A 144,179-nucleotide genomic window follows, 5' to 3' on the forward strand; every position below is an offset into this window, starting at 1 on the left:
GACAGAGATGTGGAACCCAATGTGGTCTTCTGCTGTTGTAGCCCATCGCCTCAAGGTTCGACATGTTGTGCATTCTGAGATGCTATTCTGCTCACTATAGTTGTACAGAGTGGTTATCTGAGTTACCGTAGCCTATCTGTCAGCTCGAACCAGTCTGGCCATTCTCCGTTGACCTCTCTCATCAACAAGGAGCTTCTGTCCACAGAAATGGTGCTGGATGTTTTTTGTTTTTTGCACCATTCAGAGTGAACTCTAGAGATTATTGTGTGTGAAAATCCCAGGAGATCAGCAGTTTCAGAACTACTCAAACTACTAAATGGCATCAACAATCATACCAATGTCAGAATCACTGATCACATTTTTTTCCCCATTCTGATGGTTGCTGTGAACAGTAACTGAAGCTCCTGACCCATATCTGCATGTTTTTATACATTACACTGCTGCCACACAATTGGCTGTTTAGATAATTGCATGAATAAGTAGGTGTACCTAATAAAGTGGCCAGTGAGTGGATAATAATGTGAGCTATCACTATTTGAAATAATGTATGCAATTTACAGTAATAACATTGAGTTTTCATTTGTATAAGAAACTCTAAAAAAGGTTACCGTCACTTTAAGAGTTCAACAAGCGCCTCGCAGTGTTTCGGTTCAGCGGACATTAACAGGAATCTCTGTTTCTTGAGCGCAACCATGCTGTGAGAGATTGAAATTAATATTTATTTTTACTTTACCTGACTGTAAAGAACAGAAAGGATATTAAGACACATTATTCAATGAAAGTGGAATCGCCATATCGTTGATGGACATACTTTACACAGAGGAAACAATCCACTTTAATCAAGCACTTTTCATTAAAACAAGGTGATTTTCCATGTATTCCAGTACTTAATTTCTGAAAGCTAAATTCAAGCACTTTAAGGACCTTGTGAACCCTGTAAACAGTATAGAAATAAGTCAGTAGGGGTAAAATCAAGCAATAGAGAGATTATGATGTTTGACAGGTCATTTTATTTATGATCACATGGACAGAAAACAATGTTGCAATTTTCAAAATATTGAGTTATGTCACGATATGGTTTATTGATTTTTTTTGGTTCACGATATATCAAAATTCATTATTGTCCCATTCCTAGTTTCGCACCATAAATGCGCATTTTAAGATGCTGTGTCGAGATAAAAATTGAAAACTTGGGGGCCTGGGTAGCTCAGTGGTAAAAGACACTGGCTACCACCCCTGGAGTTCGCTAGCTTGCTAGTTCGAATCCCAGGGTGTGCTGAGTGACTCCAGCCAGGTCTCCTAAGCAACCAAATTGGCCCGGTTGCTAGGGAGGGTAGAGTCACATGGGGTAACCTCCTCGTTGTCACTATAGTGGGGCGTGTGGTGAGTTGAGCAGGGATGCCGCGGTGGATGGCATGAAGCCTCCACACACGCTATGTCTCCGTGGCGACGCGCTCAACAAGCCACGTGATAAGATATGCGGGTTGACTGTCTCGGATGCGGAGGCAGCTGGGATTCGTGCTCCGCCACCCTGATTGAGGCGAATCACTACGCCACCACGAGGACTTAAAGCGCATTGGGAATTGGGCATTCCAAAAAAAGATTGAAACTTTGAAAAAAAGTGTCTCAAGATCTGCATTCTGTTGTGCTCTGTCTTTGAACTAGTGATGTCCAGTTTGTAAACAAATCATTCTTTTGAATCAGTTCTTTTTAGTGAACGAGTTGAACTAGTTCACCAAATCGGACTGAATCGTTTGAAACTGTTCGTGTCACGAGTCAGCACTGATCCACAAGTTACTCTATCTTAACCTGTCTCTCGGATGTGCCTGACACTCCGAATCGAAATTACCTGGATCGGTATCGGTACCGATACTGAAGCTTTTAGACGGATCAGGTATCGGTCCACCGAACCCGATCCAAATCCGATACTGTGTGTTAGTCATGTTCATTACTATCAAGCTCCAAAAATGACATAAAAGAACCATAAAAACACCATTAAAGCAGTTCATAGGACTCGTGCATTTCATTCAAAGCCACTTGAAGACGTGTGATAGCTCTGTGAATTACAAAAGGCTGTGTTTAATAAATAAATATATAGTATGCGCAGCGCGTTAGTGAATGGTGCTGCTCTGTTGACACAAATTCACGCACACAGCGGTGCGCAATATTTGAGCGCTACTGAAGAACAGCATCTCAGATGTAGATGCTCGATAGTTCGGTTCACTTATAATATGCATTTTACCAGAATTTGAATAAGAAACGAATTAAACTACTGTGAACTTGCCTACAAACAGGCACATACAGGACTTCCTGGAGAGTATATGATGTCAAAAGCATGAGGGTTTAAAAAGTGCACGATTTAAATATATTACTGTTATATGTAAGTCAATAATAATATTAATAATTTATTATTATTATTATTGTCACATTAGTATTTGTTTACAATTTATAACAATACTTAAGTTGAATGGGTTCCAAAAAATAACTGTGTGAATGGAAAGTGGACTGCTGTCTTACAACTAAATTGAACAAAAAAGAGATCTGAATCCTTTAAAGTCCAGATGCAATTTGAAACATTTAAAAAAAAAAAAAAAAAAAAGGGCAAAAATAGAACACTGGTTTCTTTTGTACTGAAGACTTGAAGACTGGAATTACTGTTGATTTTGCTGCTACATTATCCAGTTTACTAGTTAACAATAAAGTTTTTCTTAAGCTATACATTTATATTGAAATAATGTGCAGTTAGAGGTTTTTGTTTCTTTACATATTAAAGAGTACTCCCAATTAATTCCACACAATAATGTAAAGATATTCTAAACTGATTATGCAAAAACAACACTGGTATCGGATCGGTATCGGCCGATACTGAGATTTCTGATATCGGATCGGAAGAGGAAAAAGTGGTATCGGTGCACCCCTAATCAAAATGAGCCGATAACCGGGAGTAAGATAATCCTAGAATTGGTGATATCTGCTTTTGCCAACTAACCGCTCCAACTTGTTCACAATTCGGACTGAACGCTCTATTCGCAACAGTTCTCTAGTCAACAGTACACTGAACTGAGAATCGCTTCTTTCGGAGGTGTCCGATATACTGAGAACCGATGAGCTGCTGACATTGAGCATGTGTATGATTAAGGGGCGAAATGAATGTTTCAGGTGTATTTTGCTGAACAACAGACAGTAAAACATACTGGAAATATGTTTATGACGTCAATGTATGAAGATGATCCAGTCTACAGCTCTCGAGTCAACCGTACACTGATCCGAGGACGGCAGTTCTCGAGTCAACAGTACACTGATCTGAGAATCGCCTCTTTCGGACATAAGAGAACTGAGAACTGCTGATCAGTGAGCAGCTGATGAGCATGCGTGAACCGAGGACTTGAATGAGGGGGCGAAACGTTTCAGTCGAGAGATGTAAACTAATTTTACTATTGAGTATTGTGCATGCAGATTATATCTGAAGTTGTGATGAGCTGGATCATGGTTTCTGTCAAAAAAGGGTGAGTTGATTAAGACTAGTTTAATCACTTTATATGCTTTAGACGTGTAGAACATCCGAGTTTGTAAATCAGTGTCAGTATTGGGCGCTTTAGGTGCAAAACTTTTAATGTAGGATGTATTGTAAGATCACTGAATGAAACACTGATGAAAATAAACACAAAATAAAATGTTATCAGCAATATGCCCTTATATGTGGCTTTATTGAATGGGTCTGTGTGTTTATTCTGCAACGCCGGCGTATTAGCATTATATATAGTGACGTCATTACATGATGACGTAAATGAACTGGTGAATCGGTTTTTTGAACCAGTTAATTGAAACAAACCGTCCGAAAGAACCGGTTCACGGAAAAGAATCTGACTTCCCATCACTACTTTGAACGCAAAAGTGCATCATCTGTGAAAGGCTCCGAATTGATTGTGCTGCCTGCTCGTTGGTTTGACCAGGTGCGTTGCCAGTACAGACCAAACTGAGGCTGCCCTTTGCTGACTGTGGAACGCAACATCATCGAGGCTTTTTACAGAATTTAGGGGGCATGATTAATTGTGTAAATTTGAATGTGTTATTTCATACTAACATGTTAAATCAACAGCCCTAATTACAATATATTGTTAACATATAAAACACGGAAAACATGCCTTGATTTAGCTTCTAGATTTAAACATAATTTAAGTCTACTTGACAACAATAGCTAAAATGGTTGAAATTATGGCTCCTCTGATTTAAAAAAAAAAAAAAAAAAAAAAAGAAAAAAAATTTATGTACAGTTTAAAACAGTTTTTGCCATGCAAGAGGTATCTTGGAGGACTTTGTTTTGGGCAGCTCACTAGGTTTCAAGACACAGCCCGTATGTTATGATGGATGGATGTTAATTTTACCTGTTTGTGCTGCCTAGGTGAATACGCAGAGGAGTACCTCTCTGCCTCAGGTCAGTTCATTAAAGGCTACAATTTTAGTGTTGTTTCAGCATTATTCACTCTTCATGATATCCAGTGTGCACAATTCTTAAAGGATTCCAGAGTCCATCTGTGTATGCTGCAGCAGCTGAGTCTACCACCAATCTGGTTATGCCTTCTAGACTTCATTTGTCATATGTCTGCCAAAATGCTGATTATGTGGCTGACATGAGTTCTGGTGGGAAAACCTGGAGAGCAACACAATCTTCACTAAACCAGTTTCCATTTTTCCCTGTATTTGAGAATATGGAAAATGGGACAGTACTTCAAAAGATTTTATTAAGGGGAAATTGTTATTTAAAACATCTCATATACTGTATAATGAAATGTGTATATATTTTATAGACAATTTTTCTAAATTTGCATAATCTGCAAGATGTTGGTAAATGTCACAAATTGCACTTAGAATTTTGCCTACCCCCTTTTTCTCATTTAGCTCTAAAACTAAGCATAACTGTATGATGTATTATGAGGTTTTGATGTATCATGTAGACCATTCAAGAAGGAAGTTCATGCTGGGTCACCACAAGAGGGTGTCGCTACCTACAGTTACTCTCAACAGGCAAGTATTCCACATCACTAAACCACAGTTTCAGTCACCATAACACTGTCTTGCTCAGGTTCTCTAAACAAACCAATGGGATATGTGTAACTCCATCATCCTCTCAGGTGGTTGTGAAGTCATCTGTCATCTCTTCCTCTCAGCCAATCAACTCAGCCCCAGCAGCAATCTTCACCTCAAACTCCTCCTCTTCATCCTCTGGGAGTTTTTGGACCCCTCCAAACCCCCTCCAGCCCAACAACATCCTCGCACCTGGACAGCCTTCACCACAGAATGTTCTGTGCAGACCTGGTATACTACAGTTTAATCTGAAATATACATACAGCATCTCTCTTAACACCTAGACTGTTAATAAGCTAAGGCAAGCATCACTGTTTCTATTACTCATGCTCTGTTATTAAACTCGGGTGTGTAACTTGTCCCGCATTATGGACATAAATGATAAACAGTAGGTGTGCTATTGCTTTCTATGCAATTGGATTTGCAATTTTTGCCTCACAGACTTACACTGAAGGATGAACCTGAGCTTTATTGTGCTGATCACATCTATATATGTGGTATAGCAACCATATACATTTAATACCATTTCATTTTTATACCATTTTCTCCCAGCAGTTCCATTGTTTTTGAATGAGCTAGGAGAACCGGTTGCCATGACACCACCTCCACCCTACTCCTATGACCCCAATGGCAGCGACCTTCCAAGAGGTCAGATGAACCCCGCTACTGTTTGTCTAATAATATCCTAAATATTTGTCTAATTTTGAACTTGAATGTCTTTTTCTCAGATTGTAAAGTGCTCCAGTACTACTACAATTTGGGGGTTCAGGTAAGTGGGCTTGTGTTGTATGGAGATCTAGATCTAGCACAGATCCAATACTGCAGGATGTCTCTGACAGTTTAATGGTGTTTTGCTTTTGATATCCACTCAAAACACAGAGTGGTTATGTAAGTTACCATAGCCTTTATCAGCTCGAACCATTCTGCCCATTCTTTATTGACCTCTCCCCTCATATAACAATTTAATTTTATAATTATAAATAGTTATATTTAAATAATTACGTGTGTGTGTGTGTATGTATGTGTGTGTGTGTATATATATATATATATATATATATATATATATATATATATATATATATATATATATATAATTACATATTAGTCGAAGTCAGAAGTTTACATATACCTTAGCCAAATACATTTAAACTCAGTTTTTCACAATTCCTGACATTTAATCATAGAAAACATTCCCTGTCTTAGGTCAGTTAGGATCACTATAATTTAAGAATGTGAAATGTCAGAATAATAGGAGAGAGAATAATTTATTTCAGCTTTTCTTTCATCACATTCCCAGTGGGTCAGAAGTTTACATTTACTTTGTTAGTATTTGGTAGCATTGCCTTTAAATTGTTTAACTTGGGTCAAACATTTTGGGTAGCCTTCCACAAGATTCTCACTATAAGTTGCTGGAATTTTGGCCCATTCCTCCAGACAGAACTGGTGTAACTGAGTCAGGATTAAAGGCCTCCTTGCTTCTACGCTCTTTTTCAGTTCTGCCCACAAATTTTCTATCGGATTGAGGTCAGGGCTTTGTTGTGGCCACTCCAATACCTTGACTTTGTTGTCCTTAAGCCATTTTGCCACAACTTTGGAGGTATGCTTGGGGTCATTGTCCATTTGGAAGACCCATTTACGACGAGCTTTAACTTCCTGGCTGATGTCTTGAGATGTTGCTTCAATATATACACATAATTTTCCTTCTTCATAATGCCATCTATTTTGTGAAGTGCACCAGTCCCTCCTGCAGCAAAGCGCCCCCACAACATGACCCCCATGCTTCACAGTTGGGATTGTGTTCTTCAGCTTGCAAGCCTCACCCATTTTTCTCTAAACATAATGATGGTCATTATAGCCAAAAAGTTCCATTTTTGTTTCATCAGACCAGAGGAAATGTATCCAAAAAGTAAGATCTTTGTCCCCATGTGCACTTGCAAACTGTAGTCTGGCTTTTTTTTATGGTGGTTTTGGAGCAGTGGCTTCTTCCTTGCTGAGCAGCATTTCAGGTTATGTCGATATAGGACTCCTTTTACTGTGGATATAGATACTTATCTACCTGTTTCCTCCAGCTTCACAAGGTCCTTTGCTGTTGTTCTGGGATTGATTTAGACCACTTTTGGTAGGTACTAACCACTGCATACCGGGAACACCCCCAAGACCTGCTGTTTTGGAGATGCTCTGACCCAGTCATCAAAGTCGCTCAGATCCTTTCACTTGCTCGTTTTTCATGCTTCCAATACATGAAATTCAAGAACTGACTGTTCACTTGCTGCTTAATATATCCCACCCTTTGACAGGTGCCATTGTGACGATTGAATCAATTTTATTCACTTCACCTGTCAGTGGTTTTAATGGTGTGTGTGTGTGTGTGTGTGTGTGTGTGTGTGTGTGTGTGTGTGTGTGTGTGTGTGTGTGTGTGTGCGCGCACGCGCGCATATACATACAGTTGTGGCCAAAAATATTGCCACCCTTGGCAAATATGAACAAAGAAGGCTGTGAAAAATTTATTTGTTTATCCTTTTGATCTTTCATTCAAAATATTCACAATCTAACCTTTAATTGAAATAAACTAATTGGGGGTGGGGGGATTTCATATTAAATATTTTTCTCCAAAATACATTTGCCACAATTATTGTCACACCTAGAAATTATTATGAGTAAAATATACCTGAAGTATATTCCCATTCATATTTTACATTTTTAGTACACTTGGGTGACTAGGAACATGAATTTGTATAGCCATGACTTCCTGTTCAAAGGGGTATAAATATGAGGTAACACACAAGCCAAATTCCCTTAGTCATCCATCACAATGAGTAAGAACAAAGAATAAATGAATGATGTGTGGCAAAAGGTTGTTGAGCTTCACAAAATTGGAAGTGGCTGAAGAATTGAAAATACCCATTTCCACCATCAGGGCAATAATTAAGAAGTTCCAATTAAATGGAGATGTTAAGAATTGGCCTGGAAGAGGACGTGTGTCTATATTGTCTCCACGCATGGTGAGGAGGATGGTTAGAGTGGCCAAAAATTCTCCAAGGATCACAGCTGGAGAATTGTAGAAATGAGTTGGGTCTTGGGGTCAGAAAGTCACAAACTACAATCAGACATCACCTACATCACCACAAGTTGTTTGGGAGGTTTTAAAGAAAAAGCCTCTGTTCTCATCCAACAACAAACTCAAGCGTTTTCAGTTTGCCATACACTACTGGAACTTCAAATGGGACTGGGTTCTATGGTCCGATAAAACAAAAATAAAGCTTTTTGGCAGCAAACACCAGAGATGGGTTTGGTGCTCACAGAGAGGTAGCCATATGGAAAACAACCCCATGCCCACGGTTAAATATGGTGGTGGACATTGTGGGACTGTTTTTATTGCAAGAGATTATGGACATCTTGTTCGGAGACATGGAATCATAGACTTTATCAAATACCAACAGAAAAAAAAAATCAAAACCTGACTGCCTCTGCCAGAAAGCTTAAAATGGGCCGTGGTTAGATCTTCCAGCAGGACAATGATCCAAATCACACACCAAAATCAACACAAAAATGTTTCACTGACCTCAACATCAAGGTTCTGCCAAGGCCATCCCAGTCCCCTGACCTGAACCCCATAGAAAACCTGTGGGGTGAATTGAAGAGGAGAGTCCACCAGCATGGACCTTGGAATTTAAAGGATCTGGAGAGATTCTGTATGGAGGAATGGTCTCAGATCCCCTTCTCATGTGTTCTCCAACCTCATTAGGCATTATAGCAGAAGACTCAGAGATTGTTATCTTGGCAAAGGGAAGTTGCACAAAGTATTGAATAAAAGGGTGCCAATAATTGTGCCACACATATTTGACATATATAATTTATTTGTATTTTTTTACAAAAATATTTGCCGTTGTTTGATATCCATTAGATGATAATATTTTGAATGAAAAATCAAAAGGATAAGCAAGACTTTTTTTTTTTTTGTGTCATTTACCAAGGGTGCCAATATTTTTGGCCACAACTGTATATATACAGTATATTATTTAAAAAGTATTCAGATAATTAAAATGCATTACATTATTGTGGCAAAAGAGTTAAGTATTGATAAGACAATACAAAAAGTGGCTTTAGAATCCAATGTATTGTTTATTTGCATATTATAGAACATGGGCCAATCATTGGCGTACAGTTCACAGCAATCCATTTTGCAATTTAATTTGTGGATCAGTCCGAGATTTATTATGAGGACTTGTCTAAGGACGTGTTAATGTACACCTGCGTCTAATGGAAGCTTTTGGAGCATCTCACTGTGTCAAGTTAAATGTAGGTCAATACTTAGAAAAACATGTCTTGAGATCCCTATATTTGGGTTTGCGCTCCATCAAGCTGTGTTTTGAACACAAGAGCTTGTCCTCGTGTCTGCTGAAGGGTTGGTTTGTTCTCTGTATAAGGTCTGTGTTGCCTATACAGCTAAAGTTTTGCTCGCTGTCCCCTGGAGAAAACAGGTGGTACTTCAAACTTGAATTGCTTAGGAATATTCCTTATTACAGTCCGGGGACATGATTGTGAAAATTTTTAACGCATTATTTTTTTATATAATTAATCGCACTGAATTAACGCGTTAAACCGACAGCCCTAAAATATATATATATATAATTACACCAATCAGCTACAACATTAAAACCACCTGCCTGCGGGAGTCACGTGACGGCATGCGAGGTTCGGACGTGTGAACGGCGAGCTCTGCACACCTTGCTAGTTTTAACACTGTCATAAACTGGTAAGATTCGATACACTCTGTTCCATAACTGTTCTAGGAGGATAATATGTCAAAGAATTCAAAATCCTCGGGATCTGGAGACATTAAAAGACACTTACGTGCTCAAACTGACACACCTGCGGAGGCCTCGAGCCCAGGAGCCAATTTGGTCTGAGAAATTGGGGAAATTTGGCGAGAAATGTTGAACATGTCGGCAATGCTGACTTGGAGGATCTTGCTGTAATATGTCGACCAATCACTGCCATGGAGACTAAGTTCACTGTGGTGGTTACAAGAGTGGGGGATGTTGAGGAACAGATTATCTGGAGTCATCGGAGAGGGAATTATCTGCTAATCCGCTAGCGACTGAGGTGGATTTGGATCATGTCTGGGAGAAGTTGGTGGACATATAGCCAGCAGAATAACGTCTGTATTGTTGGAATTCCTGAGGCCGAAGAGGGTCAGGATATGGTGACATTTCTGGACGGGCTCTTTCTGAGTCTGCTCGACCTAATAAGCCATAAACTGGAAATAGAGCGAGCTCACAGCGTTCCAGCTCGGTAATCCACTGAGGGAGACAGGCCTGATCAATTCTGGCCAAATTTCTGAGATCATCCGATAAAGATCTTGTGTTACACGAGGCGAGGAATAAAGGAAGGCTTTCTTGGAAGAACCACAGCATTTTCTTGTTCCCAGACTTTGCGAATTCGACGAGAGAAACGTGATCGATTCAAGGAATGCAAGAAAGTGCTTTTGCACTGATGTTCCCGGACAAATTGGGAATAGATGCGAAGGCTGGCCGTAAAACATTCACATGCCCACAGCAAGCGATGTCCTTCTTAAAGTCAATGGAGTAAGTTATTTTGTGGTACTCACGTTGCAGCCAAGTGGACCAACTCACTGAAAATTCACTTGACTGTCCGAGGAATCTGAGCACCTTTTTTGTTTCTTTTTGTGCTGGTTCCTCCTATTGGTTGGAGTTTGTTTTGTGGAGCATTTCTTGCAAGTCATTGGAATGATTAGGTCATTTGTTGCACTCATGTAGCAGCCGAATGGGCTGGCTCACTGAACATTCGTTTGACTGAGGAAACTGAGCGCCTTTTTTTTTTTTCTGTGCTGGTTCCGCCTATTGGCTGGAGTTTGTTTTATAGATTATCTTTTGTTGTGTAATTCACAAAATCTGTATAGAAACACCGGACTTGAGCAATCCGACGGCAAAGTTGTCACAGGGGCTCTCGTAGTCGTACATGGACTGTTTGAGTTTAGAGGGATGGACGCCAGTTGGCGATGTCGTGCGTGGGGTTAATGCGCATGTTTTTCTTTTTTCTGTTTGTTTGGTTCGGGGTTTGATTGTTGCACTAATGTTGTAATGTGGTCTTTATAATTTTGTTTTTGACACAATCTATTTTTTTCTAATATGTCAATGTGAAATGTTAATATGAGTGAATTGTCTCTCTCTACATGGAATGTGAATGGGTTGGGGCACCCCATTAAAAAAGGGAGGTTATTTCTCTTCTTAAACGTTAGAAATATGATATAGTGTTTCTTCAAGAAACGCATCTTTCCCCGCAGGAAGCTGAAAAATTTGGGAAGATAGGGGGTTGACATGTTTTCTTTAGTTCTGGCTCAAGTAAGAGCAGGGGATTCATTACATTGATAAGTAAGCATCTACAATTAAAATGTCTCAAACAGATTAAAGATAAATTAGGAAGACTCATTATTGTTTTAGCAGAATTTCAGGGGTAAAGTCTTATTTTGGTTAATATTTATGCACCTAACGGGGCTTTATTTTATAGATCTTGAAGGGATGTTGCAAGCTGCTGGCACCCCTCATGATATAATATTGGGAGGAGACTTTAATATATTGATGGACTCAGTCCTTGATCATAGTGAAGCAAAAGTGTGTAAGCCCCCTAGAGCAACAATGATGCTTCATAGGATGTTAAAAAAATCTTGGTCTTACAGCTATTTGGAGACTTTTGAACCCATCTGGAAAATATGACTGATCATGCAAAAAACTGTCTTTTATTTAAGGATCACATGAAGCCATTTATCACATAGTTGTTTGGCTCCTTTTTAAATCTTAATAGTAACAGAAATCACCCCAATGGCCCTGAAAAAAGTTTACATACCCTTGAATGTTTGGACTTGTTACAGACACACAAGGTGACACACAGGTTTAAATGGCAATTAAAGGTTAATTTCCCACACCTGTGGCTTTGTAAATTGCAATTAGTGTCTGTGTATAAATAATCAATGAGTTTGTTAGCTCTCATGTGGATGCACTGAGCAGGATAGATACTGAGCCAGGGGGAGCAGAAAAGAACTGTCAATAGACCTGTGTAACAAGGTAATGGAACTTTATAAAGATGGGAATGGATATAAAAATATATCCAAAGCCTTGAAAATGCAAGTCAGTACTGTTCAGTCACTTATTAATAAGTGGAACAGGTAGACCAAGAAAGATTTCAGCCACAACTGCCAGAAGAATTGTTCGGGATGCAAAGAATAACCCACAGGTAACCTCAGGAGAAATACAGGCTGCTCTGGAAAAAGACGGCGTGGTTGTTTTAAGGAGCACAATACGACGATACTTGAACAAAAATGAGCTGCATGGTCGAGTTGCCAGAAAGAAGCCAATGCCACAAAAAAAAAAGCCCAGTTACAATATGCACAACAACACCTTGACATGCCTCGCAGCTTCTGGCACACTGTAATTTGGAGTGACGAGACCAAAATAGAGCTTTATGGTCACAACCATAAGCGCTATGTTTGGAGAGGGGTCAGCAAGTATTGTGCTGCTTGAAACAACCACACCGTCTTTTTCCAGAGCAGCCTGTATTTCTCCTGAGGTTACCTGTGGGTTTTTCTTTGTATCCCGAACAATTCTTCTGGCAGTTGTGGCTGAAATCTTTCTTGATCTACCTGACCTTGGCTTGGTCTAAAGAGATCCCTGAATTTTCCACTTCTTAAGTGATTGAACAGTACTGACTGGCATTTTCAAGGCTTTGGATATCTTTTTATATCCTTTTCCACCTTTATAAAGTTCCATTACTGTGTTACGCAGGTCTTTTGACAGTATCTAGCCTGCTCAGTGCATCCATGTGAGAGCTAACAAACTCATTGGCTATTTATACACCAACACCAATTGCAATTTAAAAAGCCACAGGTATGAGAAATTAACCTTTTAATTGCCATTTTAAACCTGTGTGTCACCTTGTGTGTCTGAAACAAGGCCAAACATTCAAGGGTATGTAAACATTTTGAGGGCCATTTAAATTTACAAGCAATTGATTACTCGATTTTTGTGGGTTAGAGTACTCGACTTCAAAATTACTCAAAAATGTCCATCCCTAATGCAACCCTACCCAGCTGACTTTACATAATTCCTTATTAGCTTGTTTGCTTACTGGTATTTTCTGTGCAATATTACAGAGTGTTCTCTATTTTCTTGCAGTGGTATCAGCAGAGTTACTGGCACTCTATGGTGCAGATGCAGCAGGTTTACCCGCAGCCGGCTGCAGAGGCTCAGTTCCAGACATACCTGAGCACTGCTACCGCTGCTGACCACACCATCCCCCAGGCCTACCCTGAGCCCATCCGCATGTGTCAGCGTCCCTCCTCTGCTGTCCCTGCCAAAAACCTCCACACTCTCAACTGGCACATCCGCCTTGAGATTGTCAAACAGTCTACTCTTTTCTGCGCTGTACACTCACACTCACTTCCATACCCTCCTCTCTTCAGGCACCCCTCTGGCTATGGAGCCCCATCCCACGGTGGTCCCCGGCATGGTGTACTACCTCCTGGTACAGGAGCAGTGCGGCCAGCCACCCTTACACCCTTACACGTCCTATGTTCTCGTGCTCTCCACAACATACCACTACCTCACACCCTGGACCCCCAGTGCTGGGCCGCATCCACCATGCCACCTATTGCCCCTCCTCCTCTCACACACCCGTCAACTACATCACCACCCCCACTCACCCCACGCACCTGCAGCACTCACAGTTCTTCTAAGTCTTGTTTCCCAGCAAAAAAGTTCTAGTTTGTTGTTGTTAGATCTGTATTATTTTCACAGTAAAATGGTTACTCAGGGATCCTGCAGTGTTACTCATTACATAAACAGGAGTTTTAGTGGCAAAATAGAATGGATGTGTTTTTAACGCCCTGCACATCATCTACCAAACAAACCTCATTTCTGTCTAATATTTAATCAGCATATATTGGATCCTTCCCCATTTATTTGAGGCTTTTTAGCAGGTGATTGGGTTCTAAAATTTATTTAGAATTCCCTTCTCATATTTTTTTTTTCCAAATGTGTTTGCACACTTCCAGAATCTAGTAGTTTAGCAACACACCAGGAGTTCAAGCCTTAGAAAACCATTGTCTTTTTTTCTATGTAGAAAAAAAAAAAATCACCTATAATATCTGCAAAAAAACAAGAAACCAAATCAAGTTTGTTTCCAGAATTATTTTAAAACTGACACCACGACACTTTAGTTAATATGATATATTTGGATGTAAAGCAGAATGTGGGAAACATTTTGGACATGATCATAGTGTAAACAAGGGTTCACAATTTTTATTGTAGAACTTTTTGTAATTTATAATACCCAGGCAAATCAAGCTAGATATAAAAATTACTACTTGTGTTATAGTGTTCTGTAAGATCTGCAAAAATGTGTAATTGCTAGAAACAAAGAACACTAAGGTTTTATACATTAACATTCATTAATGCGGTAGGTATAATTCACAATTAACTTTTTTTCTTTTTTTTTTTACAGAATTTCTTAATCTTGGTTAATTTTACTAATATACTGTTGTTCATTGTTTGTTCAATGCACTAATGTAAAAAAAAACTTGTGAACCTGTTATTAGCATGTAGACATTATCATTAATCAAGATCAATAAACACTGAAAGTATTGCTCATTGTTAGTTCATTTTATCTAATGTTAATGTATACAACCTTGTTTTAAAGTGCTATCCAAACTAATAGTGGTATTGCAACAATATAAATCAATTGAGCAGCATTTTTTTTTTTTTTTTTTTCCCCAGTCTTTGTGTGAGCACAAACAAAAGAAATAAAAAGTCACTGTAGCTTGTATCTTAAACAAAGGTAAAAATATATATATATTTGCCTGGAGTTCTGCATGAAGTGTAACAAAAACTTGCCTTCATGTCAGAAAAATAATATAGAAAAATAAAATTCTTACATTTTAAAAAAAGAACGTTTAGAACTTATCTTGGCACTGCTGATAAAATTAATTGAACGCATGAAATTATATCATGATGAAACCGATATATGGTTGTAAATCCCCAAAAATATAAAGTATTATATGGATGTGATGTTTGTGAATTCTTCTAACAGATCCAAAAACGGGGCCAATGGTGAATCTCCATACAAACTCTAAATAGCAGATCAGACTTGAAGGGATATTTCACCCAAAAATGAAAATTCTCTCATTTACTCGCCTTCATGCAGTCCCAGATGTGTGACTTTCTTCTGCAGAACACAAAGATTTTTAGAATAATATCTCAGCTGTGTTAGTCCATACAATGCAAGTGAATGGTGGCCAGAACTTTGTAGGTTCAAAAAGCACATAAAGGCAGCATAAATGTAATCCATACTCCAGTGGTTTAATCCATGTCTTTTTAAGCAATATAATAGGTGTGTGAGAGAAACAGATCAATATTTAAGTCTTTTTTTTTACTATAAATGCTCCTCCCTGCCAAGTAGGCAGCGATATGCACAAAGAATGCAAACCACCAAAAACAAAGAAGCATGTAAAAGTGAAAGTGGAGATTTATTTAAAAAAATTACTTGAATATTGATCTGTTTCTCACCCACATCTATCATATAGCTTCTGAAGATATGGATTAAGCCACTGGAGGTGTATGGATAACTTTTATGCTGCCTTTATATGCTTTTTGGAGCTTCAAAGTTCTGGTCACCATTCATTTGCATGGATCTACATAGCTGAAATATTCTTTTAAAAATCTTTGTGTTCAGCAGAAGAAAGGCATACACATCTGGGATGGTATGAGGGAGAGTAAATGATGAGAGAATTTTCATTTTTGAAAATTCCCTTTAATGTGATTTTTTGAAGGCAACATACTATTTAATAACATTTTTGCAGAACGTCTGTGAAAACAACTAAAGTTAGGGGTAAAATAAATTTCCTGTTTAGTAGATGCATAAACTATTTCAAGCTTCAGTTGAAACCATTGTGCCATTTATTAAAATGTGTATCCTTTTATGTTGTTATTAGATTTAAATGCAAGTGTATAACAAAGATGCATATATATGCAACTGGATCTCCCATTCAGTTACCTGTATCTTCTGCCACAAAAATGTCATTTTAATGATTACGGCCCATTTCTAAAGAGCAATGCATGTTTGCCATTGTGACAAAACTGACCAAAGTTACCAAACAGAAACGGAGAGCATGTCTCAGTAAGCAACACTCTTGTTATGTAGCCATATCAGACATTATATTAAAATGTTTATACTCTCTTGTAATACCTCCACTTTACCACGTCTGAGCTACTAAAATGACTTCCTATATATGTAGGTAGTCTTCATGTGTGCCATTTGTATTTTCAAAAATACTGCACTAGCACTGACGCTGAAGAATGTTACAACAAAGAACTCTACAACTGTCTAACATAAAAACAGCCCTGTTTTTCAGTAGCACATGGCATGCAGTGCAATCTGTAATCTAGCCCTAGAGAACAGATATGCTGTTTTGCCATTCATGTATATTATCTTGGATTTTAAATATATAGCCTTGTAAAATAACATTAGAAGCATTAAAAAAAGGTTTTGTTAATGAAACAAAAGTTTTTACATTCAACAGGTTTGTGTAACAGGGTTGCCTACTTGTGATGACCAGACACCATGCACCTTAAATGTTTTACAGAGCTGAGCTGAGATTCCAAAGTATTTCTCTATAAACTTTTACCATAGTGAGGACCGGAATCAAGCTGACACATTTTAGATGTCTGATGATGTTTAGCTTTGCACTAAGAACAAAAATTAAATCCATTTGGGGTGTCAACATTGCAAATGCACCTATATAACCTTGGAACAAATTTAAAGGGATAGTTCCACCCAAAAACGAAGATTCTGTCATCATTTACTTACCCTTATGTTTTACCAAACCTGTATGACTTCCGTGGAAAGCAAATGATATATGTCTCGGTCATCTTTCACTGAGGGTGACAACATGAAGGTGAGTAAATGATGAGTGTTTTCATTTTTGTGTAAACTGGCATACAAATTTTCAGTGTGTATAGACTACATTTGCAAAGTAAACATAAAAAAAACACCAAACACAATGTATTCGCTGTTTGCATGTAAAACTGCTGAATACATGTATGTGTCATTGGCCATTCACCATTGTTCAAACACACACCAATTCCTGGACTGCATGAAACAGCATAATGAAACCACTTCAGTTGCTGAAGGTTGCCAAGTTGCTGTGGATTGCTGGTTCCTTCTCAAATGCAGTACGCATTATGCAACTGTATCAGACCGCATATCACATGAGCTTCACTGTCTGCACCCCTTTTGGTTGTCTTGTCACCATATCAAGTTGCTGTGTTGCTCATTTGCATAAACTTGAACAGCTCAACTTTGCTGCATTGGCAACGATTCGTTGCCTTATCACAAACCCCTGTTGATTTTATACATCAAATCGCTGGCAGTGTGAACTCCCAGTTAGATTCCTCCATATCTTCATACCCTTGTCTTAAAGGGATAGTACAACCAAAAGTAATTTTTTTTTTTTTTTTTTTAAATCTGTCATCATTTATTCACCATCATGTTGTTCCAAATTTGTATTACACAAAAGGAGACATTTATAAAAATTGTACTGGTTGTTGTTTGCCATGCAATTACAATTCATCTGGACTAAAGCTTTCGGGCTTCAAAACAGGATGCAAAAGTGTCATAAAAGTGCCCATATTCGAGAACAGACTGAAATTTAAGTCATTATTCACTGATAACCTCCCAAAACTGTTACTGTTAACCGTTAACTGGCCAGTCTGATCTCATGAAAGTTACGTGACTGTGGCAAAATTTTTACAAAATTCAATTACATGGTTCCGTACACATATCACAACAGTTTCGAGGTGAAATATCCACTAAGTGGCGCTAAAAGCGAGTTTAATTTTCTCCCAAACGGATTAGGTTTTTAAGGTTAATGATTTATCAAATTTTAAAACAACAAAACCGATCTCCCTACCCTAAACCTAAACCTAACTGATAGTGTCCTTTGCATCGCAAGTTCAACGCTCTAGCAATTGAGATACTGTGCAATTTGATCACGCTTGAGCTTATAAGTGGACTTTTGTAATGCATTGAAATGTAATGCCTTACAAGTCATGCGCAATAGTAAAAGTGTTTAGGTGTCACAATAGAGCATTGTGTGAAGAACAGGTTGAAAGTTAAGTGTTAATGAACTGATAATCTGCCGTTTTACTCGTGATTTGTGTGAAAGTGCATAAAAATCTTTGTTGTTGTAGTGCCTCTAGTGTTCATTTCACCAGGAAACTGCTACGATACATACAACGAGCCACGTAAAAATCCTCTGCAAAAATGTCACTTTCACTTTCATATTCTTTCACATTTTGAAAGTGAAAGTGGAGATTTACAGTAAAAAAGATTTAAATATTGATCTGTTTCTCACCCACACCTATCATATCGCTTCTGAAGATATAGATTTAACCACTGGAGTCTTATGCGTTACTTTTATGCTGCTTTTATCTGCTTTTTTGAGCTTCAAAGTTCTGGTCACCATTCACTTGCATTGTAAGGACCCACAGAGCTGAGATATTCTTCTAAAAATCTTCATTTGTGTTCTGCAGAAGAAAGAAAGTAATACACATCTGGGATGGCGTGAGGGTACGTAAATGATTGAGAATTTTCTTTTTGGGTGAACTATACCTTTAAACTTGGGTCTGTTCTTCACACAAATCTGTCATGTGACTTAAAGAAATGTTCCGGGTTCAATCGACAGAAATTGTAACATAATGTTCATTACCACAAAAAATAATTTAAACTCATCCTTCGCTGCTTAAAAAAGCAAAAAATTGCATTTACAGTGAGGCACTTACAATGGAAGTGAATGGGGGCCGGTCTATAAATACTAAAATACACATAGTTTCAAAAGTATAGCTACAAGACATAAACATAATATGTGTTAACGTGATTTTAATGTAATAAAATCACTTACAGGGTTTACCTGTGCTGTGTCGTCATGGTAACAAAGTTTTTATATATTTGAGAAAACTTTACACAGATAAGGTTGGTAAATGATTTTATCACACTAAAATCTTGTTAATATGTATTATGTTTACGCCTTGTAGCTATACTTTTGAAACAGTGTGTATTTTAACATTTATGGACTGGGCCCATTCACTTCCATTGTAAGTGCCTTACTGTAAATGTGATTTTTGATTCTTTTTCTTTTCTTTTTTTTTTTTTAATAAATGAGGGATGAATTAAAATAGATTTTTTGTGGTAATCAACATTATGCCACAAATGCTGTCAATTGAACTTGTATTGAACCCAGGACATTCCTTTAAGAAGACTTGGAATATAGTGCACGAGTCATCTGGACCAATTTTATGGTATGTTTATGGTGCTTTCGTGTCCTTTTTCAAGCTTGAATGGCCAGTACTTTCTTAAAAATTTCTCCTTTTGTGTTCCACAGAAGAAAGAGAGTCATACAGGTCTGGAACAACTTGAGGGAGAGTAAACAAAGACAGAATTTTCTTTTTTGGGTGAACTTTTCCTTTAAGCAGCCATTGTTTACCTCTACAGCTGTGTCGTAACAGACTCATCTTGTTCCCAGCTAGAGGAGCCTAAATTGTCACAGGGCCCCATCCAGCCCTGGCACAGGTCATCGCTGGAGGCCAGGAGCTGCGAGCTAGAGGTGGTCAAACTGAAAGCACGGTGTAACGGTGGCAGCGAGTGACTGGGCGGCCTGAGGAGGAGGCTGTCCCTGTCATTTGCCCGCTGAGATGTGGACTGCATTGGGTTCAGCTCAGACTGAGATGGTCCTATTCCAAGCACCTGCAGATGCATCTCGCTCTTTGTTACCTTTGACAGCACTTGGGGGTCTTGCCAGGGCGTTTGCGGTACCATATCTGAGATACTGTATGCAGACTGCTGAAGTTCGGGATTCTCTGACCGTGGATCCGGCACGTGTCCGTTCATACGCGACATGAGCAATCCCAACCCTCGCATAGAGTTTTTCTTGGAGCGTGAAAACCGTTGTAGACAGCTGCTTTCCCTCACAAAGGAAGAGGGGTGTGATATGTTGTTCCTAAAGCCATTGCTTTCTGCTCTGTCTCTGGCTGGTCCTGCCGTGCCCGACATGGATTTGAAGAGGGCCGATACGCTGAACTGGGACCGGCTTCTCCTGTAAGACTGGGTAAAGGAGGTAGATGCTTTGGATCTGGACGAGACTCCTCCATCCCCCCTAGTGCCCTCTTCCTCTGGCTCAGCTGGTTCATCCTGCTGAGTGGCTTCACTGCTGGAAGAATAAGTGCGGCGTGGCGGTTTGCGGTTGCCCAGCAGATCAAGGACCTCATAGCGGAAGCTGGAGATGTCTTGCTTCAGTTCCTGAATACACCAGAGAGGAATGCATTTCAATAAACAGAGTGCAAACCACATCACCTAATTACAGGAAATATTCCAGCATTATGATGTCATGTAGGAGGTTTAGAGGCCTGAGATTTGGACGATCTCTCCTAAAAAAAAATTTGGTATTTAATGATTGGTTAGAAAGCTTCATATTTAAAGCTCCTCATGCTTTCTTTGATATAACATCTGTACAATTTAAAAGACTATTAAATGATATCAAATAAAACAGATGTTATTAAACAGGTATTCAATGAGCCAAATTCGAAGCCAGTTTAAAATAGCTGATATACTCACACCTGTGACAACACATTAATTCAATTTTATTAATGCACCAAGTTACATTGATTGGGCTATGAAATTCAGTGGCCCCAAAGAGTATATGTGCACTTTTAGACACTCAAGTAACACTTAAAATTGTATGAACTGCATTGCATTATATTCCAAAATATGAAACCAAGTTGGATCTGCAAAAAAATTATACTAGAACTTTTCTCGGAACTAACGTCACTTTTCTGAGCCATATTTGCAATGATTTTTAAAGGAATATTTCACCCAAAAATGAAAATTCTCTCATCATTTACTTACCCTCATGCCATCCCAGATGTGTACTACTTTCTTTCTTCTGCAGAACACAAATGAAGATTTTTAGAAGAATATTTCAGCTCTGTAGGTCCATACAATGCAAGTGAATGGTGACCAGAAATTTAAAGCTCAAAAAGGCACATAAAGGCAGCATAAAAGTAACCCATACAACTTCAGTGGTTTAACCCATGTTTTCTGAAGCGATCCAGTTGGATTTGGGTGAGAACAGACCAAAATGTAACTCCTTTTTCACTATAAATCTTGACATCAGCAGGCTCCTCTGCAATCATGATTTTTACACTCGATTACACTTCCTACACACCATCTAGTGAACTGCGCATGCATCAAGCACTAGGAAATGTAATTGAACTTTAAATCATGATCATGCCTAGAGACCGCAATGGCAAGATATACAGTGAAAAAGAAGTTATATTTTGGTCTGTTCTCACCCAAAACCAACACGATCACTTCAGAAGACATTGATTAAACCACTGGAGTCATATGGATTACTTTTATGCTGCCTTTATGTGCATTTTTGAGCTTCAAGGTTTTGGTCACCATTCAATTCTGCAGAAGAAAGTAAGTCATACACATCTGGGATGGCATGAGGGTGAGTAAGTGATGAGAAAATCGATCCTAGAAATTGCAAAGGCAAGATTTTTTTGAGCTTCAAAATGTTGGACGCACCAAAGGATGTCAAGATTTTTGATTAATAACTACTTAAATTTGGGTATGTTCCTAAAGTTAGGCTCAGTTGACAGAATTTGTAGAATAATGCTGATTACCACAAAAAAAGATTTCGAATCATCCTTCATTATTATAAAAAACAAAACAAATCATGGGTGCAGTAAGGTGAATAAGGCCGGCCCAGAAACTCTAAAATACACATTGTTTCAAAGTTATATCTACAAGACATAAACATAATATGTGTTAACATGATTTTAGTGTGATAAAATCACTTACACGGTTTACCAGTGGTTGTAGGGTCACCATTCACTTGCATATGGACCCACAGAGCTGAGATATTTTTCTAAAAATTTTTGTTTGTGTTCTACAATCTGTGATGGCATGAAGGTGAGTAAATGAGAAAATGTGTTTTTATTGTTGGTTGAACTATCCCTTTAATCAACTGCTGTCAAGATGATTTTTAGTAAATGAAGTCAGTTCCCCTCAAGTTCACACAGGTGTCCTAGCAGAGTAACCACAGGTGTAGTTCATCACATTAAAGGTGCTGTAAGCGATGTTAGTCGTTCTGGAATTTCCACAAGCTGAGCCGTTGGATTAACCACACCATCTCTTTCCAAATCTGCACTCCAAAGATATCAAATGAGCTTTATCCAGACCAACATCAAGCAGACATGGTTGTCAAAAACAACAGCAGCAAAATAGCGCCCTCAACTGAAAACTGTTATGAGCAACATGGCATAAATATGGCATTAAGCCTCAATAATTCACTGCAACTACATGAGAATGTGCAGAATGATTGACAGGCAGAAAGTGTCAGAGACAGCAGTCTGTGGACACATTTTTGTTTGCTGTTTAGAGTCTACAGCTGTAACAGAGACAGGTAAGATATCTCATGACACTTATTTCATTAATATCTCACAGGGAGTAGGAACATTTTTTGCATACCATTCCATGAATTTGTTTTTACAATTACAGCACCTCCATGTTCTACTACAGTACATTTGACAACCAGAAAGTGTCCAATAACTTTTGTCTTAATTGTGAACAATATATCTATTGTGTTTACTGTGTAATTTGAAACTTCTTTTTTATGTTTTGCTTGTGCTGTATATTTCTTTAAAATAAATTCCAAATGATATTTTGTTGTATAATGCAAAGATATTCATACATTTTATTTGTGGCATTAGTGTTAATTATAAATGTAATTATTTATTAAACATTAGTGTCTTTTATTGTAATTTGGTTGCGCCATTTTATAAAAACAATAGTTATAGTTGTGCCTAAGATCACCTCCTTAACCATGGTAAAATCAAGTGACTTGTTGTTTTAATAGTCAATAGCCTTGCTTCTGTTTATTGAAGATCCGGTTATTCTATAAAGATTGATGTACAGTACATGTTGTGTTGTCTACACACCATTTACAGCCTGAGTGGTGATAAAAGGATGATAGATTCATCTTAGAATGATGAAAAATCCTCACACCTTGAAGTTCTCCTCCGTCAACCCTTCATCTGTTTTGGCGCTGCGGATCATGGCTGCCACATATCTTTTTACCAGGTTTCTGATCACCTCCTGAAAACAACCACAAGCACACATTATTACTGTTAGAGTTGTGTACCATTCAGAATTTAATAGAGAATGTCTTTCAAATTCAATTACTGAATTTGAATTTAATTTGAATTAAAGGATGTAAGAAGTAGAATTAAAACCGACTATCAAAGAAATGCATATGACTGCTGTAAATGTAGTTGTAGCACATTTAGTACATTCACATTTTCAGTATGAATTATCCATACACATATTCATACACACAACATATGGGGTATTTCCAGAAACTAGATTATATTAATAATTAATGTTTAAAATTTGTATAGTGTATTTCATTATACACTTTTCATTTAAGGACCATGCTGAAAGGACTCAAAATACTCTAATTTATCCCAAAGTCTACATACAGTAAAACAGGCTTCAGATTCACTTAAACAGAACACCTAACATAATCTGTTTTTGCCCATTTTGTTGCTGTGTTGAATTAATCATATTTGTTGTTGTTGTGTGACTGTGTTGAATTTCTTTGAATTACAATGCCTTAAATTCATCTTCCTGTTGTTTCAATTTGAATTCCAATTCAACATCCTGTGGGGTGAATTCTTAAAATCTCAATTTTGCCCAACACTGGCCGAAATATTGTCAACTGATCTTAAAACAAGCATGATTTCTACTTAAATATGATTCATGAGGACTTCCACATCCTGAAAAGAGATGATAATAAATGGGGTGGGATGTAGTGACAGTCTGTAAATGCTATTGGCATGTGCATATTTTACAATTCTGGTTTAATAAGGAGAAAATCAGTTTTGTCCATATTCATGACATATGTATGAGCTGGACCAGAAAATATGGTTGTGCATGCGTTAGCATTTATTTGCATATCCGTTAAAGGATGAGCAAGTGGTGGCTTCTAAAAAGAAGCTCAGAATAACTAAACAAACAGCTGTTGCACCATTCATGATTATTTAGGAATGACGTGTTTGTGCATTTGCTGGTATTGCTGTTTGCAATGATAAACAATCTCAGATTCACAAAAACCATTGCTTAAAGGGACAGTTCACCCCAAAATGAAAATTTTCTCATCATTTACTCACACTCATGCCATCCCAGATATGAATTACTTTCTTTCTTGCATAACACAAATTAAGATTTTTAGAAGAATATTTCAGCTCTGTAGGTCCATACAATGTAAGTGAATGGTGGATAGAACTTTGAAGGTCCAAAAAGCATATAAAGGCAGCATAAAAGTAATCCATAAGACTCCAGAGCTTAAATCCATGTCTTCAGAAGAAATATGATAGGTGTGGATGTGAAACAGATCAATATTTAAGCTATTTTTTACTATAAATCTTCACTTTCTCTTTTACTTTTACATTCTTTTGTTTTTGGCGATTCACATTCTTCGTGCATATCGCGACCTACTGGGCAGTGAGGAGAATTTATAGTAAAAAAGGACATAAATATTGATCTGTTTCCTACTTACAAATATAACTTCATTCACACTGAGCTCTGATCCTGGGATATTGGCGGGATCAATGCCGGGGAGCCTTCTGTGTGAACGCAAGTCGGTGTCGGAATGATCCTTTGTGAACAAAAGCAGAGCCGATACCGTGAAGGGTGTGTGTCGTAGTGATGATGTATTTATCATGTGAAGGAGAAAGTTTGTGTGCAGAATAGAGAATCAACAGTTTCGGTTTACACTGTAATACGGTCATGTTACAATGTGCCCAGTTGTAACCCGTAGATTGTGAAGATTGAAACTTAAGAAAGCCAAAAAGTGTTTGTTTGTGCCCCTCTCTCCCCTACAACCTCCGTCAACATTATTCCACAGAATTTGTGAAGATGAATTTAGGCTAAGTGAAAATATGATAGGTAGGCTAAAGACCCCCGTACATAAGAAACACAAATAGATACACTTTTACCAGTTTTTAAATGACTCAGTATAGCTTTTTAGCTCGCCACAGCGCTTGCAACTTTACGACAGGCCAACTGTTTGTTCATACTTTTATTTTCTTAACCTTATAAATGGCAAGAACATAACGATACAGAAAATGTATTTCTTGCTATTTTCTAACACATCAGGTTCCAAATTATACATTTCTGTTTTTCTCCAAAACTAGCTTTTATTTTTAATTTGACAGCTTGTAGAAATCACGATCGAAAAGGTGACATTTGCCTCAATGCTTCTCAAAGCTTAATTGCAGCGCATACAAAGTGTATATAACCAATATGTTTTATTTGTAACGTTTAAAAGTGCTTAAGGCATACAGAAAAAATGGCAGTGCTAGTCCAAAAAAAAAAAAAAAAAAAAGGAAATAAAGAGAAAAACACCAAAAAATACACGGCAAATGAATAATAATTTCTGATTGTAATAAGTGCTAATATCTGAAGAAGAAAAAGAAAGTATAGATTTACCTTCTCAGTGTAGTTAGTTTTCTTTATTTTTAGCTGTTTAGAATCAAACGAAATTACAAACGCGATTACTGAATCGAATGCAAAAAAAAAAAAAAAAACGTTATTAACCATACGCAATTTAGAGGATGAAAGAGTGGGTTTCTCGAGAGAAAAGACACGGTTATCAGTAAACCTTAATATGCTTTACATTAGACATCACATAGTAATGTCACTTTGGTCTTTATGATTGTCCTGGGATGTGTGAATGCGAGCACAGATTACAGGAAAGCTCTTGCAGTGTGAATGAAAAAATGTTGCAGTCCCAGAACAGTTCCCGGAAATGACTTTTCCCGGGATTAATACCAGGATCTTTGTGTGGAAGGGGCTTATCATATCACTTCTGAAGATATTGATTTAACCAAAGGAGTCTTATGGATTACTTTTATGCTGCCTTCATGTGCTTTTTGGAGCTTCAAAGTTTTGGTCACCATTCACTTGCATTGTATAGACCTACAGAGCTGAGATATTCTTCCTAAAATCTTCATTTATGTTCAGCAGAAGAGAGAAAGTCATACACATCTGGGATGGCATGAGGGTGAGGAAATGATGAGAGAATATTGCAAGGTCTCGCAGCCCATCAACTTTAAAAAAAACAAAACAAATGTTTATATACGCTTAAAAATGTGGGCCCCAAAGCCTAGACAAGGCCCCTTTAATAGGGCCCTGCTGTGACTGTGAGGGCCCCCAGATGTCTTATAGGGCCGCTTTGCCTCCCTGTTTGGATTTAAAATATTTTGAGCCACTCCTTAACAACACTCGTATCATACGATTATTATCATCAACATAATGAAGACTTGTTGGAAAACTGGTTGTATGCAATGCACTAGATGTCTACTGCATACTGGTGAAAGTTTCCGTGCTCTTCTGGAAGTAGAAGACCTTGTAATTTAATTTCCAAAATGTCAGCCTTTGTGTTGTGATGCACTTATCGTTTTGATGTGAAATCTTTTCTGATTTTGATAGAGTAAAAGTAACAATAACGTTTATATTGCTACTGATATTTCATAATGAGTATTTATTGAAACGATGCAACGTGTGCTAACTTTTTTTGTACATTATTTAATAGAAAAAGCGTGTTGAATTTTTTTTTTTAAAAATGTGATACAACAGGGTTTTGAGGTATATCTTTTAATCATCATTACTTTACATCCATACCCACCACAATAAAAAAAAAAAAAAAAAAAAAAATGTATAAGATAGGCCTATATTAAAATGTGAACAGCTAGTTATTTTATATATGCAGCTTGCTCTGTCATTATAAAGATCTCATGTTTTTTTTTAGTTTTTTTATTACAAGCTATTTTGATGCCATTTTACTATAACCTCCTGAGACAGTAAATGTCAATATAAAAAACATAAAAATAATTGATTTTATTAGAAAACATAATACTGAATTTGATGCGCTGAATTGTAATGTAATATATTTCTACAGAGCATGGAGAGGAAGTTTCCTGGCCAAACTCACTTATATTTGGTATCACTGAAAATCCCAGAGTGTTCTCTTAACATGCTATATCTGCATGTTTGCCCTACATTATAGACAAATAACTTGCCTTAGGTGGTTGGGGAAAATAACATACTCATATTTTATTTTCACACACAAAAGATTAAACTAGATACGTAAGGTTTGTCGAGACAAACTATAATCTTGGTTTGACAAAATCTTGTCTGAAAGTTTAAAATAGTTTTAAATGCTTGAAGTTAGAAATGTTTACAGGTCTTACAATCAGAAAAATAGCATGAGCATTTCAAAAGAAACTCAGCTCATTTGAACATTCTATCAGTGTCATGTAGTCTTGGGGATTTGTGGCCACTTTGAAAGCAAAAATGATGCCTTCGCAGGGCACTTGGTTGGGAGTAATAATAATGGTAGCCAAGCTGTAGGGTCGTTCCAAACAGAATTTCCAATAAAATAAAATGACCACTTTATTTTGAGCCCCACACCTTTCAGCCCCCCAAAGCTCTCACCGTGGAGGGTGAAGTCTTTGAAGGGAATAGGGAATAGGATGATCACTTCTGAATAGAACGCACCCCATAATTCAGATGAGTAAGAACAGATATAGCAGCGTGTGCCAGAACTGCCTGAACTCTTTGCAGAGTTTGTTGGATGTAGCTCAAAAAAGTGAAAGTTAGTAATATACAGTTCCATCAAATAGCCTTTAAACATAAGCAATAAAGCAGTGTGAATATTTGAAAGAATTTGATTTGTTTTTGTTTTTATTTTGATACACACAACGGTATTATCTGATTATAGTGGTTATGACATGTATTTTTTAATTAGTTGGCGCTATTACATTTACAGTCTAAATTGTTCAATGTGTACACTGCATTGCAACCCTCTACAGATACATGATTGGAGATCATTTTAATCACATTTTAGCTTTTTAAACATGTACAAATTCTTAATTCTAGCAATCATATGATGTCAGGAAATTGCATATGGTATCATAATGATGCCACTGTGTAAAATGTCATGTCAGCTACAGATTTTCAAAAAAAAAAATTTTTTTTACCACATCTGCCCTATATGTAATTAGAATTCATCTGACTGTAAATAACAGAAAGAGTATAAAAAGAGACTTAAATCAGTGAAAATGGATTGTGTGGATCTCAACTTTAAAAGATAATTCAATCTTAAAGATAATTGGTCCGGTGGGGCCCTAAAAGAAAATTGGCCCCAGGGTCCTCACTAGTCATAATCCGCCCCTGCGCAGGGGTGCTAACACATAAAAAATTTAAATTAATTATCAACTGCCATGAAACACTAATTTCTTTTTTGCTGCGCCACCTATTGTACCGGCATGAATTTGCTGACGGCTAGTACTTGTGTCGATTTTGGTCTGAAAGGGCCTTTATTGTTAACAAAAACGTAAAACTAACCCGTTAAAAGCATTTTTGTTAATCAAATTAAAAATAAAAACTAACATAAATGAAAAAAAAATAAATAAATCATGACTCCAAAACATACTAAAAATAATATAATAAAAAAAATTGTGTATCATTTTTGATACACTGCATTAATATTATTAAATTTAAACCCTTAACAACCCCCCTTCATTAAACATGAAAATGCAGCTAGATAGTATCAGCACTAGATGGCACTGAGAAATGTAACACTGTTAAACTATAACACTGTTAAAAAATGTGTAACACTGTTCAAAATAAAAACTATAAAACTATATATAATATATAAAACTATATACAGAATATAGATATACTGTACATGTACACTACCGGTCAAAAGTTTTGAAACACTTTTAACATTCTTTATTATACGTTTTTTTTTCTCACATTTTAGAATAATAATAAAGTCATCAAAACTATGGAATAACATAAATGGAACTATGGGAATTATGTTGTGACTAAACAAAATCCAAAATAAATCCAAACTGTGTTATATTTTAGCATCTTCACAGTAGTCACCCTTTGCCTAGAATTTGCAGACATGTACTCTTGACATTTTCTCAACCAACTTCTTGAGGTATCACCCTGGGATGCTTTTTAAACAGTATTGAAGGAGTTCCCATCTACGTTGGGCACTTATTGGCTGCTTTTCTTAATTATTTGGTCCAAGTCATAAATTTCTAAAACTTTTATTTTTAATTACATTTTAGTTTTAGAATGAAATAAATGAATATGGTGGCACAATTATATTTTTGTCTACAAAACTAATTTCAAACATTTAAGCATACACCTTCAGATCAAAAGATTTTTAAGATCATGAGAAACATTTCAGTCAAGAGTTTAAAAACTTTTGACCGGTAGTGTATATATACAGTGGTGGGCAAAAATTTGGAATAATGTACAGATTTTGCTCTTATGGAAATTAATTGGTACTTTTATTCATCAGTGGCATTCAACTGATCACAATGTATAGTCAGGACATTAATAATGTTAAAAATTACAATTACAATTTGAAAAAAATGTTCAGAACTTCTTAAACTACTTCAAAGAGTTCTCAACAAAAAATCCTCCACGTGCAGCAATGACAGCTTTGCAGATCCTTGGCATTCTAGCTGTCAGTTTGTCCAGATACTCAGGTGACATTTCACCCCACACTTCCTGTAGCACTTGCCATAGATGTGGCTGTCTTATCGGGCACTTCTCACGCACCTTACAGTCTAGCTGATCCTACAAAAGCTTTTTGTGTTTATTTGTTGTCCAATGTCTGTGTTTCTTTGCCCACTCTAACCTTTTCTTTTTGATTTTCTGTTTCAAAAGTTTTTATTTCTTTGCAATTCTTCCCATAAGGCCTGCACCCCTGAGTCTTCTCTTTACTGTTGTCCATGAAACTGGTGTTGAGCGGGTAGAATTCAATGAAGCTGCCAGCTGAGGACATGTGAGGCGTCTATTTCTCAAACTAGAGACTCTGATGTACTTATCCTCTTGTTTAGTTGTACATCTGGCCTTCCACATCTCTTTCTGTCCTTGTTAGAGCCAGTTGTCCTTTGTCTTTGAAGACTGTAGTGTACAACTTTGTATGAAATCTTCAGTTTTTTTGGCAATTTCAAGCATTGTATAGCCTTCATTCCTCAAAACAATGATTGACTGATGAGTTTCTAGAGAAAGCTGTTTCTTTTTTGCCATTTTTGACCTAATATTGACCTTAAGACATGCCAGTCTATTGCATAAACACAAAGACAATGTTAAGCTTCATTTAACAAACCAAATAGCTTTCAGCTGTGTTTGATATAATGGCAAGTGATTTTCTAGTACCAAATTAGCAATTCAGCATGATTACTCAAGGATAAGGTGTTGGAGTGATGGCTGCTGGAAATGGGGCCTGTCTAGATTTGATCAAATATGACTATTTTTGAATAGTGATGGTGCTGTTTTTTTACATCAGTAATGTCCTGACTATACTTTGTGATCAGTTGAATGCCACTTTGGTGAATTAAAGTACCAATTTCCTTCCGAAACAGCAAAATCTGTACATTATTCCAAACTTTTGGCCGCCAGTGTACATATACACTCACCGGCCACTTTATTAGGAACACCTGTTCATCTACTTATTCATGCGATTATCTAATCAGCCAATCGTGTGACAGCAGTGTAATGTATAAAATCATGCAGATACAGGTCAGAAGCTTCAGTTAATGTTCACATCAACCATCAGAATGGGGAAAAATGTGATCTCAGTGATTTAGACTGTGGCATGATTGTTGGTCAGATGGGCTGGTTTGAGTATTTCTGTAACTGCTGATCTCCTGGAATTTTCACTTATAACAGTCTCTAGAGTGTAGAGAATTGTGAAAAAAAACATCCAGTGAGCAGCATTTCTGTGGACAGAAGCTCCTTGTTGATGAGAGAGGTCAACGGAGAATGTCCAGACTGGTTCGATCTGACAGATAGGCTACGGTAACTCAGATAACCACTCTGAACAAGTGAGTGTACATATCTATATATATATATATATATATATATATATATATATATATATATATATATATATATATATATATATATATATATAATTGCCTGAAATATTTCTCATGATCTTAAAAACCTTTTGATCTGAAGGCGTATGCTTAAATGTTTGAAATTAGTTTTGTAGACAAAATATAATTGTGCCAACATATTAATATATTTCATTACAAAACTAAAATTTTATTTAAAAAAAAAAAAACGTTTTTTAAATGGATGATTTGGACCAAATAACAAAGAAAAGCAGCCAATAAGTGCCCAACATAGATGGGAACACCTTCAATACTATTTAAAAAGTATCCAGAATGTCAAGAGTACATGTCTGCAAATTCTAGGCAAAGGGTGAAGATGATAAAATATAACACAGTTCTGATTTATTTTGGATTTTATTAGTGACAACATAATTCCCATAGTTCCATTTATGTTATTCCATAGTTGTGATGACTTTACTATTATTCTAAAATGTGAAAAAAATAAAGAATGAGTAAGTGACCCTATACTTTTGAACGGTAGTGTATGTATATAATATAGGAAAAAACGCTCATACAGTAATAGAGTGAAAACTAAAGTAAATTGAAAGGACAAATTAACATAAATAATAATATATAATTATTTAAAATAAATGTAAAATTTTAAAACTACAGTATGATAACCCTGCGATAAGTCTGCAGGACTGGTTTTGCTATGCGTTCCTTCTTTGGTGACACAAGCCCTGTTTTTAACACTGTTTAGTGACAGAACATGACAGCTGTGTTCTTTGATAATGCATGTTAATTACAGCATGGTGACTTGCGGCTGACAGAGGTTGCAAGAGTCTGTCTGGCTGCGTATTAATGCATTAGCAATCACCAGGGAGCCTGTGGTACAAACTACGAGACTGGACAGGGTGCAATGCAATTAGAGCGAGCACTGAATATGCACTGATAAACAAATTAACATTAACATAATTTAATACACACTATCAAGCAGTGTCAGAAATTACCTAAGTGGCAATTTTTGCCCCCTTGAATTGATCTTGAGAGGCAATTTTAACCTTTATCTGGGCAAATTTTTTATATATACAAGACAGTATGTTTGTCAAATACTTTGAACCAATTAAACTGAAATCAGTTCTTAAAGGAATAGTTCCCTCAAAAATGAAAATTATGTCATTATTTATTCACCCTCATGTCGTTCATAACCCAAATGACTTTCATTCTTTTGCGGGACACATCTATTCATATGTTCATTCACAATCACTGATTTCCATAAAATAGATAGTGACTCACTTTAAAGCTTAAAAAAGCACCCAAAAGTGCCATAAAAGTGTTGCGTCATACTCCAAGTCTTCTGAAGACATAAGATCTCTTTGTATTATAAACAGAATGAAATTGAAATTTTTATTCACTCTAATACCTAACTAAGCTACTACCCCCGAACATGTTAAGATAATTAACAAACAAATTGTTTTATCTTCTTTTAATTACTTTACTTGGACAACTCCTTATGTTTCTATAAGGTGAATGAATGAGAGATGACTGCCAAAATATGATGGAAACAGGCAAGCAACATCACCTGGTAGTGCTGGTTCTGAATGAGATGATCTGCATGTCTTTCCTGAAACAGAGAAGACATTATTAATTCAGTTTAGCATTTCAACAATAAATGTGCACCATAAAGGTTTTATGATGCTGAGAATTTCAAAGGTAAACAGTCACTTAAAGGGATAGTTCAGCAACAAAATGAAAATTCTGTCATAAATTACGCATCCTTGTGTTGTTCCAAAACTGCATGACTTCTTTATTTTAGAAGTTCACCCAAAAATTTACATTCTTATCATTTACTCCCCTCATGCCATCCCAGATGTGTATGACTTTCTTTCTTCTGCTGAACACAAATGAAGATTTTTAGAAAAATATCTCAGCTTTGTAGCTCCATACAATGCAAGTGAATGGTGACCAGAAATTTGAAGCTCCAAAAATCATATAAAGGCAGCATAAAAGTAACCCATAAGACACCAGTGGTTAAATCCATGTCTTTAGAAGAGATATGATGAGAAACAGATCAATAATTAAGTCCTTTTTTTTTTACTATAAATCTACACTTTCACTTTTAGAATGTGAAAGTGAAAATGAAAGTGGAGAATTATAGTAATAAATAAATGCCACTGTAGAAAATATTGATATTTTTCTCAACTGGACACAAAATTGACACAAAAGCATCATTAAAGTATTATAAAAGTTTCATATGACTCGTGCACAATATTTCAATCCAATACAATAGCTTTATGTGAGAAACAGACAAAAGTTGTTGTTCACTCGAAAATCTTTACATTTTATTCAGTATGTGATTTATCGTTCAGACCAGTTGTGAACCAACATTTTCAGTAAATGACAACTTTATTTTCAGTGTGTTTCTCATCCAAAGCCATTGTATGGTCCCAGAAGACTTGAAATACTGTATAGTGCACGAGTCATATAAACTACTTTGGTGCTTTTTGGAGCTAGAAATCTACAGTCCCCATTAGTCGCAGTTGTATGGAAAAGAGCAGCATGAACATTCTTCAGAATTTCTTCTCTTTTGTTCCACAGAAGTCAGTCATATAGGTTTGGAACAACATCAGTTTGAGTAAATGATGACAGAATTTTCATTTATGAATAAACAATCCCGCTAAACCTTCGATGAGTTTATTTACAGCATTATGAGTAACAATAGTATTCAACAACTGAGCTACTACACAAAAAGTTTTTTAGACCTTTGAGCAAACCAAAAATGTGCACCTCATTATACTCTCTGAAAACATGTCCACACACATATTCTTTGCTAAAACATCAGCTTAAATGGAAAAAATAAATGATAGCAGCCTAAACCCCAAAAACTGTGAATTTCATGTGCTGTGTGGGAGAATGTGGGTGAGTGAGTTTGCAGAAACTGTAGAGCCCACCTCACTGAGAAATAGAAGTTCAACTGATCGAAAGATGTCAGGGGAATTGGTATGGTTAAAGAGAAGTTGCCTAGCAACCACCATCGACCTAGGGCAACTTAAGGCTGGATGCCCAATATACAGGCTCTTGCAGGTTAAATCCAAACATTATTTAAAGGCAACACATCCTTGAAACAAATTACATATATGAATTTATGAATGTTTATTTTCATCCTTGGTGTTTGAATCATTGGAAATGTTGTAGCCAAAATCAAAAATGTATTCAATTAACAAGTAACAATTCAATTAAAAGTTTGAATAAACAGTTGTTTCATCAGTTTATTTATTAATCTGCATAACTCAGATGAATGTAATGTAAAACATGTATTTCTTTTTCTTTCATGTGCGGTAGCCCAGGTAAGTTTAAATCAATGTATTAATCAGTATGAATGCCAGAGGAGGCTGACGGCATTAAACCTTCTCGCATTAGTAAACTGATCAATCGGAATATGTTATTGAAATGATGCAATGTTATTTGCTTCCATCTTAAAAAGGCAAAACGGAGGCAAAATGAAATTTGATTAATCAATATTGTTTTAAACATGTGCCACCCAGAAAATGTCCTCACGGACTGCCACTGGTGGCCAAATTAGTTTTTTAATATTAAAAAGATATAAAGATTTTGAATCATAGGTTTTTCATCAGTGAATGCAACAAATAATAAATAAATAAATAAATAATAATAAATATAAAAATAAAATACAGTTTGTTTGTTTTACTCATTTTACATTTTCTTCTTCTTTTTGTGTGTGCCCAGGACCATTCTAAAAGGTCACACTTTAGAAATGTTGTTTTTTAAATTATATTCAGAAACAGTGAAAAACCCTATTCAAACAACATATTCTTTCATTATTATAATTTAGTCCAATGTTCATTTTCTCCTTGTTTAGCTAGATAGTAAATTTGTGTAGAACATAGAACATGAGTAACAAAAATTTTGGGTAGTAATAGACAACATATAATCTGTATTATGTAACCAAATTTAAAAAATCAAGTACTTGTAATTAGATTACATTGAATTAATATACATACTGAGTACTGAATAGTGAATTTAATTTACTAATGTTAAATGAAAAGATTGTAAATTAGTGTTTAATATTCTTTTTTTTTTCACCCAATTTGGAATGCCCAATTCCCAGTGCGCTTTTAAATCCTCGTGGTCGTGTAGCGATTCGCCTCAATCCGGGTGGCGGAGGATGAATCCCAGTTGCCTCCGCGTCTGAGGCCATCAACCCGTGCATCTTATCACGTGGCTTGTTGAGCACGTTGCCACGGAGACATAGCGCATGTGGAGGCTTCACGCCATCCACCGCAGCATCCGCACTCAACTCACCACGCGCCCCACCGAGAACGAACCACAATATAGTGACCACGAGGAGGTTACCCCATGTGACTCTACCCTCCCTAGCAACCGGGCCAATTTAGTTGCTTAGGAGACCTGGCTGGAGTCACTCAGCATGCCCTGGGATTCGAACTAGCGAACTCCAGGGGTGGTAGCCAGCATCTTTTACCACTGAGCTACCCAGGCCCAGTGTTTAATGTTCTTAAAATGAATGATTTTTCATGAAAACAAGCAGTAAGTAATCCAAAAGTAATCAGATTAGATTTACTTAAAAAGAGGCCCAAGACAAAAAAGCTCACCCACAAGTCTCAATGATATTCTAGATTTCAGTTCCCTTGATTTGGCACAGGTCCCTCTTTCAATGTAAGTCTATGATATTGTTTTAGCCCGTTTTATCATCTGCCATGCAAAAATGTTGTTTTTGTTTGATTTTTCAAGGGTTGTATCAGATTTATTCAGTCAAAGCTACAATGTACCACCCACGCTGCATGCAGAATGGAAGTGCAGAATGCATTTATTTAATCTCATACCGTGAACTCTTTGAAGTTCTCATGTTTACGCTCATTTTCATGGCTGGACATTCCAAGTCCACACAGACGCTTGTGCAGCCACACACACAGATACCACACTGATTTAGGACTGGGTATGATGTTGAAGGGTGGTGGTAACGTCCCTCCCTCTTCAAAGTAGCTCATCCACAGCTTGGTGCGAGCAAATTTCCACTCAATGTCTGCGTGATCCTACAGCAGAAGAAGAGAAGGCCAATTGGACAGAGGACAGTACTGTAAGTGCCAAATGGGATGGTGTCCCAGATTGGCTTCTATCAAACATTTCTGGTATTACAGCAAAGCTTTCATAATTGTGTTTACTTGGATAACAGTTCCCATTGTTATACACATGCAGGGGTGAAAGAGGCTCTAAACGAAGCTTATATAAGCGCTCCTAGAATTGGCAAGCTGAAAAAATAGCTATATAGCCAAACTACCAACATGCTTAATGATAGCATGTTAGTATCTCGGAGATAATAATTGTTTTAAATATTCAGTAAAACACAAGTATGTTCGATAACTGATCTGACCAAACATTTAAAGGGATAGTTCACCAAAATGAAAATGATGTCATCATTTACTCACCCTCATGTTGTTACAAACTCTTATGACTTTCTTTTTTATTGTGGAAAATAAAGGAGAAGTTTTGCAGAATGTCCTGGCTGCTCTTTTCCATATAACGAAAGTGAATGGGGATGGATGCTGTCAAGCTCCAAAAATGACAAAAAACTACCATAAAAGTAGTCCATAGGGACAGCTTTGTGTGAGGAACAGTCTCACTCCGAATGTTTGAATATGTGCAAGCGAAAATGAGATTCCAAAACTTCAGCAGAGGGGAATATTTTTAATGAATAACACCTTAAAATGCAGCCTGTTCCTCAAACAAAGCTATTGTCTGGCTTGAGAAACTTTAATGGTACTCTTATAGTGATTAACAGCACCTTTCCCCAATTTCAGCCTGATCTCATTAAAATGATGTGACTGTTGTGACATTTTTGCAAAATTATATTATATGTGATTTCTTACATGTACCTTGGCAGTTCCGAGGTGAAATTCCCACTGTGTGGTGCTAAAAGCGTATAAAATAATCTTCCCAACAGATTAATGCTTTATCAAATTTTAAATCAACAAAATGTACCTCCCTACCCTAAACCTTAAACCTAAACCTAACCGATAGTGTCATAAACAGTATCGGGCAAGTTACTTTAAAAGTAATCCCCTACAAATTACTAACTACTTCTCTAAAATTATAATCAGATTATTGATTACATAACTGAAAAAGTAATCACATTACTAATTACTTTACTTTTAAATGACATTATAAAACACTTAATGTCTATTTTCTCCTTGTTCATTGTTGAAAACCCTTCAGCTTTCACAGAACAGACGTACATGTGAACATATAAATTCACATTTTAATTGTATTACACATAAATTATATATTATTTAAATATTTGTAACCCAAGTAATATACTTAAAATTAGTTACTTTCATTGAAAGTGAGTAACTGTAATCTGATTACAAGAATTTAAAATGTAATGCATTACACTACATTTGTCCCTAAAAGTAATTATATTACAGTAACTAATTACTGTGTAATCCAATTACACCCAACAGTGGTCATAAAAGCAAACGTGAGATGAAAATCAGGTGAAGTTTTTCAGTTTTAAATCAACAAAACCTAACCTAAACAAAGAGGATGTGTTTATGAACTGATAATCTGCCGTTTTACATGCGTTTGCGAAAGTGAATAAAAATCATTGATTTTTTAGCACCTCTAGTGCTCATTTCACCAGGAAACTGCTATGATACGTACAATGAATACGAAAAAATAATTTAGCAAAAATGTACTGTAGGTGTAGTAACGTGATAATATGACCCCGTTTCCACCTGGTATTACGATGTGTTTCGGGTGATCTGATTTTATGTGGTCAGATGAGACACATCGCTATTTACACCTGGTCACTTAAATGTGTCTCCTGTGACCACCTGTGTTCAGATTTGGAGGGGAGGGTCTCTACTTCATGATGACATATATCATTTACTATGTCAGTGTGTTGCTGCATGATAATAAAGCGCAACAAAGTCAGAAAAGACAAAGAAAGCACAAAAAAAGTGCTGTGCTGTTTCTCCCAGATGCAGTTGAAATTTAATACAAACGCAACATGTCAAGCAGAATTATCCGTTACTTTAGTGTATTACCTGTATTAAAGGAGCTTCAGGAATTTGTGCTTGTCATCTGTGTTGGTACTAGACACACTGAAGAAGATCCGTGAAGCTCTCGTGATTCTGTATATATCCGCTTTTTAAAAATTTCAGATGTGATGTTTATTTCCTTTTAAAGCCACGTGTAAATAGCAAAGTTTAAACTCTTGTTTTAGCACAGCTATTGACTGACAGATGAGGGGCGGCGCTTCACTGCTGCCGGGACGCATACAGGACGGATTACTGTTTACACCCCAAATGCGATGTGGACACATGCATTTTTGACCACATTCGTTTGTGGTTTTTGTGATCTGATCACAAAACGTTTTTGACCCCGTTTAGACCTGTATTTAGCGTTGACCACACATGATCAGATCACCCGAAACGCATCTTAATACCAGGTGGAAACGGGGTCTATAAGACCAGGTTGCCAATTCACTTTTTATTGTATGGAAAAGAGCAGCGTGAACTTTCTGCTAACCGGTAGTTCATACAGTAAAAGAAAGAAAGAAAGTCATACAGGTTTGGAACTACATGGTGGTGAGTAAATGATGACAGAATATTTAAAAAAAAATGTTTTAGATGAACTGTCCCTTTAATCTTTAAAAAGTTTAGATAGAACTGAGTTTAGATATTTCAAATGACTTTCTTGACTTTCTCAAACTTTTCCAAACTTTTCAACCCCCAACAAATGAGCATAAATGTAGTGTCAAATTCACATTGTGTTTTTTGGCACTCACAGCGATGAGCTGGTAGGAGTTGTTCATCATAGCGATGAGCATGTTGAGCAGCACCACCAGAGAGATGACGTTATAAGTGCCGAACATCGTGGCCCCTACAAACTCTGTGAACTCATGACGGGCTTTCACATTAGTGACATACAGATTCAGCAGCCCAAACACAGACCAGAAGAGAGACTGGAGAGTTTCAAATAGCCTGAGGGGAAGAGTGAAAGAGAGAAAAAAACATAAAAGCAGAAGGTAAACACATTACTCACACAATGTTACATTTCACTGAATGCTAAATCAGTTTCTGGTGGAAAAAGAAGAATGAAAAAGAGAATAGGATGTTTTTCCTGGCTGTTTTTGCTCCGAATAAATAAAATATTCGCTCCCCTCTCGGGACTAGTTTTGATTTATTCAGATCTCATTGAAATCTCCTCCAGATTTTGATCACATTATAACCATTGCCTTGAGCTGAAGATTCTTATCTATTACACAAGAGTTGATGGATGATGCGCCACTATAATTTCGGCATCATCCTCCGAGATCAAATGATTCAGCAAGACTCACACTATGAAGCAAAATCTCTAGAAGATCATAACCATTTCCTCTCATTTCATTTCTTATTTCTTTCTAATTCTGACCTCTGCAGGAGGTCAGCATTACACTGCATGTGGCATCTTGGCCGCATTACTTTCATCGATCAACCAAAGTATCAGTGTGGGCATTGTAATATGTGCATCACAGTCCATTTATTTTGATTATTAATGAAGCTAAGAGACATGTGTGACTGCAGAGTTGAGCCATGTGCACAAATTCAAATGGGAAGCTGTTCTGTTATCATCTTATATGTAACATTCTTAATGCATACATAATCTTTAATTTCTGAATCTAGGAGAGCAAATGGACAGTTTAAGCAATGGTAATAAAAAATAAAAATCTTGTTCACGCTGACGCACATTCAAATATGGCGTGTTCATGATACACACAAGATCTAATGAACTTTGTTCACATATTGCAATCATGCCAAGATAGCTAATGTGTACGACAAGATTTTCAGTGAATATCGACATAAAGTGGTCATACCTTATTTTTTTACAATTAAACATTTCCTTGTTAGTAAAAATAAAGTTAGTAAAAAAATAAAGTGCACAATAAATCCCGACCATTTTCTACCTTCTATCTGACCCTTATAATTAAAGCATAGTTAACTCAGAAAATGAAAATTCTGACATCATTTCCTCCCCATAATTGACTCAACAAACTTGTATGACTTTCTTTTTATGTGAAACACAAAAGATGATGATTTAATGAATATCTCAATCAGTTAAACCAGGGGTTTTAAAAATGTTTGATGCCAAGGAACCCCAAATTTGATGATCCCCTTTGAGGGACCCCCTGTGTGATAATAGTAGTAAACATGACTTCTAAAAGACTTCTTGTTAGCTCAATTAATTAATTGGCATTTATATTTCCATTGTAATATAGCCAAAAAAAATTTTATTAAAATATTATCCGGAAAACATTCACTTCTTATTAAGTTTACAATGTATCTTTCTTCTATTGGAGTTGTATTGAATTACAACATTTTTTTTGGGGGATTTTCTCCCCTTTTTCTCCCCAATTTGGAATGCCCAATTCCCAATGCGCTCTAAGTCCTCGTGGTGGTGTAGTGACTCGCCTCAATCTGGGTGGCGGAGGACGAATCTCAGTTGCCTCCGCATCTGAGACCATCAATCCGCATATCTTATCATGTGGCTTGTTGAGCGCGTTACCACAGAGACACAGCGCATGTGGAGGCTCACGCTATTCTCCGCGGCATCCACGCACAACTCACCACGCGCCCCATCGAGAGCGAACCACATTATAGTGACCGCGAGGAGCTTAAACCATGCAAGTTCTTGCTTGAACACGTGCTTCTGAGCTTCATAGCGCTCATGAACAAGCAACGTTCAAGATTATTGCAGAAAAATGACTTAAATTCCAGGTCGTTTCTCATCAAATCCGTATGCCTTCAGAAGACTTGGAATTAGTTGCATGGACTACTTTTATGATACTTTTGGGTCCTTTTTCCGACAATTATTAAAACATTTCCTTTTGTTTTCCACATAAAAAGAAAGTCATATGGGCTTATAACGACATGAGGATGAATAAATTATGTCAGAATTTTTATTTTGGGTGAACTATCCCTTTAAACAGGCCATTTTTGTTGTTGTTGTAGTATTTGTTTTTTATTTTGTTGCGGTGCCTTTAAAAACAGTCATGTGTCCATGCATTTATCTGTCTGGTGTTAGAAAGTTTTTTGCTTCTTTGCACCTTCAATAAATGCTCTTATTGGACTGTTTGGGAAGTTCTGAAAGTTACAGTTTTCTTCCAAAATACATCAAGCTCTTTTATTTTAAAGGATCAAGGAAAATTATATTACTCATTATTGATTCCCCCCTTTAAATATCTGTCTATTCCTCACATAAAGCTGTTGTATGGCCTCAGAAGACTTAAAGGTGCACTCAGTAATTTTTTCCTCATTAAAAAAGTTACTCCTAAAGACATGAATTGTAATTTTGCAATATTTATAGATAATCATGAGCACTCACATTAAAATGAAGCCTCCAGTCATATCAGTAACCTTATAATAGCTGTTTTATTCTACATGGAGAGGGTCCGCACATGGGGCTGCCATGTTGGAATCATATGACCAGACGAATACTACTCACTTAATCTCAGTAACCGTCCTGTTATTTGACACTTTCACTCATAGATTAAATGAATCATGGCTTGACTGTGAATACTGCATTTCTACAATGGCATCTGAAACTGAAAACTATTGATTTTAAATTATGCTGCATCCAAGCTGCTAGGTGTCAATGTAAGTCCAAGATGACGCAAATGTTACTGAGTGCACCTTTAAGTCATATTGACTTCTTTTATGGAACTTGTCGTGTTATTTCTGGACCTTGACAGCTATTGGTCGCCATCCACTTTCTCTGCATGGAAAACAGCAGCCTGGACATTCTGCTTAAGTACTCCTTTTGTGTTCCAAGTGACACAAATAAGGGTGAGTAAATGATGACAGAATTTAAATTTTTGGGTGAACTACCGCTTTAATTCAGCTGAATACAATTCCTTGCACTTACGTGGAGAAGGCATTGTTCTGCCTCTGACAGCGGATCCCTTTGCAGTTGTTGGGCTCATCGGCTGCCTCCGTCTCATAGTAGAAGTAGAGCTGGTTAAGGCCATTGGCGAAGGCCAGCAGCACCAGACAGTATATGAAGAGGAACTTCAGGATGTCCAGCAGCATTCGGCCCAGAGAGATCTGCAGCGGGCCCAGGTGAGAGTTAGCCGTGAAAAGCGAAATGAGACGCAGTGAGCTGAAGATGTTGGCGATGGCAAAGAGAGCCTCAGCGATGAGGGTTGGGTGCCACATCTCCCACTCTACCCGTGGAAGACAGCTGTTGTACTGATGGAGAGTCAAGACACAAAACATTATGGAGAGAAAGAGAGCAGTATTCTTAGTTCTACAATGACTTCATAAACAGATTTGCTGGAAGTCCATGTAAGTGAAAACTTATTGTGTTTCAAAGGAAGCTGGTCCTAAAGACATTAAACAAAATTGGCAAAACGTGTCGTGCAAGATTCATTCCTACCTTTAAAGAGCCTATTATACAGCCTTAGCATCAGGGTCAGACTAAAATTTCGCCAAAATTCAAAATGTGGGGGCAAAGAAATGCCCTTATAATGAATTATTCTGATTGTTTGTTTTTTATTTGTAACATCTGATGAATCTCTTAATATTCTATTATAGTTGCTGTATACAGTTATACATATTATGGCATTCTATATGAATTGATGTTGATTTAATTGTTAGGGTAAGAAAGTCCAAAATAAATTCTTAACCTCTTCAACTGCCGCCTGCAATATTTCACTCCCAAATTTAAAAGCTCAGCATACACACATACAGTGGACTTGTTGCATAGAATTGGTCTCTTTTTACAGACAACCTCCTAAATTTAAGAAAAGATTCCAATCATTCATAAATAATATTGTATATGTTTATAATTTTATGATGATCATTTCTTTTTCCTAACTTCATAATCATGTAATTCTGGTTCTGTTTGCTCTATCCCCATGCAAAAAGTCTTATTACATTCCACTAGATGGCAGCAATTACTAGGAAAAATAAATGTTCATCTATCTATCAGCTTCCATCACAATATACAGATCTGAAATATAGGTGGCACTCAATTTTGATTGACATGCATGTTTCTCAATGGACTAGAAGCTCAATCTAGTGGTCCCCAGCTTTGCGATGATATCTAACATTTAATTATCAATAGCTGATCACATATTTTGCAAATGATTTGTTCATAATGCTTTTTTGCTGGACTGCAATTTTTTTCTGTACATCTGAGATATAACATTGGATTGTTTAATCAAGCAAGCTCACAGACAAGTAAAACATTGCTCATTTTAAAGAAGACAACCTAAAGTAAAAGCTGATATTGGCTAATTTGGCTGCTGTGGGGCTTACAGAAGCAGTGATCAGAGCAGACATGAGACATTTGTTTTTGTTGTCTTACAAAGATCATATTTCACTTTGTGATTCTTTTGATGATTATTCAACTATACAGTCACATTCCTGAGAATGAGAGCTTTCATTTGATATATGACTTGTCTATTTAAGTTTTTTTATATTCAAATGCATATTTCTACATCGTCACCTCTAGATGGGCTCATTTGTGAAACAAAGTTTTCAAGGCTTTATTTTGATATTTTATGTAACTTAAATGCAAAAGTGATGGTATACTCTAAGCTTACAAATGATTCCACATATGCCTGACTTCTGTTTTAAGCATAAACATTTTACACGATATAGCCCTCCCTTTTGGACCCGCCGGCGGGTCCACATACTTATTTGACATTTATGGATGAGACACAGTTCATATTTTATATGGTTAGAATAGAAATGCCCCCCAGAATCACATCCAGGGAGCAAATATTGCCCCTTAATGAAAAAGTTGATTTCTGCCACTGGGTGGGACTTGATTTTATTGGAATGTGACAAAGTGGTCATTTTTACTTTTAATTTTAGTTACTGTTTGATTTTATGAACAATTGTCTTATTACAATTGTAAAAATAAAAAAAATAAAAAAACAGTTTACAGTCGATTATGGAGTAGTACTCCCCTCCTGAAATACCACCAACACCTACTTCTGAAGAGGCATTTAGACCAGGACATGAAGGCTGAGGGTCAAGTTCATGCTCAAGACCATCTCAATGTAAATTTGTCTTATTATTACTATAATCTTTATTACATTAAGGTTAATCAGCATTAATATGCTTAAGTACTGGTAAGATTTTAGAAAGGCTGCAATACCTACCAAAAATAGCCTTAAACCAATTCCTAAATAGCTATTTGCTTATTGGTTATCCCCTTGAACTCTGATGCATTTCTGGCCTGCCACCCACAATTTTTCACATTCAAATTTAAAAGCTCACCATTCACAAATACTGTGGACTAATTGCAAAAAAATGTCTCATTTTTTCAGATATTCCCCAAAATAAAAAAAAGACTTATAATCTTCTGATAAACAAAGTTTTTTTAAAAAAATAATAATAATTGTAAACATGTAATTCTGGTACTGTTCACTCACTTTGAAAAGTCTTATTTCATTCTACTAGATGGTAGCAAGCACTAGAAGAAAAAAAATTATCTATCACATTCCATCACAATATACAGATCTGAAATGTAGGTGGTGCTCTAATGCCTTTTAGCCCTAAAAGATGTGCTCGTCCATAGACATTCAGTCTAATTGTCAGTTCATGCACCACCCTTGTTATTTCATCTAATATCTCGGCCTCTGAGTGGACTAGAAGCTCAATCTAACTGTCATTAGAAAGCTAAGATCCTTTGTGATGACATATAAAATTTTGTCATCAATAGTTGAAAACATATTTTTCTGATGATATGTTTACCATTAGGCAACAACAGGTGATGTCAGCTGAAAAGAAAAACTTAAAACAATTGAATACAAGTGTTCTTTTGTAAAAAAAAAAAAAAAATGTAATTAAATTAAATTACATTTAAATAAAATGCTGCACAAAAAGGAATCTGTGGGTGATGGAATCAACCTTAAAGTAGGCCACCATTTTAAGAGATATGGTGGCTAAGTAGAGAGAGTTCATGGCAAAATCCATGAGGTTCCACCAGTCATGGATGTACTCTGTGAAACCTCCATCCCACATCTCTTTAATCTCTGCCCAGATGAAGCCTGCAATGACCAAAATGAAAAATACTACAGTTGAAGTCAGAAGTTTACATATACCTTAGCCAAATACATTTAAACTCAGTTTTTCACAATTCCTGACATTTAATCATAGAAAACATTCCCTGTCTTAGGTCATTTAGGATCACTACTTTATTTTAAGAATGTGAAATGTCAGAATAATAGTAGAGAGGATGATTTATTTCAGCTTTTATTTCTTTCATCACATTCCCAGTGGGTCAGAAGTTTACATTCACTTTGTTAGTATTTGGTAGCATTGCCTTTAAATTGTTTAACTTGGGTCAAACGTTTTGGGTAGACTTCCACAAGCTTCTCACAATAAGTTGCTGGAATTTTGGCCCATTCCTCCAGACAGAACTGGTGTAACTGAGTCAGGTTTGTAGGCCTCTTTGGTCGCACACACTTTTTCAGTTCTGCCCAGATATTTTCTATCGGTTTGAGGTCAGGGCTTTATGATGGCCACTCCAATACCTTGACTTTGTTGTCCTTAAGCCATTTTGCCACAACTTTGGAGGTATGCTTTGGGTCATTGTCCATTTGGAAGACTCATTTGCGACCGAGCTTTAACTTCCTGGCTGACAGGGTTGGGGAGTAACAGGAATACGTATTTAAAATACAAAATATAAGTAACTGTATTCCACTACAGTTACAATTTAAATCATTGGTAATTAGAATACAGTTACATTCAAAAAGTATTTTGATTACTGAAGAGATTACTTTGCATTTTATTGTCATTTGTTTCATTTAATATTTAGTCCTTTCAGATAGAAAACATTTATACATATAAATGATGTGATCCAAAGTGCATTTGAACAGCGGTGAAACACTTTCTTATGATGTGTTACATTCATACGAGCAGACAGAGAAGTACGTTTGAAGTAAGTTTGGAGCAGAAGAAATAGAAATAAACCTTGTGTAAATTGTCAGCTTTTCGCTAAGCTAAAATGCTATTTCTAGTCATTTTACATGAACATGTTACCAGGCACAATCATATTTTTTTATCAAGAAAATTCACGTTGGATCATAATTTCTTTTTTTCTAGTAAGACCTTTGATATTAGGGCAAAAATCATATTATTGATAATAATTTTTGTATTGTTTTCCTGTAAAAATATCTAAAAATCCTTAAAACAAGATCAGTTTGATTTATCTTGTTTTAGAAACAACAATGCATAAGATATTTAGGTTTTTCAGAGAATGTATTTTTAACATGTGTATTTTGTCTTACTGTACTGGCAGAGTTTTTACAGTCAAAACAAGTGAAAACATCTACCAGTGCTGAAGAAGTAATCCAAAGTATTTAGAATACATTACTGACCTTGAGTAATCTAGCGGAATACGTTATAAATTACATTTTACAGCATGTATTCTGTAATCTGTAGTGGAATACATTTCAAAAGTAACCCTCCCAACCCTGCTGGCTGATGTCTTGAGATGTTGCTTCAGTATATCCACATAATGTACCTTCCTCATGATGCCATATATTTTGTGAAGTGCACCAGTCCCTCCTGCAGCAAAGATCCCCCACAACATGATGCTGCCACCCCCATACTTGATGGGTGGGATGGTGTTCTTCAGCTTGCAAGCCTCACCCTTTTTCCTCCAAACATAACAATGGTCATTATGGCAAAACAGTTAAATTTTTGTTTCATCAGACCAGAGGACATTTCTCCAAAAAGTAAGATCTTTGTCCCCATGTACACTTGCAAACTGCAGTCTGGCATTTTTATGGCGTTTTTGGAGCAGTGGCTTCTTTCTTGCTGAGCTGCCTTTCAGGTTATGTCGATATAGGGCTCATTTTACTGTGGATATAGATACTTGTCTACCTGTTTCCTCCAGCATCTTCACAAGGTCCTTTGCCGTTGTTCTGGGATTGACTTGCACTTTTAGCACCAAACTACGTTCATCTCTAGGAGACAGAATGCATCTCCTTCCTGAGCAGTATGATGGCTGCGTGGTCCCATGGTGTTTATACTTGCGTACTATTGTTTTAAGAGATGAACGTGCTACCTTCAGGCATTTGGAAATTGCTCCCAAAGATGAACCAGACTTGTGGAGGTCCACAATTTTTTTCTGAGGTCTTGGCTGATTTCTTTGGATTTTCCCATGATGTCAAGCAAAGAGGCACCGAGTTTGAGGGGAGACCTTAAAATACATCCACAGGTACACCTCCAATTCAGTACACCTATCAGAAGCTAATTGGCTTATCGTCTAAAGGCTTGACATCATTTTCTGGAATTTTCCAAGCTGCTTAAAGGCATGGTTAACTTAGTGTATTTAAACTTCTGACCCACTGGAATTGTGATATAGTCAATTAAAAGTGAAACAATCTGTCTGTGAACAATTGTTGGAAAAACTAATCATGTCATGCACAAAGTATATGTCCTAAACAAAAATTTGATTTAATGACTTCAACCTAAGTGTATGTAAACCTCTGACTTCAACTGTATGATCAGTGCAAAAAGGTACAAAAAGTGCATGTCCTCATGTGCACTACAGAACCGTAAACGTGTAAAGTGAAAAGTTCCTTCTGTCTCTTTCCTTAATTATATTTTTTCTGTTGTGTCTAGCATCCCAAAACCACCACACATATTTATTCTGCATATTTTCAAAGATTTTCTGAATATTTGAAATAATATTTGAAATACTTAAATAATAATTTCAAAAATGTATTTTCTCGCATACTCAAAGTGCGTCAGAGTATTCTATTAAATATTTATATAATAATAATAAAAACATTCCAAAGGAAATTGGAATGTATGCATTCAAAATTAATAAATGCTCCTTTTTATGTTTGTTTGTTTTTTGGATGGCAAAAAAATGAAAAATCATTTGGGGAAACATTCTCAGTAAAATACTTCTGTAACATTCTCTACCCCCAATATTAAAAAAAATTAAAATAAATATACAGAAAACAACCATTTTAAGGCTAACACGTACACATTTTTACATAGACATGTTATTTTGTATTTGTATATATTATTCCGCTTATACAGTAAACCAGACATATAAGCATTTTACTTTCATGTTCCAAGGAATAAAGTAAACATCTTCTGTGATTAAACCTGTCCTCCAGACGACAGATAATTTGCTTCTAGTCTCCACTTGTGACTACTTGTGGGCTTGTGTCTACTTATGAGAGAAAACCTCAAGCCATTATGATTGAGCCTTCATGTAATCAATTCTGAACTGGGGCTTGATATATGATTTCCTTTTGTCTTGAGGTTAATAAATGATGATATAAATAATTCATGAGTGTTCGTTCACTTCATCTGAGGGATAATACCATAGCCTTATCTTTTTTCTGTGCAGTGAACAAGTGTTATTGCTTTAGAAATTAGTCACCTACAGTAAATGAATACTATGTTTCTACAATGTAAATGTTTCTTCCTTTTTCAAGCTTAATAAATTTGTACTTTTTAGATCAAACATTTCTTAAAAATTAGCTTGTTGGATTTTAAATGATTAAACAATATATATTGTTCAAAATGAAAGCAAAAAAGTGTTTGGACACTTTCTGGTTGTCAAATGTTAGTGGAACATAGTTAATGCTTTCCCGACACACAAGCAGACTCACCTAGAACCCAGGGTAAGATCATCCACTCTACAATGGTGGGTGGAGGTCCCTGTACATGCAGGTCAGTTTGTACAATATGCTGTGAGGCGAGTAGGAGGAGGAAGAGGAAGGTCAGGTAGGAAGCGGTGTGGCAGATGAACTTGATAAAGGGTTTCTTGATGAACAGGCCTAAGGTGCTTTTTGGAGCCAGAAGATATATGAGGGAGAAGACAGGAAAGAGCAGGCCAATGGTGAAGCAAGTGAGGAGCTTTACTGCCCAGTGACGTCGCCTCCAGCCCAGGAAACCATCATACCACAGTGTTGCAAGCAACTGCTGGCAGTTAGGCTGAGCCACAAACTGTGATGGACAAATGCAGGAATTTGTTAGCATGGCTGAATGAGCCAATAATCCAGTGAAAATTCAGGACAAAAGCTGATAAACAGCGGCGCAAGTTATAAACAGGATAGGTCATTATTTACTCACACTCATGTTGTTCCAAAACCATATGACTTTCTTCTTGGAACACAAAAGGAGAATTTTAGGGACTGACAGGCTCACTCACCATTCACTTTCGTTTTACGGTAAAAAAGAGAGGTGTCAACATTTTTCAGAATTTCTCCTTTTGTATTCCTAAGAAAGAAATCTGGAATGACATGAGGGACAAAATTGTATAAAATAAAAAGTGAAATGAGAATTGTATAATTGTTTTCCACATATTGTATATGATATGATAAAATAATTATAATACATGATAATATAAAAGTGTATGATAATTAAATAATGGGTCGATCTCACAAAAGCTGTTAAGAAATGTCAAGGTCAAATTTCATCCCAAAATCAAAAGAAATTAAAATATATTTTGCATGCCGATTATTTGCATTATGACATTATTTTAATGACAGTTAAGCTCAGTTAATGTGAAACATTTTTTATTCTCATTCCTGTAATGCAGGAAAAAAAGGATATATTATATAAATTGTAAAGTACATTTGGAAGTATGCATCACAGTAGATTTTATTTTATTGTATTAAATTGAATTTATGCTAGTTTTAATAAAAAAATAAATAATAATAATTGTGTCCGGACAGAATGGTCTTCATTACTTCATTACATTCTAGCATTAAATGGATATTTTGGGGGAAATGTGCTTAATTGTCAAGAAACTAGTGTCATAAATGCATACAATAATTGTTCCTTCAAATAGACTTCATTTTCTTTATGCAAAATATAATTTCTTAGTTTGTTCTTTTGATTTGGGGTTATATTATTCTAAGTTCAGTCATTAAACTCTACATAGCGCGAGCTGATAGGTCATTTGATGTAATCTGTTAGCCGATTAACTTGCATGCTCCCTTTTTCTAGTTGTTTGCAGGTAAGCCGGTTTCACTGCAGCTTGCTACAGAGTTTTCACCATTTGTTTAGATCTGCTTCAAGGGAATTGTATGTACAGTGGCAAGAAAAAGTATGTGAACCCTTTGGAATTAGCTGGTTCCCTATCTGTCACTCACTCGACGTTGTGTCGATGTAGTGACACTAGGGGTCACTCTTGGGAGCCCGAGACACCTCTGGTCTTTGATAAAAGGCCATTGAAAATTGGCGAGTGGTATTTGCATGCCACTCTCCCGGACATACGAGTAAAAAAGGAGCTGGTATGCAACCACTCATTCAGATTTTCTCTTCGGAGCTGAACGGTCCTGCTCATTGAGCTGAATACTACTGTTCTTTCACCTCTGCTGGATCTGACGGCACATTTTAGCAGCTTCTCCCTCCTCTGGTGCACTGTAGAGAACGTCCCTGGGCGCTTCGGCAGAAAAACTAGAGAGTATATTTTCTGAAAGAGCTTTTTCCCTCTAAAACAGTATATATTTCTCTAAAAGAGCGCACACACGGAACGTCTTTTTAAAGACGCGTCTTTTTAAAGATGCCTTTCCGATTGTGTGTTATTCCTGGTTGCGGTCGTTATCTCTCAACTTCGGATGGTCATGATCGCTGTCTTTCGTGTCTGGGCGCGACCCACATGAAGGCAGCATTTGTGGATGGTTCATGTTCTCACGCCTGCTACTGCATTGGCACATCAACTGCCTCGAGTTGTTGACAATTCTGCTCGCCCTGCGGAGGTTCCGGCCATTGATCCAGGGCAAGCATGTGTTAGTTCGGACAGACAGCACGGCAATGGTAGCATATGTCAACCACAAAGGCGGTCTGCGCTCTCGTTGTATGTCACAACTCGCCCGCCGTCTCCTCCTCTGGAGTCAGCAGCACTTCAAGTCGCTGCAAGCCACTCACATCCCAGGCAACCTCAACACTACGGCGGACGCGCTGTCATGGCAGGTTACCCTCAGGGGAGAGTGAAGATTCCACCCTCAGGTGGTCCAGCTGATTTGGAGTCAATTCGGACGGGCACAGGCGGACCTGTTCGCCTCCCAAGAATCCTCCCATTGCCCGCTCTGGTACACCCTCACCGAGGCTCCCCTCGGCATAGACGCACTGGCACACAGCTGGCCCCCTGGCCTACGCAAATATGTGTTTCCCCCAGTGAGCCTACTTGCAAAGACCCTGTGCAAGGTCAGGGAGGACGAGGAGCAGGTCATCCTGGTAGCACCCTACTGGCCCACCCAGACGTGGTTCTCGGACCTCACGCTCCCCCCTGGCGAATTCCCCTGAGGAAGGACCTTCTTTCCCAGGGACGGGGCACCCTCTGGCACCCGCGCCCAGACCTCTGGAATCTCCATGTCTGGCCCCTGGACGGGACGTGGAAGACCTAAGCGGTCTACCACCCACGGTGGTAGACACAATCACTCAGGTTAGGGCCCCCTCTACGAGGTGCCTGTATGCCTTTAAGTGCCATCTGTTCGCTAAGTGGTGCTCTTCCCGACGCGAAGACCCCCAGAGATGCGCAGTCGGATCAGTGCTTTCCTTCCAGCAGGAGAGGTTGGAAGGGAGGCTGTCCCCTTCCACTTTGAAGGTGTACGTTGCCACCATAGCAGCACACCATGACGCAGTCAACGGTAAGTCCTTAGGGAAGCATGACCTGATCATCAGGTTCCTAAGAGGCACCAGGAGGCTGAATCCCTCCAGACCGTGCCTCGTTCCCTCATGGGACCTCTCTGTAGTTCTTCAGGGTCTACAGAGAGCCCCCTTTGAGCCTTTGCAGTCAGCCGAGCTTAAGGCACTCTCCTTGAAGACTGCCCTCCTGACTGCGCTCACTTCCATCAAGAGGGTAGGTGACCTGCAAGCGTTCTCTGTCAGTGAAACGTGCGTAGAGTTCAGTCCGGGTTACTCTCACATGATCCTGAGACCCCGACCAGGCTATGTGCCCAAGGTTCCCACCACCCCTTTTAGGGACCAGGTGGTGAACCTGCAAGCACTGTCCCAGGAGGAGGCAGACCCAGCCCTGTCGTTGCTGTGTCTGGTGCGCGCATTACGCATCTATTTGGATCACACACAGAGCTTTAGAATCTCTGAGCAGCTCTTTGTCTGCTTTGATGCACAGCAGAAAGGAAGCACTGTCTCCAAGCAGAGGATTGCCCACTGGTTTATTGATGCCATAACTATGGCGTATCTCGCCCAGGACATGCCGCCCCCGGTAGGGCTACGAGCCCATTCTACCAGAGGTGTAGCGGCTTCCTGGGCCCTGGCCAGAGGTGCCTCTCTAACAGACATTTGCAGAGCAGCGGGCTGGGCAACACCCAACTCCTTTGCAAGGTTCTACAACCTCCGGGTGGAACCGGTTTCGTCCCAGGTAGTGGCACGCAACACAAGCGGATAAGCCCGGGATAGCTGGCCGGGTGTATCGTTTGCACATAGCGCCTTCCACCTCCCTTGGAGCTGAAGACGTGCGCCATTAATTCCCAGTAGTGTTCACAAACTTTGTTCCATGGTTGACTTCCTCCGAGCCCTGTGGCAGTCGAGTTTTCGGAGAGACTCGCTGCCGGCCCAGTACACGTGCTAACTAAGAGCCCCTCTGCCCCAGTCTCCATATTTGTAGTAACTCCTCCCCCGTTGGGTAGGATCTACCTTGAAGACTCTCCACATGGTTGGAAAGACCATGTGACGTATTCTTCCACTTAAAAATCCCCCCCTCTCTTTGGGCGAGGTGTGGTCTCTGCGGTGTCTTCCCCTTGGGACCTGGCGGCCCAGTCAGATAATCCCCCTTCTCTTTTAGGGAGTGGAAAAAGAGAAAGGGAAAAGAGGCCATGACTGGGTTAAGCCTGTCTCTATCTTTTGGGTAGTCGACTTGTCCCTAAAGGGCCATTCGACACTCATGACTATGTTGGGGGAGGTTACGTGTCGACCTGGTGTGCTGGCTATGAGGCACACAGTAGTCTGCCCACCACACACAGCCAGTTCACGTAACACAGTTCAGCCAATTGTGGCATTTCGTATAGGGACCCCTAGTGTCACTACATCGACACAACATCGAGTGAGTGACAGATAGGGAACGTCATGGTTACTTGTGTAACCTCCGTTTCCTGATGGAGGGAACGAGACGTTGTGTCCCTCCTGCCACAACGCTGAACTACCCGCTGAAATGGCCGGACCTTATATCGGCTCCTCAGCATAAAACCTGAATGAGTGGTTGCATACCAGCTCTTTTTATACCCGTATGTCCGGGGTAGTGGCATGCAAATACCACTCACCAATTTTCATTGGCCTTTTATCAAAGACCAGAGGTGTCTCGGGCTCCCAAGAGTGACCCCTAGTGTCACTACATCGACACAACGTCTTGTTCCCTCCATCAGGGAACAGAGGTTACACAAGTAACCATGACATTTTCTGCATTAATTTTTTATTTAAATTTAAAAGCAAAGTTTTAGTTGGAAAAAGCAGCTTTCTTCGTGGTGTCCTGCCACAGACACCATGCCTGTTTAATGTTTTCTGTATGTAGACCGTATGTATTCATGAGATATTAACCAGTTCCAGTTATTCCTTCAAGTCTTTAGCTGTCACACTAGGGTTCTTTTTAACCTCATTGAGCATTCTGTGGTGTGCCCTATGAATCATCTTGGCTGGACAGCCACTTCTAGGGAGAGTAGCCACAGTACTAAATCAGCTCCATTTATACACAGTTTGTCTAGCTGTGGACAGATGAATATCTAAGCTCTTCAACATAACTTTGTAACTCTTTCCAGCTTTATGCAAAGCAGCAATTCTTGATCGTAGGACTTCTGAGATTTCTTTTTAGCGAGACATGGTCCAAGTCAGTAGATGCTCCTTGTGAATAGCAAACTCTAAATGTTTGAGTGCTTTTTATAAAGTAGCTCTAACCCACACCTCCAATCTTGTTTCATTAACTGTATGCCAGGTTTACTAACTCCTGATTCTAATTAGCTTTTGTTGATGTCATTAGCCTAGTGGTTCACATCCTTTTTCCAACCTACACTGTGAATGTTTGAATAATGTATTCAATATGTACAAGAACAATACAATAATTTGTGTGTTATTAGTTAAAACATATTGTGTTTGTTTATTATTGTAATTTAGATGAATATCAAACCAGATTTTAAGACAAATTTATACATAAATGCGGTGGGAGGGGGCGGGGGGGGGGGGGGGGCGTTGTACTTGCTTGTTTTGATTAATTGGTTACCTCCCCCCATCGCCCCTGGAATCTATGCCCTTGACTGAAATATGATTCACAAATATGTTTTTTTTTATATGCCCTTTTTAATCTATGCATGATGTCTTCAACATAAGCATGACATTTATCAGAATATCTGTGAACTATCAGTTCACATAAACTGCAGCTCTTTTAAATGAGTCACAAACTGCTCTGAGATTCTACTGTAGCACCTGAAATCTGAAATGACTTTGCGCTGTCTGTCTTCTGATAAAGCAATTAAGGGTTCTTTCAAGGATTTAGAGGAATCTTTTTTTCAGTCAACTTGATGTCAAAGACAATTCATCTCTGTTTCGAATGTTTTATAGCTTCTTTTGTATTGCATTCTCTCAAATGTTATCTCAGTTGGGTACTTCAGTGTCAGTGCTCCCAAACAACTTTGTGTGACTTTACATTGCTGGGGCACTACTTTTGAAATATTAAGTAAAACACCATAAATCACAGCAAACATTACACAACAGCATAATAGCTTTTATAGCAGGTACACATCAGTGGTTATTTTTACAATGAACCTAATAACCATAGCTCAATAAATGATAACTCAATGAGACCGAAAACCTTCATGTAAACATCGCAGTTGATCTGACTGAGCTCGATCCAAATTACATTTCTATCCGATTGAAAGGAGAGTTGTAGAGCTAAAATAATCTGTTGAATATAAGAATATTAGCCATGTAGACCTTTGAATCCGACTATTGCAAAGTTTAATGTACCTATAAACTGTACTGAATTTGGATTTAATTTATTCGGATTGATGAAAATGTGTGCATGTAAATATACTCACTAAGGTTTGGCCTTCATGTCAGAATGCATTACCCTTTCCCATGGACTAAAAATCAGACTGTCAGACTTTTCTAAGTACTCATTCAGAAGTCACTTTTTTTTTTTTTTTTTTTTACAACTTACATTACACTTATTACAGGGATTTCACCCTGGAGCCATGCCATTTTAATTATGCCCACACAGTGTTACAATGAATCTAAGGTTTATATTTTAGCATTGCCAAAGCTTCTGCTAAAAACTATGATCCCTGTAGATTTATTCCTGAATACTGAATTAAAACCGGCATGAATTTCAGATGTAATGTTTCAGCAGTGTTACATTATATCAATCTTATTTAAGTGATATTTCAAACTGCCATCTGTTGAAGGAGTGGACATAAACCCGAGCTTGTTGAGTAGAATGCAGTATTGGTAGGGCAGGTGTATCTTGATGAATTTTTAAAAACAGGAAGCATGAAAAGCACTGCAGCAGAAAAAAGAGGGTTGTCTAAAAGTACCAGTAGGCCTACTGAAATCGAAAGAGAGACAGAAAGAAACTGATCAAACCCCCAACCCCCAAGACTTCTGTCCTTGTTGTGTTTCAAAAGTGCAATGAGAAATACAATTCCTCTCAGTTAGATAGATACAACCACTGCTCACAAATAGTCCCGTTGACACATTGCTGGAGTAAAATTGTGTGCCTGCCAATAATAATTGTGTCAATAATATTTCTGAAATCACATTTTACCCTTGGCTGCCTGAAATACATTGCTCTGCAATGTAGCCAGGTCTGCTGTGAGGTCCTATTAAACAGACAGATTATTCAAAATGCAACAGCAATGACAAACTTGAACTGTTACCGCTCATGAAAGCATTGTTAAATAGTTCCATCAGTATTAGAAAACAACTGTTCCTTGCAAGCCCTTAATCACAAGACATGAGAAATACAGCCATCTAACTAGCTAGATAGACAGTCAGACAGACTGTCACATAGATAGTCCGATAACCGATATCTATGTTACCGATAGATAATAGATAGAGAGAGATTTTACCATTGGCCCATTTGAACATTATGTCAATGTAAGTCTATGGGATTTTTTTTAGTTGTTTGATCGTTCACTGTGCGAAATCAGTAAATCCAGTCAGTTAGAAAAGACATAGCACACTATTCCAGAACAGTTTGAAGGTCTGTGCCAAGTTCTGTGGATGTAGCTTGAAAGCTCTGGAAGAAGTTAATGTTGGTCTTGGTTTATGAACAATAACAATATTTTGGCTTCATCAAACAGGTTTCCTGAACACATATGGGTTTCCTGAACAACATTTATCAGTCAAACAGAGTGTCCCACCCCAAACTCATGCCACTGGTCGAGTGAATGTTACAGTACAGTCTACTGTTCAACAGTCTGGTTCCGGAAGGAAAAATCCCATTCGTTTTCTCCATAGACTAATAGTTTTTTAATGAAAACGTATAAACCTTTAAAGACTTTGAACTCAGAGGTTGTTAATCAATGGTGTGTACTTCTGCTGAAGCCATCAGTCCAAGTTATTTCAACTTCATTTAAAAAAAATAGTGCTTAATAGCATAATTCCTGGTGAAGAACTACACTACCCATAATCCAAAAGAGAGATCTACCAATCAGAGAATCGTGGCCAACAAATCGAGGCAAAAGACTGTCCACTCCTAGCAAAAGTTTTGAATGTGAAACTAAAGTTTAAAGTGAACTTGCACATCTATGAATGACCTTGCTTATGCTTTAAAACCATTTCTTTCTTTTGTGGAAGACAAAAGATGTTAGGCAGAATGACAGCCTCAGTTACCAATCACTTTCATTGCATGGAAAAAAAGATTAAAAGAAATTGTATGGTGACTGAGACTAACATACCGCCTAACATCTCCTTTTGTGTTCCACAGAAGAAAGTCATTTGGGTTTGGAACAACTTGAGGGTGAATAAATGATAACAGAATCTTCATTTTTGGGTGAACTATGCCTTTAAAATCTCTCAATCTTGGACACTCACCTCTTTCTGGTGGTACTTGATTGCTAGTTTGAGTTTAGCCAGGTCTCTGCCCTCACGGGGGTCCAGTTCCTCGCTGTGGTAATCTCGATGATTCAGGATGGTCTCCAGCTCACGGGAACTGCGTGCCTGATCAAGCAGATCTTTAGCGAAAAGTTTGCACTGCTGTGAGAGCTCCTCGTACTCCTGCCGAAACTCATTCTCCACTTTACTGAGCTCCTTCAGCTCCCAGCCCAGCCTAAATGCTGTAAGGATGGGATCTTCGCTGGACAGGGCGATAAGAGAAGGGCTGGCCAAGGTTTTGTAGATGTTCAGGCGTGAACGGGAGTGACGCAGGCTGTCCACCTCTGAGCTGGACACGCATTCCACGCAGTCACACCGGATCTGGTGCGGTCGTGGGATGGTGACTTTACGTTGAACCAAGAGCTTTATTATCTCATAGTTGTTAGTGTGGGCAGCCAACATTATGGGCGTGATATCAGGTGTAAATTCAGAAAACTGTGTGTCCATCATGAGAGAAGGAACCTACATGTTCAAAAACAAAGAGAGCCATAAAATACAATTAATTATGGATGTCCTGATGCAATTTTTTGAGAACGAGTAAGAGTACAGATACTTTCTTTTTGGTACTCGGCGATACCGATACCTGTTGTTTTGTTTTTGTTTTCATAATTCCATATCAGCTATTTATTAAAATTTTTATTTCAATCAAAATGGTGTTTAAATAAATGAATACATTAAAAATGTAACCAAATGAAAGTAAAACAATTAATTTTCAACATGATATTGTATTATTTGTAGGGCTATCAGACAATAATTGTGATTATTTTTTTATTTATTTTTTTGTTAATCACGATTAATCGCAGATTTTGAAAATGCTGAAATTTGACACAATATATACTTATTTTCCCTTCAAAATGCATTTATTTCCATCTTAGGAAAGAAAACAAATCAATATGTAACAATAAAATGCTTTATTAAAATATTCCAAACAAAGCCTTCCACAGTATAAAAATAGAAATGCACTAAAATAGCACGGATTCAAGTAACATTAAACGTTTCCCAAAGTATAACTGGGCATTAAACTAAAGAATTAGTCTAGAGTATTCATTCATATTTTCATTCATTTCATTTTTCTATATTCATAATTTATATTTAAAATATTAATCTCATAACATTATTTATGCATTTGCAACTGCTGTGTAAAAGCATTTATTCCTGCTCTGTGAAAATATACCTAATTGCCACTTCAGATGCAGCTTCTGTGCCACCTTTGCTTTGTAAAGATGGCTTTAGTCCCCATAGGTTTAGTATTAATTGCAATGGGCATTAAATCTCTTAAACTCCACAATATTAATCTGCCATTTGACTGTGACTATCCGCTTTCCTACAGCAATCATGAAGCTGCATTCATGATTCAAGTCAGAGTGTCAACGCCAGCGTCCAGTGCCGCTTTGAACTCAATGGGAAAAGAGAAGTGATAGTTAAGACTAGGCGTGCTTCAGTGGTAATTAAAATGCCCCTTACATAGGCTGAAAATACTTGATTTCTTTCACAAGTCCCATCTGGGCTTGTTTTGTACATCAAATAATAGCGCTGAGATGTCCTTTCTCCATCATATTATAACTGACAGGGAAGCGCTGTTGTGGTGTGTACGTCAGTGTAATGACTCGGGATGGACACATTACAAAGATTCTGCCCTCCCAACAAGTGTTTATGTTGGTTTATACTGTTAAAAGTAAATGTGCTAATCGCAATGAAGACTAAAATGAATGTGTTAATAATTTTTAATTAATTGCATGCAATTAACGCATTAATTCCAACAGCTCTAATTATTTTTATCAAAATAAGCGATTTTATACAGAACCTCACAGTACAATCCAAAATACAACATTTTTGCCAAATAAAGTGCTGCATAACAGAGCATCACAGATGTGAGATATTGCTAAAATATAATACAATTACTATTGATTTATAACTATTATTATTATTTGTAGTATTACAGTGAATATTAGCTTTTATTTTGAAGTGTTTCTGTGCTGTTATGACCAAGTTTCTCTGTGTGAAAAGTGATTATTAAACCGCAAAAGGCTGCTATTTCATTAAATAAATATGTAGTCTGCATGTAACTCGCACTACAATGTGAGTTTTAGCGCTCTGCTAACTGTCATCTGCTACAAACAGATCGTGCGATGCTCATGATGGTGTTTTCTGTGTATGAGCCAAGGAGCTCTAAAAGGTTCTTTACAACACCGGCTCAACACATTCACAAGCACTCATATTTAAAGTGCTGCACATGTAAACTACATATTTATCTCATTAAATCGCAGTTTTTGTGGTTAAATTATCTCACTAGGACATGATGCGATTTCAATTTATGCGCTGAATGTTTACGTAATGGAATTATTCGTACATCAGATGGTATTAGTGTGGGGATGGGGGTGTGGTTGTGTTTGGCCAAGTGAGAGTAATCGATGGCCAACAACTCCACCCTAATGTCGTGCTCACATACCCATATTTTCCAATTATTAAAAGATCGGTTGTATCAAGTGACGCAGGACACTCAAACAAAAGAAAATACAACCCAGTTATTAGTACAGAAGAGCCATCGGAAAATGCTTATCCAGGAGGCTCATCATAATCCAATGGCAGGCCCGGTTTTTTTTTGGCCAGGCATTCACGGAGACACTCGTAAGTGGTGTGCGATGTGCCATGAATGTCAGTTGGTGAATCCATTGGCCACCCCAAAAGCGCCATTGTGCCCTCTACAGTTAATCGAGGACCCTTAGAAAGAATTGGTATGGACCTCATCGGGCCATTAGAATGGTCGGCACGTGGATATCGCTTTGTATTAGTCCTGGTAGATTAAGCAACACGATATCCGGAAGCGGTGCCCTGCGCAACATCTCAACACGTAGTGTTGCGGAGGCACTCTTCAAAATCCTCTCCCGGGTGGGAATTCCGAAAGAAATCCTCACCAATCAAGGCATTACCTTTATGTCACGTACACTATGCGAGCTATACAAATTATTGGGCATTAAATAGTTCGGACAAGCATGTATCACCCGTAAATGGATGGCTTGGTCCAAAGCTTAATAAAACCCTAAAAAACATGATTTGTATGTTCGTTCAAGACGGAGCAAGGGATTGGGATAAGTGGTTGGAACCCCTATTATTTGTGGTCCGGGAGGTCCCACAAGTCTCCACGGGGTTTCCCCCTTTGAGCTCCTGTATGGGCGTAGGCCATGCTGCCTGCTTGACATCATACGGGAGACCTGGGAGGAGGGGCCTTCACAGAGCAAAAACGAAATTCAATATGTTCTTGACCTTAGAGCAAAACTACACACACTGGGGCAGTTAACACAAAGGAATTTGCTCCAAGCTCAAGAACGGCAAAGTCAGCTCTATAATAGGGGAACCCAATTACGAGAATTTGCACCGGGAAATAAAGTCCTTGCCACCTCAAGCTCTAAATTACTCGCCAAGTGGCAAGAGCCCTTTGAGGTTACACAGCGGGGAGATCTCGATTATGAGGTTAAGCGAATGGATTGGGGCAGGGCACGTCAAATTTACTACCTCAACCTCCTAAAATCTTGGAGAGATGCTGTCCCTGTGGCCTTGGTGTTGGTAGTTCCGGAAAGGGCGGAGCTCGGGCCGGAGGTGACTCTCAAACCTTATCCATTCACCCCAGTCCAGTGTGGAGACCACCTCTCACCGTCACAGCTCACATACGTGGCCAATTTGCAAGCGGAATTCGCAGATGTGTTCTCGCCTTTCCCCGGTCGTACGAACCTCATAGAGCACCATATTGAGACCACCCCGGGGGTATTAGTTCGTAGCAGCCCCTGTTGCCTTCCTGAGTGCAAAAAAAGGTTGTTCATGAAGAATTAGAAGCAATGATCGAGATGGGCATAATAGAAGAGTCACACAGCGATTGGGCCAGCCCGTGGTTCTGGTGCCTAAGAGCAACGGGACAGTCTGATTCTGTGTGGACTATCGGAAAGTGAACGCGGTGTCCAAATTTGATACGTACCCAATGCCCCGGATTGATGAATTTCTCGATTGGTTGGGCGTGGCACAAATTTATTCATCATTGGATTTAACAAAGGGTTATTGGCAGATCCCCTTAACTCCAATCTCCCAAGAAAAAAAAAACGCTATTTTCCACACTGTTCGGCTTACACCAATTTGTGACTCTTCCATTCGGTTTGTTCGGGGCCCATACAGCATACAGGGGTTCCACTTGGGTCATGGGCAGGTGCGACCCCAAGTTAACAAAACCGCAGTGATCACGGCCTACCCGAGGCCGGATGTTGCCCCGGCCTGAGCCGGGCGGTGGGGGTATGTGGGGATGGGGGTGTGATCGTGTGTCTGTTTGTGGGAGAGAGGGAGTGGTGTGGCTTGTCAAGCTGGTTGGCATAATTTTTAACAGCTGTTTCTCATTACAGTGATGGTGGAGAGAGAGACCTTAAAAACAGTCAAACATGCCAGAGAAGAGAGAGAGAACGAGTCGAGTGCGCAGCGTTGGTGTCTGTTATCCATTGAGTGTTTGATCTATTTGAGTGTTACTAAGAAGTTTATGTTTATTTTGAGAGTGTTAAATTGTTGAAGTGAGTGAAAGCACCAGAGAAGGGTGCACACGCTGTACAGTGAGGCAAAGAAATAAAGAGCCTTATCTGACTGGATCACTGCTCCTGTCTTCTCCTCCTCATCCATGAACATTGAGAGTTTTTCAATCAGTTTTTGGTATTGGAATATTTTTATGAGCACGAGCACAAGTACATGAGCGCGGTATCGGACCCTGTTCCGGTATCGGGACATCCCTACAATTAATTGGGCACTATTAATCATCTAATTAATCAAGGGTGATGTTCATCCAAAAATTATGTCAACATTTACTAATACTCATGTCATTTTAAACTTGTTTACCTGAAGAATACCCTGGCCAGTCTTGTGTATACATTAAAAGTTAATAAAAACTGGGGATGTCAAGCTCCAAAATGACTAAAAAGCACCATAAAAGTGGTCAATTTCAACTTGTGCACTGTAAGTCTTCTAACGCCATATGATTGTGTAAGAAACAGACTTTTCCCAGAGAATTCCCAGAGAGACTGGCCAGGATATTTTTTTTTAAAAATCACCTTTTGTGTTCCATGGAAGAAAGAAAGCAATATGGATTTAGGAGCAACATAGGGGTGAGTAAATGAGGACAGGATTTTAATTTGTGGGTGAACTATTTCTTTAAGGCATTTTATCAGCAGCTTCAGATATGAAATTTGTTCATCTTGATCTCTATGGCTTTCACCACAAAGAGAAAAGAAAATATAAATGGATAACATACTATTTGTACATACACTATTAATGTATTTACAGTGTGGAAACAATGATTTATAAATAATGAATTAACATTAAAAGGTAACACTTTATAAAAATCTACACAGTATAAATTATTTGTGAAATGTGTTAGTTTATAGTTAAAGGAATATTTAAATCAAAAAGGGAAAATCTGTCATAAATTACTTGTGGTAATGTGGATAGAAAACTACAGCATAAGTACGCCATTTGTAAAGTTGTTTTTCCTGAAAATTATTTTTGCGATGTTTGCAAAAAGAAGTCACACCCTCACACACCTGTTTCTCACCAGTGGGCTTCCTGTAGGACAGCAGTAGCTCCACCGCTCCCACCACCTCCTTGCGGATGGCGTAGAGGAGCGCGTCGCCTATGTGCACGCCACGACTCAACAGCAGCTCCATCACCTCCAGGTTCTCATTCTCTATAGCGATGAGGAGTGCGCTGCGGCCCAACGGGTCCAGGCAGTTTACGTTAATGTTATAATAGATCTCAGCCTCCTCAAGGGCCTGCTTCACTCCAGCGTAGTCGCCCTTCTCTACCGCTGTCAGATAGGCCCGCTCCTTAACAGACAGCTCAACCTCCGCCCTCACAATCTGCAGTGGGATACGGTCGCGGTACGGGGAGTTACTAGCCTTCTTGTAGTATAGCTGCGCCATTAGGTTCATGAGTAAGCAGTGACACGGGATGATACAAGTTCAGAGCAACCTGTGCAGAGATTGAGGGGACAATCAGTTAGTCCTTTTAGGTTTACACTTTTTAAATATATAGTATTTGGACTCTTAAGTTACTCTTTATAATGGATGAATGGAATTGCATTAGATACACAATATCGAACCAAGAGGTTTCTGCAAACAAATGCTACTAGACCTTTTCTGAAAAATTTTCTTGGCCATTTTTACAATGAATTTCGGCCAACTGGTGTCAAGGTAACTTGAAGTGAATGTATGAAGTCACACAGATGTCCTAGCAGAGTAACCACAGGTGTAGTTTCTCACATGGACTATGGACAAGTTCATGTTGTCTTGAACTATTATTTATGAAAAATACTCTTGTCTTCACAACACTGTTTAACTGAAATAAAACAATAATTAAAAGAAATTCTAAAACATCTATATATATATTTTTCATCCCCACACTAATACCATATCTTGATCTGGATCAGGTTTCTACCCTCAAACCTCCAAACCAAACCTAAACCAAACCATCAGTGGAATAAAAATGTAATCTTAGAGGGAAAGCAGAACCTCTGATTTACGCTCATCATTCATTGTGTGAAAGCAAATACTTCCTGGTTTCAATGCGGAATAGGAACCCGGGGCTTCAAAGCAAGCGACACAACAAACCACAGAAAAAGGTAATCACACTTGAATAGATGCAGTACAATGTCTGATGGGACCTGGAGCTTATGAGTAAATCAGCAGAATGGGGTCGATATCAGGGTACTGGAACACTCAGTAGCTTTCATGCATATGGTGTCTAATGTGTTATGAACTTTTATTTTGAAGTCTAGTGTTTCCTGTTCCTGTTTACTGTCGTTACCTTGCCCAGGTGTATCTAGTTGCACTAGGCGCTACAATTATCCCTGCTCTTGCCTACTTGTATTTTAGTCCTTTAAGCATTTTAGTTTCTCAACATGAAAATTTAGCGAATATATTCAGTATACAAGACTTTGTCAATAGAAGCCCTGCATACAAGCCTGGGCTTGACTAGTGACATCTACAGAGAGCCTGCTTATAAAGACTTCTGATTATAAAGACTTCTGTTCAGTTTATTTAGAACATTAGAAAGAATCCATGCAGAGCTTTAGGTCATGAAAGCACACAGTAATGAGGAAGTGGAATGTTTAGAACTGGGACTGACATCATTATTATTTATCCAAGGGGAATCATGTAGATTACAAAGAAGAAAGGGCTGATGACTAGGGGGTATGACAGAACCCATCTTCTCTGCAGGCAACTAGTTATTTTTCAGGCCATATCTAGCGTTTATCAGGTGTCTCTCTTCCTTTTTCTTTTACGTACATTTTTGTTCACTATCTTTGGTGTGATGTGAAAGTAAACACCTCCAAACATGATCACACACTATTACCAACCCATATCATACTTCGATTTCTAGACAGTGCAGGCAACAATAAGATGCATCAGAGCGTTACAGCTGAGATGGATGGCTTGTGTTGCTTTGCTTCATCCTGTCTGAAGATACAAGGCATGTCTAATCGATCCTCCATTAACAAATAATTGATTAAATTTTCTGCAGTGTTGTGGATAAATAGAGGCAAGTAGGTGATGTGCCAGGTAAAGAAGTGTAATTAACACCCTCATCCGAAATTACTTCTCAAATTAAATGCTAAATTATGTGAAAAACAAAAAATTGTGGGGTTGTATAGTTTTTACCCCTTATGCAAAACAGTATACTACATCTCAATATAGCACTACCAAAAAAAGTACCAAAAAGGACCATATTAGCATGTTTTTGAAAGATAGCACAAACACACAGAAAAAAATTCAAAATTAATATAAAAAGTATTTATTTGAAAACTTTCTAGTGTCGAACGTTAGTGGATCATGTCCTTAATGTAATGAAGGACTCTCATAGAATTGTGGAACACATAAAATACCCCTTTAAAACTCAACCTGCAATATGCTCAGACCTTTTTGCTCAGTCAAATATATATTGGCATTTGGAAATCATGACACTACTTCAGCCCTCCTGGCATAGAGTTGTGATGGACATTGCCAACAGCCAAACAGCTGCCCAGTATCACTGTGACCCCGTCAATTTGACCATCATTATTCGATGTGCTTCACACTCATGTTTGTGACATTTTTACTATTATTTTATTTAATTATGTAAGAATGGAGGCAGTCTGTTTTTCCCCTATGCTGTGTTGTTTTACACACCTCGCTGCCTCATAAAAGCTGAACGTGTCTTCCACAGGGAATTGTAGGAAGCAACCCATGTTTTATTCAGCATGTTTGTAGAACTGCACTGACACCTAAGTCCATTAGTGTAGTTTTGAAGCAAATGCATGAAGATGTGTACAGCCCAAAACGCTACCTCGCATATACACCCTAATAATTATTCACCCAAAAATGAACATTCTTTAACTATTTACTTAGCCTCGTTGTGTGTGAAACAGACTGAAATTTCAGTAGTTTTTTACTGATAATCTTCCCTCCCACCAAGCTGTTAATCCATCATGAGAAATCTAAAATCTTGTCATTTTTAACCCTTCCGTGGTCTTGCGGTACACTTTGACCTGTTTTTTGAAATGGTTCTAATTGGGTCAATCCACAAGGAAAAGATCACCAAGGAAGGGATTAAAGGCTCTAAAGGTCAATAGTGAAGGTAGTGTATGCTAAGTTGTTTATTGATTACCTCTCTGTCTGTGTTGAGCACAAATGCATGAATGAATATTCATTGCAGTCTATTGTACTTGCAAGACAATTCATGTGTTTTTGATTTGTGCCACTAGGATTGTGCCTGAAGCTTAATACCTTATTTGGAAAGGCACAATTAATGACTTCAAAACTAATAATGATTTCTACCGAATAATAGAAAAAATATTTGTTACACTGATAATCTAACGTGCACAGGGATAGAGCGATATTTTTAATAAACATATCTAAAATGGCAACGGTGTGAAAATGTGCATGGTGTGGTTTCAAGGTCAAATCGAAAGGCTACGTTGCAGTCTACGTTTATTGTTATACAAGAACATCCAAGAACATGATATACAAGAGCATCCTCTGTGTCTCACTCACTCCTCAAGCAGGCTGCACGCAGTTTGTATGAGGTGAGGGAGGGGCAAAGTTTCTGATCAATAAGAGTGATTTTTTTCCTAAAACAAAACAATTGCAAGTAACCTGCAAAGAACAAGTACGGGCTGTTGTGTAGGGCTGTATAGGGCTGGGATATCATCACAATAAATTTGCTGGTGATACATAAAATTAAGCAATACTTTTGCACCTTTTATAAAGCCACTTGATTTCCTAAAGAGCACATCATTAGACTAATTTCCCAATCCTTCAGGGCTGCACATTTAAACAAAATAACATTGAAATCGTGATATGGTCACATGTTTTTATTAAACCACAAAAAGCTGCTATTAAATGAAACTTCAGAACGGTTGATGCACTATTCTGTGTACAGAGCGATTAGGTTGAAAAATACCAAGATATAGCCTAATTTTAGTAGCCATTTCGCCCAGCCCTTCTGTTGTGCCGTCACACCTTTGTTAATTTTTCTGATTCAAACGGAATCTTTTTGTGTTATATTTTAGCTTTTTTTCTTTGTTTGACAATGTGGATGATGAGGGAGAGCAATTCACACATAATCAGCTTCATCTTGTAAGAAAAAAAGAAAAGAAATATGCCAAATTTGTACTGAATTCAAAATAAGTTTATTTACACTGCCTGGCTAAATAAAAGTTGCATACTCTAATATTTTGTTGGACCACCTTTAGCTTTGATCATTGCACGCATTCATCATGGCATTGTTTCGACAACCTTATGCAACATCACAACATTTATTTCTATCCAGAGTTGCATTCATTTTTGACCGAGATCTTGTATTGACGATGGGAGAGTCGAACCACTTTGTAAAGTCTTCTCCAACACATCCCAAAGGCTTTCAGTGGGGTTAAGGTCAGGACTCTGTGGTGGCCAATTCATGTGTGAAAATGATTCCTCACGCTCCCTGAACCACTCTTTCACAATTTGAGCCCGATGAATATTGGCATTGTCATCCTGGAATATGCCCGTGCCGTCAGGGAAGAAAAAAATCCATTGATGGGATAACCTGGTCATTCAGTACATTCAGGTAGTCAGCTGACTTCATTCTATTGCCGCATAAAGTTGCTGAGCCTAGACCTGACCAACTGAAGCAACCCCAGATCATAACACTGCCTCCAGAGGCTTGTACAGTGGGCACTATGCATGACAGGTGCATTGCTTCATGTGCTTCCTTTCTTACTCTGATGCGCCCATCGCTTTGGTATAGGGTAAATCTGGACTCATCAGAACACATGACCTTTTTCCATTGCTCCACAGTCCAATCTTTATGCAAATTGATGTCATATTTTTTCCGATTAGCCTCACTAACAACTGGCTTTCTTGTTGCCACACAGCTGTTTAGTCCCAATCCTGTAAGTTCTCATTGCATTGTGCATGTGGAAATGCTCTTACTTTCACTATTAAACATAGCCGTGAGTTCTATTGTCGAATTTTTACAACGTGACTTCAAGCGTTTTAGTGACCTCAGATCACAATCATTCAAGATGTTTTCCCGACCACATTTTTTCCAAGAAGCTGACGGTTCACCCCTATCCTTCCAGGTTTTAATAATGCGTTTGACAAGGGGGGGCCTGGGAAGATGGGAGTCGCAAGTTTGAATCCAGGGTGTGCTGAGTGACTCCAATCAGGCTTCCTAAGCAACCAATTGGCCCGGTTGCTTGGGTGGGTAGAGTCACGTTGGGTTAACCTCCTTGTGGTCATTATAATGTGGTTCTCGGTGGGGCGCATGGTGAGTTGTGCATGGATGCCACGGAGAATAACGTGAAGCCTCCACACGTGCTAGGTCTCCACTGTAACGCGCTTAACAAGCCACGTGATAAGATGCACAGATTGACGGTCTCAGACACGGAGGCAACTAAGAATCGTCCTCCGCCACCCGGATTGAGGCGAGTCACTACGCCACCACGAGGACCTAGTGTGCATTGGGAATTGGGCATTCCAAATTGGGGAGAAAAGGGGAGAAAATCCCAAAAATAAAAAATAATAATGCGTTTGACAGTTCGTAACCCAATTCCAGCGATTTCAGCAACGTCCTTAGTTGTTTTCTTTGCTTGGTGCAGGCAAATAATTTGCCCCTTCTGAAACACAGTAACATCTTTTCCATGAGCACGGGATACGGCTTCTGACATGGTTGTTTAAGAAATAAGAAGCTACACACTGCATCAGTTAGAGTTAAAAGAATTGTTACCAGCTGAAACATATTAATCATTGCAATAATGATCCAGTCATTGGCTCTTAAGTATCTGCTTATTTAAATCCAAACGGCAACTTTTTTTTTTTTTTTTTTTGGCCAGGCAGTGTACAACAGCAGAAGGCCACGTCGGGCACTTTATTAGGACCATAGTGTTCCTAAAGAAATGAGTGCAATAACAATAGTAACAGTAATAAGAAGAATAAGTTATAATTGTATTAATTATTCCAGGCATGCTTGTTATATGGAAAATATAAATGGAATAAAGTAACTTTCAAAATGGGCTTTTCATTTAGTTTTGATGCACTTCTAGTCTAAGCTCCGCCCACATCCGACTATATCCGCATAGAGAATAATTTTACCACTGCAACAGATACAGATACAAATACAGATAACGGCTTCAATGCACACCCCTATGTGCCATGTATAATGATTATTTTAATGATTTTGTTAAATGAATATTCTGGGTTCAATACAATTTAAGCTTCTGGGTCAAAGTGAAGTGATGGAGCAGTTATTACCATGACTGGCAAACATGAAATAAATCACTCTTTGTGCATGTGTGTTTGTAGCTGTAGGGGCAGAGAAAATGAGATGAATGTTGTTGCCTTATGTTTCAACAACAGAAATTACTCATTTAAAACAAAAACAAAATCTCTTGTGAGCCATACAGGCCTCAGTTATTCATTTATTTTTCTTCTTCAAAGCATTGAACTAACATTGCACTTTGATTCAGACATAGTGATGGTATTGCAGAACTTGACAGAGAGAGAGAGAGAGAGAGAGAGAGAGAGAGTGAATGGACAGAGAGCTACAGAGGGATGTATAGCAAGCTAAACTAAACATCCTGGAGTGACAGCATTCATTGATTGTATTTCACAAGCATCTGCTGGCATTTAGTGTAAGCATATTTTTGAGTTCCCACTGGTTTCACACAGTACTTTAATGCAGTCAGGTGTTGATGTGGTAATTTTAAATATGATAATCTTTTTACTACACCTGAATACCCTCCGTTGTTCTAAACTATTGACTCATAACAACAGGTTGAAGAACAGGTACCACAGAAATACAAAATTATTTTTATTTTTATAATCAAAATCAATATTTTAGGTACATTTTTAGGTTAATATTTTATAATTATAAGAAAACGTTTATTAAATAAACTACTTTTGCCTTTAAAAGTAAAAAACAAAAAAACAAAAATGTTATCCCCTTTTCTCACCAATTTGGAATGCCCAATTCCCACTACTTAGTAGGTCCTCGTGGTGTTGCGGTTACTCACTTCAATCCGGGTGGCGGAGGACAAGTTTCAGTTGCCTCAATCCGCGCATCTTTCACGTGGCTCGCTGTGCATGACAACACGGAGAGTCACAGCACTCATTGAGAGCGAGAACCCCTAATCGCGACCACAAGGAGGGTACCCCATGTGACTCTACCCTCCCTAGCAACCGGGCCCATTTGGTTGGAGTCACTCAGCACGCCCTGGATTCGAACTCACGTCTCTAGGGGTGGTAGTCAGCGTCAATACTCGCTGAGCTACCCAGGCCCCCCCTGCCTTTAAAATATTTTTAGTTTTCACATTTTTGGTGGTCTTGAGGTGTTACTGTCACAGTTCCGGCATTTGTGCCGGCTCATACTGTTGTTTTTTTGGAGTCAGCACACGTGATCAGCATTTCCATGGGAACACTGATCGTTCCCGGGGAGGCGCTGATCGTGGCAATAATTTACTCGCCCGCTCCACCTGCTTCTCACTGATTGCACTCCCTACTTATTCCTTGTGTTTTCCCTCTTTCTTTGCCAGTTTATTGTTTGCTGTAAAGTGTTAACTGAGCTCTCTTGTTTAGTTGGAGATTGCTTATGTGTCTGTTGGTTGCCTGTCTCTAGAGGTGTGGTTACCTTCCTGTTCGCCATCGCCTTTACCTGTATTGTTGCCCAGTTCCCTTGGAGGAGGATTCCTTGGTCTCTGCCCGTGTGTCTGGAGAGAAACTCGCTTCGCACCACACCAGCTTCAACAGACTCTCTTCGGATTGCTCCTGACTTCCACAACAGACTCATCATACTAACACACTCATTCCTTAGCCCACTGAGCAGCTATATCTTTTGACTCTGCTTATCACTGCAGCTGGTGTCGGGTGCGCCATTTATTTAGTTTCCCTCTGCGCTTGGGTCCCTTTGTCTCCCCTCACCCCCTGACAGAATAAAATGGCCACCATGGACCCAGTGGGGGAGACTACTTTTCGCTCCGCCCTTTCACAACAAGGAACTCTGCTTGGACAACACCAAGTTCAAATCTCTGCCTCTAACTGCACTCTGGAAATGATGGCTTCGCAGCTCACAGAACTCACCACGGTGGTCCAGCAGCTCCGCCCTCCTCTCCATCCCAGTCCCACGCAGGAAACACCCCCAACTCCTTTGGCAGCTTCCCACGCCCCATGGTGCCCAGAGGCGCACATCCTCCCTCCAACTCCTTTCTCAGGTGAGGTGAGAGCTTTTCTCTCGTGATGCTCACTGTTCTTCTCCTTGCAGCCCTCCACGTTTTCCTCACGATGAACAAGATGAAGATTGCATGTGTAATCACGCTTCTCTTCGGAAGGGCTGGAGAATGGGGAACGGCGATGTGGGATAACTGAAACCCGTGCTACTCCACCTATGAAGCTTTCTCCTCTGAACTTCGCCGAGTGTTTGAGTGTGCAGCTCAAGGTCGGGAGGCTGGGAGGATATTATCAGGGCTGTCCCAGGGTAATCGATCAGTAGCCAACTATATGACAGAGTTTTGCACACTGGCCGCTTCCAGCGACTGGAATGGTCACGCTCTGTGGGACCTGTTCTTGCGGGGACTTTCTGATACTATCCAGGACAAGATTTATCCTTTGGATCTTCCCCCTCGATTCGACGATTTGGTGGAGCTGGCCATCCGAGTCAATCAGCGCCTTACTCAGCATCGTGATCATCATTGACGCCGCTCTTTGCCCACTCGGGCAGCTAATCTTCACCCACGACCTGCTCCTTGTACCAGATCACCTGACTCTCATCTCGACTCTGAGCCCATGCAGGTAGGTATACTTCCGGCGTCACATAAGAAAAGGCAGCAGTGGCTTCTTAAGTGCTTATGTTTTTCTTGTGGCCGATCGGGCCACCTCTCTGCAACATGCCTGTTAAAAAACAATGCTCGTCAGTAGTAAGGGGGTTACCGGTGAGAGTGATACCCTTGGACAAAGCCCCTGGACATCGCACACTTCTCCCAGCCCGGCTGCAGAATGGAACGGACAGTCATACGATTTTGGCTTTGGTAGATTCCGGTGCTGAAGGAATTTCTTTGACACAGACTTGGCTTCCAAATAACAGCTCCCCAGGGTCCGATTGGATGAGCCCATCACCGACAAACACTTAGTGGCATGCCCCTTGTCAGTTATCACCCATTCCAAGAAACCAACAGGCTCGCTGGCCGTTGTATTACACACATTTTGATTTCATCCTGTCGTATCGCCCAGGCTCCAAAAATGTCAAGCCCAATTCCTTATCTTGGTGTTTCGAAATCAAGACCTCCTCTGCCCCAGTGGATATCATCCTCCCCACCCTTCAAGTGGTGGGCATGGTATCCTGGGAGGTGGAGGCTAAAGTCTGCACTGCGCTACGTAACACCGCGCCCTCCACCACATACCCAGTGGGTAAGCTGTTTGTTCCACAATCAGTTCGAACGCACATCCTTCAGTGGAGTCCACCTCAAATGACCTCCTCACCTCCGTCGCATTTATCCCGTCTTTCACATTTCCAAAATTAAATCCACTTTGGGTTCTAATTTTGCGTTCACCCCCCAGTGTTTTCCCTCTTTGTTTGCCAGTTTATTGTTTGCTGTCAAGTGTTAACCGTGCTCTCTTGTTTAGTTGGAGATTACTCATGTGTCTGTTGGTTGCCTGTCTCTAGAGGTGTGGTTACCTTCCTGTTCACTTTTGCCTTTGCCTTCGCCTGTATTGTCGGCCAGTTCCCTTGGAGGGGGATTCCTTAGTGTCTGCCCGCGTGTCAGGGGAGAAACTCGCTTCGCACCACACAAGCTTCAACAGACTCTCTTCAGATTGCTCCTGACTTCCACAACACACTCATCATACTAACACACTCATTCCTTAGCCCGCTGAGCAGCTATAGCTTTTGACTCTGCTCATCACTGCAGCTGGTGCCGGGTGCATCTTTCCTTGTTTATAAATGTTGTTGTTAATAAACTCATTGACTGTTTCCCTCTGCATTTGGGTCCCTTTGCCTCCCCTCACTCTCTGACAGTTACTGTACAAATATATATATTTTTTTAAATTAGAAATATTAAATTCTCAATCTCAATTACTAATACTGCAGGTTCAATAACCAAGTTCAGATCAATCGATAGCATATGTGGCATAATGCTGATATCCACAAAAAATTATTTGCACTCGCAAAAATCTAGGTTACAGTGAGACACTTACAATGGAAGTGAATGGGGCCAGTTTTTTGAGGGTTTAAAGGCAGAAATGTGAAGCTTACAATGAAACATTAATTAATTTATTACAACATTATTTGAGCAGTAAAGTTGTTTAGGCCGTTGTTTACTGGATTATAGGGTTTATTGGTAATGAAGATGTAAAAAATTTATATAAGTTTACACAGAAAGGTTAGTTAGTGATTTCATCACAATAAAATCATGCTAATACGCATATTGTTTACGTCTTGTGGCTATACTTTTGAAATAGTGATTATTTTAATGTTTATGGATTGGCCCCATTCACTTCCATTATAAATGCCTCACTCTAACCCAGATTTTTGCTTTTTTTAAAGAAAAGTAACAGCAAGTAGAAATTATGCATTATGCCACAAATGCTGTCGACTGAGCTTCACTTGTATTGAGCCTGGAATATTCTTTTAATATGAACTCAAAAAGCTGCGTGCATAATAGTTATAACATAATTAGCAAAACGCTGTGTAAAATAGTGCACACTGCAAGACTCAAACATTTTCCAAAGTAGGATCTATTAATATATAGCAGAATAGAAAAAAAAAAAAACACTAATCTATTAGAACAGTGCATGTTGTTATTGCAGTGAAAATGGAAAGCATTTGCTTGTATCTGGGGAAATGTTCATAATCGAGTGTGAGAAAGCTTTTAGAGTGATAAAATTGCCAGAATTCAGAGCTCTTTGTAGCTTATTCCACTCAATGGAATTGGGAATTTTCAGGAGTATATGTTATCTAGTATCTAGTATTATAGGTAGAGGAAAGATACAGATAGCTTAATAAGGTAAAAGTAAAGGTACAGTTAGACAAAACAGAGTTGTATTTATTATTTTATGCATGTTTACGCATGAGCCCAGGTTACAGAGATTTACATTTAAAAATATATATATTTATGATTTTTTACAGCAGTGAGTTTAGTAGTTTACATACAGTATATATAGGTACATGTAGATATAATATCAGGGCACTAGTAGTGTTCTTTCTACCATACCAGATGATAGTGGTAGAAATATTTAAGGCATGATTTAGGTCAAAAAGAGAATGTTGAATTCTGTGGAAACTTTCAAGAAGATAGCTTAGAATGAAATCTGCTGAATGTATGATTGTGTCATCTACATAATGAAAAATTTATATTGCTGATTTGCCTGTGGTACAGTATGTTAGTGACAGAGAGTTAAGAGAGGGGCTACGATTAAGCCTTGGGGAACTCAATTTATGACATCAAAGGTTTCAGATTACAGATGCTCTATTTTTGTACACTGCACACTATGAGAAAGGTTGTTTGTGAACCATGACAGAGACTAGTGGTTCTGCTCTCCTGAATGTGCTTCAGGACCATATTTTAAATTGGACATCAAATGCCAACATAGTACCAAAACATTGATTTAATATTAAATAAAATGAATAATAATCTCTGCAGCAAGTAATTTGCCACAAAAAAAAAAAAAAAAAATGTGATGGATAAACAAATCATGTTTATCCTCATTTTAAGTGAAACTGTATTTAATGTAGACTAGGTCATGTCATTCAACCTGTCCATGTTGGCATCTACCTCATAGAATCCTGTTACTATACCTACATTTTGTCAAAATTATTTTTACATGGCTCACAGTACATATCGCAACACTTTCCGGGTGAACTAAACGCCAGATGCGCTACAACAACAATGACTTTTATTCACTTTAGGGCTGCACGATTATGACGAAAATGATAACTGATGATTATTTCGCTTGATATTGTAATTGCAATTACAGTGCATCCGGAAGGTATTCACAGCGCTTCACTTTTTCCACATTTTGTTATGCTACAGCCTTATTCCAAAATGGATTAAATTCATCATTTTCCTCAAAATTCTACAAACAATACCCCATAATGACAACGTGAAAGAAGTTTGTTTGAAATCTTTGCAAATTTATTAAAAATAAAAAAACGAAAAAAATCACATGTACATAAGTATTCACAGCCTTTGCCATGACACTCAAAATTGAGCTCAGGTGCATCCTGTTTCCACTGATCATCCTTGAGATGTTTCTACAACTTGATTGGAGTCCACCTGTGGTAAATTCAGTTGATTGGACATGATTTGGAAAGGCACACACCTGTCTGTATAAGGTCCCACAGTTAACAGTGCATGTCAGAGCACAAACCCAGCCAAGAAGTCCAAGGAATTGTCTGTAGGCCTCAGAGACAGGATTGTATCGAGGCACAGATCTAGGGAAGGGTACAGAACAATTTCTGCAGCACTGAAGGTCCCAATGAGCACAGTGGCCTCCATCATCCGTAAATGGAAGAAGTTTGGAACCACCAGGACTCTTCCTAGAGCTGGCCGCCCAGCCAAACTGAGCGATCGGGGGAGAAGGGCCTTAGTCAGGGAGGTGACAAAGAACCCGATGGTCACTCTGACAGAGCTCCAGCGTTTCTCTGTGGAGAGAGGAGAACCTTCCAGAAGAACAGCCATCTCTGCAGCACTCCACCAATCAGGTCTTTATGGTAGAGTGGCCAGACGGAAGCCACTCCTCAGTAAAAGGCACATGACAGCCTGCCTGGAGTTTGCCAAAAGTCACCTGAAGGGCTCTCAGACCATGAGAAACAAAGATTGAACTCTCTGGCCTGAATGGCAAGCATCATGCCTGAAGGAAACCAGGCACCGCTCATCACCTGGGCAATACCATCCCTACAGTGAAGCATGGTGGTGGCAGCATCATGCTGTGGGGATGTTTTTCAGCGGCAGGAGCTGGGAGACTAGTCAGGATTGAGGGAAAGATGAATGCAGCAATGTACAGAGACATCCTTGATGAAAACCTGCTCCAGAGCGCTCTGGACCTCAGACTGGGGCGAAGGGTCGTTGTCCTGTTGGAAGATGAACCTAAGCACACAGTCAAGATAACAAAGGAGTGGCTATGGGACAACTCTGTGAATGTCCTTGAGTGGCCCAGCCAGAGCCCAGACTTGAACCCGATTGAACATCTCTGGAGAGATCTGAAAATAGCTGTGCACTGACGCTCCCCATCCAACCTGATGGAGCTTGAGAGGTCCTGCAAAGAAGAATGGGAGAAACTGCCCAAAAATAGGTGTGGCAAGCTTGTAGCATCATACTCAAATAGACTTGAGGCTGTAATTGGTGCCAAAGGTGCTTCAACAAAGTATTGAGCATAGGCTTTTTTTTTCTTTTTTTTTTTTTAATACATTTGAAAAGACTTCAAACAAACTTCTTTCACGTTGTCATTATGGGGTATTGTTTGTAGAATTTTGAGAAAAAAAATAATGAATTTAATCCATTTTGGATAAGGCTGTTACATAACAAAATGTGGAAAAAGTGAAGCACTGTGAATACTTTCCGGATGCACTGTATTCATTTCAGTTAAAATACTTTTTGTGGGGCAACTGCTGGCCATATTCTTTATGTAGGCTACACCTCCAAAACAAGCTGAGAAATGTCCCTGAATTGCTTTATTGCATAAAAAAATGTTTTACAATTTTGTTTACATTTTTAAGAAATTATACAAAGAAAGTGTACAACACAACAATACTAGAATACTAGGCTGTAGTTTCTGATATGCTAAATATTGTAAATAGAAAATCTAGACACAACGGGAATAGATCTAAATTGAATGATGTAACTGACACTTTTCACGATTAGTTAAAGGTGCTATAAGCGATTTTTTTTTTATTTTTATTTTTTTATGGAAAGCTATGCAAAAAATTTTCCTACTCCCTAAAATACATTAATGAAATAAGTGTCCTGAGATTTCTCACTGGTCTCTGTGACAGCTCTAGACTCTGTAAACAGCAAACAAAAATGTGTCCGCGTTCCACAGACAATGCCGCTTTTTGCCTGTCAGTCATTTTGCTCGTTCTCATAGTATTGTAGTTGCAGCAAAATATTGAGCCATACTGCATTTTTATGCCATGTTGTTCTCAACAGCTGTCAGTTGAGGCCGCTATTTTACTACTGTTGCTTTTAACAACCATTTCTGCTCTCAATAAAGCTCATTTGGTACCTTAAGAGTTCGGGTTTTGGAAAGAGGGGGCGTGGCTAATCCAACAGCTCAGACTCATGGAAGTAGATTGGCTGAAATCGCTTAAAGCACCTTTAATTGCAGCAGCTGTAATTGTAATCTCGATTATTTTTTCGATTAATTGTGCAGCCCTAATTCACTTTCACACAAATCATGAGTAAAACAGCAGATTATCAGTTTATAAACATTTATTTTTCACCCTATTCCTCACACTTACTAGAGCACATGACTTGCAAGGCGATACATTTTAGGGCACGCGAGTCGACACGTAAGTCAAAAGCGTCATAGAAGCACCACAAAATTACATGGTTACTTTAGCAATTTAATTTTAAACTCACATTTGCTTTTTATGACACTATTGGTTAGGTTTAGGTTTAAGGTATAGGGAGGTTGGTTTTGTTGATTTAAAACTCAATAGAACATTAAACTTAAGCTCATTTGTTTGGAAGAACATTTAACTCACTTTTAGCTCCTCACACTGGACAGTTCATCTCGGAATTCCTGCGATACTTGTGAGAAATCACAATATAATTTTGTAAAAAAATATGCCCCATTTACCTAATTTTCATGAGATCAGGCTTTTGTTCCAAAATAATGTAGATTTTGATTATGGCCTGTGATATCAACAACAAAAGAAATTACATTTTTTTCTCCTCCCTTTTAAAAGTGTATAAGCCTATCCAATTTGCTATCCTTAGTGCACAATTATATGGTTGCATTTTATTACTTGCACTTAGTATTGCTTTTTCCTGCTGTCCGCAATCCTGTCATAACTGCCCTTTAACCAGTTTTTGGGTCGCTACCCACCAGTTGAGAACCACTGTTCTAGAACTCAGAACATTATGTACAGGACACCATGGATATCAAAGAAGGTCAGCAGTTTACTTACTACTTTTAGATCCATGGTAACAGACATAGGCCTACAGTAGGAGCTCAATTCTGCCGTATCACCACCTTGAACTAAGAGATGAACATTTGATTATTTCCAAGCCACAGCTATTTTAGCAGTGAGGCGAGACAGATTGGAAATACATGTGAGTGCTACTGCAATTATAGGAACAGAGAACTTGTGGAGAACTGGGTCAAGACCATCAGACCCGACAGCTTTTTTGTGAAATTCTGATTACAGTGCTCTTTTTAAAGCTGGGACAAGCTAGGGAATGTGAGTGTCAGTGAGGCACGACTGACTAACTGGAGTATGTGTGGTCCTTTGGGTTATTTAGGTACCCGTTATATAAGCATGATGAGTAAAAAAGGAAGCCATATTTAAGAAAAAAGTGGATATATGTTTTAAAAAAATTATATATCTGCAGCAAGCTGTAGCAGGGGATAAATTTATGACTCTCTGATGGCTTGGGTGTATTTGTTTTGATTTTTGGTTTCAGTTGACAGCTTATCTGCTTGAGATGAGGTTCACTGAGCTTTACAGCAGATTGAATTTCTATGTTGTAGATGATTTACCTTATGTGGAGTCGATTTGACAATGAAGTCTCAGTCTAGCCATCAACTGGCATGGTCACAATCTCAGTCAATGTAACTAAATGATAGCAAAACATCAACCAGATATCCTCAGTGATGGGCGTCAGGCATTGCACTTTTGGGTCAAATCGTGGTACCACCCTACCGGAGTTCACATGAACTGAACCCTAGACCACCTCTTCAAGTGAACTCGGGTGTGATTGCTGGTACAGTCATATATTAGGGACGTTGGTGTAATGCAGTTTCCTAACCAGGCACAAGTTTCTGTCCTAACCAACCACAATGAGCAACACTATTTATTTTATTTTTTTTAGGTTGCTTGGTGTTTACTGTATTTCTGGGGCATAGTCCTGGGTTTAAAGCTTGAAGTTTGAAGGATTTGCAAGTGCAACAGTCAAATAGAGAGATAAAGATCATCAGATTGATAGATTTTGAACAGGACAATAGATTCCTATGGAGAAATTTACACCAGGCATGACAAATTGTCCGCCGACAATCCAGAGAAGAGCGGTCTAATTTTGTTTCTTCGGATTGCGAAGAAAACTGACTGATCAATGAGATATGAGCTTTTTGTCATGTTTCCAGAATTGCTGTTGCTGCACAATCCAGCTCTTTGGTGGTGCTAATCAACCAGAAAAAGAACAAGAAACACCGGCATTGGACGTGCAGCAGCTGCGTTTACACACCCCGAAAAATTACAGCCCTTTGTATTACAAATATAAAAATGGTCTGTTTTTGAAAATACGCTACTAATGTATGCATATATTATAAATGTGCATAAATATAAAGAGACTGGAATGTGTTCCTGTGCTCTTTTACTCATCTCACACACAAAAACATTAAATACGAATATGCAGTAAATTAATAATATAGAAGCTATGAACACATGCTTTCTTTTAAGAATATTTATGTAAAGTGCTGATATTTTATAAAATACCTAGTGTCTTAATGTACAATATTTTATATGTATTTACTATTTGAAATTATTTATGTTCTGATACATCATATTTTACACTATACCTGTTTTGACTTTATGTATTGTGTATGTATTCATGTATTTATATCACTAAACATATTCATGTATTTATATCACAGTTATATTATCCAGGCATTAAAAGAATAGAAGTTGGGTTCGGGAGTTTGTTTGTAATATACTCTAAAATTCTTTGCATAGATAGAAAGACATGGAATGTAGATTCATGTAACAGTGCTCTTATCTTGCACAAAAAACAGATTCACAGATTCTATTCTTCGAAATGCATAAAAACAATGTATATAAAGAATATAAGAAACAGTTATGCCAAATTAGGTAAATAAATGCTTCAGTAGTGTTAAATATATTATTCTCATGCATTGACAGCAGAATGCTGAAAGGTAAATGTATTTATACAAGAATAAATATGTTTGTTGAATAGCGGCGCTTATTGTACAGGGGTGAATTTTTTGCATTTTATTTGTTTCGATCTCAATGCGAATAGACCTTTAAATGGCAGTTCGTCTCGCAAATTTGTTTCGGATTTGGTATGAATTAAAGGTGCTGTAAGCGATTTTAGCCGTTCTAGGATTTTCCACAAGCCGTTGAATTAGCCACACCCCCTCTTTCCAAAACCCTGCACTCCAAAGATACCAAATGAGCTTTACTGAGACCGACATCGAGCAGAAACGGTTGTCAAAAACAATAGCAGCAAAATAGTAGCCTCAACTGACAACTGTTATGAACAACATGGCATAAAAATGGCATTAAGCCTCAAAATAATTTACTGCAACTACAATACTATGAGAACTTGCAAAATGATTGACAGGTCAAAAGCGTCAGAGACCATGGACCACGGACACATTTTTGTTTGCTGTTTACAGAGTCTAGAGCTGTCACAGAGACTGGTGAGATATCTCATGACACTTATTTCATGATATTTTTCAAGGAGAAGGGAAATATTTTGCATACCTTTCCATGAAAAAAAAAAAATTACTTACAGCACCTTTAAGGCCCATAGATAGAAAGACTGAAGGTCTTGTGTGTGTTTACTTTTGACTTTTTGAATTTAACAGTTAAAGTTTTAAATCATGAATATTCCGTCAATGTAAAGGAGTGGTCACATTTACCTTTGCATGGCAAAATTCCGTGGGCAAAGAAGGCATGGGTGGATGTTGAGCGCGTGTGAAACCAGCAAAAAGGAATTGTCAAGCAGCCTCTTTTTAATGCTAAACGTAATCATCTGTAAGTGTTTAAAAGTTAAAAAGAAACTCACCGCTAAATTATATCCTTGTCCATTGTGAATATTCAGTCAAGCGCCGCCCACACAGAGGTCACTGCCAAACCAACCAATTTTCAATTGGTCAGCGCTGCAAATGTCAAAGTTCACCAAACTTGAACTCCAGGCAAAATCCGCAAGGGGAAATTCTTCGCCACCAGAAGTCCATTGCACGACACTTACGATCGCACGGATTCCCATTGCGATGGCTGTATTTTACCAACGGAATTCGCTGTGTGACTGCACCTTAAGGCAAAACTAATCCATTTAAGTTTGTGTAACAGGGTTAAGGATGGGAAAGGAGGTGGCGGGAACCGGCTGAACAGTCAAAATAATATTTAATGAAAACAAAAAGACACACACACACAAATACACACACTGAAGCTGCATGTGGCTCTCTCTCTCTCAAACTGCCACATCCCGCTGCACTTATCCCTCTCCTCGGCTGATTAGCCCAATTGGGGCCCCTCCTCCTCATCACAGTTTGGAAACTCTGTTTTCAGTTTCCTAACGTCATTGTTTTCCAAAGTATGCAGATATGTTGAGCGTTTTCAGAAGTTTCCGCTTTCGGTGGAGAAAAACGCCATTCCAGTGTGAATGAGAGGCAAAATCATAACACAAATCAATGCCTTTTCAAACGAAAATGGTTAAGTGTGGATGTGCCCAAGGTCTATGGGATTTTTTTTTTTTTTTACTCTGATCATCTGTTACGGGAAACCGTAAGTCGTATCTGTTAGAAAAGTGATAGCAATCAGTGTCAGAACAGTCTGAAGGTCTATGCCAAATTTGGTGGATGTAGCTTGAAAGTTCTATGAGGAGTTACAATTGGAAATTTTCATCTTGGTTTAGGTATTTAGCTTTAAGTGCAGAACAGTATTTTGGCTATGTGTGTATGTATATATGTTTCAAGCCAAAATAAAAGTAAGACTGATTGTGGTAGTTGAAATACATTGGATATTACTTGACAATTCGCTCAACCCTGTTGAAAAGACCAGCTGGTTAATACTGATTTAGTGCTGGTCTAACTTCATAGCCCATCACATCATTGCCATGGTGTTGACCAGCATTTTATTTATTTTTTTCTGATTAATGCTGGTTGATAAACGCTTGCTGGTTAAGCTAGTTAAGCCTGGTGGGGACATCAGCACTCCAGTATCCCATTCAACAGGTACAGTATGTTTCTCAAGAAAAAACATTCAAAGGTAGAAGCAATACAGAACTCAAGAAATTACAGGGTATGTGTTCTTAATTTTACGCTCTTCAGCTGTGCAGTGTATTGCGAGTGTGAGATAACGTGAAACAGCGAGAACTCGTCTGCACACTGTTCTGACTGACTTGATTTGCAGCATTTTCTCTTTCCTTAATCACAGAAAAATTGCTCATCACTGGAATCTTGTAGTGTAACGCCTGATTAGGACACATGTGAGGTAAAACCTGCTAGCTGTAATACTGAAATTGTTTTTGAGACTGGAGCCCACACGTGGTGGGGACATTCAGTTGGAGCTGCTAAGTACAGGCAGCTGTTTACTAGAGCGTGGGGGAGTCAGATAGCAATTCACAGCACAGGGATTTTTCCTCTCTTTCTCTGTTCTGAACACTTCTTACCCTGTGGACTCGACCTACGTCGTCATCCTGCGCTGCTGTTTTTCACAGAGCATCATGACAGCAGATGAGAGCGATTCAGCAAGTGGTCATTTATGTAAAGCCTGCCTGGCACTCTGTGACTCATAGTGACAAGCACTCAGTACTGCTAATCACACAACAGGGTTATTAGCCAGGGCAGCTTCAACCAACCTTTGGTTTAGGAAGTATTAGCGTTTGACATCAGGATGCAATGAGGTAATGTCAAGTGGCTGGGTGGAATATTAGCTTGGACCAGCTACCATGTTTCAAAACACCACTATTAGCTCAAGCTGGATTTTCTAGAAAGAATGTGTAATTGACGTATACACCTCCTTTGCTTTTTTTACACTCAAGGCATGTGTCTTTCTGCACCACCTGACACACTGTAGATGATTTTGGTCACTCTGGATTACTCAATGAGTTGAACAGACAGGTGTTGCTTAATAAGGCCCATTTTAATGCACACTACTATGCAACATGGTAGTACTATTAACAGTAATGATCCAATTATCAAAAACACTTTAAGCGATAACTGAGGGTTTGATTCACACCCTGTTGCTGTGTTACACTTTTAATCTTCACAGATATTTCTGTAAACCTTTCATATGGAGAATAGAAGAGAAATAATCGCATATTCTTCATGGTTATGGACTACTGCTTTTCAGTGTGTCTTGACAATTCATAAAGCTACAATTCATTTACATATTATTGGCTTAAGTGTTGATAAATGTGCTACAATTTTGAGTCTGTGTTCAAAAATGTGTTGAGAACATACTAAATTGTAAAAATGCTAGCGAGCATTTACTATTGTTTCACTAGATTTCAGAATCTAGTGAGCTGCCTCGCTGCCTATTGCCTACAGCCTACATAGGCAGCTGGCTTCTAAGGCATCATCCTAACCACTCATGAGAGAGCGATTTTGAAAACTATCTAGGTAGCAACTCTGCATGCCAGATAAATAGCTCTTCGCACAGAGACTCAACTCACAATTGATTTCAGTAGAGTTTGACGTTAGCATGTTGCTAAGCTAATGGCAGAATACTCTAAATAGCCATAAATATATGGAGCAAATGCAATTATTGGATAAAATTATAAATTTTCACATTTCAATGCACTATTTGTTATCAATACTTTTCATTATATTGAATTTGTACTGAATGCAAAATCAGTTTATTTACACTGTCTGGCAAAAAAAAAGAAAAATGGCATATTCTAATATTTAGTTGGGCCGCCTTTAGTTACGATTACGGTACGCATTCGTCATGGCATTGTTTCAACAACCTTATGCAACGTCACAAAATGTATTTCCGTCCAGAGTTGCATTAATTTTTGGCCGAGATCTTGTATTGATGATGGGAATGTCAAACCACTTCGTAAAGTCTTCTCCAGCACATCCCAAAGACTTTCAATGGGGTTAAGGTCAGGACTCTGTGGTGGCCAATTCATGTGTGAAAATGATTCCTCATCCTCCCTGAACCACTCTTTCACAATTTGAGCCCAATGAATCTTGGCATTGTCATCCTGGAATATGCCCATGCCGTCAGGGAAGAAAAAATCCATTGATGGGATAATCTGGTCGTTCAGAACATTCAGGTAGACAGCTGACTTCATTCTATTGCCACATAATGTTGCTGAGCCTAGACCTGACCGACTGAAGCAACCCCAGATCATAACACTGCCTCCAGAGGCTTGTACAGTGGGCACTATGCATGACGGGTGCATTGCTTCATGCGCTTCCCTTCTTACCCTGATGCGCCCATCGCTTTGGTATAGGGTAAATCTGGACTCATCAGACGACATGACCTTTTTCCATTGCTCCACAGTCCAATCTTTATGCTCCCTAACAAATTGACATATTTTTTTTCCAATTAGCCTTACTAACAATTGGCTTTCTTGTGGCCACATCTGTTTAGTCCCAATACTGTAAGTTCTCGTTGCATTGTGCGTGTGGACATGCTTTTAATTTCACTATTAAATATAGCTGTGAGTTCTACTGCCGATTTTTTATGACTGAATGACTACACTGTTGCCACAGTGCTGTTTAGAATGGTGAGGGGGGTCAGTGTTGGGGTGTTCCTCCTAAAGTCCACAATCATCTCCACCGTTTTGAGCATGTTCAGCTCCAGGTTGTTTTGACTACACCAGTGAGCCAGCCATTTAACCTCCCTTCTGTCAAAGATGGTGCTAGCATGAATAAGGTCTATTGCAGTGCATCCTGAGAGTGCCTTTACTGTGAAGGCTACATGCGAAGGCTTCCCTAAAATGTGGTCAAAATGTGGTATTTAAGGAAGCAGCATAATTAAGATGCTTACCTTTAGGAACAGCCATCAAACCATGAAATGCTTCTTTAGTAGGCAGCACACTAGGTTTTGGAAAGGAGAATGCTTAAGCAACCTTGAAATTTCATGTTATTTACACATAGGTTGATGTGAGCCAGAAACCAAGTGAACGTATGTTGTGTATCAGGTGGTACATTAAAGCACACCTGTGTCCATTAGCACAACCTATCCTGTGCCTGTAACCTCTCCATTTGTACATTACCCAACTATTTCCATCCCTACCCTTTAATAGATGTTTTTACTTACTCTGACAGAATTACACCTGCAAACCCTACAGGTCCTCAATGAGCACCCTACTGTGCCTCAAAGCCTAAAAGTGCAGATCACACACGATTACTAGTTGATTTTGAAAATATGTAATTTTGCACATTCCCACTCCATACCAAAAACTCTGAATATCTTTAAGTGTGTTGTTGGACTGAGCACCACTGAAGGAGATCCATTATAGTCTTAATAACCTGTTGACAGTTACAGTTGAAGTCAGAAGTTTACATACACCTTACATTTAAACTCAGTTTTTCACAATTCCTGACATTTAATTGTAGAAAACTTTTCCTGTCTTGGGTCAATTAGGATCACTACTTTATTTTAAGAATGTGAAATGTCAGAATAATAGTAGAGAGAATTATTTATTTCAGCTTTTATTTCTTTCATCACATACACTTTGTTAGTATTTGGTAGCATTGCCTTTAAATTGTTTGTACTTGGGACAAAACGTTTTGGGTAGCCTTCCACAAGCTTCTCACAATAAGTTGCTGGAATTTTGGCCCATTCCTCCAGACAGAACTGATGTAACTGAGTCAGGTTTGTAGGTCTCCTTGCTCGCACACGCTTTATCAGTTCTGCCCACAAATTTTCTATCGGATTGAGGTCAGGGCTTTGTGATGGCCACTCCAATACCTTGACTTTGTTGTCCTTAAGCCATTTTGCCACAACTTTGGAGGTATGCTTGGGGTCATTGTCCATTTGGAAGACCCATTTGTGACGAGCTTTAGCTTCCTGGCTGATGTCTTGAGATGTTGCTTCAATACATCCACATAATTTTCCTTCCTCATGATGCCATCTATTTTGTGAAGTGCACCAGTCCCTCCTGCAGCAAAGTACCCCCACAAAATGATGCTGCCACCCCCATGCTTCATGGTTGGGATGGTGTTCTTTGGCTTGCAAGCCTTACCCTTTTTCCTCCAAACATAATGATGGTCATTATGGCCAAACAGTTAGATATTTGTTTCATCAGACCAGAGGACATTTCTCCAAAAAGTAAGATCTTTGTCCCCATGTGCACTTGCAAACTGTAGTCTGGCTTTTTATGGCGGTTTTGGAGCAGTGGCTTCTTCCTTGCTGAGCAGTATTTCAGGATATGTCATTATAGGACTCCTTTCACTGTGGATATAGATACTTATCTACCTGTTTCCTCCAGCTTCACAAGGTCCTTTGCTGTTGTTCTGGGATTTATTTGCACTTTTCGCACCAAACTATGTTCATCTCTAGGAGACAGAATAATTTGTCTCCTTCCTGAGCGGTATGATGGCTGCGTGGTCCCATGGTGTTTATACTTGCATACTATTGTTTGTACAGATGAACGTGGTACCTTCAGGCATTTGGAAATTGCTCCCAAGGATGAACCAGACTTGTGGAGGTCCACATTTGTTTGGTGATTTATTTTAATTTTCCCATGATATCAAGCAAAGAGGCACTGAGTTTGAAGGTAGGCCTTAAAATACATCCACAGGTACACCTCCAATTCAGTACAGCTCCTATAAGAAGCTTATTGACTAATTGTCTAAAGGCTTGACAACATTTTCTGGAATTTTCCAAGCTGCTCAAAGGCACAGTTAACTTAGTGTATGTAAACTTCTGACCCACTGGAATTGTGATATAGTCAGTTAAATGTGAAACTATCTGTCTGTAAACAATTGTTGGAAAAATTACTCATGTCATGCACAAAGTAGATGTCCTAAACAACTTGCCAAAACTATAGTTTGCTAATATTAAATCTGTGGAGTGGTTAAAAAATGAGTTTTAATAACTTCAACCTAAGTGTATGTAAACTTCTGACTTCAACTGTATAAATGGCCACTGACTTACAGAAAGCCACCCTTTTGACAAGGCTGAGAACAAGTGGTCTTCTTTTTGAGGACATTTGACCATATTCTCAATAATTAATCAGAAATAATTTAGTTAAATATGTCAAGCGCTTCTTGAAAGAGGGTTTTTGGGATGAGGATATGATTGTCTTTATAGTGTATAAAACATTTTCCTGCTGAAAAAGCTCCCAGCCTAAGTTTTTTTGCTAGTCTTAGCTGGTTTAAGATGGTCTAGTTGGTCTCCCAGCCTGGCCAAGCTGGTGTTCAGCTGACCTCCCAGTCTAACCACCTTCGACAGGTTTAAGCTTTTTATTTTCAGCAGGGAAATGTTCTTATACACTATAAAGACAATCATATCCTAATTTTTATGCTGGGCTCAAAAAAATTTTTTTAATTAAATGTTTACAAAAAAATTTGAAAAAAGAAAATGTGGCATAATCAGGGGTGGAAAGAGTACTTAAAAAATCTTACTCAAGTAGAAGTACTGTTACTTCCAAAAAATTTAGTGTGAGTAGAGTAAAAGTAGCTGTCCTAAAAACTACTCAAGTAAGAGTAAAAGAGTAGCTGTATGCCAACTTTTAAAATACATCACTTATCTATGATAAACACTACATGAATCTGATTCCAAAAAATAAAAATGGAGACATAATAACAGAAATGATAAGATTAAAAAGTTATTTTCAATACACTGATCACCATTTAAAATCGTAATGTATGAAACAATTACATTAAAATCAGTTTATGTGTAGGGTCTAAATTTCCCTTAATGCCGACAGAGCATTATTGTTGTGCAATGAAAGTGAATCTGTGCCAAAATATTGAAGCTCCACAAATCACATAAATCAGCATAAAAGTGGTCTAATCCATGTGCTTCCAGTGGTTAAATCCATGTCTTCAGAAGAGATATGATAGATGTGGTGAGAAACAGATCAATATTTAATTCCTTTTTTACTATTAATTCTCCTCCCTGCTCAGTCAATCACATTTACATTTATGCATTTGGTAGATGCTTTTATCCAAAGCGACTTATAGTGTACTTATTACAGGGACAATATCCCTGGATCAACCTGGAGTTAAGTGCCTTGCTCAAGGACACAATGGTGGTGGCTGTGGGGATCGAACCAGCAACCAGATTACCAGTTATGTGCTTTAGCCCACTACGCCACCACCATCTCCACTTTAACTTTCACTTTCTTCTTGTGTTTTTGGTGATTCACATTCTTCATGCATATCTCCACTTACTGGGCAGAGCGAAGAATTTCTAGCAAAAAAGGACTTAAATATTGATCTGTTTCTCACCTACACCTGTCATATCAATTCTGAAGTCATGGATTTAACCACTGGAGTTGTATGTATTACTTTTATGCTGCTTTTATGTGCTTTTTGGTGCGTCACAATTCTGGCACCCATTCACTTACATTGAATGGACCTACAGAGCTGAAATATTCTTCTAAAACTCTTAATTTGTGTTCTTTTGAAGAAAGAAAGTCATACACATCTGGGATGGCATGAGGGTGAGTAAATTATAAGAGAATTTTCATTTTTGTGTGAATTATTTCTTCAAGTAGCACATGGGGGGCCACATTGTCCTCCTTTTGAGATACAATGTTCAACATTGATTTAGTTCTTGTATCTTTTAAGCCCAGAATTAGTTGTGTTCTCATTCTCATGCATGATGCACAATTTTATGAAGTTTGTGACTGGTGGAATGTTCTGCCTGAATTATTGCTCTACAAGGGTTGATACTTTTCTGTCTTTATAAAGGCTAAGCATAATCATAAATTATTTTATCATCTCTACTTTCCTGGTAATTTATTATACCAATTAACACACTCTCTACATCTGGGGTCAGTATTATTAAAAAACAAACAATATTTAAAAAAAATTATTATTATTAAAAATGTCACTGTTTTATTCTATTACATCAATACTTTTAAAGCTACTCAAGTTATTCAGCCAAAAGTAGTGAGTGGTTTTCTTATTTCCTTGTTAATGTTGTTTGATTAATAGCCTTTATATGACATAGCCTACTAGACAGTGCTCAATTCGGTTACACTTCAAGTCCAACATTTTGATGCAAATATGCTTTTTGTCCCACTGTTTAAGTTCACTTTAGACATAAACAACTGCGATTACATTAAATCCTCACCAAGACGGGCATTGGCAGAATTATAAAGTGTATTTGACCATTTAGGCGCGAACACCCATTAGCGCCTGTCAAGGAAATAAAAAGTCAATCATATATATTTCATCTAGATCAGCCAACCAGTGGTGCTCTTGCTATCGCGATCATTGTAATGAACACCCCTGTTTTAGATGTTGAACATAGGCTAAATATAGAAAATTACTCAAAAGTTTGACCGAGGACATCTCCCTTTTTTCCGATAAACATCTAGATCATTTTATTGCCCAACCCTATTGATAACATTGCATTAATCTCTCACAGCAGCCAAATAATCTCAGTGATATATAGTTAAATTACAGGCTACGTTATAGACACAGAATTTAGTAAGCAGAAATATGAAATTTACCTCAATATGTTTCTTCAAATTAGAGGCAGGATTAATGCTGATATCTGGCTTGAGCAAGCTAAACTCACATGACACAATCAAGCAATTTGCCTTTTTCATTGTGAAAAGCCCTATCAGGTGCAGCTGTGATGTTCAGGTGTAAACTGTGCTTGAGGCATCCATAAAAACTGTGCTTGAGGCATCCATTCAAGTTTTTTACGTGTGATTTGATTGGATGGGTGTCACGAGACTCTCCCTAGCCAATCATGTTGATAGATAAAAATAAAATCAGGACAGGGAAGTAGGGAACACAGACGGTGGGAAAATAGCACAGTAAAAGTACAGTTACAGCACTTAAAATGTACTCAAGTAAAAGTAAAAAAAAAATTAACTACTTAAAAAAAGTACAATTCCTAGGAAAAACTACTTAATTACAGTAACATGAGTATTTGTAATTCGTTACTTTACACCCCTGGGCATAATGTTGATTACCACAAAAATTAATTTCGACTTGTCACTCCTTTAAAAAAAAAAAAAAGCAAAATTCTGGGTTACAGTGAGGCACTTAAAATGAAACTCAATGGGGCCAATGCATAAATGTTAAAATACTCATGGGGGAATTCACTAAGAATTTAGAATTCAGACGCACTGGGTCTGTTCCAAACTTAGGGTGTTTTCAGACCTGTAGACCGTTTGTTTTGTCTGAATCGGGGCCTAAATTGTTACTATGTTGCATTTTGTTCTTGGTTTGGTTCGCTTTCACAAGGCAACGTTTCAAAACGGACCAAAACTATGTCAATAAAAGTCACATGTGAACAAGCTATCTCCTTATTGGTCACTATGTTTGTTCGCTGTTCCAGGATTAAGCTCATCCATTGATATATAGGTTAAAATTATATGCCAGTAAAACATTTGTCAACCGTTACATATTTTAGAGAATTTTTGAGCGTCAACAGTTAGAGGGTGTACTCCAAAAACAAATTATCCATTACTTGGATGGAAATGAGTTGTAAAGTTTCCGTCATGGTTATTTTTATCCGTCATTAGTTGCTTGCGCATTATTTATCCATTGAAAAGTGCCTGTTCTCACAGATCTCTCTCCGTCTCTCGCACATACACACACACACACACAAACAGCAAAAGAGTAAAGCCATGTAAAAATATTTTTTATTTGTCAAAAAGTTGCTAACGCCATCTTACCCATGTTCTTCCGCTATCCAAATGAGAGAAACGATCGTACTAAAATTACCTCAGGAATTATAAAGCAGCTCCTATTTCAAACATGCAATTATATCTAATATAGTTGCCAAAAGGCTATCTCCACGTTTTGATGATGAATTACAGAGAAGTGCTGATCTACAGATGTCTTCTCCAAAGATCCCTCAGTTATGTTCATGGTTTTTATAATGATATTGTTTGGTTTGTCAGTTCGTTAGGTCGGTTTGCATTCTCTCCACAAGTGAACCGCTCCAGAGTTCATTAGCAATCGGTCCGAGACCACCTCGTTCCGATTGTTTTGGTGTGGATCCAAGTGCGACTGCCGTGTTCATATATGCCTAAACGAACTGAACCAAGGGAGAAAACGTGCCAGGTTCCGAAACAAACGCTCCAAATGAGCCAGGTGTGAAAACGCCCTTAGTGAGCTGCCTCCGGAGGCAGCATTTTTAGACATGATAGCCGGGCTACCGACGCAAAGTCTCTTCCAAAAGGTAGGTCTCTCAATTGTGCTGCCTCATAAGAAATCTTGATTTGGCCAAATTCTAAGGTATCATCATATGTATCCTTCCTGGGTAGGCAATCCCAGAATGCACCGTGATGAGCTTGGCGGAAAAATAAATCCAAAATGATGGAAGAAGCAATATAAATTTTGATTATACTGTAAATACAATCCATTCAATACTGAAAAGTATCCATTTTTTTTATATAATAGAAAACTGACTATTTTACCCAAAATGTGTGTGTGCTATGTGTTTTTAGGCTTATTAGAGTATCACATCGTTCCTCTTGCGTCACCTGTATTGAAATCAGTTGCGAGTCGAGTCTCACGTGCGCTGCGCGTGAGGAGCGCTATTTGAATGATGCGTGGAGCTGCTGCCTATGAAGAGTGTTCCAATTCGCTCTCTTATGAGGCATCATTTCTGTAAGGATGCTGAAATAGAAGACAGCAGCCTATGTAGGCAGGAAGCAGCAAGGCAGCACATTAAGTTTTGGAACAGACCCACTGTATGTGCTGGTTTAGAGCCTGATTCATTAAAGGAATTTTGCAGATCAGGCAACAGCGCAAACACGACCAAAAAAATCGCTGCAGAATGCAATTTGCATGCTCAATTTCAATCTTGCAGGCCAATTCTGAGTGCTATATAGCAGAGGATGCAGCAGACCACTGTTATCTACACTTTAGAGAGACTGAACAGCTTCACTGACTTCTGTGATACAGACACCTGAATCATTATCTTAAACATGCCAAAAGTGTGCTTGACTACACCCCGTGTCTGGAGATATGACAGGTTATAATGCTCTTCTTCTTCATTTGAACATTATTTAATGAAATACTGCTGATATGATCAATACAAAATGTACACAAACATCTCTTTTAAATAAAATTCATTTTACTGCCTGCTTTCATCTGGCAGTAGTAGCGTGATGTAAATTGTGCAAGGCAATTTTTGAGAATGAAGCGCAATCTATAATGAGCCTAATTCAAATAGAGAGGAGGCATGTTTGTGTGGAAAGGAATAACAATGACATAATTTAAATACTCAAGATGCAGCACAATTTCATAAATGAAAAACTCTTCATAAATGAGCCTTACCTTTGGTCCTCCCGGTCATTTTTGACCAGAAAGAGCAAAGCTGTAGTTGTTTTTTTTTTGATGATGATGATGATAATGATACCATTTCTTCTTCCCTGAAGTAATAACAATAAAATTATGCACTTCTTTTGGGATTTTATTCTATGTTGATCTTATTTACATGTACATTTCCCAATTGTACTATTAATTTGCATATGCAAATAAGCAATTTTATGAAACATTAGTACAGTAAAAACCTACACTTCTGTTAGTTGAAACGTTAAGAAAATATGAGAATGTGACATATATTGGAGGCAGATATTTGTGCTATCTGGTGAACCAAATATAAATAACATGAATTGAAAATGATGTTATGACAATAATAGCCAGTAGATGGCTGCAGTGTTCAATGCAGTCACCTACTGTGTAGTCTTATTGTTTGTTGTAACCTAATTTTATATTTTATCACAAGTTATGCATTTGGATATGTATTTTGATATTATCAAACTATTATTTGTCAAAGTTTAGCATTTTAAAATTGATTAGTAGTGTCAGTTTTTACAGTTAACAGAAATGAACAGCAAAATATTGAAAATTCAATTATAATATAAAACAGAAGAATCAGAGTAAACATTTTGCATATTTCTATAGTAAACATTTATTTGTTTATTAGTTGTTTTTTTTTTTTTTGACAGATAAAAAAAAGAGCTCTGTGTTATGGCCTTTACCATTTATTTTCAATGATCTGTCAATTTTGACCACGAAGACCAAAGGAGTCGCTTTTGTTTTTTTTTTGTTTTTTTTTACGGCCACTTAGATTTATCGAATCCTGCCCAATATTTTGATATGTTCAGATGGCAAGTGGAGGAAAAGTCACCAATACCGCTCAGATAATGGAAACCATAGGAGGGTTAAACTAGATTGCGGGTGGTTATTGAATAAGATGCAGGTTTTGTATTGAAATACCACGTGTAAAAGTGGTGCAACTGTTTTTAAATTTGCTTTGAAGTTTTTGTTCTGAATTTGCCCCCCGCGGTTTCAAAAGTATAGCCACAAGACGTAAACAATGTGTGTGTTAACATGATTTTAGTGTGATAAAATCACTTACTAACCTTTTCTGTGTAAGGTTATATCCAATTTTACAACTTCGTTGCCATGTTGACATAACGCTGTAAACCCTGTAATCCCACAAAAACGACAATTTAAATAACTTTACAACTCAAATAATACGCGAGTTTTAACAGAAGAATTAATGTACTGTAAGTAATTTAATAAAATTATATGCTTCACATTTCTGCCTTTAAAACCTCTAAAAATTGTCCCCATTCATTTCCATTGTAAGTGCCTTCACTGTAACCATGGAGGGACCAGTCGAAATTATTTTTGTGGTAATCAACATTATGCCACATATGCTATCGATTGAGCTTAATTTGTGTTGAATCCAGAATAATCCTTTACTTATTTTCACATTATCTCATTTCCTATTATTTTCTCTTGATATCATTAACTAGCCATGACATTACCATGTTTAAAGTCACAGAGTATGGATAAGACATTTAATGTGTATACTGACATGCTCCATAAAAAAACGCTCGGATCCAGTACTCCTGCTTCAACTGAATATTCGCATTCTGCACCACATAAAACGTTGCATTATTTCAACATGCAAGGTAAGAAAAGTGCACTTACCCAGCACCCTGTGCTTTACATGTTGTGTCTCCTGTATCTCACCATCCAATCTTCCAATTTCAAGATGTTTCCGTTCTGAAGTCCGCCGGCAGCGCGCTTTGCCGTCTGCTGTGGAGGAGAACCATTGATTGAGTATTAAGCCCACCTCAGGGACTCAATGGATGGGTCACAGTGTGCGGTTCCCAGCTGTTCACTCAGATCTGAGTTCAGCCCACCCAGACGAGCATCAGGAGACAGCTGGTTCAACCCCACATCTCTACAGGTGACAAAAACACATAGTCAAACCTGGAAAAAGAGTCAAGGTTTGGTAAGGAGAGAAGTGGCTATTCCTTTAGCGTCTTCTTCCACACTGTCTGCTGAGGTTCAAAGCCCCCTTATCTGTGCCGTGAGGGTATTGGGGGCTTGGCATACGCTTGCCTTGGTTGTCATGGTTGCCGAATGGCGTGTGGCGTCTCCTGCCCCAGCTCTACCTCTGTCTGTCTGTGTTCCGCTCTGGCTGTCTGTTCACTCTCCCGTTTTTTCCTCTCCTTTGCCTCCTCACCCTCCTCTCGCCGTCTCTCTTTCTCTCTCTCTCTCACTCTTTTGCAGCATCCCCCAATTCTTCGTCTCCATTTTCTTTCACCTCCTCTTTGGCACACCAGTTGTTTTGTTGTTGTTGTCAGCTGGGTTTCTTCGTCTCTCTTAAAATTTTCTTGGATGTGACAGCGGCAGCTCCTCGTTTGTGTGTCCCAGGCTTAAGAAACTACGAGCACTGCTCTGTTTCTCTCCTGACAGCTGCTTGTGGTGGGAGATGTTTAGCAGTCATTAGTGTGCTGTTTCTTTCATGTTGCTCTCCCGAGCTTTCCTCTTCTCTCGGCTCACTGGAATGACAGGAGGAGTACAGGTGCGTGCTGTCAGCTCAGCCCACTGGAGAACCAAACAAGCGCATACTGTTCATTTGCTTGTGCCTGTGCGTGAGTATGGAGAATATTCTGTGCCAAAGTAAAACTTTGCATATAAATCCTGTCTGACGAGAGAGATTACTGTATAACATGTCCTAAACCCCTCAAAATCTAGCCAAACAGACCAGCCTAACTAGCTACGCCAGGCTGTGAGACCAGCTAACCACCCAAGGCTGGCTTAGGCTGCTTTTTTCCATCAGCATTCATAAAACACATTACTTTTTGCCAAACTGAGAAACAGGGTATCCTATTCGGCCATAGGCTGAATGCAGGTAATCACAGACATGCTGATATTCCAACATAATCATGCAGGAAATTGATCCAAAGGTTCATACAGTTGTGCTCAAAAGTTTGCATACCCTGGCAGAAATTGTGAAATTTTGGCATTGATTTTGAAAATAGGACTCATCATGCAAAAAAAACTTTTATTTAAGGATAGTGATCATATGAAGCCATTTATTATCACATAGTTCTTTGGCTCCTTTTTAAATCATAATGAAAACAGAAATCACCCAAATGGCCCTGATCAAAAGTTTACATACCCTTGAATGTTTGGCCTTGTTACAGACACACAAGGTGACACACACAGGTTTAAATGTCAATTAAAGGTTAATTTCCCACACCTGTGGCTTTTTAAATTGCAATTAGTATCGGTGTATAAATAGTCAATGAGTTTGTTAGCTCTCACGTGGATGCACTGAGCAGGCTAGATACTGAGCCATGGGGAGCAGAAAAGAACTGTCAAAAGACCTGCGTAACAAGGTAATGGAACTTTATAAAGATGGAAAAGGATATAAAAAGATATCCAAAGTCTTGAAAATGCTAGTCAGTACTGTTCAATCACATATTAAGAAGTGGAAAATTTGGGGATCTCTTGATACCAAGCCAAGGTCAGGTAGACCAAGAAAGATTTCAGCCACAACTGCCAGAAGAATTGTTCGGGATACAAAGAAAAACCCACAGGTAACCTCAGGAGAAATACAGGCTGCTCTGGAAAAAGACGGTGTGGTTGTTTCAAGGAGCATTGTTATTTTTCTTAATCGCGATTAACGAATTTACTGTTAATACAGCATAAACCAGCATAAACACGTTGAAGGGTGGAACCTTTGCGATGTGTCCGCCCGGAGTCATTACACTGGTGCACACACCAAAAACACACACAACAGTGCTTCCATGTCAGTGATAAAATAATTGGGAAAGGACCTCTTTACTCTGTTTGATGTACAAAACAAGCCCAGAAAGGTCTTGTGATAGAAATCAAGCATTTTTCAGCCCATGTAAGGTGAATTTTGATTACCACAGAAGCATGTCAAGTCTTCAACAAACTATCACCAAAATGCAGAATGAGACGTTTTTGTCTGCAAACACTTTTCATGTGTAGATAAATGTGGCACTTGATTCTTGCATTGACACCCTGATGCGAATCATGAACACAGCTTCATGATTGCTGAAGCAAAGTGTATAGCCACAGTCTACTGGCAGATTAATATTGCAGAGGATGACTGTTTAAGAGATTTAATGCCCATTGCAATGAAAATGCAACCTATATGGGTAAAAGTTCTTTCAATTAGTCAAACTCCCATTTAGACTTTGGGAAATGATTAATGTTACTTGAATCTGTGCTATTTTAGTGCATTTCTATCTTTATATTGTAGAAGGCTTTGTTTAAAAAATGTTAATATAGAATTATATTGTTACATAGCGTTTTGTTTTCTTGCCTAAGATGGAAATAATTGCATTTTGACAGGAAAATAAATATATATAGTGTCAAAATCTTTCAAAATCTGTGATTAATTGTGATTAACTACAAAAAAAAATATGCGATTAATCACGATTAAAAAAAATTCTCGACTGACAGCACTACTAGAAATACAACTTGTGGTGCAACTCTGTCAGTTCAGATATACAACATTTCTATCAACAAGAAGGGAATATCAACTAACTTACATTTTAGACACATTATGTTCAGTTATTTTGTCTATTTTTGCTCCACTATCAAAAATAATTTCAGACGAAGCCAAAGTTGAATCCATTGTAAAGACTTGACAGCTGGTCTGCTCAAGCCTTAAGTTGAAGCCCGAACCTGGCCAGTAACCGAGACCATGTGACTCGACATGACCTGACCGGTACATCACATTTTAAGCCCGAACCCCACTGGAAATTGCTCACTCTTGCTCACTCTCTTTATAATTTCTTTTATATATAATCACTCTCTTTATATTCAAGTAAATTTATTTTTTTTCCTTATTTATTTTTCTTATTGTTTTCGCAATCTCTGTTTTTTTTTAATTTTTTTATTTATTTATTTTAATTAATATTACGTTTATGTATACATATGTGTTCCTTCATAACTCACATAATAAAAACATTTTATCACAAAAGAAAAAGTACCTCGAGACAAGGCTAGACAGCTGGGTCAGCTGGTGCAGTTGCTCCAAAGTGGCAAAACACGCTCGGATGATGACACAGCTTATTCGAAATTGGCTCTACGATGACAATGATGATGTGCTTTTCATGGGCTGAGTTCGGAATAGCATACTACCCATACTATTTTTGCTACTTCTACCATATCAGATTAAAAAAGAAGTATGGTAGTATGCCATTACCAAGGTGTTTATTCTGACACCTTCAGTTTGGCTAAACTCTCACAAATCCATGTTTTTAATAACAGTACAGTTCTCTTTCCATCTTAATCTGACATATCACATTTATTCATAAAAACAATTCCAAATTATTAAAAAATATGGACTTCTTTATTTGTATTAAAATAATATAGGCTTTTTAGCAGCACGTAGCCTATTCAAATGAATGGTATTTCTGGTTATTATATGTAAAATTTAAGTCTGTATATCTACATTTCTTTCAAATCCTTTTTGCCTGCAATAAAGAAAGCAAACATCGCGCAATCTGCCGTGACTGATGTAGGTTCTGATGGAATCATCTGAACTGAGGTGAGAATGGCATGACAATGACATTTCAGTGATGCAGGAAAAAGTCTGTACGGTGAGGTTTTGGTCATGAGACTGCACTGATGTTGGCAAAGTGGCCACACCTCATTTTTTCCTTATATCATCCTATATATATATTATGATTAACATTCAATCCAGGTTGTTTAAGTGCATATGATTTAGTTGGATGATTGGTGAAGCTGGAGGAACCGCAGCCCACCTGCTCAATAATGGCTCATCTCTGTCATTTAACAATACACCCCTTATAACTGAGTTAACATAACATGCATATACAGTACTTAGTGACAGGCATAAACGTAAAGTGGTAAACATTGGTACAATATGAGCCGTTAAGAATGCTGTGAAATTCCAGGAAATCAACAAATGAATAGGAAGGAAATAAAGAGCAAAAGCCATTACCCAGTGAGGGATTGAGAGTTAATTTACATGTGGGTGTTCAACCTGAAATTAATTTGAAGTGTTTTCTTATTAAACGCCCAATGCCTGGAGACTTACAAAATGGAAAGTGAAATTGAGTATATTGGTAGAATAAACTGATTGCCAATTAAAACAGTATTCCCAAGAAAACATGCTTTGTTTGAAATATTTTGTTTGACAAAAAAAAAAAAAAAAGAGAAAAGAAAAATGCCATATTTCTTAAGTTAAAAGTTAGTGCATAGCTCCTTGTACAGCGTCTATGGCAAAAACTACAACATCCAGTCATAGCAATATAGTGAAATTATTTAAAATTCACCACTGTGTTCACTTAATTGCGATATTATATGATAAGATAAATCTAATGATTTTCATATTTAAAATTGTTTTATCTAATACATACGATATGTATGAAGAGGACGTGAAAATGTACTGCATGACAGAAATGACCCTTCTTAAACAGGGATTTTTCTTTTAATCAAGAAATCTGTACCGGTTACTTCTAGACACATTTAACAGCAATCCTGTAATCTCTGGTGGGTTATTCATCTTGTTTAGTGTGGCCGTGGGCTATGGAGTGTATAATGTATGGCTCATCTGCGCTGGGGTTTCGACAGTAATAGTCAGCGCTATCAAACCAGTCCTTCACATGCAATAATTACAGTGTTGATAGTCCTCGAACAATTTATTTTACAATTATTTAGCTTAAACTGCTGTTGAGACAGATGCCATTCAAGCATTGTTTTGTAAATAATTTCCATCTTTGGTATGCAATGTATTTTTGTTTTTTATAAATGCTATATTTTTAAGCTAATCAAGATTTAAGTTTGAAAATCCCACATTGATTTACATTGTTAGAATATTCACCTTTCGACATGTAACAGAGCGTGATGACGTAATTGTAATGTTTGCGTACAGAATTGTAATTGGTCTTTTATACTACATCTAGCAGTCTATAACTGCTGCAAAGACAGCACCAGTGTTGTTAATGAAGGACTTTGGACTTTTGTTTTTCATAAAGTCACTTAGGTGTGATATTTTATTTATTTTTGTAAAATGATATTCAGTTATGAATTAAAATACACAATTTAGCATCGTTTGATTTGTTTTATGACATTTCTATGCTGATCGGTGAAATGAAGCAATTCTCCTTTCTGCATAATTCATGCAGAATCCACCAGTCATGTGCCATAGCCTTAGCTTACCTAAACCTTTAACAATACTCCTTTGCTGCATTGGAAGCACTGCACATCTATTTTTCATGTCCTTTTATTACTATTGCAGACAACCCCCCCCCCGAACGGATTCAATACACAGGGAGGTAAGAGACACTGTATTGAAGCAAAACAGTGAACTGAATCCTGTGGTAGGGACAAATGAAGACACAAGAGGCAGCATCCAGCTGTGACATAGCAGGATTTCGGTGCGATTTGGCACAGGCCCCACATTGCGACAATTGGCTTAGTCTGTCACAGACACTCTGGGAAATCTTTTTCTTTCACAGTGGAGGACTTTTTGTGGAATATCAAGCAGCCACCAGCACAGAGAGCTCGGCCAGAGAGAGAGAAGAAACGGAGCAGACAAAGAAAACATAACAGGATGCTGGAAAACTTGCTGTCTGTGTGAGCACAGGGGTTATTAAAAGGAATAGTTCATCCAAAAATGAAAATTCTATCATCATGCACTTACCGTCATGTCCTTCCAAACCAATATAATGTTATATAACGTTTGTCATATTCCAAGATTTCTGAAGGCAAACGATCACTTTTTAGTAATAACAGACCTAAATTTATGGTGTTATTTACTCTCAAATCAAAGCACATAAAAAGCACAGTACATATGTACATAATGCATAAAAGCGTTGAAATCCAATATGGCAGCAACTTTAATAGCCCTCAAAAACTGATCTGTCACTTGTAAAACTTTTTGGATTAATATGTTTCTTGGAACAAAATACATGGCTACTTTTAATGGCCATCAAAGAGAAAATATGTTATGTTAAACAGACAATTCCTGATAAATAGTCTCGCTCAGGTAGAGCTGCAGAGGAAAGGTTTTGTTGTTTGACAGATATAAAGATATAAATATCCTATTTTCAAAAACAATCTAAATGGCAGGTGCATCTGTCACAAAAACTGCAAGTTTTGTCAAGGGGAACAGCTTAAAAAATAACGATAGCATATACAGTACCAAAGGACTTTCTGTGCCAGTGACTGTCAGATAATGTTATGGGCAACCACCCGGTGGGATTTATTTGATTTAATGATATCTCTGCTTGATCTTTCCATAGCCAAGAAATCAGTTCAGTTCAGTTCGCACAAGTAGGTGCATTCTATACTGCATATACCTATTTCTGGATGACAATACTTCATAAACACCAGATCTAAACATCACTGAATCTTTATGGGACGTTGGAGTGCATAGTGCAGAAAAGATTGCGTACTCTATGTGTACTTTATATTCATATATTGGTGTTTGGTGTTAGGTGAAAGAAAGAACCAAAGGGAGAGATTAATGCCGATAGTTTGGAAATTAAATGTTCAATAAGCACATATGAGTGTGCTGTTTGGGTGTCCATGTACGTTTGGCCATCTATGATTTGGACATACTATATGCATTGTAAAGAAGGACAGGGCATCGATTTTTAATTATTAAATGTGCACTGAGATGCTGTCTTTCTGTAGATCTGTCTCTCACAAGCTCAGTATTTGCTTGCCTGTGGTGTGGGTTAATGACGCTCAGCCAGTCTTGGAGAACAATTAAAGCTAATGAGGTAATGTGTGTGCACCCACCGCAAATGCAAAAAATAAGCACAGCTTTCTGGTAAGGGAGATAAATACCATTTCCTTTTCTTCTGGTTCTGTCAACGCTCTCTCAATTAATTTGAACATGCAACAGTTTGTTCAGTGTGTATTTTTTTTTTTCAACATGAAAGTCAGAGTTAGTCATTTAACTCTGGCTTTAGACATTTTTGAACACTGAACATCTTGGATGTGGCATACATATATTTTTTCACAACATGGGCGGCGCGAGGGGTAGGCTACCAGTGCTTAAGCCCCCGAATGTTTTTATCATCTTGTAGGAGTTTACAGATTGGTAGGCATGGTTATGTACTTTAATATTGTTATATGTTAAAATTCTCATTTTAAGAAAGTTAGCAGTCTAGCAAATGGGAAATTTTATATATATATAAAAATGTCAAAGACAATGTGACTAACTTACCTATTGAATGATGATGTTGTACCACGTGCTTCACTTATTAATGTGTGACATATATTGCAGGTTGCTCTCCATTTCTTATTTTCAGAATCTTCTTCAAAATGTTCAAATGCAAATTTTACCACTGCAGTCTCTGACATTTTCCAGACTGCTATATAGAGAAAACAGTCCAGTTTTACGAGACGCCTTCATAATCCAAATATATAAAAATAATACAACTAAAGTGAAGTGACTTGAATTGGCTAGTGCACAACAATTGTAGTCTGCATGGCATTAGTCTGATTTTCACTGCATGTACACTATTAATAATTATGTATACTATTAAACTATTCAAACAAATATGCATAAAGTTATGCACTGAAAATAACAAAGCAAGAAAAATGCTGTTGTGAAATATTTGTAATAATTGAAAAATCACACTTTGAAAGAACTGATTAATTTAAATTAGTCTGACTTCCCAAAAGCATGGTTAATTGAGTGTTTCATATGCATTATTATTCTAACAAAATAATACTGTTTATTTTTTTTTTTAAATCACAGACATGTCAGCTGAGCACATAAATGCAACAACCAATCAGATGCGTTTAAGTCACGGGCTCAGCTGTCGCTCACAGACTGAGATCTGTACGTGCTTACTGCCGCACTCTCAAGCAAGGAGTAAAAACGATGTAAATAAGAAATTTATTGTGCAATTACGACAGCTTTATTTATTATAATGAGAGTTTTGGGGAGAGTGTAGAACTCAGTGAGCTTGCATTTAACTGAAGCGATGGACAGCTTCAGTGATTATAAATGAAGCGCGTTTTGCTCGCTTTCTGTATATAATTTAATTCACAACTTTTATTTCATGCTGCCAAGAAGAGGAACATTGTAAAGTTGTCTGTTTAGTCACTGTCTTAATTTAGGCTACTAATGAATAAATAGAATTAACTAATTCAGGAACACAGTTCTCAGCTTGTTTGGGATGTGTAGCTGCATAAATATGGCATGCAATTAAATTATAGTAATAGATCTTATTAATAGCGATTACAATATCAGGGGAAAAAAAATCTTTAATTATGATTTTAGTCATAATCATTCAGCCCTACTCCCTCCAATAAAGAACACCTCGCAAGCTTATTGGGTCACGCGATTACCCCAAGTGAAGTCACGGCTTCTACATGGCAGATGTAATCATAAATCATTAATGTTTGCTTTGTGTTGTTAAATCGCATTTAGTGCACTGGTAAATACACAGCGGTCTTGACCATCATGACCATAGGCCGAGACCGAGATCCAGACCAAGACTTTAAATGTTGAGACCAAGACCCAGACAAAGACACTGAGTAACGAGACTCAGACACAGACCAAGACCACGTTTATATGGTCTCGAGACGTCTTGAGACCAAGACCACAAGATCAAGACCCCACCCCTGGGTTAAGGTCTGGGCTCTGTCTGGGCCACTCCAAAAGGTGGATTGTCTTTTTTGAAGCCATTCTGTAGTGGATTTATTTTGATGTTTGTCCTGCTGCATCCCTCAACTTCTACTGAGCTTCAACTGGCACATAGCAACTCTGACATTATCCTTTAGGATATTGATAAACTTGGGAATGCATTTTTCCCTCTGTGACGGCAAGCAGTCCAAGGCCCTGAAGCAGCCCCAAATCATGATGCTCCCTCCACCATTGGGATGATGTTTTCATGTTGGTATGCGGTGTCCTTTTTACGCCATACGTAGTGCTGCGTGTTCTTTCCAAACAATTCAACCTTAGGTTCATTAGTCCACAAAACATTTTCCCAGTAGTGCTGTGGAGTGTCAAGGTGGTCTTTGTCAAACTTCAGGCGTGCAGCAATGTTTTAGTTGGAAAGCAGCGGCTTCCATCGTGGTGTCCTGCCATGGACACCGTGAATGTTTAATGTTTTCCATATTGTTAACTCACGTTAACCAGTTCCAGTGATTCCTTCAAGTCTTTAGCTGTCACTCTAGGGTTCATTTTTACCTCACTGAGCATTCTGCAGTGTGCCCTTTGAGTCATCTTGGCTGGATGGCCACTTCTAGGGAGAGTAGCCACAGTACTAAATCGTCTCCATTTATAGAAAATTTGTCTAACTGTGGACAGATGAATATCTAAGCTCTTCGTGATAAATTTGTAAGCCTTTCCAGCTTTATGCGAAGCAACAATTCTTTATCAAAGGTCTTCTGAGATCTCTTTTTTGCGAGGCATGGTCCACATCAGCAGATGCTTCTTGTAAAAAAGCAAACTCAAAATGTTTGAGTGCTTTTTATGAGTCAAAGTAGCTTAATTAAACGGATGCCAGGTTTGCCATGTCCAGACTTTTGTTTAGCTTTTGTTGACATCATTAGCCTAGGGGTTTACATACCTTTTCCTACCACCACTGTGAATGTTTGAATGATGTATTCAATATGTAAAAGAACAATACAATAATTTGTGTATTATTAGTTAAAACAGATTGTGTTTGTTCATTATTGTAACTTTGGTTTGAAGATCAAACAAGATTAATAGACAAATTTATACATAAATGCAGGTAATTCCAAAGGGTTCACATACTTTTTCTTGCCAATGTATTTGATCAAAGAAGAGATCCTACAAGTTGCTGTCTGTACCCTGTTAAATCATGTTTTGTGTGTGTGTGGGTGGGTGGGTGTGTGTGTGTGTAGCGGTTGGTGGGTTTAAGGCCTCTTGGGATCGAGTGGATGAGTCCAGAGGCAATCAGACAAGGTGATGACAGAGGTACGACTGCACACAGGGTTTTGCGGTCGATAACGCCATTAGACACCTAGCCACAGACAATACACATTCTGCCTTATAGAGCCAGAAGATGTCAGCTGCATCAGAGAACAATAATCCTGTGTATTTGTATGTGTTCAAAAGACAAATGAGATTACTAGGGCTGTCGACTGTTTAAATGTATTAATCAAATGAATGACGCAATGTGCTGACTAATTAAGCAAATTAATCACAATTAATGGCATATATCAATATTTGTTGAAAAAGGTCAATGAAGATGATTTAAAGACATTACATTATTGTTGTAAATGAAAGTATTGAATAGGCATTACAAAAATTGGCTTTACAAGTCAATATATTGTGTTTTTTTATTTGCATATCATTGAACATAAGCCAATCACTGGCCTACAGTCCACAGCAATCCATTTTGAAATTATGTTTGCCAATATGTACGAGGTAGACGTAGGTGTCGTTTACAAAGAACGTGTTTTTGAATTCTGTTAGTTTGTTGGTCTATGTACACAAGCAGACTGACTTCTTCAGGCCATTGCATCCCGTCTCAATGTTCCCAATTTCTCGTGCCATGAGTGCAACATTTTTAAGATGACATGTTAAGATAAAACTGGTTCAACTTTAAAAACACGTCTCAAGAGCCTTGTGAAATGAGGATTAGAATGGACTAACTGAGCAAGTTACCAGTTGTGAGTAGCCACACACTAAAGGCATTCTACAAACACGATTGAGTATGGTTAGCAAACTGTGCTGAGAAATCCATGCCGGGTACGTTTTGTAGTCATACCGAATCATATTGTACCAAACCATGCTCAAGTGGAAATGCTACTGTAACCATTACTCACCCAGGCAGAAAAGTGGCAACAAAAATCTGATTTTGTATCTGAATATTTAATAGATTTAATAATCTATTAAATTAGATTTAATAAAAATCTTAAACATTTCTTCTCAAACCTGGATTACATTGAAAAATGTCAAACATCAATAACAGGCAGCATTTAAATGTGTTTAAGTGAAGGATTCTAAAACATATCTGTTAGGGCATTTGATCTAATCCTGGTGTGAGCCTGGCAGCCAGTAATGAAGTGACAGTGAGCCTTTGACAAATAATTGGTAATGTGCGAGCTTACTTTGGCAGTTTGTTTCAATCCTGTGATCTATCTATGATGTAGAAGCCTTAGTGCATTGGCTAATGTGTTGTTACCATAAATCAATAGAAGGTGACAGTAGGGGTAATGAACATGTTAGAGGGCGATATATGAGATTTTGAAAACTTGTTTGGAGAGTCCAAATCCATGGCAACATCATGCAAACTGGTCCTCTGCAGAGTATGACAATAAATTCTCAAGAGCACTGCTAATATAACCCTCTAGTGGCTTACTTTTGGGTTGCATTTGTGCAGGGAAGAAGCCTCTTTTATTTAAAGGCTGCACTTTATAGTCTGGGAGAGTGAAGTTATAAAGAAACACCCACTAAAATGAGTTCCTCATCATTTGTGAATATTAAGTGTAGCTATGTACAAAGCACTTGAAATTTCTTTGCCACCGGAAGTCCATCAGGCGAATATCCTGACTGTGCACATTCCCATTGAGATGACTGTATTTTGCATGCTGAATTAAGTAGTGCAAAGGTAAATATGGACTTTACGATTAAAGGGGTCATGATATGCCTTTTTATTATTATTGTAATATGTTCCTTGAAGCTCACTTATAATATTAGTAAAGTTTTTTTGTTCAAAAAACAGTCATGTATTTGTAAAACATTATAGTTTTCCACCCTCATGCTGATCCTCTGTCAAAAACGCTCGGTTTTGGTGCTGCTTCTTCTTCAAGACTTTACAGGACACAACCACTGTTATGATTGGCTCTCTGCTCTTGACTGACCTGCTCTCTCTCCTTGCCATTTTTACTGCTCACCTCTACTGGGCAGGCTACAGAAGTGATAAGGTAAAGCAGTGGTTGATGTGTTGTTGTGGAGGCGGTCAGATGCAAATGTCTAACAAGGACGTACGAGTTCTTTTGGGAGCTTGGTTTCAACAAATGCTCTTTTTGCTGTAAGGGGGAAGTTTTGAGTTCTGAAACTTACTAGGGCTGCCCCCTAATAGTCGACCAAACGTTAGTCGATGAGAAGAGTCTTGGTCGACCAAGTTTTGATTGGACGGTTGGTCGCAGAAAAAAAAACTCCATAGGAAGTGGTAAAGTCACGCAGTCAGTGATGGACAGACATGATCGTTTACACGGCTGGTCCATGCGGTAATTAATTATGTCGGGCAGGAAATTCAAAGTGTGGGATAATTTCGAGAGGGTAAGAAGGTGACATGCAAACTCTGCAGGCAAACGTTCACCTATCATTCACTGACCTCAAACATGGCTTATCATTTGAAACATGTAAGTAGCCTAACGTTAGCCACTTAGCATTGCCGCTCGCTTTAACATTAGATAATTAGATATGTGTGCTATTAGGCTTTTCCAAGTGTTCATGGGGAGTGGGGAAGCTAAATTAGTACCTCGCTTACTGCATGTTTAACTTAATGTGCATTTCGCAATATAAATTAACAAAATGTTCAGACAGTCTCCTTGCTGGTTTTTCCGACACATTCAGAATCATTACAGCTTTTGCCAGTATCGCTGCAGCTCACTTCGTGCGTGCGCTTGTAAAATTGATATTTTAAAGGCTCATTATACGGTTTAGTATTTCTCTGTAATGTAGCACTGTGTTAGCAATGTTACTTATTCTTCCTCAGCCCTGGAACTCAAACCATTTTCTGATGCCCCTCAAAAAATGTATATTTAAGTAATTCAATTAATATTATAAACGTGCAACAACTAGTCGACTAATGGCTTAAACTAACGACTACCATTCGACTAGGAAAATCTTTGGTCGCGGGCAGCCTTAAAACTTACAGTATGTTTTTATAGCACAAAGACCTCTTATATGTCAAAAGATCAAGGACCATTTTATTCCTCATGTCATGACCCCTTTAAGCCCAGTAAATTTTGACATTAAAGTCAGCATGAAACGCCATTTGCAACCCATTTCACTTCCGTAATATGACATAATAACAAGTAAAAAAGGATATTTGACAAGAAAAGCAAGCAAGACATGATTTTATCCATTAAGAATTGACTGGATCATGAAAATTGGGTGCTACATACCAGAATGAAGCCAGGTGTTCGAGGGGAGGTGGCGATTTGTGATGTCATCCGATAAGGAAAGCCATTTTTGGGGAACAGGCTTTGGGCTAACAGCCAATAATGCACCTCGTCGCTATCCCTCTAGCCGCAAACAGGTTGGAGGTGAGTGGTAACTTGAAATATTTTTGGCTAAGTTAAGTTGTTTCAGACTTAGACCAAGATAAAAGATTATGAAGACAAACATTTTCCTCTTTGGAATAAAATGCACTGATGCGTCATCACAACAAGGACAGGAATTTCTTGTAATTTCTGTGCCACTAGCGCCCCCGAACAGAATTGCAAAAATGCATTGTTTTCAAACAGAGTAACGAAAACACCCCACGTCTCCTGTTGATCGAACAAATAGATACTCCCACCCTCAAGTCACACTATTGGTTAAGTCAATGTTGCCGTGTCGAGCTGGAGTGGTCGCTCAAAACAAACTGAGGGATTTTCATAGTACCACAAAGACACATTGTTTACAGTTTTAGAGAAAATTAACATACGAATGGCTCACTTATAGTTGTCTCTGCATATTAGGCTGGGATAGGAGAAAGTACATACTAATAGTTATCTCAAATTGAAAAAAAAAAAAATAATTGTTTACTCAACTTAAAGGTGCACTCAGTAAGTTTTTGTTCACATTGTCTTGGACTTGCACTGACACCTAGCAGCTTGGTTGCAGCATCATTCAAACTCAATAGATTTCAGTTACAGATGCCATTGTAGAAATTCACTATTCACCGCCAGCCAGGATTAATTAAATCCCTGAGTGAAAAGTGTCCAATAACAGAGCGGTTAATGAGATTAAGCGAGTAGTATTCGGCTGGTCATGTGATCTCAACATGGCAGCCCCCATGTGCAGACCCTCTCCATGTTCTGTCACCAAGACAAATTCCTTGTACGTGTAAGCATACTTGGCAATAAAGCTCATTCTGATTCTGATGTAGAATAAAACAGCTTTTATAAGGTTAATGATATGACTGGAGTCTCAGTTTAATGTGAGTGGGTTTGATTTTATACATATGTTTCAAAATTACAATTAAATTACAGTGCACCTTGAAGCTTAACGTTTGACTGTTTCAACAAACATATGCAACATCACAACATTTATTTCCATCCAGAGTTGCAATTCATTTTTGGCAGAGATCTTGTATTGCTGACGGGAGAGTCGAACCACTCCGTAAAGTCTTCTCCAGCACATCCCAAAGACTTTCAATGGGGTAAAGAGTGAAATTTGAGCCTGATGAATCTTGGCATTGTCATCCTGGAATATGCCTGTGCCATCAGGGAAGAAAATATACATTGATGGGATAACCTGGTCATTCAGTACATTCAGGTACTCAGCTGACTTCATTTTATGAAACTGAAACATATTAATCATTGCAATAATAATCCAATCATAGGCTCTTAAATATCTGCTTATTTAAATCCAAACGGCAGGCAGTGTATATACGTTCTTTAAATTTTGGCTTCGAGTACTACCAACTCAAAATTATCAAGTACAAAATTGCGGCTGTGTGGAATACCCATAAGTCCTTGTGCTTGAATAAATTACATATGTTTGGTCAAAACAAGGAAACTTATTTAGAAATGTAATCATTGTTATCTAAAAATGTATAAAGTTTTAACTCTTATGACTATTGTTGTTTTGTTGTAGCTGGTTGATAGTTGTGTAATGTCACTATTAGGGTAATTAGTGTTGAACTTGAACTCTGGTGAACTTGGAGCCTGTTAAATTTAAGCCATTCTTCTTCACTTAATTGTTCTTTATAAAAGTCTAAGAAGTACTGAGGAAAATCCCATATGCCGTATGGCAAACCGAGATTCCAGTCATAATTTCCCTTATACTGTATAAGATGTGTTATAACTCAATTTAAATCATTAAATACAAATAATGATACTTTAATTGCAGATGAGTTGTGTACTTGTAACTAGTTAATGTTACATAAAAAAATTAAGTTCAGTTTACTTGAGCCAAATAAGTATATTTACTTTAAGTAAGGTCAACTAATTAGATTTTACGGTGTATTTTAACACTGAAAAAATTACACATTTCAGTTTAAGTTAAATGGATACAAACACATCGAGACAAGCAGGCTTTTGTGATTAAGCGATATACGAGCGGACAGTGCAGTTTATTCTTTGTTGCTTGCTAGACTGTGTATCTATGCCTTCTCTCTATGCCTAAAGCGTTACACAAAATCAGCCCAAATCTGTCTGATATGGAGAAAGCAATACATACACAAAAATTCTGTAAGCGTTTGAGTAAGCCTTTGGATGCTTAGCTCATTAAAGTTTTGATACTCTCAAGAAAAGCATAGCAGAAATCTGCAACAGAAAATCTCAAGGCTCCCAGCAAGCTTGTTTTTATTTAATACAATAATCCATCCATACACATGCATACCACTCACAAGGGAGAATGTTATAAATTCATTTGTTGCAGACTAAAAAAGCTGAATAATTATTCATTATTAAGGGAAGCACAAGATGTATGGAGCGAAAAATTGTGATATTAAATGAAACTAGATGCATAGCTTCTTATGACACTGAGAAACTAAATTTAATTTAGTAACAAAATTGATTAAAGGTTTTGCCATTTGTCACATTGACCTCCATTTCCATTTTGAATGAATGTAGCCTAAGTAGTGCGACTTGCATTAAAAAAAGAGGGGAATCCCCCGTGCCCAATCATCATAAAATCCAAAATTTGCCACATATTCAGAATATGCATGACTGACATAACCTAGAGCAGGGGTACTCAATATGCGGACTCCTGTTCGGATCCGGACCGAAGGACAATTCAGTCAGGGATCTAAATCTTTGTGCTAGTTATCTGATACCTGGCTAATTGATTGAGTAGGCATCTACACGTGGAGTGGGAATAAAGCAAGCCCAGCACTATGCGCTTATTGCTGCGCTGAACGTGCTTTATTCCCACTTAGCACGCATTGCCTCACTCCCCGCTATAGAGGCGCCGCATAAAGCCTGAACTGAAATCAGATGGTTCAGCTAAGCCAGGTTTGTGTCAGGACAAGTTAACGTGCCACATTTAGATTAATCAGCATATTATGAGGGGGGTGGGGGGGATGATGTTGGAGGGGTCTAGGAGGCCGATTACACCACCTTTAGTGAGCCGGTGGCGCCCCCCCCCTTTACATGGCGCCCCTATGCATTGCATACCTTGCATATATGGTTTTTGCGCCTCTGATGGCATGATGGCAAGGAAAGGCTATTTATACTTAAAATAAGCAAACAGCTATTTAATGCTTCACTGTTATGTAAATTGTTTGTTTGTAGATTCTCACTTTAAGGAAAATATAAAAATGGTCTATTCAGACTCCCTTTGCTGGGAAGGAAATGTAGAAACTGGACCTCTTGGAACTTGACCTAGAATGTATGTACAGTAGAACCAAAAATACACTTCAGACACACTTAACAATGCATGAATACCATTACATTAGACAACAAATTATCAGAATAGGTGGTATCTACAAAACAAATTACGCTAGACTTTTACTCAGAGCAAACAATTTTTGCGATGACTTATAACCAACTGGTTGTGAATGTCTTTCTTAAAAATAAACGGCACTTGGTTTGATAGATCTCAGAAGGGCTTTTCACAGGCTTTTGACACATTGCTTTTCTGCACGCAGGGGTGTTGGAACGATCTGAACTGGGTGGACACATTCTAAATCTCATCATCTGCTCTTCACAGTATGAATGTTTTAGAGAGTATGTGATAAGAATATGCCATTTTTTTTAAATACGTTTTATGTTTTTAAGAATATGTGATATCATTTTAAACAAAGCATACCAACTGAACTTAAGAAACATCAGCATTTTCTATGACAGAACTTTAATAATTAGAACTAAAAATGCAGACATTTTCTTATTAAACAAAAGAATAATCATATAATTTTATGACTGCTAACAAACATTTCAAACATTGGTCCAGTCAGCCAAAACCAAGGAATCAAAGCATAAAAAAATATTCCTTAATGTCCGTGTCAAATATGATCTTACCTTAACAACTTCAGAAGCTTGCCTCTCCACTCTGTCTACACTGCTGTCTTTGTCATTAATCATTTTTTTTTTCTAAAATAGGTATGCCACAAACATCCCCATTAATAATAATCTAAATACAGTATAATAGCAAAACAAAAAACATAGAAAAGTACAATATCATTGTTTAGATGTGTACTATGACATAAGATTATTGTTGTCACACACATAACCCTAAAAAAAGAAATCCCAAATGTTTTTCCCCTTCAGTTTTTTGGCTGGGGGTTGTACATGAGACATAATTGGTTATTCAGTGTTTCAGTAAAACAAGATTAACACTAAAGAGGTCTGAGATTAAAAACTCGCTAAAAGTTACCAAAATGTAAAATGTTTTCATCTGTTTACCAGTATTAACTTACAAAAGTCAAAGATGACTTCTCTTTTTGCTCACGTCTTGTCTCAGGTAGACTGCATATATTCAACATCAACAGCTCAATCATGGGCACCTGCAGGATTTAATCTGAGGGTATGCACAGAAATCTGCCTATAAACCTTATATTTGGGGGGCATGGGGGCATGCCCCCCGTGAGATTTTTTGCAAAAACAACACCAAAGCGTTCAATTCTGGTGACTTTGAGAGAAGCATTTTTTTTTCTCGAGTATGAGTAGCATTCATGTAACTATTGGCTAAAGCATTTCTTCCAGTAAACGGTCATTTTTCGCGCTAAAAAAGCTAAATGCACAACGAATAGAGCAGAACGCAGACGTCTCGAGACGCGTTTTTATCAGTTGAAGTTTTTTGACACAGCATCTAAAAATGCAGCGCTCCCATGAGAGATGCTAAAAAGACAGTGAAACGTGATGCAGTTGTCAAAAGACATCCATCTAGCGAATGTTTACATGGAAAACGATTGAAAAACAGCGCGAGCTGAAGCAAAAACGCGAATTATTTCTAAATGGTTCCAACGCACCTGTTTCAAGGAAGCATATTTTATCAAGAATTGCACCAGTTCAAAAAAGTGCATGAGACTGCAGAGGATGCATGGTTATGGAGCCACATAAATGACAAAAAGATTTACATTTTGCAAATTAGAATTTTAGACATATGGCATTTAACAAAATTGAATTGCTTTTGTAGCGTATTTTATAGATTTGTATTTTTAAAAGCAGATTTTGTGTTCTGAATTTTTTTGAGGTGAAATTATGTGTAAATATATTGCATTTTGAATATCTTCTTCAGCTGTAATTTATAATCTGAATATTTACTGCTAATTTCACCTCATTCACGCTATTAAAAAATACAAATCTATAAATATGCTACAAAAACAATGACATTTTGTTAAATGCCACGTCTAAAATTCAAATTTACAAAATTCAAATGTTTTTGTCATTTATCTGGCTCCATACATGGTTGCATATGTGTACAAAATTGTGTCCATCGCAAACAACTATTAATTAATTCTGTTAAGGCTTAGTCACATTTACCTTTGCGCAATGATATTTTGCTGGCGAAATACAGTCATCTGAATGGGAATCTGCACGATCAGGTATTTCATCTGAAATTTGAAAGCGTTGAACAATTGGAAGTTGTTTGGTTTGGCAGTGACCTCTGTGTGGGTGGTGCTTCATACATCGGTACACTGAATATTTACAAGGACGAGGAAATCATTTTAGCAGTGAGTTTTTGTTTTTTTTACTTCAACTTGTCAGAGTATAAGGTGCAGCATAAAAAAAGGTTGCTTCGCAAGTAGTTTTCACACTCGCTTAACATTTGACCACGCTGCCTTCATCTGCATAGTTTTGCCATGCAAAGGTAACTGTGACCAAGCCTTTTGAGTGAGGCAGCAATTGCTGAATGCACATTACTACTGTAAGTGTTAACATACCATCACACTCATCTTTTAATTTATCTTACATGTGGGAAATCTGGATCACACACACGGTGTGTGATCCAAAACGGCATTCTTGAGCCAGGTTCTGTATAAATGTAAGACATGAATTATTGTACATAGTGCAAAATACTTTCTAGAATCTTATACATGAATAAATATGGAGATTAATAGGGGAGACCGGAGCCAGATGTAAAAAAAAATTTCACATTTTGGGGTCAATCTCAGGAACCAAATAAGCTACACTACCAATTTTTGTCACAAGAGGAACATTTGTCTGTAAAAAAAAGAGAAAGCAACTCTGTACACTTAAAATCAACTTAATACATTTAAACTGATCAGCAACAACATTAAAACCACCTGCCTTATATTGTGTAGGTCCCTCTCGTGCTGCCAAAACAGCTCTGACCCGTCGAGGCATGGACTCCACAAGACCTCTTGTCCTGTGGTATCTGGCACCACAGGACATTAGCAGCAGATCCTTCAAGTCCTGTAAGATGCGAGGTGGGGCCTCCATGGATCGGACTTGTTGCTCCAGCACATCCCATAGATGCTCAATCGGATTGAGATATGGGGCATTTGTCATGTTCCTCAAACCATTCCTGAACAATTTTTGCAGTGTGGCAGGGCGCATTATCCTGCTGAAAGAGGCCACTGCTATCAGGGAATACCGTTGACATGAAAGGGTGTATGTGGTCTGCAACAATCTATAGGCAGGTGGTACGGGTAAAAGTAACATCCACATGAATGCCAGGACCCAAGGTTTCCCAGCAGAACATTGCCCAGAGCATCACACTGCCTCCGCCGGCCTAACTTCTTCCCATGGCGCATCCTGCTGCCATCTCTTCCCCAGGTAAACGACGCAAACGCACCCGGCCGTCCACATGATCTAAAAGAAAACGTGATTCATTAGACCAGGCCACCTTTTTCCATTGCTCCATGGTCCAGTTCTGACGCTCACGTGCCCATTGTAGGTGCTTTTGGCGGTGGACAGGGGTCAGCGTGGGCACTCTGACCGGTCTGCAGCTATGCAGCCCCATACGTATCAAGCCGTGATGCACTGTGTGTTCTGACACATTTCTATCATGGCCAGCTTTAAGTTTTTCAGTAGTTTGTGCAACAGTAGCTCTTCTGTAGGATCGGACCAGACGAGCTAGCCTTCGATCCCCACGCGCATCAGTGAGCCTTGGGCACCCATGAGCCTGTCGCCGGTACACCGGTTGTCCTTCCTTGGAACGCTTTTGGTGGGTACTAACCACTGCATACCAGGAACACCCCACAAGACCTGCCATTTTGTTTTAGAGATACTCTGACCCAGTCGTCTAGCTATCACAATTTGGCCCTTGTCAAATTCGCTCAGATCCTTACGCTTGCCCATTTCTTCTGCTTCCAACACATGAAATTCAAGAACTGACTGTTCACTTGCTTCCTAATATATCCCACCCCTTGACAGGTGCCATTGTAACAAGATAATAAATGTTATTCACTTCACCTGTCAGTGGTTTTAATGTTGTGGCTCATCAGTATATGTTTAATCCATTTACATAATTATTTTGTGTAATGTCCAAGTGATATTCAACACAGTCATCAAAAAGTGATATGATCACATTGCTAAGAAATGTTCAAATGGATTCAGACTTCTAACGGATGGTGTTGTTTACTGCTTGCTCAATGAACTTATTTAAAATGAGCTAATGCAACACAAATCTTTATCCTTTGGTCTCAACTTAATTTAATTGTGTACAATCCATCTATATCAACTTAATCCAATTGTGTAGGGACAATGTGAATAATATTTGTTGAATCAATGTATTGCTGAAAACGAGCAGGGGGTGTCCAGTTCCCAGCAGGCTTTGCACGATACTGGTTTGGGATAGTACATTTCAAAATTAAGTGTTATTTTAATATTTCTACACAAGACGAAACAAGTAGGAGAATTGTTAGTGTTTAATGTTCTGTTATGTTGGGATTTAGAAGAGTGAGTACCAAGGTAGTTACATTCAAAGGGTAAAACTCCCTGGAGAACAAAGAGACTTTGCAAGAACAGGCACATAGACACTATCACACATTAATTTACATTCCCTTCTGAGATAAACCAAACAGAGTGAAGGAATGGGAAGTTCCTTTCATCCCAGTTCCCTCTCAACATTTGTCTCTTCTCCCCCACTACCCCCTCTCCTCCACTCCATTCTCTTTAGACCCAAATCACTCAGAATGAGTGCATAGAAATACAATGTTCTTTGTGAATGCAAGGGATTTTAATGTTCATGTTTAGAATCATTTAAAAGGTCTCAGTGCGACTAGTACTACAGTCTCATTTCCTACAGCAGTACCATAGTCTTAGTCATAAAGATTTTGGTATTTGGAGAAATGATGTCTCTGCTGTGGGTGTATGTAAATTACTCACTAAATTCTATTCGGTCCCAAATTCCTTTTGTCAAACCATTTGGTTTTTTTATGTTTACTGTGGTCTGGGTATTTAAGGCAATATAGCACATTGGTCATTGGTATTTTCTGTAGCCAGAAATCCCTGTAGTGCCAACACTACATACTTTGCTGAAGTCAGGTATGCATCAGTTACTTTTAAGATTCATCTTTGAGCAATGGATGTTTTGTATTTTTTATTTCTGAATTGATTATGTGATTGGCATGATACATATTTACCTGACTAATAAATTGTTAAACTTGGTCTTATTGTGAAATTCTTGCCTTTAGTAGATTACATTAAGTCCTAGTTGCCTCAAATCTGCTATCAGTGTTGGTACACGCTAACAGCTTAGCGTTGACAGAGCATCGGACATGTCTTCTGGGACCTTAGCTTTCTGACTAACTATTTTACATTCAGTGTACCTAGACTGTAGGGACTAAATATAACTATTCAGAACATCAGCACGTCTAAAAAGTGTTAGTCGTTACCTTTGATTACAGTAATATTAATCCAGTTAAGAGTACATAGGAAACTGGGGACTAATTAAAAGTACTATCTGGATATGATAACGTTGGTCGATTTAACCAGATGGTATTAGTAACACTCCCTCTGACTGAGAAGTGTTACTGTAATTAAATGTATGCAGATCTAAGGGGACTAAACAAAACTACTATTCAGCAAAACGTATGCAGGGACCGACTTGTCTGATTGTAGTATGTCAATTACCTCTGGATACTGATCAAAAACTGACCAGTTGGCAAAATAATCATGTTTATATCCAGCCGGCATGTAGACTTAAGTAACAGGAATCCAGATGAACAAGTGCAATTTAAAATTATAGAACTGACTAGAATAATCAAGTTGTTTAAAACAGCAGCAGCAAAATAGAGTCCTCAACAGACAATTGTTATGAACACATGGCTTAAAAATGCAGTAAGCCTCAATAATTCGCTTCAACTACAATACTATGAGAACGAGCAAAATGACTGACATGTGAAAAGCACCCACGGACAGTCTAGAGCCGTCACAGAGACCGGCGAGATATCTCAGGACACTTATTTCATTAATATCTATAAGGGAGTATGACATTTTTTTGCATACCACAACCCACCCGCGCGCGGGGCATGGAAATGGTATGCTTACAGCATCTTTAAAGTCAATTGTTTTCACTACACAAATTGTGAAGAGGCATTTTAATTTCATATCAAAGAAACACATTTTCATTGTGTGGAACCAAGGTCCTCAATTTAAGTTAAAAATAATTGGTTTTTCTACAGGTGTTAATATTTGAAGATATACTAAAAGTCAAGCAAGTGAAATGTTACAATTGACCCAGTATGGCCTGTTTGAGAAAGATGCAAACACTTTCGACAGGCAGTAATTTCATATTGCACAATATTTATTACCAGAACCACTTTTCTCTTTCAAACAGCATTTTAAGTGCCATTTGAGCAACACACACACACACACACACACACACACTCTCTATCTTGACCCCAGCATAGCATGAGAAACAGTTTGTGGATAGTTTTAATTAATAACACCGCTATACTGTCTTATTTCATTTTTATATACTTGTGTTGGCAAAAAAAAAATAAATAAATAAATAACAGCTGATAACAGGAGTGAATTGTTGGCCAAAATAATGCAGAATTGAATGTTAATATTTAATCAGATTTTTTTTGACATACATACACTGCCATTTGTGGATCTATTGTTTGGAACACCAACACTGCTCACGGGAGCGAGAGTAACTTTGACACAATACAGAATAAATCATTTTACAGTTTACAAATAGACATTGTAGACAACTACAGACAAAGCTATTATTTTATCATATTCAGCAGTTTTTAAAATGTACTCTCATTTCCCCCAAACAAACTTCCTGCTTAATGTTTATGGACTGGCCCATTTACTTTGGCCTTTTAAATAAACGTGCAACAAGTCAACATTTTTATGATAAACATTTGCCACAAATGCTGCCTATCAAGTTTAACTTGTATTGAACAAACATTTTTTAATGCGTGTTGAATATTTAACTCTCCAGTTGTGTAACATCAATACAGGTCTGAAAAATATTTACATCTTTAATATGTAGCTTGAATTGATACCTTTCTTGATTGCACACCTGAGGCCGGATTCACAAAATTCTAAAAATCTTAACTACCATTTTCTACTTAATTTCTAGCTTAAAGTTAGTTAATATATTTTTCTATTCTCGAACTTCTATATCCTAATAACTTTTTACCCCCTTAACGCTTTCATGAAACCGGCCCTGGTTTCCAAATTTGCCGTCTCCTTCACTGAAACTCAATTTCTAGCACCTTGGTTTTTGTCTCAGGCCCAGGACAAACTTGACAGTCATAGGGAACTTAAATATTCGATTCATATTATTGTCCCACGTTGACAACTGGTCCATCCAAATGTCTTTCCTTGGGCTAGATCGATGGATGAATAACTGCCACCTGTACTGTACACAGATGCCTCTGAAAACGTGCACATTTAAAGCTTTTGCAATAAAAGCCCTATATTGACATCTAGTGATACACAGGCATCATTGCATACAGACCAGAAAGTCTTATGGTGCAACCACCATAAAAGCTCAATAAAATAAAATTTAACCATGATAACTATCAGTATACTTTTTTGATAAGATGAGAAAGATCAAGTTATTAAATACCAGTATGATCCACAAACAAAAAAAAAAAAAAAAAAAAAAACTTTGTGCTGGTCACAGATAAGAAAGTCACTAGAATCATTTTGAGATCTAAAAATGCCACGTTTATTTCAAATCACAGTGTCACCTATACATAAAAATAAATCGAAGGTGCAAATAAGAGCTTTCCCCATCTAAAGTTGATCACTCTGGTTAAAGCCGAAATGTCACCAGAGTCTCCACGCATAAAATGATCAATGCAATCATTCAAAATTACACAAATAATATAAATCAAAGCCACAAACATCCGCGTCAAAGCGGGAAGCTTATGGGGCCAAACAGGGAAAAGAAATCTGAAGTCTATTCACAAACTGCGCATTTTTAAAGCTGGGAGATTAGGAAAAATAAAAAGAACGTTTAATTCAACAGCCATACAGAAACACGCCACCTTAAATAGTTTTAAAAGAGTATGTACTGCTACCACTTATATTTATTGTTGAACGGTGTGGAAATATTTTGCCAATACAGTTTAATAGCAAGCTTTAACAGGACCACCAGCAAACCCAGCATTTCGAGAGAGTTTGGTTGTCTAAAGTCAGAGCTTGCATGCATTGGGCAAATCTACTGGTGATCAGTGTATAGCAGCCTTGACAACAAGACCTGTTAGACCCAGACTCAACTGAAATTAATTGGCAGCGAACAAAAACAACTCTTACTGCCCAATTAGGAGACAAAGTTCTTTAGTCGTCCTCATCATCGTCATCATCCTCTTCTTCTTCCTCCTCCTCATCATCGTCATCATCGTCATCATCCTTGGGTTTGGATTTGGCAGATGATGCTCCTCCACTTCCTTTGCCCTTTCCTTTGTAGTCCGCCATGTCCTGAGAAAGAGGAAAGGTAATATGAGAACTTGAGGATTTGTTGGGGGCTCACTGCTAAAAATCAGCACAAGAATTTCAGAGACAAGGGCAAATTCTGGAAAGCATATCTTCTTCACTACTAGTGATCAAACAAGATATATCGGCCCATATTTAGTCATTTTGATACAACTACACCCAGTTGGCAAAATGAACAGAGGTGGAAGCCCCTCCCTATCTTTAAAGGGTTCGCCCTCATGTTGTTCTAAACCCATATGACTGGTGAAAAACAAAGATTGAAACGTTAAACATGGTGCCATAAAAACATGCAAAAACTCAGAAGAGTTGAGACCCAATTATCTGTGGAGTCTAGTCAGTAGTTGGCAGACTAGTTAATTAGTCAGCCACCGTCACACCTTTAAAGGAGTGAAAGCAACAGTCACCACTCACATTATAGAGGAGAAAAAAAAATAAAAGTGAATGGTGACTTAGGTTAACATTCTGCCTAACAACCTTTTGTATTTCACGTAAGAAAGTGGAGATACACCGATGTGTTGGCCGATAAACCACAGTGTATTGTATTACCACACTGGGTCGTGTGGTAAAACACGCAGATAAAGAAAAATATCTCTTGGGTGGAATTACTTAGAATTGGGTGGCAAAGACAGCAGTTACAGTTTGAAAGCTTTGCACTGTTACAATTCCACATGGTGGAACTACAGTTTAAAATTTTAACCAGGTCAACCGATATAGGTTTTTCCAATGGCCATTACAGATATCTAGAAATCTTCCCTGTCAGTGATAAAATAATGGAGAAAGGAGCTCTTAACGCTATTTGATGTACAAAACAAGCCCAGATGGGACTTGTGATATAAATCAAGTATTTTTCAGTCTCAGTAAGACGCATTTTAATTATCACAGAACCACGTCAAGTTTTAACTAGAACCAAAACGCAGAATAAGACATTTGTCTGCAAGTGCTTTTCACGTGGAGTTCAAAGCAGCATTTGACACTGGTGTTGACTCTGACGCGAATAGTGAACGTGGCTTCACGATTGCTGTAACAAAGCGGATAGCAACAGTCTGCCGGCAGATTAATATTGTGGAGGATGAGAGTTTGAGATTTAAGGCACTTTGCAATGAATAAGCAACCTATGGGGAGACTAGTTCTTTCAGTTAGTCAACCTCCAACTCAGACCTGATTCACACATTTCGTGAGCGAGGCGTGAGCAATGCAGTTGCAATTGGACTCACATTGGCGGCATGTCTTCTCATGTCTCTGCGCAGAAAAAAAAAGTTCCATCTAGGTTATATCACCTAAAATCAAAGCCCCTTTTAAGGCCAGTCCACTCGGCGAGCCATAGATAGGCAGCTATATAAACAAGCATAAGAGCATCTCATATCTACTTGAATAGAGAAAGATCAAAATCTTTAAAATGGTTGGTCAAGATTAGGATGAGAACATATTTCAAATCAGCAGTAAAATGACAGGAGTATAAATAATAGTATTAATTGTGCTTCTTTAGCTCAATCACGAAAAAAAAAAAAAAAATAATTCAGGGTGGTTCAGCTAATGCGCATGTACTTTCTAGTTGATTGACAGGCGATATCTGTATCTAAAAGGTGATTGGCTATTCTACCTGCAAGGCAGGCATTCCAATTTCTCCAATTCATTTTAATAACAGCGGTCCATCTCTTCTAACCAGACTGTGTGTGTCTGACACGCATGCTGTGGTTTCTTTATTCTTTCTTTTAGTTATTTTGTGTTTGTTTGAACAAACCAGCCTGTCTTGCACCAATAAACATCAATGCAATTATCTAATCAGCCAATCATGTGGCAGCAGTGCATAAAATCACGCAGATAAAGATCAGGAGCTTCAGTTAGTGTTCACATCAACCATCAGAATGGGGAAAAATGTGATCTCAGTGATTTGGAGCATGATACGATTGTTGGTGCCAGACGGGCTGGTTTGTGTATTTCTGTAACTGCTGATCTCCTGGGATTTTCACAAAAAACAGTCTCTAGAATTTACTCAGAATGGTGCCAAACAAAAAACATCCAGTGAGTGGCAGTTCTGTGGATGGAAACACCTTGTTGATGAGAGGTCAACAGAGAATAGCCAGACTGGTTCGAACTGACAAAGTCTACGGTAACTCAGATAACCGCTCTGTACAATTGTGGTGAGAAGAATATCATCTCAGAATGTCATTCTGAGATGCGGGTTGGTGCTGTTTTGGCAGCACGAGGGGGACCTACACAATATTAGGCAGGTGGTTTTAATGTGGTGGCTGCTCAGTGTACTGTAATACATATTAGATAATTAATAGAACCACCAATCTATTAGTATTGGTAGATGTGGTTCTAAATAGTCAAATATCGGTACATCCCTAGAAGAAAGAATCAAAGGTCTTTCATTGCAGTCATTTTTTGGTGATCATTCTTCACCTTCTGATATTTGTCCTTGAGTTTATTGGCCTTGGACAGGAAGGGTTGCTTTTCTGAATCGGACAGATTGTTCCACATCTCACCCAGCCTCTTGGCTACATCACCAATGCCAAGGCTGGGGTTCTGGGCCTTGATACCAGGCCTGTGTTCGCCACAGAACAGGAAAAATCCAGACCTGTAAAAGGCAAAGGCAATCTTTAATAGCTGAACATCTGATTTCATTTCATTCAAAAGAACCATAAGCAGTTGATTTGCTTCCTCTAAAAGGCTGAAGAGGAGAATACATACGGTGGCCTCCTTGGAGCATTGGGGTCTTTCTTCTGCTTCCTACCCTTCTTTCCTGGATTGTAGTGTGTCATTTCCTGGTCATAACGGGCCTTGTCCTGTTTGGCCAGGTCTTCAAATTTAGTCTTCTCTTTTGGTGACATAGTCTGAAGCAAATGACAAACTCGTGAGATGCTACATTCAAGCTTCTTCAAATGCATCCCTTTTACCTCAATTTCAGGAAATAGACACCTTTTAAAACGCATCAACTTACTTTCCATCTCTCCGAGCACTTTTTGGAAAATTCTGAGAAGTTAACAGTGACGCCAGGATTCTTCTTGTTGTGTTCTTCACGACACGTCTTCACAAAATAAGCATAGGCAGACATCTTGCCTTTGGGCTTCCCTGGATCGCCTTTTGCCATTGTTACTATGCCACTCAAGATCACCTAGAACACAGATATTGGTAAACCAAAAATTCAACCAAAACCCAAGTATATTAATACATATTACTAAAGTAATGAAAAACACCTTGTAATGAAAGATGCATATATAAAAAGGGCAGAACAAACAATTTTATGTTTTGCTTGTCATCTTTTTAATTTTACGTCACCACTTTGACGTCACATCTCCAGAGACTAATGACATGCGGGGTCAAACACGATTTGTTCAGCTTCCATTTTGTGAGGTGCAAATTAAAGAGGCTTAACTTTTATTGCTTCACGGTGAAAATATTTCTATTTTCTAAAACAGGCCATCGTTTGAAGGCGAGATTAAGTTAAAGACAAATAAGGTGTTGAGTCTGGTGGCCGCATCTCTTCAATCAGACACCATTCATTAAAATGGCTTCTATCCCCGTAAGGAAGAATGACTTGCAAGCCCCCATTTTCACTGCAGCCACTTACGAATCATCAACGATTAGCTAGCAACTCATTTAAGATGGAATTTGTTAACTGGTTAAACAGATAGTGTATGCAGTGGCCAGTTTTTGCAAAGTTTTACCAGCTCTGTACGACACGCAAATCCTACTATGGAGAAAGCTAAGCTCATGAATATTAATTACGCACTGTGACGTTCACCTTGCATGCAAAATTCAACTGAAACAGATTGGTTGCAACGTAGCCGTATGTAGGTGGCCGTTAGTGAGCTAGCGAATTAACGAATACTACTATGGTTAAGGCTGGACTCATAAATATTAATTAAGTAACGTAACTGGACGCACTGTGCCATGTAACACGCAACGTCAGCGATAAGTAATTAATATTCATAAGCAAATACTGCCCCATAGTAGGATTAGTTAACTTCGCACCCGGCACAAATCCGTTTGTAACAAAGGCAGAGTCAAACCAGCCATGACTGGCATGGCTGTCAACAGTGCTTTAACAGCTCAATGGTGTCCAGAATAACTAGCTGAACGTGCTACAATATAAAACAGTTATACAGCAAACATAGCGACAAAATATATTCAAAACTTAATGACAGCTTTTCAGGCCATTTAACAGCCTGTGGTTTGTCTGAGGCAGACTTTTACATAGCCAGCCATTTTAAAAGCACGTTCGTCACTCAACTTCGGTTTAACCGTCTAAAATTGCCGCTTTACGAGCTAGAAATAGAAAGCAAAATAGCACAGAACGAATTAAACACAAAGCATCTTTAACATTTCACTATAAAATGAATATATAAAAGAAAAAACGCGTGTTTGTATATAATATTCTTTTACGCATCAAATAAGACTTTCAGTAATTAAGATAACGTTTTAATGTGGATATTAGTCCCAAAGGAAGAAATTAAAACGAAGCGTTTCATTGATACCTTCAGATAGCGTTTGTCCTGCCGTCTGTTCTTCTCAGTCACTAACGGCCTCGCGCTTCCTCTATATAGAGCACCACACAGCCTCGCGCTAGCTCACTACGAGACCTGCCTGATTGGTCAGTCCCGGCACGCGTTTAAAACAGCCTCCACAACTGTGGATTGGACAAAGTATCATACATATTCATCATAAGCTTGTCGCCATTGGACAAAAGCGGAAGACACGCCCTATTCTTCAAAATAAAGGCGGGAACGGCTGTCAAAACAACAGAAGTTAAAAAGGTATGTGGCAAACCACGTGTGTGCGAGAACTACAAGCAGTATAATGTACTATGTAGAGAAACCATATTCAGTACTACCCACTGCTTACTGTAAAATGTTTATGATTTGAGAAAACCGACTAAAAGGAAATAATAATGTAGTTTGGCTGCAATGTGAAAATGGGATGACCTACTTGCAGATAAAGATTGAAAAATACTTAAAATACTGTAAAGTTACTATTTGATGAAAGTCAGACACAAACTCCTGGCAGGCTAATATTGATTTCAAAATAAAATGTAGCAACACCAAAGTGACAATAATATTTTATTTAATATAAATACATGACTTAAATGACTTCATTTTCATGTACTTGAAGAACATGTCTTTTGGAAAATAAACACCTTTTTTGTGCAATTAAATGCATATCTGTTGATGGAAAAGTCGGAAATTAGAAAAAAGAATAATCTAGAGAGCTACCAAAGGCAGCAGATACAGTGCATCTGGAAAGTATTCACAGCGCTTCACTTTTTCCACATTTTGTTATGTTACAGCCTTATTCCAAAATGGATTAAAATCATTATTTTCCTCAAAATTCTACAAACAATACCCCATAATGACAACGTGAAAGTTGGTTTGAAATCTTTGCAAATGTATTAAAAAAAAAAAAATCACATGTACATAAGTATTCACAGCCTTTGCTCAATACTTTGTTGAAGCACCTTTGGCACCAATTACAGCCTCAAGTCATTTGGAGTATGATGCTACAAGCTTGGCACACCAATTTTTGGGCAGTTTCTCCCATTCTTCTTTGCAGGACCTCTCAAGCTCCATCAGGTTGGATGGGGAGCATCAGTGCACAGCCATTTTCAGATCTCTCCAGAGATGTTCAATCGGGTTCAAGTCTGGGCTCTGGCTGGGCCACTCAAGGACATTCACAGAGTTGTCCCGTAGCCACTCCTTTGCTATCTTGGCTGTATGCTTAGGGTTGTTGTCCTGTTGGTAGATGAACCTTCGCCCCAGTCTGAGGTCCAGAGCGCTCTGGAGCAGGTTTTCATCAAGGATGTCTCTGTACATTGCTGCATTCATCTTTCCCTCAATCCTGACTAGTCTCCCAGTTCCTGCCACTGAAAAACATCCCCACAGCATGATGCTGCCACCACCATGCTTCACTGTAGGGATGGTATTGGCCAGGTGATGAGCGGTGCTTGGTTTCCTTTAGACATGACGCTTGCCATTCAGGCCAAAGAGTTCAATCTTTGTTTCTCATGGTCTGAGAGTCCTTCATGTGCCTTTTGGCAAACTCCAGGCGGGCTGTCATGTGCCTTTTACTGAGGAGTGGCTTCCGTCTGGCCACTCTGCCATACAGACCTGATTGGTGGAATGCTGCAGAGATGGTTGTTCTTCTGGAAGTTTCTCCTCTCTCCACAGAGAAATGCTGGAGCTTTGTCAGAGTGACCATCGGGTTCTTGGTCACCTCCCTGACTAAGGCCCTTCTCCCCCGATCACTCGGTTTAGCCAGGCGGCCAGCTCTAGGAAGAGTCCTGGTGGTTCCAAACTTCTTCCATTTACAGATGATGGAGGCCACTGTGCTCATTGGGACCTTCAATGCTGCAGAAATTTTTCTGTACCCTTCCCCAGATCTGTGTCGTGATACAATCCTGTCTCAGAGGTCTACAGACAATTCCTTGGACTTCATGGCTGAGTTGTGCTCTGATATGCACCGTTAACTGTGGGACCTTATATAGACAGGTGTGTGCCTTTCCAAATCATGTCCAGTCAACTGAATTTACCACAGGTGGACTCCAATCAAGTTGTAGAAACATCTCAAGGATGATCAGTGGAAACAGGATGCACCTGAGCTCAATTTTGAGTGTCATGGCAAAGGCTGTGAATACTTATGTACATGTGATTTTCATTTTTTATTTTTTTTAAACTTGCAAAGATTTCAAACAAACTTCTTTCACGTTGTCATTATGGGGTATTGTTTGTAGAATTTTGAGGAAAATAATGAATTTAATCCATTTTGGAATAAGGCTGTAACATAACAAAATGTGGAAAAAGTGAAGCGCTGTGGATACTTTCCAGATGCACTGTATAAAACCAAATTTTGAAGGATATTTGGTTATTTTTTTTAAACCACAAAACTCATTGTTTAACATACATTAAGACAAAAGTCCTTGAATTAGGCTTGTAAACATTAGAAAGTTTTGGTATAAAACGTTTTAAAAATTCAAAAATATCACTTACAAATGACTGCTAGTGAAGAGCTTTAAATATCCATATGGAAAGTATAGTCACTTTTATATTGGAATAATAAACGCATTTAGAGGAGAAAAGCTTCAAGCATAAAAATAATGAGGCAAATTTCAGTAATTCTTATAATGTACACGTGTATTTAAATAAGAATGGCTTATTTGAAGGCTGTTGGTTATGTGAAGCTCACAATATCATGCAAAACAAGGCAAATATATGCACAAAATGTACAGTATTCATAATTCTGAACTATGTTAATTGTCCATTGGTACGGAGTTGTCTGTAGTGTCGTCTTTTTATGTAAAATACTTAAATCTAATTTATTAAAATAAATTCTTAATTATTTCAGTAAGGCTGTTACCTATATATTTAAATCAGCATCAACTCATATTTTGTGATAATATGTATTAGACTTATAAATATTAGTCTATAGAAAGAAATATTAGGAAATATTTCAAAATAAAAAATGTATATATAAAATAGAGGGAATTCATTACGTGGAATTTTGAGCACCTACATTTTGAATTTGAGGGGCATGTTTGTCACAAGCCCCCATTCATTTCTGAACCTGACACAGACTATTTACTTATTGTTAATAGCAAAATTTGACCAAAATAATTTAGAACAGGCCATGTCTGGGAAACCAACCACTGACGTTAAAAACAAACCATCAGATGTGTCCTTTTTCCAACAATGATACGTGTTAAAATCCAACTTCCCATACAGACTTATGCATAGAAAACACATAATTTAACAAAACATTTTTTATTTTGAACCGTAGTGTTGTGCGATTTAGCCAGTGGTTCTATGGCCTTCAGGGGGCACCAATGACCACATTAAGGTTGCATTTGTGCATGCACACATCCTTGTCACTCTTATGTCTTTTTTCGTCTGTGATGACAGAGAAAGTAACAAATGCTGGATGTATGGTCATCTATAAGACCAGTATTTGACAATGCTTAGACAGTGGTCTGCATGGGCACACCCTCATGCTCTGAGGAAGAGGAAAGAGAACGAGACGAAGCTGCATCTCGTTTCAGCTCCTCCACTCTCTTCTGCAGCTCTGATTTCAAAACCAACAACTCCTTCAGACTCTGATGAACAGGAACCTGACAACAAACACAAAACACTTGATAAATAAAACAAATTCATAAAAAGAAATAATAAAGGTTATTAAATATAAAAAATAAAAAAGGATGCAGTTCGCTGCAGTTTCCCAGTGAAATTTCCAGCGGGGAAATGGAGACGTAATCAGACTAGGTTTTTAATGTTAATATTAAATAGAGGTTTTAATGATTAAAATGTATCTCCCTAACATAAAACTTTAAACTAAACCTAACCAATAATGATCTAAAATCAAATGAGAGGTGAACAAAACCGACATCTTTACCCTTAAACAATGCCTAAACCTGACCGATAGTGTCTTATAAGATAAATTAGAGGTGAACAGAACAGACATCCTTACTCTAAACCAATGTCTAAACCTAACCGATACTGTTCAAAAAGATAAATGAGAGGTGAACAAAACAGACATTCTTATCCTAAACCAACACCTAAACCTAACCGATAGTGTTCAAAAAGATAAATGAGAGGTGAACAAAACAGACATCCTTATCGTTAAACAACACTTAATCGATAGTGTTGTAAAACCAAATGCAACATGAAAAGCAAATTTTTTTACACACTTTTGGCTCACGTGTCAGCTTGCATGTTTGGCTGGGTTTGAGCCTCGGTTCACCGCGTCCAAAGTCTAACACTCATCAGATGAGCTACCGCAGAAGCTATTCGCATTGGAATACGTGTGTAAATGTAGGTGGGTCACTAATACAAGCATTAAAATTTATCGTTTTTTTAAAATTATGCCGTATAGTAAAAGCATTTCAATATCATAACATATCAGTGTGTGAGTAATAGAGCGAAAAATAAGTGTTTATAAAGCCATTGTAGTCGTGATTTGTGTGAAATGCACAGTGTTGTAGCGCCCCTAGTGTTAATTTCACCAGGAAACTGCAGCGAAACATGGAATGCGTCACGTAAAAGTCAGTTTTCAAAAATGTTGTTATAGTAATGTTTATTCTATGAGACTTTTGTTTTTTTTTGCCTACATCCACTGAAGATATTAAAACCCATCATCCTCACCTGCGGCCTCATGCGAGGGTTCCAGCGCACGTAATAACTGACCCAGAGCTCTAGATGTCTCAGACTGGCCACTGGATACAAAACATGGTGCTCGTAGTTCACGTATAGCGGGTTGGTAAATTCCTCCACCTGACTGTTCACATATGACCACAGAGACACGGTCTTACTGTACACCTCCTGCAAAAACAAAATGTTTTAGTATCTAAATATCAATTTATTTCATTTGTTCAAATGACATATTTGCATTATACAATTGTGCAATATTTCAATGGGTCAATTTCGATTGACAAAATGTACATCATGTTGACACACAATGTCTTCAACAGGGTTCCCACACTTTGTTCTATGAGTTTTCATGACTTTTCCCCATTCTAGTCGGGTGATCATTAAAGATTTTTTTAAAACCAATGTATTATTCAGATTGATTTGCATCATTCGACTGCTTCATAGAAAAGAAAAAAGAATTCTCAACTTGGACATCACTATGGTTTGCAAGCAAGTTTTACTCTACATAAGACAATATTTAGCCGATAAAATAAGAGCAGATCATAAATAGACATATATACACTGGTGGCCAAAAGTTTGGAATAATATTCAGATTTTGCCCTTATGGAAAGAAATTGGTACTTTTATTCACCAAAGTGGCATTCAACTGATCACAATGTATAGTCAGGACATTAATAACATGAAAAATTACTATTACAATTTGAAAAAATGTTCAGAACTTCTTAAACTACTTCAAAGAGTTCTCATCAAAAAATCCTCCACGTGCAGCAATGACAGCTTTGCAGATCCTTGGCATTCTAGCTGTCAGTTTGTCCAGATACTCAGGTGACATTTCACCCCACACTTCCTGTAGCACTTGCCATAGATGTGGCTGTCTTGTCGGGCACTTCTCACGCATATTACAGTCTAGCTGATCCTACAAAAGCTCAATGGGGTTAAGATCCATAACACTCTTCCAGTTATCTGTTGTCCAATGTCTGTTTCTTTGCCCACTCTAACATTTTCTTTTTGATTTTCTGTTTCAAAAGTGACTTCTTCTTTGCAATTCTTCCCATAAGGCCTGCACCCCTGAGTCTTCTCTTTACTGTTGTCCATGAAACTGGTGTTGAGCGGGTAGAATTCAATGAAGCTGTCAGCTGAGGACATGTGAGGTGTCTATTTCTCAAACTAGAGACTCTGATGTACTTATCCTCTTGTTTAGTTGTACATCTGGCCTTCCACATCTCTTTCTGTCCTTGTTAGAGCCAGTTGTCCTTTGTCTTTGAAGACTGTAGTGTACAAATTTGTATGAAATCTTCAGTTTTTTGGCAATTTCAAGCATTGTATAGCCTTCATTCCTCAAAACAATGATTGACTGACAAGTTTCTAGAGAAAGCTGTTTCTTGTTTGCCATTTTTTACCTAAAATTGACCTTAAGACATGCCAGACTATTGCATAAACAAATACAAAGACAATGTTAAGATTAATTTAACAAACCAAATAGCTTTCAGCAGTGTTTGATATAATGGCAAGTGATTTTCTAGTACCAAATTAGCAATTTATCATGATTACTCAAGGATAAGGTGTTGGAGTGATGGCTGCTGGAAATGGGGTCTGTCCAGATTTGATCAAAAATGACTTTTTTCAAATAGTGATGGTGCTGTTGTTTACATCAGTAATGTCTTGACTATACTTTGTGATCAGTTGAATGCCACTTTGGTGAATTAAAGTATTAATTTCCTTCCGAAACAGCAAAATCTGTACATTATTCCAAACTTTTGGCCGCCAGTGTGTGTGCATAAAATTTCCCTGATATTTCCAGATATTCCATGACAGTGGGAACCCTGTGCTAAAATATATACAACATCAATACTCAACTTTGTTGAATGGACGAGAGTAGCTAAGACATTGTTACATTTCTCCTTTTGTGTTCCGCAGAAGAATATAAGGGTGATTTTGGGTGTCCTGCCCCTTTACGCTTTCTTTTCTTTTAAACTGACCAATGAAGTGAAATGAATGTGCATGAGTTGTTCTTGCCTTTAACACTCGCTCCTGCTCACTGTTATAGAGAAATGTCCCAAAGAGGCAGCTGTACAAGTGATCAAGAACAGTGATGAGAAACAACTCGTTGAATTCAAACGCAGAGGGAAACTGTGGAGAGAATAAAAAACAAAAAGACTTAATGGGACATTTTAGGATACTATATACTGTGCTGTTTGTGTGAAGTGTCAGCAGTTCAAATGCATTAGAACATTATAGCGTTCTGACACACAAATGTTTACGTACTGTATAATAACTATAAAATAGTCAGGGGTATTCAAATCAAAAAGAGACTTTTCAGACTTTTCATGCACAGCTAACAACTAGCTTTTGATATTTTTATCTGATAAAAAAAAAAAAAAAAAAAAAAATCTTTTTAACATTTTAAAACATACAAAAAAATTTTATTCTCCCTCTTCCTCTATAATCCTCCAATTCAGTAATGAAAAATGAGCTTTTTTCTTGTCCTGAAAAGGTGAATTTGCATATTGGCTGTTGTTAAACTCACCACGGATGTTGTTAAACTCACCAATGAGTCTTGTTAAATTCACAGCTAAGCTTTGCTTAAAGCGTGCACTGATGTAACAGGGAGCACAACGATTTGATCAAAATCAATCAGATGGCTGAATAAAAATATTTGGTGGGCCATCCAGTTGAAAAGCCCTGTTACATAACATGAACGTGAGGTTTCCTCACCTGTCGGGTCATTTGCCAGACACAGTCTATGAACTGCACAAAGAGAGGGGAGCGCTCAGAGTTTGCATGATTCCCATCTCCATGTCCCACACGCTAGCAGACAGACAGAGAAAGATACACTGAAATGTTAGCACACTTTCAATGCATCCTAATTTGTTGCCTCCAGTGCAACTATTATATATTTTCTACCTTCTTCAAAACAGGGTTAAACTCAAAATAAAAATGCAAATCGAATTCAATACATTATCAATAGTATTATCTCAATTCAGTCATTTTTAAGGCACAATACAATCCATTGCCATTATACTTCTTAATAATTCAGTTTCTATTCAAAAAACTTTTGAAATTTGAATTACATCTAGGGAAGTGTTATTAAAATGAGAAGACTAGGCACAAGTCATTACGGACCGAGGCAAAGCGGTGTCCGAAGCTCAGCCACTCCTTCTCCAGCAGCACCTGGAAGCCCCTGAGTGAGCGATAGTGGGCATCCAGCATCAACATGGCCAGAGACGTAAGCTGAGCTGTGCGGTCCCAGCCATCACTACAGTGCACCACCACTGACGTCTTACCTGACTCGATTCGGTCTGCGATACGCACTGCACCTGCTAGCAAGAGCTGGAAACAATTTTTTGAAGAAGCATTTTGTTATGATCAGACATCATAAATTCTTTTTCTTTGCTTTAGTTTCTTTAATGACATAAAATCCCACATTTACAAATGTTTTTGCCTTAATTTCATGTCACGAGATGTACACGAAACAATGAGGTCTGATGTTATTTACGTGTCGCCATATTTGATGTGGCCGTTGAATAAATGAGTTGATCACTGATTTGATTTGACTGAACAAAGTGATTGTTTGCCTTCAGAAGATTAGGAATATGCAGCATGGACTACTTCAATTACACTTTTGGGTGCTTTTGTAAAGGAATGTTCCAGGTTCAATGCAAGTTAAGCTCAACTGATAGCATTTGTAGCATAATGTTGATTAATTCCGGAAAAATATTTTCGACTCGTCCCTTGTTTATTTAAAAATCACGGTTACAGTGAGGCACATACAATGGAAGAGAATGGGGTTAGACCGTAAGCGTTAAAATATACACTGTTATAAAAGTAAAGCCACGAGACATAAACATTGTGTTAATATGATTTGAGTGTGATAAAATCTCTGTTTTACATTATTTTATTGTGATAAAATCGCTAAAAGTGTTTACCGGCATTGAGTCGTCATGAAAACAAAGTTGTTATATTGGATATACGTAACTTTACACTGATAAGTTTAGTAAGTGATTTTATCACACTAAAATCATGTTAACACATATAATTGAAAATATTTTCCTTGGTAATCAACATTATGCTACAAATGCTGTTGATTGAGATTAACTTGTATTGAACCTGGAACATTTCTAAACTGCTATTGTATGGAAATCAGCAAGAGGGACAATCTTTAAAATTCCTCCTTTTGGGTTCGGCAGAAGAAAGAAAGCCATATGTGAGTAAATCATGACAGAATTTTCTTTTTTTAAACAATTCCTTTAAAAAAATGAGCTTTGATGTAGGTATGACTTTAAAGAGATAGTTCATCCAAAAATGAATATTCTCTCTTCAATTACTCCCCCTCATGCCATCCCAGATGTGACTTTTTTTCTTCTGCTGAACACAAATGAAGATTTTTGAAGAATATTTCAACTCTGTAGGTCCATTTAATGCAAGCGAATGGGTACCAAAATTTTGAAGCTCCAAAAACCACATAAAGGCAGCATATAAGTAATCCGTAACACTCCAGTGGTTAAATCTATATTTTCAGAAGCGATATGATGAGTGTGTGTGAGAAACAGATTATATTTAAGTCCTTTTTTTTTACTATCAATCTCCACTTTCACTATCACATTCTTGTGATTTTTTTTTTTTTTTTGATGATTCACACTGACATGCATATCGTCACCTACTGGGCAGAGAGAATTTTAAAAAATGACAAATATTAATCTGTTTCTCACACACACTTTTCCTATCACTTCAGAAGATATGGGTTAAACCTCTGGAGTTTTATGGATTACCTTTATGCTGCCTTTATGTGATTTTTGGAGCTTCAAAGCTCTGGCCACCATTCACTTGCATTGTATGGACCTACAGAGCTGAAATATTCTTCTAAAAATCTTCATTTGTGTTCAACAGAAGAAAGTAAGACATGCACATCTGGGATGGCATGAGGGTGAGAATTTTCATTTTTGGTTGAACTTTCCCTTTAAAATGAACGTTACCATGACATGAACAAGTCCAAATTCTCACCCTGATGTATTCCAGCCAGTGCGTAGAATCCACAGAGGAGAACCAGTGTTGTTGGTCAATGGCAGGATACACCACCTCCTTGAGTTTCCTCAGTGATTCCCTCATCACATGAATGTTGGGGATCTCCAGAAAGTTCAGCTCTACGTTGATGTAGAAACTTTCATTCTCATATCCTCCATCTTTGGCCTTTAGAAGAGGAACCAGGTATATATGCATTGTTGACCAGCTATTTTAGGAAGACCATTTCTGACTGTCAAACTTAGCAAAAATATTCGTGAAAATCCTTTTCCTTATTAATAATTCTGCACAGGTTTGTTTGCTCTCATTCAAATCGCATTTCAAGTCACCACAAATGATGCTTGGTTGTAATTTGTAAGAGAAACATGCTTTGACATGCTATAATTATAACCCAGAGCTATCTTGAGCTATCTTGAGCTATCTATGATCTTTCTATCATTTTTATCTTATCTAAACCTAACTGAATTCCTAAGAAACTTTTGCAAGCCTTGTCTTGTCCTCATTTCAATTAACTGGGAATTAATCTAAAGGTTTATGCTGAGGGCAGATTCTCCACAGAAAGTAAATTTTAGTCCTAGTTGAGGATTAAACTAGGTCAGTTAAATCACTATTGAAACTCACTTGGTATTATTTAGTATTTAAGTAATTTACGTTTTTTCAACTTCGGGCACCTTTAGCACTGTGGACATACAGAAAGTCTTTTTAAAACATTTTTCAGACTCTCACAATTAGTTTATTTTTAAAATGTGTCTACTAACAATGTTCAACAGTGTATATACATGCATCACAGGAGATTTGTCATAGTCATTTTTTCTGAAAGTCGTGAAAATTCCCACCACAGTGTAATATTTGGCACATCTTAAATTCTGTATTGTGACAAATGGCCGACTCCTTTGTCTTGCTAAGGCTAATTACTTAGCTAATATTTTATTTCACCTAAATGCACACAATTAAATAATATTTTCACACTTTTTACATAATTTGGATAAATTGTGATAAATTGTGTAAAAAAACTAATAAGAGCAAAATTCTTTGGTGTGGTGGAAATGACACCACAATTGTAATATATATATATATATATATATATGAGAGAGAGAGAGAAATTATTTTCACACAATATTTATTGAAACGGGTAATGTTAATTTCACTCTTAGTTTAGATAATCATAGTTTTTAACATGTAAAAATTTGTATGTTCATAATGGATTTTCAGTTTATGGAAAGTTTGGGTCCGGTACAAGGCTAAAACAGTAAAATTTATATACTGTATAAAAGGCATTTAAAAAGCATCAAAAATGTAGGCCTGGTAAACAGTTTTTATGTCAGTTTTAATATGATCTTAATACTCAAATGCTTTAAGTTGAAGAAACACCCCATATACCCTATAACCTATGTAACACCCTATATATATATATATGTATATATATACACATACATATATGTGTGTGTGTGTGTGTGTGTGTGTGTGTGTGTGTGTGTGTGTGTGTATATATATATATATATATATATATATATTACACACTATATATACACCAATGAGACAAAAAATTATGACCACTTACAGATGAAGCAAAACATGTCTAGGTCTGGGTAGATTAGATGGTAAGCAAATAATCAGTTCATGAGGTCAGCGTGTTGAATGCAGGAGAAATGGGCAGGAGTAAAGACCTGAGAGACTTTGACAAGGGCCCAATTGTTATGGCCAGACAACTGGGTCAGAGTATCTCTGAAACGGCAAGGCTTATCAGCACTCCCGGTCAGCAGTGGTGAGTACCTACCGGCAGTGGTCCGAGGAGGGACAAACCACAAACCAGCGACAGGGTGTTGGGCACCAAAGGCTCATCGATGGGCGAGGCCAACGAAGGCTATCCCGTCTGGTCTGAACTGACAGAAGGTCAAGTCAAGTAATTTTTATTTGTAAAGCGCTTTTCACAACACACATTGTTTCAAAGCAGCTTTATAGAAAATCATGCATTAAAAAAAAAATGAAACCATAATATCTATAAAGTCTGAGACTGATCATTGTGTAGTTTGATTAAATATAATTGTAAATTGTGTATAAAAATTAAATAATTAAATAATAATTGTATTTAGAACCCCTGTGAGCAAGCTGAAGGCAACTGTGGCAAGGAACACAAAACTCCATAAGATGTTGGTTAATGGAGAAAAATAACCTTGGGTGAAACCAGGATCACTGTGGGTGCCAGTTCCCCTCAGACTAACATCATGAATATAATGCCAGTATTAGTTATTTATATGCAGTGCAGGTCATGGTTTAAGCTTAGTAAACTAAGTAAGTGTTAAGGTCCAGTGTTTAAAAAAAAAAAAAGATTTTTTATAAACTGTAAGATTAATGACTAATGTCTTTGAAGTCCATCCTGGATTAACTGCAGAGTTCACATAGATGCATTGTCCTTTGTTAGTTGGCTGATGAAGGCTTTTGTTGGCAATTAAATGAGAGTCTATGTATTCCATTTCAAGAGTGTATTCCATCAATAGACAAAGATGATGCAGGCAGAGATCAATGAGATGCATCGCTGTTCAACCAGCAGGTCATTTCGATGAGGTTCGGTGGGGTCCATAACAAGTCCAAGGTTCAGGCAGTGGCATAAGAAGTATCCGATGTCTTAGAGTTGGAGTTGGCATCGGTTCATCCTCTGAAGTCCATTGTAAAAGACTGAAGTGATGTCTGGCTAGCACTGGCTGCATTTAGTCATCATCACTCAGAGACAAATAGTAGTGGAGTCCGACACCAAGCAGGAATGGAGCTGGATCTAGACGGCTCTGGTGACCTCGGATATGAATCCAGAGGTTGAGACATGGAAACAAATAGAATAATATTAGCACAGATGTCATTCAATTTTATGCAGAGTTATAGATCATGATAGATGTTTCTGGTTCCGGCAGACCTAACTAAAGCAGCCTAATTGTGAGTTGATGGATAAATTAGGTGTATGCCTGGCTAAATAGATGAGTCTTTAGTCTAGATTTAAACTGTGTCTGCGTCCCGAACAGTGTTAGGGAGACTATTCCGTAGTTTAGGAGCCAAATAGGAAAAGGATCTACCTCCTTTGTGGATTTTGATATTCTAGGAACTATAAACAAGCCAGAATTTTGTGATCGTAATGAATGTGATGGAATATAGTGTGTCAAGGTCACTTAAGTACTGTGGAGCTAGACCATTCAAAGCTTTGTTTGTAGTTAACAGAATTTTAAAATTAATACGAAATTTAACAGGTAGCCAATTTAATGACGATAAAATGGGGCTAATATGACCATATTTCTTGGTTCTAGTCAGCACTCTGGCAGCTGCATTTTGAACCAATTGAAGTTTATTTATTGAACTTGCTGGACATCCTCCCAGGTCATGAATGCATGAATTAGTTTTTCGGCATCAGCAACAGAGAGCATGTGATGTAACTTAGCAATATTTCTGAGGTGGAAGAATGCTGTTCTACAAACATTGGTAATTTGATTTTCAAAGGACAGATTGCTATCAAAGATAACACCCAAGTTCTTCGTTGTAGAAGACGACGTAAGTACAGCCATCGAGAATCAAATTATATTTTAGCTGCTTATTTTTAGAGGTTTTTGGCCCAATAATTAGCACCTCTGTTTTGTCGGAATTGAGTAGAAGGAAATTTTTGGCCATCCAATCTTTGATTTCATTGATACACTCTGCTAATTTGGAGAATTGTGAATTTTCGTTGGGTTTTGAAGAAATATAAAGTTGTGTATTGTCGGCATAACAGTGGAAACTTATTCCATGATTTCTGATAATATCTCCCAGGGGAAGCATGTATAAGGAGAAAAGCAGAGGCCCTAAAACTGATCCCTGTGGCACTCCATTTTGTTTAATTTGACAATTCCTCATTTACACATACAAAGTGGTAGCGGTCTGATAAATAGGACCTAAACCATGCTAATCCACGTCCACTAATGCCAACATAATTCTCCAGCCTATTCAAGAGAATGTCGTTATCTATCGTGTCGAAGGCAGCACTAAGATCTAAAAGCACTAGAAAAGAAATGCAGCCATGATCAGATGATTAGAGCAAGCCATTTGTAACTCTGATAAATGCAGTCTCTGTACTGTGATGAGGCCTAAATCCTGACTGAAATTGTATATACTATTTCTCTGTAGAAATGAACATAGTTGGGAGGACACTACCTTTTCTAGTATTTTCAAAATAAATGGTGGATTTGAAATCGGTCTGTAATTAGCCAATTCTCCAGGATCAAGCTGTGGCTTCTTAATAAGCGGTTTGATAACTGCCATTTTAAAGTTTCTTGTGACATGTCCTAAGGATAGCGAGGAGTTAATAATATTAAGAAGAGGTTCTGAAATTACAGGGAATACCTCTTTTAAGAGCTTAGTTGGTATTGGATCTAACATCCATGTTGTGGCTTTTGAATTTTTGATAAGTTTTGTTAGCTCTTCATGACCTATGACAGTGAAGGATTTAAGATGCTCGTGAGGAAAATGATGAGACAATGTTTTCTGAGGTGCTGTGACAGTTGATTGCATAGTTCCAATTTTATTTCTGATTATTTACATTTTATCAGTAATGAAATTCATGAAGTCATTACTATTGTGCAGCGATGGAGTATCTGGTTCAGTCGATGCTTTATTCCTAACCAATTTAGCCACAGTACTGAATAAACAGCTAGGATCGTTGTGGCTATTTTCTATGAGTTTGCTAAAATATGCTGACCTGGCAGCTTTTAGTGCCTGTCTGTAGCTACAGACACTATCCTTCCATGCACCGCAACATACCTCTAATTTTGTATTCTTCCACTTGTGCTCCATTTTCCTAGCTGCTCTCTTGAGAGCATGAGTGTGATCATTGTATCATGGTGCGGGGCTTTTCTTTAATCGAAGGGGGGCGACACTATCAAGAGTGCTAGAGAAGACTGTATTTATATTTTCTGTTCTTCTAGACTTTTTGGCTCACTGAGTATGTGAGACAATTCTGGAAGATTATTAGTGAAGCTATCTTTAGTGATCAAAAGAATAGTTCTATCTGAATGATAGCATGGTGTAGATTTATTTACATTAGCTGATCGCAGCAAACAAGAGACGAGGTAATGATCTGAGATGTCATCGCTCTGTGGTAGAATTTCTATAGTTTCAACATCAACTCCATAAGACAGAATTAAATCTAGCGTATGATTATGGCGATGAGTTGGTTCTGTCACATTTTGTCTGACTCCAAGGAGTTGAGAATATCGATAAATGCTAATCCCAATGTATTACTTTCATATAAGTCACCAACAATTAAAGCTCTATCTACATTAACTACTAGATCTGATAGAAAATTTGCAAATTTACCAATGAAATCTGAGTACGGCCCAGGTGATCTATATACTGTAGCAAGGGCAAAATACAACAGAGATTTTTTATTTATATCTGACAGTGTCACATTAAGCATTATTAGTTCAAAAGCCTTAAACTTATATCCTGTCCTCTGAGTAACACCAAAAATTTCCTCCTCCTCCACCTCCTCAACCCTTCAGATGAGGCTCATGTTAATAACAATAACCTGAGGGAGTAGATTTATTTAAACTAATATATTCATCCGGTTTAAGCCAGGTTTCAGTCAAACAGAGCACATCCAAATTATAATCTGTAATAATTTCATTTACACTGAGTGTTTTTTTTTTTTTTTTTTTTCCAAGTTTGACCTTAATCAAATTTGTTCTGAATTATTTAGTGAAGGGTTTGTGTTTGGTAGTTCAGGGAACAGACATAGTCTCTATATGATATCTAGGTGATACAGTCTCTATGTGTTGTAATTTATGTGACCTGTGTGATGTCTCAAGGCAGCTAGCAGACATTTGGATTAGCCAGTTTGTCTGCTTCCTGACCTGGGCCCCAATTAGTCAAATACTATCACTATTAGGACTAGGAGCCAAAATTACTAGAGAGAGGCCCCTTCCTTGGAGGGATGGAGTCAGTCTCTCTTTAGCAGGTCAGGTCTCCCCCAAAAACTCTTCCAATTGTCTATAAATCGTATGCTATTCTCCGGACACCATTCAGACATCCAGCCGTTCAGTGACACTAATCTACTATAAATCTCATCACCACGATGAGCAGGGAGGAGCATATTACTGTGTCTGACATCGTTTTTGCAAGTTCTCACACCTCCTTAAAATTATCTTTAGTGATCTCTGACTGGCAAAGACGGACATCGTTAGTGCCGACATGAATAACAATACTTGTAAATTTGATCTGATGTCAGACACCCGAGCCCCCGAAATGCATTTAACAATGGTGGTTGGAGTCTCTATTTCCACAATCCTTACAACAGAATCACCAATTATTAAGGCTCTTTCAATATGATTCTCAGTGGGTGCATTACTGAGTGGGGAGAATCAATTGGAAACCCTAACAGGAACGGAAGAGTGGTGTCACTTTGCTGAGTGAGTATGCTGCCGAGACGTCACCCAAACAGCCTGCTGCGGGGGCTCTTCAGCCGGAACCAAAGTGTGTGTGTTGCTCGCTGTTCTACCCACATCCGAAACAGTACCTACCGGCTTCTCTTTCTCACTGACCTCCACTTGCACTCGGATGCGTGTCTCTAAGTCATTGTGATGAGGAGGAGGGCGTGGCCGGGCCGTGATGGTGCACGGCCGGTGCTGAATCAGCTGATCAGTGGGAGAGCGAAATAAAGGGGAACCAGAGGTGCCAGTTCGAGAGAGCGAGAGAGAGAGAGATGCGTGCGGCCACGTTGCATGTGTGTCTGTGTTTATGTTTGTTTTTTAGTTAAGTCTGACATTAAAACTTGTCTTGTTTGTTCAGCCGGCTCCCGCCTCCTCCTTGCCCATCCTTAAACTGTTACACTCATTAACCTTCTCTGTCAGCCTGACTAATTCCTTACATTTATCACATGTGATTCCCTCACTGCTGATGGAAGAAGCTATAGTAAACATGTGGCATGCAATGCAAGAAGAAATAACATATTCCATGACTTACCGCAATTGTTTGTTGTTGTTGTTGTTGTTGCTGTTATGGTTGTTCTTGAGCGGCGAGGGTCTGAGATCAATGTGGTTCCTGATCAGTAGATGTTTGAGATTGATGCAATAATCCGTGTAAAACATGGTGGAGAAAACAAATGCACGCAGTCTAGACGGGCGTTTTAGACAAAAGGAAAAAAAGAAAAAAGAGAGAAAACGGGTGTGCGCAGTAAAATACACGCAGTTCAAACAGTAGAAAAGTGGAAAAAATTCAACGCAGCAAAATGCCAAAGGATATAAAGATGAACGTATGAGAATAAGCAATGTTATGGGAATTGGGCATTCCAAATTGGGGAGAAAAAGGGGAGAAAACAATAAAAAAAAAAAAAAGAATAAGCAATGCTAAACAGGCTAGCAAGCTACAAACACTCGTGCTGCGTGCCGTCAGCAATCAGAACAAGAAGGTCTACTGTGGCACAAGTCACAAAAAATTTTAATGATGTTTGTGGGAGGAATGTGTCACAACACACAGTGCATCGCACCCTGCTGCATTCCTGCGTTTCTGCCTAGGCAGGTCGGTGCCGTTTTGGTGGCACGCAAAGGACCAACAGCATATTAGCCAGGTGGTCATAATGTTTTGGCACATCAGTGTATATACAGTATATATTTATATGATGTTTTTTTCTTTTTGGCACCATTCTGAGTAAATTTTAGAGACTGTTGTGCGTGAAAATCCCAGGAGATCAGCAGTTACAGAAATACTCAAACCAGCCCAACTGGCACCAACAATCATGCCATGCTCAAAATCACTGAGATAAAATTTTTTTCCCTATTCTTATGGTTGATGTGAACATTAACTGAAGCTCCTGACCCATATTTGCCTGATTTTATGCACTGCAGCCACACGATTGGCTGATCAGAATCGCATTGATGATTGTTGGTGCCAGATGGGCTGATTTGAGTATTTCTGTAACTGCTGATCTCCTGGGATTTTCACACACAACAGTCTCTAGAATTTACTCAGAATGGTGGCAAAAACAAAAAACATCTAGTGAGCGGCAGTTCTTTTGACGGAAACGCCTTGTTGATGAGAGACGTCAACAGAGAATGGCCAGACTGGTTCAAACTGACAAAGTCTACGATAACTCAGATAACCGCTCTGTACAATTGTGGTGAGAAGAATATCATCTCAGAATGCTTTTCTGAGATGTGGGTTGGCGCCGTTTTGGCGGCACAAGGGGGACCTACACAATATTAGGCAGGTGGTTTTAATGTTGAAGCTGATTGGTGTGTGTGTATATATATATATATATATATATATATATATGTATACACACACACACACACACACACACAAATTACACACACTGTAAATATACATAAATATATTAATTGTCTTTATTGATATACCATTTAAAAATTTGGACACATTTTACTGAATGTATGTTTCTTACAGTTTTTAAAGACTTATGCTTAAATACTTAAATTTAGTTTTGTAGGAAAAACATAAATTGTGCTTATGTATGTTTTTCTTTACAACACTTCAATTTTTAGCCAACAAGTGTCCAGCATTTTTACAAAAAACTAATATACATATACTTTTTGTGATTTATTTTATATTTATCTGTCCTGCCTTGTAACGTACACAAGTTCAAAACAAATTTACTTAAATTTTGTCCACAACACAATAACTGAATAATTTGTTTTGTCTTAATACAATCAGAAATTCTGGTGTAAAAACAACAAGTCTTTATAATAACACATTTATTTTTCTATACTGCAGTATTATATCGTTTTGATGACAATGGTAATATAAATAATGAGTAGGTGTGTACAAACTTTTGACTATTTTTTTAATAACATTTAATATTCATAATTGTCATGATCCTGCCTCTTTCATCCTGTTTATTTTGGTGTTGGCAGGATTGTGACAGATTCCTCTGCCCATCTCTCAGGTTGTCCCATGTGCTGTTGTTTCCCTCTCTCTCTCCCTCATGTTTCTCACAGGTGCTGCTCAGCAGCGCAATCACGGCGGGTTCACACATCCACCATGAGCGTGGTGTGAGCGGGGCGGTCGTGTTGGACGTTCACATTCAACGGTCGCGTCTCTTCTGTGAGAAACAACAGCGCCTCTGCACAGAACATAAAGTTATCTATGGGGTCCTACGACAAATTGTTTCTTTAATAAGGTCATAATAAGCTGAGGTTATTGGTGCTTCAAGGACAACAGCAGGCAGTCACGTGCACTTCATATTTATCAGCACACTTGGTTGTGATTTGTTAATGTTGTGTCTATACTGTACACCTGTATAAACAGAATGGCAAAAGGTCCGGGAGTTTATTAATTCTTTATTTATTTTATTGAGTTTACTTGCATGCAGATATATAAATTGTAGTGTACTATAGGTTCGGTTTGAATAATTCTGATTTGCTTTTGTGTCTTTTCTATAATCTCCTGATTATTTTAGTTGTACTGCACCCAGATCCACTGAGCTCAGCATGAGCCGCGTGGCAAAAATTGGCTCAATGCCAAAACTATCCGCTCACTGCTGCGTCTGGAACGCTTCTGGGACACTTCACCTCGCGACTTACGCTTGCTGTGTAAACGGTGTCATCTGTTATAATGGGCGGCGAAACAAAAATGCACCACTCACGCCTCGCTCACGGAGGATGTGTGAACCCGGCGACAGCACTTTCGCGCTGCTCGTGATTATGGGCAGCACCTGTATCCTATCTCCCATTCCTCTAGCTCTCCTTTGTCTTGTCTTGTCTTACCCGCCAGATCGTTGTGTTTTTTTTCCCAGTCTAGTTGTGTTGGTGCTGTGCATTCCAGTTACCCCCAGTCGGTTTGTTTTCAGTTTTATTGTTGTCTTCTTTCATTTGTACTCCCTCGTGTTTTGTTTGTAAGTTGTTTTGTTTATTTTATTTTTTTCACCAATAAAACTACATTGCCATTCCTGCATCTTGTGTCCTTCCTCAAAACCGTGACTCATAATATATATTGATAATATTGGAAATATTCAGAACATTTCAAATATTCATAATATTTTTACAGTATTTGTTGGTTAAAACACTGTTTCTTACTTTGTTGGTGTCAGCCACAGTGCTTTGGCGAGCATCAAAGATACATAGCTTGTGAGACTGGGCGTTGGCATCGAGTATAGTCTGCAGGTAGCGTTCATCCTCCCGGCAACGGCGGTCTGATGGACCCACCTGAGGCTGACCACAGCGAACTATAGCCGCCTGACTCTCTGGATGAATCCAGGACAGCACCTGAGGTCATTATAAGAGATAATTTTAGTGCTTATGAAGACAATAAAGCATAAACAGTTTCCAAAAAGCAAATGAAAGGTGTGGTTAGGGGGGTTTGACGGTTATACCATGTAACAGTAGTGTTATCCGGTAGAGATATTTTTTATACCGTATATACTGGAAGTAAGGTTGTCACATGGTAGTCAGTTTCAGTACCAATACCAGTGAAAGTTAATATTTCTATATTAGTTGTACTATTACTACTACTAAAAAAACTGCTGTGATAAAATTATGATTGAAAACATACAGTAGATGGTGCTAGGAAGTTATTTCAATTGGTCTTATAAATAACTGTTTTAGAAGAACCTACAAAATAAATCTTATATTTTTTATCTTTACATAAAATTATATATTTACAACAACAGATTTTGATAAAAAATTGAGGGTTTATTGATTCCTAAACATTTGTCCGACACAGAAGCTTACAGGGAAACGACGTTTGGCCCTGAAGGCCGCCACTCTCTTCAGCTCGTCCTCTGTGACGTTTGAAGGCAGGACGAGCAAGGCTGGATACGTCTCACACACTTCATAACTGCTGTTGACTTTACTGATGATCCAACTCTCATTTGGCAGACCCTGTTATCACCCATAGCACACACACAAACAGCAGCATATGTTCAACGAGGCTTTG

The 144,179-nt window shown here is 38.1% G+C and overlaps 3 protein-coding genes and 1 pseudogene across 5 annotated transcripts in view; 1 reads left to right on the plus strand and 3 right to left on the minus strand.

The window, feature by feature from the left end:
• LOC127428780 (putative bifunctional UDP-N-acetylglucosamine transferase and deubiquitinase ALG13) overlaps nt 1-13,837 on the plus strand; it is a 26,703-nt pseudogene extending 12,866 nt beyond the window's left edge.
• A 5,484-nt stretch (nt 13,838-19,321) lies between these two features.
• LOC127428828 (short transient receptor potential channel 5-like) lies at nt 19,322-94,141 on the minus strand. The gene is made up of 11 exons (XM_051677447.1): nt 93,793-94,141; nt 62,818-63,244; nt 57,191-57,712; nt 48,811-49,147; nt 45,080-45,219; nt 42,084-42,406; nt 38,968-39,163; nt 36,005-36,214; nt 32,725-32,766; nt 23,224-23,313; nt 19,322-20,451 (listed from the first exon to the last, which is right to left on the minus strand). The coding sequence occupies exons 2-11, from the start codon at nt 63,202-63,204 to the stop codon at nt 19,642-19,644; spliced, it is 3,057 nt and encodes a 1,018-aa protein (XP_051533407.1). The 5' UTR covers nt 63,205-63,244; nt 93,793-94,141; the 3' UTR covers nt 19,322-19,641.
• A 23,120-nt stretch (nt 94,142-117,261) lies between these two features.
• hmgb3b (high mobility group box 3b) lies at nt 117,262-123,731 on the minus strand. Its single transcript, XM_051677478.1, has 5 exons — nt 123,606-123,731; nt 122,069-122,242; nt 121,819-121,961; nt 121,531-121,705; nt 117,262-119,109 (listed from the first exon to the last, which is right to left on the minus strand). Exons 2-5 carry the CDS (start codon nt 122,216-122,218, stop codon nt 118,969-118,971), a joined length of 609 nt encoding a protein of 202 aa, XP_051533438.1. The 5' UTR covers nt 122,219-122,242; nt 123,606-123,731; the 3' UTR covers nt 117,262-118,968.
• Nucleotides 123,732-126,862: 3,131 nt separating this feature from the next.
• The window catches only part of mtmr1b (myotubularin related protein 1b), a 27,355-nt gene continuing 10,038 nt past the window's right edge, over nt 126,863-144,179 (minus strand). For all 3 annotated transcript variants that reach the window (XM_051677459.1, XM_051677461.1, XM_051677462.1), the window contains 8 exons: nt 143,975-144,124; nt 143,321-143,509; nt 133,263-133,448; nt 131,385-131,591; nt 130,977-131,069; nt 130,278-130,391; nt 128,256-128,432; nt 126,863-127,225 (listed from right to left, as the gene is read on the minus strand). In XM_051677459.1, the coding sequence (XP_051533419.1) occupies nt 127,076-127,225; nt 128,256-128,432; nt 130,278-130,391; nt 130,977-131,069; nt 131,385-131,591; nt 133,263-133,448; nt 143,321-143,509; nt 143,975-144,124 (1,266 nt within the window). In that variant the 3' untranslated portion in view covers nt 126,863-127,075. The remainder of the gene's footprint in view (nt 127,226-128,255; nt 128,433-130,277; nt 130,392-130,976; nt 131,070-131,384; nt 131,592-133,262; nt 133,449-143,320; nt 143,510-143,974; nt 144,125-144,179) is intronic.

Source organism: Myxocyprinus asiaticus, chromosome 38 (assembly GCF_019703515.2).
Source record: "Myxocyprinus asiaticus isolate MX2 ecotype Aquarium Trade chromosome 38, UBuf_Myxa_2, whole genome shotgun sequence".
In the NCBI taxonomy this organism is placed as follows: Eukaryota; Metazoa; Chordata; class Actinopteri; order Cypriniformes; family Catostomidae; genus Myxocyprinus; species Myxocyprinus asiaticus.

Coding starts and splice junctions, on each gene's coding strand:
- hmgb3b (XM_051677478.1), bottom strand. CDS start 122,218: ATGGCAAAAGGCGATCCAGGGAAGCCCAAAGGCAAGATGTCTGCCTAT. Junction 121,706..121,818: donor AATGCTCCAAGGAGGCCACC/GTATGTATTCTC, acceptor TGCCTTTTACAG/GTCTGGATTTTTCCTGTTCT. Junction 119,110..121,530: donor TCAAGGACAAATATCAGAAG/GTGAAGAATGAT, acceptor CCTCTTTCTCAG/GACATGGCGGACTACAAAGG.
- LOC127428828 (XM_051677447.1), bottom strand. CDS start 63,204: ATGAACCTAATGGCGCAGCTATACTACAAGAAGGCTAGTAACTCCCCG. Junction 39,164..42,083: donor CAGAACAATGCCTTCTCCAC/GTAAGTGCAAGG, acceptor TCTTCCCCTCAG/GCTATTTGAAACTCTCCAGT. Junction 23,314..32,724: donor TTCAGAACCAGCACTACCAG/GTGATGTTGCTT, acceptor GGTTGTTTTCAG/GAGGTGATCAGAAACCTGGT.